The sequence below is a fragment of the Lactuca sativa genome, chromosome 1 (assembly GCF_002870075.4).
Source record: "Lactuca sativa cultivar Salinas chromosome 1, Lsat_Salinas_v11, whole genome shotgun sequence".
Classification (NCBI taxonomy): domain Eukaryota; kingdom Viridiplantae; phylum Streptophyta; class Magnoliopsida; order Asterales; family Asteraceae; genus Lactuca; species Lactuca sativa.
Genome location: NC_056623.2, coordinates 64,301,098 through 64,445,276, shown reverse-complemented (window position 1 = coordinate 64,445,276; position 144,179 = coordinate 64,301,098).

The following is a 144,179-nucleotide window of genomic DNA, read 5'->3' as shown; positions in this document are numbered from 1 at the left end:
ACCTTTTCTCCGGTAGCCAATATTAAGTCTATTCGGGTTCTGTTAGCCATAGCTGCATTTCATGATTATGAAATATGGCAGATGGATGTCAAAACCGCTTTCCTTAATGGAAAGTTGGCTGAAGATGTTTACATGAGTCAGCCAGAGGGTTTTGTCAGCAACGAGTACCCTAATAGAGTGTGTAAGCTTGAGAAATCCATTTATGGATTGAAGCAAGCACCTCGCAGATGGAATCTTTGCTTTGATGAAAAGGTCAAGGAATTTGGCTTTTCTAGGAGTGAAGATGAATCTTGTGTGTATGTCAAGGCTAGTGGGAGTATAGTTAGCTTTTTGGTATTGTATGTGGATGACATACTATTCATAGGAAACGACATTCCAACCCTGCAGGAAGTAAAGTCCTGGCTTGGGAAGTGTTTCGCTATGAAGGACCTTGGTGAAGCTGCCTATATTCTAGGGATAAGGATCATGAGAGATCGGAGTAAAAGACTAATTGGACTTAGTCAGAGTACCTACTTGGATAAGGTGCTGAAGAGATTCAGCATGCAGGATTCCAAGAAAGGAGAGTTACCCATCCAGAGTAACACCAGATTGAGTAAGACACAAAGCCCTAGCACTGAGGCTGAGATAGCAGAAATGAGTCGAACACCTTATGCTTCGGCTGTAGGATCGATCATGTATGCTATGACGTGTACTCGACCCGATGTAGCTTTTGCCTTGAGCATGGTTAGCAGGTATCAGGCGAACCCTGGCAAGGCACACTGGACTGCGGTAAAGAATATCCTCAAGTACCTACGAAGGACTAAGGACTGGGTCCTTACCCTCGGTGGGAGTGATGACTTGAGAGTTGTAGGGTATAGTGATGCTAGCTTCCAGACTGATAGGGATAATTTCCGCTCTCAGTCGGGCTGGGTCTTTACCCTAAACGGAGGAGCAATTTCTTGGAAGAGTTCCAAGCAAGAGACAGTGGCAGATTCTACTTGTGAATCAGAGTATATTGCAGCTAGTGAAGCAGCAAAGGAGGCGATATGGCTGAAGAACTTCATTGGAGACCTTGGAGTTGTACCAGCTACTAAAGAGCCAATGGAAATTTTCTGTGATAGTGAAAGTGCTGTTGCCTTAGCCAAGGAACCAAGGGATCATGGGAGATCCAGACACATCGACAGAAAATACCATTTCATTAGACATCGGATCGAAGAAGGACTCCTCGTGGCAAAGAGGGTATCATCGGATGAGAACCCAGCAGATCCCCTCACGAAGGGACTGAGTAGGGTTAAGCATCTTCAACATGCTCGGAGCATAGGGCTGAAGGATGATATAAGTTTTAGTAGTTAGATAACCCGGAAATTTGTAAAGTGTAATTGACATTTGATGATGAATAAAAGGTGTTTTATTTATGAGTAAAGTGTTGCTATCTCTTGTCAATCGTTTACTATATTTCTTTTGCATGTTTTGACTTCCAGAATAATTTTTGTTTGATATAACATATTATTCAAACCTCCACAGTCGGTCATATGTTGGAAGTAGATATGAATCAAGACTGTCATGTTTGGTTGTAGAGGTCTTGGACAAGGCTACAACAATCATGAGTGCTCATAAGTTCTGAGCATTGGACTCAACCCACGCTCACTGGAATCACTTCATGGAATTCTATCTCGAGTGATCGTGAGACGGTAATATCATATAAGTCTTCAAACCTAGAGATATGATTTGTTACTTACAAGTTGGTTATGCATTGACTGTACGAAACCGCATTGGTAACTCGATGTTATAAAACGTACTTTTGTGTGTAATTCAATAAGTGGTAGAACAAACATATGAGTCGAAGTTTATCTGTTCCTTCTTGGATTAGAAGCTGGTATTTGGGCCCCTCGATGATTTTGTTTTGACCCATGTACCGGGCCCGGTCAGAACTAAGTTGATGCGTTCAATTAAGTTCTATGTCAAACAAATCGGAAATCGGGAAACAAATGCTGGACAATAAGCAAGACAATGTTCCATGTATTTGTCCGGCTGATATCTAGAACAGAGGATTATATGATCACTTATCTTAAATGGCGTACCATCAGCTTCTCAGTTTCGAGAGACCTTGAAAGAGCTACGATTGCCAGTCGGTTCCTGAAGTACTAGAGATATAGTTATTAGACTTATCCAAGTGGGAGACTGTTGGATAAGGTGTCTAAGTCCATAACTATTTCGGGCTTGTACTTGACCCGACCCGGCATGGTCCATTTGGGTTGCATGGCACCATGCAATTGGATAGACTAAATGAGAGAAATAACACTTGGAGATTATTAATATATTATAAGTTCTAATATATTAATAATATTATTTAATTAGTTGATCAAAGAATTAATTTGGAATTAATTAAGTGATCAAAGGATAACTAATTAAATATATGGGTTGGTTATGTAAATCATCCATATCTTGTATAGTGGGCTAAAAGGCTCCATGGATTATCAAGTTGGGTTCTACCCATAGGATGCTCCATGGATGCTCCATGGGAGTTACAAACCCATGGGTCATGGAAATGAAGAGTCATGACACATTAGGGTTTACATGGTGTAACCCTATATGTGTCAACACTATATAAAGATCCCATTCTCCACCAAAATCGGTTAGACATGAGAAACTAGAGGGCTTGGCCGATTTTGAGAAGTGTGTATTATCTCAAGAGTCTTTCCAAGAGCATTTGGTGTTGTGTGAAGCATTTGAGGCATCACACTTGGGGTGCTAGGCTCACAAGGTTTCAAGGAACACAAGCAACAACAAGGTAAGTTATTCTATCTATGATTCAAGTTAAAATTGTTCCCCATGTATGCTAGATAGGAATATTGATGGGTTTTAGCCATAAGAACTTTCCTATGTGCGCATGCAAAACCCTAATGCTTGGATCTAGGCTTTCTAATAAACATGCTTTGAATCCAAGACTTCTAATTACTAATTAGGTTAAACAAGAACATTAAAACAGATCTAGAATCATACCTTTGAGTTCCTTGTTGATCTTGAGGTCTTGGAGCTTCTAGAGTCACAAATGTCACTCCTCTAATGGCTTACAAACACCAAAGCAAGGAGGATGATTTGGGAGAGAGGAGAAGGGAAGGAATTCGACCAGAGTTCTCTTGCTTAATCAGAAGTGTCGAATTCCCTATGCCATGGGGTCTATTTATACTTGTAGATTCCTTAATGATTACAGATAAGTCCCTATCAGATAATCTTCTCTTAAGGCTATCCAAATCCATTCCTAGATAAGCATATGGACGATTCTTAGCTTTCCTAAAGCTCTTAGAATCCGTCCAAAGTATATCCAAATGGATTTACAGTTTAAAGCTTAACTATCAAACAATTGACAGTTTATACCCCTTTATTTAATTAATCTCTTTAAGTCACCAAATTAATTCTGTGACTTATATTAATCAAATAACATATATATTATTCATTATATTATTCCCATAATATATTAATAATATTTATTCTCTCTTAATAAATCATCCTATCAAGTTGCTATGGTGAAGGCAACCCAAAAGGACCATGCACAACCGAATATAGTTACAGCCTTAGACACTATTCCAACAGTCTCCCACTTGGATAAGTCTAGTAACTATACAAGTACAATTCGGTTTGCAATCGTAGCTCTCAAAGACGCTGTCAACTCTGATCTAATCAATCTTGTCCTTTAGATAAGGGAACGTACAGTCCTCTGTTAGATATCATGCTGACAATCCTATGGAATGGTTAGTCAAGCATTTAGGTTTCTCGATCTCTGATTTATTTGACATAGAACTTAATCGAACACATCAATTCAGTTCTGACCGGGCCCGGCACATAAGTCAAATCAAATCATCGAGCGGCCGAGATATCGCTTTTACCTTATTAGATAAAAGTTACAGATAAACTTCGACTTATATGCATTTACTTATTCATTTACCAACTATACACAACAATACGTTTTATAACACCAAGTTACTGATGCGTTTTCGTATTATCAATGTACAATCAATTAACAAATAATAAACCATATATCTAGGTTTTAAGACTATATGATATTATCGTCTTGCGATCACCTTTTATATCTTATTCCATAAGGTGATTCCAGCAAGCGCGGGTTTATTCCAATGCTCAAAACTATTTCATAAGCACTCATGAACGTTGCAGCAATCCTCTGCTATGTCTAACACCATTTAGACATTCTACACACCAATTCACGACAATCTTCTTTCATATCTACTTCCAACATATGAACGATTGTGGACCATTTGAATAATTCGATTATTCCTAATAACCTCAATTATTCTGGAAGTCAAAACATGCAAAGTGAAACAATAGCTTAAACAATTAACATAAGATAGTAACATTACTCATAAATAAAACTCCTTTATTTAATCATCAAATGTTAATTACATTTATCTATTACACGTTTCTAATACTATCTAATCTATGCTAATATCATCCTTCAGCCCAATACTCCTAGCATGCTGCAAGTGCTTAACCCTACTCAGTCCCTTCGTAAGCGGATCTGCTGGGTTATCTTCTGATGATATCCTCTTAACTACGAGTTGTCCTTCTTCTACACGATGTCTAATGAAGTGATACTTTCTGTCGATATGTCTTGATCTACCATGATCCCTCGGTTCCTTGGTTAAGGCAACCGCACCTTCGTTATCACAGAAAATCTCCATTGGCTCCTTTATGGCAGGTACGACTCCAAGATCACCGATGAAGTTCTTTAGCCATATTGCCTCCTTCGACGCTTCGCTCGCTGCAATGTACTCTGATTCGCACGTTGAATCAGCTACGGTTTCCTGCTTGGAACTTTTCCATGTCACTGCTCCTCCATTTAGGGTAAAGACCCAGCCCGACTGCGAACGGTAGTTGTCCCTGTCGGTTTGAAAACTAGCGTCACTATACCCTCGCACCTTCAAGTCATCACTCCCTCCGAGGACTAAGAACCATTCCTTTGTCCTCCGAAGGTACTTAAGGATATTCTTCACCGCAATCCAATGTGCTTTGCCAGGATTCCCTTGATATCTGCTAACCATGCTCAAGGCGAAGGCTACATCAGGGCGAGTACAAGTCATAGCGTACATGATTGAGCCAACTGCGGAAGCGTATGGTACTCGGCTCATTTCTGCTATCTCAGCTTCGGTACTCGGACTTTGAGTCTTACTCAATTTGGCATTACTTTGTATTGGTAGTTCTCCCTTCTTTGAGTTTTCCATACTAAAACGTTTTAGTACCTTCTCTAAGTAAGTATTCTGACTAAGTCCAATTAGTCTCTTACTTCTTTCTCTTATTATCCTTATTCCCAAAATGTAAGAAGCTTCTCCGAGGTCCTTCATAGCGAAGCACTTCCCGAGCCAGGACTTAACTTCCTGCAGAGTCGGGATGTCGTTTCCTATGAGTAATATGTCATCGACATATAGAACGAGGAAGCTTACTATACTCCCACTGGCTTTGACATATACACAAGATTCGTCTTCGCTTCGTACAAATCCAAACTCTTTGACTTTCTCATCGAAACAAAGATTCCATCTGCGAGATGCTTGCTTAAGTCCATAAATGGACTTCTCAAGCTTACACACTCTATTCGGATGCTTCGGATCCACAAACCCCTCTGGCTGAGCCATGTAAACATCCTCAGCCAACTTTCCGTTAAGGAAAGCGGTCTTGACATCCATTTGCCAAATCTCATAATCATGAAATGCGGCAATTGCTAACATCACTCTAATAGATTTAATCTTCGCAACTGGTGAGAAGGTCTCATCATAGTCAACTCCGGGAGTTTGAGTAAAGCCCTTCGCGACCAATCGCGCTTTATATGTGTGTACGTTCCCATCCACGTCGGTCTTCTTCTTGAAGATCCATTTGCACCCAACGGTCTTACGTCCGGGCACGTAATCAACCAAATTCCAAACTTGGTTATCATACATGGATTGGATCTCGCTATCCATTGCCTCTTTCCACTTTACAGACTCCGGGCCTGCCATGGCTTCCTTGTAGCTATTAGGTTCATCAAGATTTACTAGTGTACCATCACTAATATACGTGTCCCCTTCGGTAGTAATATGAAAGCCATAGAACTGGGGATGAACTCTAACTCTATCGGAACGTCTAAGAGGTAAGGATTCGTCAATTGGTTCAACCGGAGTTTCCTCCTCGGGTTGAGTGCCAGCGGTAGAGGTTCCTTCATCCATCGACTCTTGAATCTCTTCAAGTTCGATTTGCCTCCCACTGTCTCCTTGGCTTATGAGTTCTCGCTCTCGGAAAACTCCTCTCCTCGCAACGAAGACAACATTGTCCTTCGGTCTATAGAAGAGATATCCAAAGGATGTCTGCGGGTAGCCGATGAAAATACATCGCTCACTTCGAGGTTCAAGCTTGTCGTGAGTATCTCGTCTTACGAAAGCCTCGCAACCCCAAACCTTGATATGTGCCAACGAGGGAGCTTTCCCTGTCCACATCTCGTGAGGTGTTTTGGCAACCTTCTTAGTAGGGACTCGGTTAAGGATATGGGCGGCAGTCTCTAAGGCATACCCCCAAAAAGAGATTGGTAGTGAAGCACGACTCATCATAGAGCGAACCATATCCAATAAGGTTCGATTACGCCTTTCTGCCACACCATTCAACTGCGGTGTCCTAGGAGGCGTCAATTGCGAAACTATTCCACACTCCTTGAGATAATCGTGGAATTCAAGACTTAGGTACTCTCCTCCTCGATCGGATCGAAGCATCTTGATTTTCCTGCCCAGTTGATTCTCCACTTCATTCTTGAACTCTTTGAACTTTTCAAAGGTGTCTGACTTTTGCTTGATTAAGTAGATATACCCATATCTACTATAGTCATCGGTAAAAGTCACATAGAAGCGGTTTCCATCCTTCGTGGTTGATCTAAATGGTCCACATACATCGGTATGTATTAGGTCCAATAGACCCTCGCCCCTTTCACAAGTACTCGTGAAGGGCGACTTAGTCATCTTTCCAAGCAAACAAGACTCGCATGTGTCATCTTCCCTAAGGTCGAATGAGTCCAACACTCCATCCTTTTGGAGTTGGGCTATGCGTTTCTTGTTGACATGTCCAAGACGACAATGCCACAAGGAAGCTTTATCCATACTAGTGGAAGAATCAATATTCAAAACATCATTTCCAAAGTCATCAACAATCATAACAGTTTCATATATTCCATTACATGGTATAGCTTCAAAGTAAAAGACACCATTTAGATAAGCCAAAATAGAACCATTCTCATTATTAAAAGAAAATCTAAATCCTTGTCTAAATAAACCATGAAATGAAATGATGTTTCTTGCCATTTCTGGCGAATAGCAACAATTGTTCAAATCTAAAACTAAACTATTCCTAAGCACTAAGGAATACACTCCAATCTTGGTTACAGGCGACGATCTTCTGTTCCCCATGATTAGATTGATCCTTCCTTGCTCCACATCCCTACTTCTTCTTAGTCCCTGCACATTAGAACAAATGTGATAACCACAACCGGTATCAAGAACCCAAGAAATAGCATGATTAGAATCGTTAGATTTGATTGTATATATACCTGTGAAAGATGGCTTGATCTTTCCTTCTTTGATTGCTTGCAGGTAATCCGGGCAGCTTCTCTTCCAATGTCCTATCTTGTGGCAGTGGTGACACTCTGCCTCCTTCGGGTTAGAGCAGGGCTTGGCGGGATCAACTTTGGTCCCACTAGAAGAGGCACCATCTCGGGCTTTCACCTTGCGATAGTTCTTCGATGAAGCTTTCCTCTTCTTTCCCTTCCCTTGTCCAATAGCCAAGACAGGAGCAGCGGGCGGATTGGGAGTAGGTGCAACAGACTTGTCTTTGAAATTGCTCTCAGCAACCCTCAAGAGACCTTGGAGCTTGCTTAGGGTGACCTCTTCTTTGTTCATGTGGTAGGTCATCCTAAATTGATTGTACATCGGAGGCAAAGAGTGAAGCACCATGTCGATCGCCAAATCCTCACCGAAGTCAACATTTAACTTGCGAAGGCGGTCAACATACCTTTGCATCTTTTGCACGGTAAGAGATTCTCCATGACCCATCTTCGCGGAAATCATGTTAGTGAAAATCTCGTACCTCTCTTGTCTCGCGTTTTGGTGATACCTCTCGAATAAGTCTTGATGCATCTCGTACGGGTACATGTCCTCGTAGGACTTTTGGAATTCGGAGTTCATGGTGGCGATCATGATGCAATGTACCTTCGTTGCATCTCGCTCATGAGTTTCAAAGGCGGTGATTTCGGCGGGAGTAGCAATTTCGGGGTTGATTTTCTCGAGCTTCTCATCGAGGACATACTCCTTATCCTCATAGCGAGCAATGGTGCGAATGTATCTTATCCATTCGCTAAAGTTCGTTCCATCGAAGGTGACCTTTTGGCAAAGGCTCATCAATGTGAAAGAACTAGCAGCAGCGTTGTTTGCGTTTGACATCTATAATTAGAAAAGGACAAAGATAGATTAGAATAAGAATCCCTATTTATCACCCAATAAGAAAATTAGGGCTAGGATCCAACAATAACATTTACATACTAGAAAAGGGATGCCGTAATCTAACATGCAAATAAATTGAAGGTAAGTGAATGACGATTCACTAATTCTCCATCACGAAACTTAAACTATTAGTCCTAAGTATTTTTTTTTTTTTTTTTTTTTTTTTGAGAATTCCTAGGTTCGGATGAGATTCATTGAAACTATTCAATGGCATGTTTAAATCTCGATATGCCCCTCTTGTTTGTGACTGGGATGCCGAGGATCACAAAGCGGGTGTGAATTACCATGCAAATTCACATGGCGCCTTCATTGTAACAATCACCTATTCAATGTGCCGGTAAACCACACACGCTCCATTGAACTATGATAAACAACGAATCACCCTTTGCCACCTTCGCTTAGAACCAATTAGTGTGCCGGTAAACCACACACGCTCCACCAACATCTTAGCAAGGTGCAAAGTGTAATTTCATGGGATTGCATCAATTCACTTTTCCTAAAGTAACTAGGATTGGGAAATTTTTTTTTTTGAAATATGTGTAGTTACTTGTATTTCTTATTATACTTTTAATGAGAGGATGAGGTTGCCCTATCCTACCCGTTCGGCTAACGACCCTCCACCAATCAAGCAAGCGGTAGGTGTGAGTGTACACCCATTAAGCGCCATTTTATAGGCCGCAACCTTATACCCACCTTATAGATCGGCTTCGTGAATGAGGCCTACTAACGGTAAGACTAGCATTTAGTTATACATATATATATATATATATATATTATTCTAGTAATATCATATTAGTATAGGGTTGTATTTTAAAACTTTTAAAATCTAGGGTTTGAAATTTAAGTTGTCTAAATTAAAACTTTTAATCACAAAAGTAAATTTCAAAACATGAGGGTAGGTTTTAAACATTTAAAACATGGAGGATCAAATAACAAATAATTCCAATTAACAATTAATATCCTAATTATCTATATTTGATTTATTCAAGATTTCTTTTTAAGATAATTACCAAAATAATTAAAATAATTAATTAATTATCATATAAGGAAATTAAATATTTAATTAGTTGATAATTACCTTTAACTAGATCAAGATAATAGTTATATTTATCAGATAAACGAATTAATGTTGATCTAATTAGTTTATGGTAAGTTAAGATAAGATAAACACAAAGAAATCCCGAATCTGGCCATTCCTGACGCCTGGACTCGCCGAGTGCACAAATGGACTCGCCGAGTCAGGCCTACTCGCCGAGTCCACTTTGAGACTCGCCGAGTCCATGACTCAGAAACCAAAAATTCGAATTTTGCAGGTTTGTTTCAGTTAATCAAGCAACAATTTACAGAAAACCAAGCTAGGCTCTGATACCACTGATGGGTTTTAGCCATAAGAACTTTCCTATGTGCGCATGCAAAACCCTAATGCTTGGATCTAGGCTTTCTAATAAACATGCTTTGAATCCAAGACTTCTAATTACTAATTAGGTTAAACAAGAACATTAAAACAGATCTAGAATCATACCTTTGAGTTCCTTGTTGATCTTGAGGTCTTGGAGCTTCTAGAGTCACAAATGTCACTCCTCTAATGGCTTACAAACACCAAAGCAAGGAGGATGATTTGGGAGAGAGGAGAAGGGAAGGAATTCGACCAGAGTTCTCTTGCTTAATCAGAAGTGTCGAATTCCCTATGCCATGGGGTCTATTTATACTTGTAGATTCCTTAATGATTACAGATAAGTCCCTATCAGATAATCTTCTCTTAAGGCTATCCAAATCCATTCCTAGATAAGCATATGGACGATTTTTAGCTTTCCTAAAGCTCTTAGAATCCGTCCAAAGTATATCCAAATGGATTTACAGTTTAAAGCTTAACTATCAAACAATTGACAGTTTATACCCTTTTATTTAATTAATCTCTTTAAGTCACCAAATTAATTCTGTGACTTATATTAATCAAATAACATATATATTATTCATTATATTATTCCCATAATATATTAATAATATTTATTCTCTCTTAATAAATCATCCTATCAAGTTGCTATGGTGAAGGCAACCCAAAAGGACCATGCACAACCGAATATAGTTACAGCCTTAGACACTATTCCAACAAATATAACCTTGGAATTCAACTTTGCATGATAATTAGACAAACATAGATCCAAGGTTATTAGGGTTGCATGTACACTTAGGAAGTGTTAGAATGCTCAAAACCCATCAGATCATGCATAAGAAGAACGTCTAAATCTAACTTTCTATGATGAAGTTATGATTTTTCGAAGTTTCGACTTAGCGGTATGCAGCCCAAAGTTCGAATATGAGATCGAGTAATTTCTAGCCAAAACAATCTAAATGAGAATCGAAGGTCTCGTTGATAGTAGTCCAACGGTAAAAAGACAGACGAAAACGAACGTCAGATAGAGTTATGGATTTCTAATCGAGTTTTCCTGTCCTGGTCTACTAAAAATAATATAATAAAAATAAATTCAAAATTAGCCAACACAGTGTAAATGAGAGTTGTAGAGCATAATCTCACCTACGCGTGGATATAAAGAACATCGAAAATTGAGCTCGTATGTGAAAGATATGAATTTCTGAAGTTCGAAACACAAATTTTGAGGTTGTGTCAGAGCTCACGACGTGAGCAGGGTCCTCACGACGTGATCAGAGACTGGAGACCCTCCAGAGCAAGTGAACGAGTGACGAACACAGTGAAGACTAAGCTCATGACGTAAGCACTTGAATCTCACGATGTGAGATTGGAAAATCAGCCCTATAAATAGAAATCGAGGTTCAGCCGAATTTGGTTGCTCCATCTCTTCTCTCTTACTCCCGATACCCTCTATAGCTATCCCAAAGTACCCCCGAACCCCGGTATCATTCTGACGCCTGAAGCGAGTCCCAAAGCTCCGAAGATCCCGAGAAGAAAAGAGTTTCCAAGCCAAAGCTCTGCCCATGAGAAGTCTGGTTTTTGTGACGCATCCCAGTTTTTATCATGTATTGTTTTGGGGACAAATTCTGCAACTCTTTTAAATCAATGGATTTACTCTAAAATTATTTTAAAAGCATAAATGAAACCGGTCTTTTATGGCCGTGAATTTGGGGATGTTACATCCAACCACCTACGCTGACTCATATTCATATTCGGCTAATCCATCAAATACCTCAGGCTCTTGTGATCATTGTAGATAGTACAACAGACCCCATAGAGGTAATGCCGCCAAATCTTGAGAGCGAACACTGATGGGTTTTAGCCATAAGAACTTTCCTATGTGCGCATGCGAAACCCCATCAGTGGTATCAGAGCCTAGCTTGATTTTCTTTAAATTGTTGCTTGATTAACTGAAACAAACCTACAAAATTCGATTTTTAGGTTTCTGAGTCACTGACTCGGCGAGTCCCAAGGTGGACTCGGCGAGTAGGCCTGACTCGGCGAGTCCCCTTGTGCACTCGGCGAGTCCAGGCGTCAGGAATGGCCAGATTCGGGATTTCTTTGTAATTATCTTATCTAAACTTTCCATAAACTAATTAGATCAATGTTAATTCGTTTTTCTGATAAATATAACTGCAATCTTGATCTAATTAAAGATATTTATCATATAATAAAATATTTGATTTCCTTATATGATAATTAATTAATTATTTTGATTATTTTGGTAATTATCTTAAAACAAATCTTGAATAAATCAAATATAGATAATTAGGATATTAATTGTTAATTGGAATTATTTGTTATTTGATCCTCCATGTTTTAAATGTTTAAAACTTGCCCTCAAGTTTTGAAATTTATATTTGTGATTAAAAGTTTTAATTTAGACAACTTAAATTTCAAAACCCTAGATTTTAAAAGTTTTAAAATACAACCCTATACTAATATGATATTACTAGAATAATATATATATGTATAACTAAATGCTAGTCTTACCGTTAGTAGGCCTCATTCACAAAGCTGATCTATAAGGTGGGTATAAGGTTGCGGCCTATAAAATGGCGCTTAATGGGTGTACACTCACACCCACCGCTTGCTTGATTGGTGGAGGGTCGTTAGCCGAACGGCTAGGATAGGGCAACCTCATCCTCTCATTAAAAGTATAATAAGAAATATAAAGTAACTACACATATTTTTTAAAATTTCCCAATCCTAGTTACTTTAGGAAAAGTGAATTGATGCAATCCCATGAAATTACACTTTGCACCTTGCTAAGATGTTAGTGGAGCGTGTGTGGTTTACCGGCACACTAATTGGTTCTAAGCGAAGGTGGCAAAGGGTGATTCATTGTATATCATAGTTCGATGGAGCGTGTGTGGTTTACCGGCACATTGAATAGATGATCGTTACAATGAAGGCACCATGTGAATTTGCATGGTAATTCACACCCGCTTTGTGATCCTCGGCATCCCAGTCACAAACAAGAGGGGCATATCGAGATTTAAACATGTCATTGAATAGTTTCAATGAATCTCATCCGAACCTAGGAATTCTCAAAAACACTTAGGACTAATAGTTTAGGTTTTTGTGATGGAGAATTAGTGAATCGTCATTCACTTACCTTCAATTTATTTGCATGTTAGATTACGGCATCCCTTTTCTAATATGTAAATGTTATTGTTGGATCCTAGCCCTAATTTTTCTTATTGGGTGATAATTAGGGATTCTTATTCTAATCTATCTTTTTCCTTTTCTAATTATAGATGTCGAACACAAACAACGCTGCTGCTAGTTCTTTCACGTTGATGAGCCTTTGCCTAAAGGTCACCTTCGATGGAACGAACTTTAGCGAATGGATAAGATACATTCGCACCATTGCTCGCTATGAGGACAAGGAGTATGTCCTTGATGAGAAGCTCGAGAAAATCAACACCGAAATCGCTACTCCAGCCGAAATCACCGCCTTTGAAACTCATGAGCGAGATGCAACGAAGGTACATTGCATCATGATTGCTACCATGAACTCCGAATTCCAAAAGTCCTACGAGGACATGTACCCGTACGAGATGCACCAAGACTTATTGGAGAGGTACCACCAAAACGCGAGACAAGAGCGGTATGAGATTTTCACTAACATGATTTCCGCGAAGATGGGTCATGGAGAATCTCTTACCGTGCATTTGCAAAAGATGAAAAGGTATGTCGACCGCCTTCGCAAGTTAAATGTTGACTTCGGTGAGGACTTGGCGATCGACATGGTGCTTCACTCTTTGCCTCCGATGTACAACCAATTTAGGATGACCTACCACATGAACAAAGAAGAGGTCACCCTAAGCAAACTCCAAGGTCTCTTGAGAGTCGCTGAGAGCAACTTCAAGGACAAGTCTGTTGCACCTACTCCCAATCCACCCGCTGCTCCTGTCTTGGCTATTGGTCAAGGGAAGGGAAAGAAGAGGAAAGCTTCATCGAAGAACTATCGTAAGGCAAAAGCCCGAGATGGTGCCTCTTCTAGTGGGACCAAAGTTGATCCCGCTAAGCCCTGCTCTAACCCGAAGGAGGCAGAGTGCCACCACTGCCACAAGATAGGACATTGGAAGAGAAGCTGCCCAGATTACCTGCAAGCAATCAAAGAGGGAAAGATCAAGCCATCTTTCGCAGGTATATACACAATCAAATCTAACGATGCTATTTCTTGGGTTCTTGATACCGGTTGTGGTTATCACATTTGTTCTAATGTGCAGGGACTAAGAAGAAGTAGGGATGTGGAGCAAGGAAGGATCAATCTAATCATGGGGAACAGAAGATCGTCTCCTGTAACCAAGATTGGAGTGTATTCTTTAGTGCTTAGGAATAGTTTGGTTTTAGATTTGAACAATTGTTGCTATTCGCCAGAAATGGCTAGAAACATCATTTCATTTCATGGTTTATATAGACAAGGATTTAGATTTTCTTTTAATAATGAGAATGGTTCTATTTTGGCTTATCTAAATGGTGTCTTTTACTTTGAAGCTATACCATGTAATGGAATATATGAAACTGTTATGATTGTTGATAACTTAGGAAATGATGTTTTGAATATTGATTCTTCCACTAGTATGGATAAAGCATCCTTGTGGCATTGTCGTCTTGGACATGTCAACAAGAAACGCATAGCCCAACTCCAAAAGGATGGAGTGTTGGAGTCATTCGACCTTAGGGAAGATGACACATGCGAGTCTTGTTTGCTTGGAAAGATGACTAAGTCACCCTTCACGAGTACATGTGAAAGGGGCGAAGGTCTATTGGACCTAATACATACCGATGTATGTGGACCGTTTAGATCAACCACGAAGGATGGGAACCGCTTCTACGTGACTTTTACCGATGACTATAGTAGATATGGGTATATCTACTTAATCAAGCAAAAGTCAGAAACCTTTGAAAAGTTCAAAGAGTTCAAGAATGAAGTGGAGAATCAATTGGGCAGGAAAATCAAGATGCTTCGATCCGATCGAGGAGGAGAGTACCTAAGTCTTGAATTCCACGATTATCTCAAGGAGTGTGGAATAGTTTCGCAATTGACGCCTCCTAGGACACCGCAGTTGAATGGTGTGGCAGAAAGGCGTAATCGAACCTTATTGGATATGGTTCGCTCTATGATGAGTCGTGCTTCACTACCTATCTCTTTTTGGGGGTATGCCTTAGAGACTGCCGCCCATATCCTTAACCGAGTCCCTACTAAGAAGGTTGCCAAAACACCTCACGAGATGTGGACAGGGACAGCTCCCTCGTTGGCACATATCAAGGTTTGGGGTTGCGAGGCTTTCGTAAGACGAGATACTCACGACAAGCTTGAACCTCGAAGTGAGCGATGTATTTTCATCGGCTACCCGCAGACATCCTTTGGATATCTCTTCTATAGACCGAAGGACAATGTGGTCTTTGTTGCGAGGAGAGGAGTTTTCCGAGAGCGAGAACTCATAAGCCAAGGAGACAGTGGGAGGCAAATCGAACTTGAAGAGATTCAAGAGTCGATAGATGAAGGAACCTCCACCGCTGGCACTCAACCCGAGGAGGAAACTCCGGTTGAACCGATTGACGAATCCTTACCTCTTAGACGTTCCGATAGAGTTAGAGTTCTACCCCAGTTTTATGGTTTTCATATTACTACCGAAGGGGACACGTATATTAGTGATGGTACACTAATAAATCTTGATGAACCTAATAGCTATAAGGAAGCCATGGCAGGCCCGGAGTCTGCAAAGTGGAAAGAGGCAATGGATAGCGAGATCCAATCCATGTATGATAACCAAGTTTGGAATTTGGTTGATTATGTGCCCGGACGTAAGACCGTTGGGTGCAAATGGATCTTCAAGAAGAAGACCGACGTGGATGGAAACGTGCACACATATAAAGCGCGATTGGTTGCGAAGGGCTTTACTCAAACTCCCGGAGTTGACTATGATGAGACCTTCTCACCAGTTGCGAAGATTAAATCTATTAGAGTGATGCTAGCAATTGCCGCATTTCATGATTATGAGATTTGGCAAATGGATGTCAAGACCGCTTTCCTTAATGGGAAGTTGGCTGAGGATGTTTACATGGCTCAGCCCGAGGGGTTTGTGGATCCGAAGCATCCAAATAGAGTGTGTAAGCTTGAGAAGTCCATTTATGGACTTAAGCAAGCGTCTCGCAGATGGAATCTTTGCTTCGATGAGAAAGTCAAAGAGTTTGGATTTGTACGAAGCGAAGACGAATCCTGTGTATATGTCAAAGCCAGTGGGAGTATAGTAAGCTTCCTCGTTCTATATGTCGATGACATATTACTCATAGAAAACGACATCCCGACTCTGCAGGAAGTTAAGTCCTGGCTCGGGAAGTGCTTCGCTATGAAGGACCTCGGAGAGGCTTCTTACATTTTGGGAATAAGGATAGTAAGAGAAAGAAGTAAGAGACTACTTGGACTTAGTCAGAATACTTACTTAGAGAAAGTACTAAAACGTTTTAGTATGGAAAACTCAAAGAAGGGAGAACTACCGATACAAAGTAATGCCAAGTTGAGTAAGACTCAAAGTCCGAGTACCGAAGCTGAGATAGTAGAAATGAGCCGAGTACCATACGCTTCCGCAGTTGGCTCAATCATGTACGCTATGACTTGTACTCGCCCTGATGTAGCCTTCGCTTTGAGCATGGTTAGCAGATATCAAGGGAATCCTGGCAAAGCACATTGGATTGCGGTGAAGAATATCCTTAAGTACCTTCGGAGGACGAAGGAATGGTTCTTAGTCCTCGGAGGGAGTGATGACTTGAAGGTGCGAGGGTATAGTGACGCCAGTTTTCAAACCGACAGCGACAACTATCGTTCGCAGTCGGGCTGGGTCTTTACCCTAAATGGAGGAGCAGTGACATGGAAGAGTTCCAAGCAAGAAACCGTAGCTGATTCAACGTGCGAATCAGAGTACATTGCAGCGAGCGAAGCGTCGAAGGAGGCAATATGGCTAAAGAACTTCATCGGTGATCTTGGAGTTATACCTGCCATAAAGGAGCCAGTAGAGATTTTCTGTGATAACGAAGGTGCGGTTGCCTTAACCAAGGAACCGAGGGATCATGGTAGATCGAGACATATCGACAGAAAATATCACTTCATTAGACATCGTGTAGAAGAAGGACAACTCGTAGTGAAGAGGATATCAACAGAAGATAACCCAGCAGATCCGCTTACGAAGGGACTGAGTAGGGTTAAGCACTTACAACATGCTAGGAGTATTGGGCTGAAGGATGATATTAGCATAGATTAGATAGTGTTAGAAACGTGTAATAGATAAATGTAATTGACATTTGATGAATAAATAAAGGAGTTTTATTTATGAGTAAAGTTACTATCTTATGTTAATTGTTTAGCTATTGTTTCACTTTGCATGTTTTGACTTCCAGAATAATTGAAATTATTAGGAATAATCGAATTGTTCAAATGGTCCACAATCGTTCATATGTTGGAAGTAGATATGAATGAATATTGTCATGAATTGGTGTGTAGAATGTCTAAATGGTGTTAGACATAGCAAAGGGTTGCTGCAACGTTCATGAGTGCTTATGAACTAGTTTTGAGCATTGGAATAAACCCGCGCTTGCTGGAATCACCTTATGGGATAAGATATAAAAGGGTGATCGCAAGACGATAATATCATATAGTCTTAAAACCTAGATATATGGTTTATTATTTGTTAATTGGTTGTACATTGATAATGCGAAAACGCATCAGTAACTCGGTGTTATAAAACGCATTGTTGTGTATAGTTGGTTAATGAATAAGTAAATGCATATAAGTCGAAGTTTATCTGTAACTTTTATCTAAGAAGGTAAAAGCGATATCTCGGCCGCTCGATGATTTGATTTGACTTATGTGTCGGGCCCGGTCAGAACTGAATTGATGTGTTCGATTAAGTTCTATGTCAAATAAATCAGAGATCGAGAAACCTGAATGCTTGACTAACCATTCCATAGGATTGTCAGCATGATATCTAACAGAGGACTGTACGTTCCCTTATCTAAAGGACAAGATTGATTAGATCAGAGTTGACAGCGTCTTTGAGAGCTACGATTGCAAACCGAATTGTACTTGTATAGTTACTAGACTTATCCAAGTGGGAGACTGTTGGAATAGTGTCTAAGGCTGTAACTATATTAGGCAAGTATTTGATCCGGTTGTGCATGGTCCTTTTGGGTTGCCTTCACCATAGCAACTTGATAGGATGATTTAATAAGAGAGAGTAAATATTATTAGTATATTATGGGAATAATATAATGAATAATATATTTGTTATTTGATTAATATAAGTCATAGAATTAATTAGAATTAATTTGGTGACTTAAAGAGATTAATTAAATAAAGGGGTATAAACTGTCAATTGTTTGATAGTTAAGCTTTAGACTGTAAATCCATTTGGATATGCTATGGACGGATTCTAGAGGCTATAGGATAGCTAAAATCATTCATTAGAGTTATCTAGGAATGGATTTGGATAGCCTTAAGAGAAGATTATCCAATTAGGGTTTAGGTTGTAACCCTTAAGGAGTTTACAAGTATAAATAGACCCCATGGCATAGGGAATTCGTGACTTAACCTAAAGTAAGGAATCTCTGGTCGAATTCCTCCCCTCTCCTCTCTCCTAAATCATTCTTATTGCTATTGGTGTTTGTAAGCCATTAGAGGAGTGACATTTGTGACTCTAGAAGCTCCAAGACCTCAAGATCAACAAGGAATTCAAAGGTATGATTCTAGATCTGTTTCAATGTTGTTATTTAACCTAATTAGTCATTAGAAGACTTGGATTCAAAGCATGTTTATTAGAAAGCCTAGATCCGAGCATTAGGGTTTTGCATGCGCACATAGGAAAGTTCTTATGGCTAAAACCCATCAAACACCACATCCCCCAACTCCAAAATCATGTATCGGATAGTTCGCCTCATGAGGCTTCAGCTGCCTCGAATCGTAAGAAATAACGTGGACCCTCTTCATCAAAACTGCACCCAAACCCGTGATCGATGCATCATAATAAACCACAAAATCCTCAACACCCTCTGGCAGGGTCAGAATCGGCACCTCACACAATTTCTACCTCAAGATCTTAAAAGTATCCTGTTGCTTAGTCCCCCAACGAAACATTATAGTCTTCTTCGTCAACCGAGTCAAAGGAACCGCTATCTTGGAGAAATCCTGAATAAATCTCCAATAGTAACCTACCAACCCAAGGAAAATCCAAATCTCAAATGGAGACTTCGGAACCTCCCATCTCATCATCGCTTCGACCTTGGCTGTATAGACCAAAATAATGATCAAGTTGATAACGTGCCCTAGAAACTGCACCTCGCACAACCATATGTCACACTTGGAGAAATTCGAATCAAATCTCAACTTCCTCAAGGTCTCCAATACCTCCCTCAGATGCTCATCATGTAACTCCTAGGTCGTCGAATAGACCAGTATGTCACTAATAAGCAATATCATAGATCGCTCCAACATGGGTCTGCATACGCGATTCATGAGATACATGAATGCGGTTTGAGCATTGGTAAGCCTGAAAGGGCATCACCAGGAACTCGTAATGACCATAACGAGTCCAGAAGGCTATCTTCTGCATATCCTCATCTCTGACCCTTATCTGATGATAACCCAAACGCATATCAATCTTGGAAAACCAACATACACCCTAAATTTGGTCAAATAAATCATCGATCCTTGGGAGCGGATAACAGATCTTCACTGTTAGCTTATTCATCTCTCGGTAGTTGATACACATCCGACATGACCCATCCTTATTTTTCACAAACTGGATCGACGCTCCGCATGGCGAACTACTCGGCCGAATAAACCCTTTGTCTAACAGCTCCTATAGCTGTGTAGACAGCTCCTGCATCTCTAGAGGTGCTAACTGATGAGGTTTTTTGGCTATCGAAGTCGCACCAGGAACCAAGACAATCTAAAACTCACGTTGCCTCTCCAGAGGCACTCCGACCAAGTCATCAGGGAACACATCCGGATATTTCTGAGAAACTGACAGATCACCCATAGTCTCCTTACCCTTCTCCCGGGTATCAATAACATAGGCGACAAATCCTAAACAAACCTACTGAAGATAGCGCATGTACTAGCTGTTGAACATAAAATTGGCTCGCGTTGAACACCCTCGCCCTAAATCATCAACTCTCCCCCATTTAGGACCCAGATACACACCAATTGTTTCTCGTAAAGAATCACTGCCCCATTGGGGCTCAACCAATCCATCCCCATAATAACATTGTTCCCACACAAAGAAATAGAAACTAAATTGATCGGATACCTCTCATTGAACAACTCCAGAACACAACCTCGATGAACCTTGGATACTCGCACATGACGATCGTCAACAATCTCAACCTTTAATGGACAATCCATCACTCCCAAAGCATCAGCAAACCTCTTGCTGAGGGCAAAAGATACAAAGGCTCGGGTAGCCCCCGAATCAAACAATTCCAAAGCAGAGATACTGTTCACAAGGAACGATCCTAAAACAAAACACATAGATATAAAAAGAAAATCAACATAAATAAAGAGATAAAGAGAAGAGACATATCTGTCACGACATTTGGTGTTGCACGAGCCTTTTCGACTGTCAACTGGAAAGCCCTGCTCCTCACAACAGGCGCATCCACCTTGCTCTAGCAGCCATCTATGATCCTCAAAGTTGTCGGAGCGGGTGCTACAACTAGTCCCCTTGCTGCTAAACTTGGGCAATTGGCCTTCTTATGGCCCTTCTTATTGCAATGAAAGAAAATTAGATCAGATACTTGGGTGGTAGGGGTGGCATTCTACTGAAATGACCCATCTTTTCGCACTTGAAACAGCCAGAACCACCCACCCGACATGCCCAATAATGCGTCTTGCTACACTTACCGCAATGGCCCCGACCCTACTGGCCACTCATCCTCGAATCAAAAACTTGGGCCTGTTGCCTAAACCATTTGAACCCTGAACCTAATCCAGCTTCCTCTTCATCTCCACCTCTAAGTCAATCTCCCTCTCTCTGGCTCGCACTATCATAACCACATGTGTCCTGCAACTGGATCAGCTCACAAACTGCTAGATATTGCTCCTCGGCATCTCGTGGTACCTCGCCTTCATCTCCTCGTCGACTACATATTGCGAAACAAGTAACGCCCTCTCACGGAACATAGCAGTGATCTCCGTTGTCGTCTCAGTAGTCTGGCAAAGGACCTAAAGCTCCCTCGCCAACTGCTGGACCTCCATCACAGGTCCGAACTCAATCCGAAATCTCGTCAAAAAATCCTCCCAGTTCATCGACTCAATCGCCTCGCCTCCCGAGGCATGCCTGTGACAACCGTCAATTTTTGGCCAAGTCAAATTCAAATAAGGTCAACAAGTTAAACCGGTCAACTCATTTAACCCTTGTATATTAGGATTTCAATTATGATTCTTATTGTACTACTCGCAATCTTAATATAAAGTATCACTTAGAGTTTTCACATGTTCGGAAATTCTAAACCCTAATCAGGGTAATTGATGAATCTACTCGATAAAACATTATTCCATACCCCTCGAGAGCGTATAACATTCATAACAATGCTTAACAGAGTGTAAGAACCTTGCGTTGCGAAGCCAAACACTCAAAAAGGTCACAAAAGAAGTCTCTCCCAATCTCTTTCACTCTAACTCTCCCAAAACTCTCTAAGTAGGAGAAATCTCTCCAAGTATGTGAAATCTCTCCCAAATCTCTCCAAGTATGTGAAATCTCTCCCAAATCTATCCAAGTATGAGAAATCTCTCCAAGTATGTGAAATCTCTCCCAAATCTCTCCAAGTGTGTGAAATCTCTCCCAAATCTCTCTAAGTATGTGAAATCTCTCCTAAATCTCTCTAAGTATGAGAAATCTCTCCAAGTATGTGAAATCTCTCCCAAATCTCTCCAAGTGTGTGAAATATCTCCCAAATCTCTCCAAGTGTGTGAAATCTCTCCAAATCTCTCCAAGTATGAGAAATCTCTCCAAGTGTGTGAAATCTCTCCCAAATCTCTCCAAGTATGAGAAACCTCTCCAAGTATTTAAAATTTCTCCCAAATCTCTCCAAGTATGAGAAATCTCTCCAAGTATGTCAAATCTCTCCCAAATCTCTCTCAACTTTTTATAATCACCCGGGGCATCCCGACCTTTAATTTAGTCGAAAATCGCTCGAAAACGGAAGTCTACGCGAAAAACAGCCTTAAGGAGCCGAACCCTCTTAAGGAACTGAAACCTCTTAAGGAGCCGAACCCTCTTAAGGAGTCGAACCCTTCTTAGGAACCGAACCTCCTGAGAACCAAAACCATCAGGGAACCGAAAGTAACCTTCGGTCCGAGATCTTGACCTTCGGTCCCTTCTGATGAGCAGCCTGTGAGACCTTTCGGTTCCCATGCACAACCGAACCTTACCTTCGGTTCTATGCTCCTAAGGAGCCGAACCTTTGCACCTTCAGCCTGAATTTCGGATTTCAGCAAATTCTACCCGGCTTTCAATATTTTTAGCATTTTAAGCCCGTTTTTAATTATTTTAACGTGGGATTTTCACCCAAACTCGTATTTTGACATATAAAACCCTAAATATTCATATTGTAATCATATTTTGAGGAAAATCATTGCCTAAGAATAAAATCTATTTAGGGAGATATTTAGATGGAGTGTTGACTTATCCTTTGGACAAGGACACAAGCAACCTCCCCATACCTTCATAGTACAACCCCTTGTCCTTCCACCATACCTAGTCATTCCATAGTACTTTTTCCACCACTTTTCAACCACACACTTGGTCAAGAGCTGGAAAGCCCTCCTCTCTCCTCACATTTCTCTCATTTTCCACCAAAGAACAAACGTCATTCTCTCTCACTTTCTCTCTCTAAATTTCGAGATTTAAGGCTATTCTCCAAGTTTTTCTTCTACTTTTGGTAAGTATTATCATCCTTCATATGATTATTCCACCTCTTTCTATTCAAATCATGGGTTGCTTACGCAAACTTCATCATATTTGTGTTAGTTCTTCGAATCTTCAAGCAATCTTCTAAGTGTTCTTGAGTTAACACTTCTTTTCTTCATCATCCATCTACTGAAATCACTCAAGGTGACTTCATGCCCCTATCTTTTCATGTTTTTCTTAAGTTTTAAGGGGGGGGGGGGGGAATACAAGTTAAAACACCAAGAACACAACTAAACTCATCCAACAGCTTTCATTAGAAAAGTTTAACTCCATTCACGGTCTGTTTTGGTCAACTTAAACATTTTAGTTTTCAAAACCGTATTAGGTGCAAATATTTCAGGTTCATACCTTTAAAATGACTACTTGAAAATCTTCATACGATTTTCTACGATTTATGGTTATTTTTACAAAACTGCCTATCATTTCATAAACGAATTCGGACCAGTCTGCGAATATGAACATTTTAACACATGTTAAAGACTTCCAAAAATCATAATAAAAATTATGAATAAATTAGACACATTTTATGAACTCTCAGAAATTACGGATTTAGTTTTCAACTTCATATGATTTTTCTATGATTTTTCTAAAACAGTGCAGAAAGGTTAAAAACCAGTTAACAGCTTATAACTTTCATAACACTTTGTATTATGTTGAGCAAAGTGTATAACAATAAGTTCTAAATATTGAATGTATTTTCTTGTTAGTTTATCATCATAAACTGAAATTTAGTCATTCATGATAAGGATTCTTCATTCATTCGAACACATATAATAAGCTATAATAAGCATAGTTTATGAATTTTTACTACATGAGAAAGGTTTTACTCTCAAAACAAATGGGTTTTTCATACACAACATAATAGTAATAGTTTATGGACTCATAGCACTTATGTATTCTCATAAAAGGGGTTCTTTTACATTACAAACGCTTTGGATAAACTATAATAGGTATAGTTTATGTATCATTTACATTTCAAACTTATTTACCAAAGGAATTCAGTTCAGTTCAAGTAAATCTGTTAATGAATAAATTTGTGAGACATTCGCTTCATGTTACCTTCATAGTAACAAAGTCAAAAGTCCTGTAAATTGTAACCGGAGTCTCTTATAGGGAGAGCGTGATAGTTATGTATAGATCTATATTGGGTCTGACAAGCCCGCACCTAAGCTGCATGCAACAGCTAGACCGGCAGGTCTGAGGTGAGAAGTGTCATTTAACTTGCGATGCCTGAAGAACGTCATATTACGAGACCGTCTGAGTCTTAGCATGGTTATAATAGCTCACATGTGGTATTAACAAATCATAAGATTTACGGGTTTTACTTTTAAATTAGCGAGTTATGTCAGTTTAACTCACATGAATTACTTTAGGTATGGAAAAATACTTGTATATTTCGGTTTGGACATCTAAGGTTACATAACTTTTATAAGGAAAATATTGGATTTTCTTTGGAAACTTATTTCTGTTAAACTTCATTTCATCTAGAATTGTTAGACTTCAGATATAATCGCTAAGTGTATATGCTAGGGTTATATAAGAATCTAGTCACAATCGACTTAGAATTGGTGGGCCCGCCTTATCTCCTGTTCCTTGTTTGGTTGTGGACCTAGGGCAGACCCATTATATCCGACGGTTTATTTAACTTAAAATTTATATAACTTATATATGTTGGGCAATTATAGAAGGAATCTACGGGTTCTTCTAGGATACATTATCGTATAACATAGAAGCATTCATTTCACACTTAATAAAGAAAATATTGGATTTTCTGGAAACATACTCTGTCACTTTTTCATGGAAAATGGTTTCTTTCTCAAACAAAACTCTTATGAACTCACAAACTTAATTGCTGACACTTTTTCAAAACTACTTGTATTCTCTGGAAATCAGTGAAACAGGAAAACCAACAGCATTTTGAGGATGGGACGATAAATCGTCAAACAGTTCATTTTGTCATCATAATGTAATTGATTTTGAAACATGTAAACTTATTCCATGGTGTAACCTTTTCAATTATATCTATGATGGTTGTATTTACTTTGAGAACTATTATATTCGTGGTTGTGATACTATACATGAAATCCTTCACCCCCGGACGTTTCTGCCGTCCTTGGTTTGGGGGTGTGACAATGCCCAACCTCCTCCCACTAGTCTCAAGCTCTGTCTTTCAGAAGATGGGATGCAAGTTGGACCTTCGCCTCCTCAGGACAAAGGCTAGATCGGAAGGTGTTCCCAGCATCTACCAACCAACTCCTGCTTGCAATCAAGCCCTTCTTCCCAAAGAACTTTGTTAGGCGTGTCAAACCTAACAAATAAAGAGGTACAAAATGACTCCAAGAACACTGTTAATTTGCACTAAAAATGTAATACAAGAAAAGCAGGATCGATCCACAGAGACACATGAAAAATGATTATACCTTTTTGTGTAAGGTACAAATATGGTCACAAAAGAGGAGGATTTTTATGCATTGATTTAAACAAAAGACTGAAGTAAAAGATAAATGACTGATTAAATAAAATAAATTCAAGATTTGTAAGTACCCAAACTCTATACAAGACAAATTAGTAATGTGATTCCGTGGATGAAATGGTATTTGTTCAATTCTATCTAAGTTGGTACTTGGAAATGCTAATAAGCTCTAGCACTTCCCATTCACCACATTAATTAACCAAAATAAGCTCTTTGATTAATCCTAACCTTACCAATCTAATCTAAACAAGCTCTTAGAGTTAGGTTGAAACACTGCATTAAGCTTTTGTGTGAATATTCCCAACAACATCCACTACTCCTCATAAGCCCGGGAGCATAAAAATATATGTATATGTCTTACACTAGATTTATTCTAAAGAATTCAATTTAGTGCATGTTACTTGTTCTATTCTACAAAACAATTATGGATTTTGCACAATAGATAACTTGGATGGTTTTACCCTAACTCAAATGGCCAATAAGAACTAGAATTAAAATCAAACATTCAATTGAAATGAAATCAAATTCACTAGATAGAATTTAGAAACAAACACCAAGTCACATGATTAAAATCACATTCAATAGTCAAGACATAAAGTTGGAGAATCTAGGGTTCTAGCCACACATGACTAGAACAAAAACACAAATCTAGAAAATGAAGTTAAAGTCTTACAAAATAAAATCCAAACAAAATCCAAATGTTTCCAAGTGTTAATTGACTCCAAAATCTTCCAGAGAATCGCCTCTAAAGCTCCTAAAATCGACCCGACAAAATATGAAACTGGTTTCCCTCTTTTAAGAAAGATGAAAAACTACTTTTTAACCCACAACCAATGGCCAATAAGAACTAGCATTAAAATCAAACATTCAATTGAAACTAAATCAAATTTACTAGATATAATTTAGAAACAAACACCAAGTCACATGATTGAAATCACATTCAATAGTCAATACATAAAGTTTAGGGTTCTAGCCATACATGATTAGAACAAAAACACAAATCTAGAAAATGAAGTTAAAGTCTTACAAAATGAAATCCAAACGAAATCCAAATGTTTCCAAGTATTGATTGACTCCAAACTCTTCCATAAAATAGCCTCTAAAGCTCCCAAAATCGATCCGAAAAAACATGAAACCGGTTTCCCTTTTTTAAGAAAGATGAAAAACTATTTTTAACCCACAACCACGTTTACACGGCCGGTGTAAATTATAATTGTCGTTTACACGGCCTGTGTAATTTGAAAAGTACATTGCTTAAATTTGTTGGGCCTTCAAAGTGTGATGCTCAAGTATCTTCGTTTACACGGCCCATGTAAACGCAAGGCTTCCATTTACACGACCGTGTAATCTCCTAAATAGCCAAAATCTTCAATTCTTCGAGATCTTCATCCCCGGTGCTCCGCAACTCCTGTAATTTTGTCCACATCTCTTATATACCTCCTCTAGCAAGATCCAACCTCCAAAAGTCCCTGAAATATTACAATAGTGTGTGAATGAAATGGACTCGTGAAAAATCCCGAAAAACATGCAAAATGCATGAGTTAACAACCTATATTCAATGCACTTTTATGAAATAAAGCTACAAAATGGGTGCATGAAATGCACCTAACAAATTTCCCCAAGCTTGAACCTTTCTTGTCCCTAGGAAAGAGCAAGAAAATTTAGACTGAAGAAAATAAAAGAAAAGAAACATAAATCAAAATCCAAACTTTTGAAACTTAAAGAAATAACCAAAAAAATGAAAGAGATCCAACCCAATCAACCTATTTTTTGTAGCATAGTTGAGAATATACTTATAGTGCCTTGAGTCAACTTGGCGTTAGTCCCACAATATTATATAACATTAAAAGACAAGACTTTTGGCCATTCCCTAATGCAACTCAACAGAATCAAAAGTCACAACACTTGTTCCCTCTTAATAGCATCAAGTCAACTCATGGAACAAACTATGGTCTTACTCTTGTGAAAATGTATGTGACAAAACTATGCTCAATCATCTTTGTTTTACAAAATATGGCAATAACCGACTCCAGCTATTTGTTGATTAACAACAATCTTTTTCTAAAAAATCTTTTCTAGAAATTCCCTAAAATTTACCCAGCTTGGTTACGAATTTCAAACCACTTACACCAGTCAAAGTAGTTAATAGTCAGTCCCAATGTCAAAAGTTTAAGTTCAAGTCCAAGGGAATATTTTGGCAGCCAAACATTTTTCCTAACTTGAATACATACAATAATACATATTACTCAATTAAACTATAAACATAAATTTATACAAACTATCCAATTATATTTTTCTACAAATAAAGCTCATGGATTTCCTTGAAATTCATGTAACGAGCTTCCAACCAACGTATCCAGACCAGATGACCTTAGTGTGCTAGATTTAAAGAGATCCCTCAGTTTTACTTTCCCGGATCTCAAAGGCCACATATTGGCTTTATTTGGATACATAATCAAATCTAACTTATTTTTTTGTTATTATTAAGTTCATGAATTTCTATGGAACTCGTGTAGCGAACTTTCAACCCAATCAGTCCCACACAATTCAACTTTAGGCGATTAGGTGTAGAACAATACCCCTTAGAGTTTACTTATTCGAGTCCCAGAGGTCACAGATTAACTTAATAATTTATTTTTTTAATAAACAAAAGCTAAGACAACAAATAATACTCTTGTCAATTTATTTTATAGGCTTATTTCTTTATATTTTTGTCCTTGACTTTTCTATTGTGGGAACATCTCACTGTCTATTACCGTGAGGGGCTCCTAGTACATTTTTCGGGGGACTGAAGTCAACATGCAAAGACCCGTAAGTATAGTTGGAACTATGCCCCGAAGAAGGGTATATAAAGGGGAATAGGCAGAAAGGACTTTTTAGAGTGTTGCGTAATAGAGTGAAATCCTAACCTTCTAAAATTATCTAGTCTCAATAATATGTAACTTACCATATCCGCTTACTAGTTACCGGAAGTTAATGGGAACTCCTAAAAGCATAAATCAAGCAGCATTCGAGCATCGAGTAATCGGAAACAAGCATAACCTAACCATGGCATCCTATCACTGGCTGATTAGTACTAGCATGCACGTCTACAAGCTCATATAGTAGGCATACAAAGGCATCTCTCCTACATCCTTAACCCTAATCAAGCATGCGATTCACAGATTCACAATTCAAAGCATAAAAAAAACATGTATGGGTATTTTGGGAGAACTTACTTAAGCTCGGTTGATTGCATGCACCACACCCCTTTCTTTTATTAGAAAAACTCTTTTTATAAAACATTTCTTTCTATTTTTTTATTTTTTTTGAAAAATCTACCAAATACTTATTTTAAGTTCAGACGCACCCGAGAGTATGCCTGAATCCCTCAAACCAAGGATCTACTGCCAACTTGTAACGTCCCAAAATTTAAGACCAAAAATTTTATTTTTATAATAATAAAACCATCATCCAAAACGTTTTCATAAAACCATAATGAAATCAGAGTATGCCAATCGTCATCCATATACATCAGAGTCAAATAAAAGGCGGAAAAATATAGTTGGGGTGATGCGATCATCCCGAGCTCTTCCCCTATGATCCGGAAGTACCTGAAACATAAACTAAAAACCGAAAGCACAAAGCTTAGTGGGTTCCCTAAAATACCTTATACCATTCACATCAAACATACAATGGGTCATGCCCAACAACCATCGGGCCCCGCCTGACATTGATTCCCGCTCAGAACAAATCTATCAGAACATGAGATGACCCAAACCATAAACCTAAGGTCCATCTGTGACCTAATAGATGCGGGGCCTAAATCTAGCTAAGGCGCAACCATATCGTATGCCTTGCGTACTTTTTGTACGCACCGCGTACGCACGTTGACCCATCCTACGACTTGCTAACCCAGTATGCGTAACGTCCCAAATTCCAACTTAGGGTCTTATTCCCTTAATACCTTTTCATCCAACCTCATATTTAAGTCATGTGGAACGTCTTAATCCATGAAGTCATGAACTTGGAGTCTTTTCATGGCTCAAAAGAATCCAAACCTTACTTTAGCATTCAACTTTCACCAAATGGACCTAAACACGAGCATGGTTGATCCACAACCATCAAGATGCTAACTTTATGGACTAGGGACCTCATAAACATCAAAAGAAGCAACTTCTAACTTCTGGAGTGGAAGAAAACCACTAGATATCATCATAGGACCAAAAAGGGACCAAACCCTCATAAAGACTAGATCTAAGCATACAAGGAGCAAGTTCCAAGGTTTATACCTCAGTGAAGCTGAAAATGGTGTGTGAAGTCTAGATCAATAAGCTATCCTTTGATCAAGGCTCCTTCTTCCAAGATCTTCTTCCTCAAATCTCACAAACATACACTAAAAACACACACAAGAGGGTCAAATCTCCTCAAGAGGGGCTAGGGTTTTGAAATTGGACTCAAATGGCTATGGAGGCTGAGAAATAAGAGGATCATGGTTCATAATGTTGTTTAAATAGGGTACAAACCCTAAATTTTAGGGTTTATCCCATGCATGCGCACACCCCCTGCACTACGAGTATTTTTGAAATTGGCAAAACTACCCCGTATGGACCAAATCTGCAAAATATTTACATACCAAGGGTCAAAAATGAAAGTACCTTGAATCGGGTGTTACACCACATCATATATCAAGGACCCAAGAATGAATAGATTGTGTAACGCCTGTGTTTCCGGGCTTGCCACTTTTAGCAATGTAATAGTCTAGGTTAACCTTTGTAACCCGTTTTGAAATAATAAGAGTGTATTATTTGAGTATTATGTGTTTTGTGCTTAATTCCTTAATTATGTGGTCTGATTAATTAAGAATAAAAATAAGCATCAAAATTTAAGTGTAAAATAAACTTGATAGCTTTGGATAATGTTGTAGTAGTTGAAACAAGGTTTCCGAATATATATAGAACGCCCAAATCTGACTTCGTATGAGGAAGTTATGATTTATCGAAGTTTCGGCTTAGCGGTATGCAGCTTGAAATACTCGATTTGAGATCGAGCGGTTTTTAGCCGAAACAATCTAAACGAGAATCGAAGATCTCGTTGTTGGTATCAAAGCGATGAAAAGTTAGGCGAGAACGGACGTCAAACGAAGAAGTTATGAATTTATAACGAAGTTTTTCTGTCCCGGACTATTAAAAATAAATAATAAAAATAAAGTTAAAATTAGCCAACGGAGTCTAAACGAAAGTTGTAGATCGTAGTCTCACCTTCGCGTGGATATAAAGAACGTCGAAAACGGAGTTCGTATGAAGAAGATATGAATTTTCGAAGTTTATTAAATAATTAATAATTAAATTTAATCTTTAATTTCGGTATTATCCGAGGACGAGTCATCGGACTCATCCGAAGTACGCCCCGCGTACATCGAGGTATGTCGACATTCGCACTCGAGTCTTCGGATACGTAAGCCATGACGTTTCGGAACAGTACGCCCCGCGTACTCCGAGGCTCCAGCCTCCTATAAATAGGATGCGAGGGCAGCCGACTCAATTGCTATTTTTCTCTCTTCTCTCTCCCGTTTTGCATCGATTTGCGTGCCAGAAATACCCTGAAGCCCCGGTAATATTCCCGAGTCCCGAAGCAAGTCCCGAGATCCCGAAGATCTCGAGAAGTGCGGTTCCCGAGCCGAAGCTCTGCCCGCGAGAAGTTCGATTTTTGTAGAGATCTTCCAAATCTGCTGAAGAATACTACTTTTGCAAGCCGTAGTGCTGTCCGATCATCTTCTGATCAGGTGAGTGTATACTACCTTTCATAAACACGATAATAATACAAGTATGGTTTGAGTGTATTAAGTATATTGTTGTTTATATGTGTGAGTGTGTAGTTACTTTCTTCTATCTCATAGATATGATTTATTCTCTATGAAATACGTGTTATGTGTGTGTGTGCCTCATCTGTTATGTTAAATATGTGTTTATTAAAGCATGCTATACAGGTTTTGAAACTATGTATAAAATGTATATTTTTATCTACTAATATGTTAGGTAGAACATGGGTAGATAGTTGGTGTGTAATAAACAGATGAGAGGCCTCGTTGTTGTTTGATTAGTCATCTAGCGGAGTTTAGATGACGACCGCAGACTTTTCTAGATAGTCTTGTGGAACATTAGCAGGTTCGCCACCTGTAGGTGTTAATGAACTTGGGTGTTCATTCGTTGTACTCCATCCCCCTCATGGTTGCCTTATTTGACTTATATTGCTGAGGTACCCTCGAATCATGTGTTGTCGCCCCGATGAAATATTCTTAGACTAGGTCCCTTATGTTAGTTGTCTTAGGGACATAAAGTGAGAATAAAGGGAATGGGTAATTGGGTTATTGTTGGTTGGTGGAAATTAAATATAATTATTTATTGTGGGTTGAAAACCCTATATGCTCACCAGGCTCCCAAGCCTGACCCACTCAGTTTTATTTGTATTACAGGAAGTGGCGCAAGGGCATAAGATGGATGAACCATCAAGTTGTTTTCTTTACAAGTCTGTATATGTATATATTTGTTGAATGACTTGTAATGTTATCGTTTATGCTTATTGGTCTGTATCGGAACATGGCACCCCGAGTTTTGATTATATAATGAAAAATACATTTCTTTTATGAAATGCTTTGGTAAACATTGTTTTATCATGTTTTGTTTTTGGGAACAAATTCCACAATTCTTTCAAATCAAAGGATCTACTCTGAAATTATTTTAAAAGCATAAATGAAAATCGGTCTTTTCTGGCCGAGATTTTGGGGATGTCACAGTTGGTATCAGAGCATTAGTTTAAGCGAACTAGGAATTTGTAGGATTTCTAGACTTAAACTTAGAATGCTAAGTGGAATTTTGAGATGTGTGTCTGTTGTATTTTAGACACGAGCACAAGTTTATTTTAGGAAAGTTGTCTAAAATGCTTTTATGTGCTAAATGTTGTATGTTGCCATATATGATATTATTTGTTCGGATCTCTGGTCTGTTGCCGACCGGATCTAGAAACCTTATGTGTGTAGGATTCTAAGTGTACGTCTACGATATTAGAAGTAGCATATAAACGTTTCGGAGTGATAAGGATGAATTGAATATCTATCGTGATTGAGAATCTAATTTCACCTAATTTGGTGTGTAGATCAAAATGGTGAGAACAAGAAGTGGAGTTGGAAATGCTGATGAAAACAGGAATCAACCACCAGTGATTGAGCAAATACATGTCGTAGCAGCAGCACCTGAGCCAATAACCATGGCTGGTGTGCAAATGATGATTCAGACGATGTTGGATCGTCAGATGGATGAAACTAGATGGTTGCTTCAACAGAATCGTGAAGAACTGTCAATTCGTGTGGAAGAGCCTGAATTAAATGAAGGGCACTCGGAGGGTGGAAACTTCAGTGGGTCTGTTGGTCCAGCCAACCCACCGATAGTTAGGCAAGATAACCATGATGTAAGGAATGATGGAATGGGATGCAAGTACAAGGACTTTCTAACTTGCAAACCATCGACCTTCAATGGAAAGGAGGATCCGATTGGGGTTATGGATTAGATCTCTGAAATGGAGTTAGCCTTCATGACTTGTGGCTGCAGAGGTAAGTTGCAGACTATCTATGCAGTGCGTCAATTCCGAGGTGGAGCCGTTCGTTGGTGGAACACTCTAGGGAAGACTTTGAGCCCTAACGAGCCACTATAATTGTCATGGGCAGAGTTCTTGGTGCAGTTCAAGCGCAAGTTCTGCTCGGCTCAAAATCTATTGGAGTTGGAGAATAAGTTTTGACATTGACGAAGGGCAGCATGTCAGTTGATGAATACACCAATAACTTCACCGATAAGATGGAGTTTGCCTTGCGTATCGTTCCAGACGAGCAAACAAAGGTGGACCGGTATGCGAAGGCACTCCCATGGGAGTACGAGGTGCCAGTACGTCAGGCACATACTCTAGAGGCAGCTATCTGGGCTGCCAAGTCTGTTGAGAACATGATTAAGGGGAGAACCACCGACAAGGTTGAGGTTGGTGAGAAAAGAAAGTTTGAAGGAACATCTGGTTCCGGTAAGAAAGACAAATTTTCGAAATCTGATTCGAAAAAGTTTGGAGGGAAAGGAGGCGAAGCGAAGTGGTGTGATAAGTGTAAGAAAAAACACTTTGGGAAATGTAGTGAGGATGTAACCTGCTACAAGTGTGGAAAGGTTGGACATTTTGCCAATGAATGTCCGAACAACAAAAGGATGTGTTTTGGTTGCAATGAAGAGGGGAACATTTTGAAAGACTGTCCGAAGAAGAAGGAGGCAGCTAGGCCCAACATTCCACCAAAGCCGAAGGCAAGAGCCTTCCATATGACACTTGAGGCCGCGAAAGATGAAGCTGATGTCGCTTCAGGTACCTTTCTCGTAAATGAATTACCTGCTCAAATTTTGTTTGATTCTGGAGCCAACTACTCCTTTATTTCGCATGAGTTTGGTAGAAAGCTAGCTTTGCCTGTTGATAGACTAGATAATGCTTTATTAGTCGAAGTAGCTAGTGGAAAGTTTGTACCTGTTAGCCATCGTATGAAAAACATCTTAATCGACCTTAATGGGAATAAGTTTCACGAGGAATTATTGTCTATCGAACTTAATGGTTTCGACATCGTGTTGGGAATGGATTGGCTTAGCGCCAATGACGCCGAGATATTGTGCAAGAAGAAGAGAGTTAAAGTGAACCCGCCGGGGAAAGATTCGTTTATGGTGTATGGGGACAAACGCAGAGTGAATTCTGGAATCATTTCTCTAATGAAAGCCAGAAAGTGTTTGACCAAGGGATATACATCATATTTAGCATTCGTGATTGATGCTAAGAAAGAAAAGAAGGTGATGCAGAGCATTCCAGTGGTGTGTGATTATCCGGAAGTATTTCCCGAAGATCTTCCTGGATTACCACCTGATAGACAAGTGGAGTTCAGAATTGACTTGTTACCAGGAACCACGCCAATAGCAAAAGCACCTTATCGATTAGCACCGACGGAGATGAAGGAGCTGATGATGCAACTTCAGGAGTTATTGGACAAAGGTTTCATTAGACCTAGTTCATCGCCCTGAGGAGCTCCGGTGTTATTCGTAAAGAAGAAAGATGGAAGTATGAGAATGTGCATTGATTACAGAGAGCTGAACAAGGCAACAATAAAGAATAGATATCCGTTGCCGAGGATTGATGACCTATTTGATCAATTGCAAGGTTCGAGCTATTTCTCGAAGATCGATCTTAGGTCAGGATATCATCAGCTAAAAGTAAGAGAGCAAGATATCGAGAAGACTGCATTCAGAACTAGATATGGACACTACGAGTTCTTGGTTATGTCGTTTGGACTAACCAATGCTCCCGCAGCATTCATGGATTTAATGAATAGGGTTTGTAATCCGTTCCTTGATAAATCCGTGATAGTGTTCATAGATGACATTCTGATTTACTCGAAAAGCCAGGAGGAGCATGGCAGACACTTGCGAGAAGTGTTAGAAGTTTTGAAGAAGGAGAAGCTATATGCGAAGTTCTCCAAATGTGATTTTTGGATTCGTGAAGTCCAATTCTTGGGTCACGTGGTCAACCAAGAAGGGATAATAGTTGATCCAGCAAAGATTGAAGCTGTGATGAAGTGGGAACAACCGAAAAGTCCCACAGAGATTCGAAGCTTTTTAGGATTAGCCGGATATTACCGAAGGTTTATCCAAGGCTTTTCTTCAATTGCTACTCCATTAACAGCTTTGACCCACAAAGGAGCTACTTATTCTTGGAGTGATAAGCATAAAGAAGCATTCGAGAAGCTAAAGAAGAAGCTATGTGAGGCACCGATACTTTCTCTACCCGATGGAGTAGAAGACTTCGCTGTTTATAGTGATGCGTCTGGTGTTGGATTGGGTTGTGTTTTGACCTAAAGAGAAAAGGTGATAGCATATGCGTCTCGACAGCTGAAGGTCTTATCCGGAGTTACGCCCAGCGTAGTCCGAAGCCAGCAGCCTATAAATAGTTGCGAAGTCTCTCGGATTTTCACACCAAATCTCCTTCTCTCTCTAAATTACTTTCTCTCTATAGCCTATTTTAACCCCTAAAACCTAGTAAAAATCCCTTAGCTCCCGAGGGAAGCCCCGGGGCTCTCGGAGTCCCGAGAAAAATGGTCTTTCGGTTTCGAAACGCTGCTCCGAGCAAAGCCCGGTTTTCTTTAAAATTCGCTGTAAGTGAGCTACGCTTACGCAACTTTTAATATAGCTTTCAAATAATTATTGTAATGTTATTAGGTCCTTAAAATAATTGTTTGGGCTATTATTATGAGTTATATTGAGTGTTATTTAACGCTTATATAATAGTAATAATAGTCAGGCTATTAATTTGTCGCAGTTATCGTTAGACTAAACCCTAGTGGTATTAATAGTAGGTTTTATCGAAGGAAATTGTTTTGAGAGTATCGGAGCGCTGTCCAAGTGCTGAGTCACCACCGTATCAAGTGAGTGCATAGTTACTTTCATCTTACACATAGATATGAAGTATTTTATATAAATTACGTACTATGTGTGCATATTACCTGAATACTTGCTGTCTATGCCGGATGAACGATTTTATACAAGTTTTAAATGATTTAAATTGTATATATATTTTATATCTACGAAAATGTTGGGGTAAGACATGGGTAGATGTAATAGATGAAATATGAGTTGGATGATGAGTTGAGAGGTGAAATAGACCGTGAGGTGAGGGTGAGAGGTGGACGATGTGAAAAGCCTTTTTCCCAAATGATGGCCCCATCATTCAGCAGAGTGTGGATGACAACCACGAACTATTCTAGACAGTCCAGTGGAATACTAGCAGGCTCGCAACCTGTAGGTGTTGTGAACGATGTGTTCACCGGTGTACTCTAAAAACCCATTGATATGTATTGCGAGTGGACTCTCGAAAACAATACTGTCAATAAAACTCTAGCAGATGCGCCTAAAGGACTCTACCGACAAAAGCACATAATAGAGAACCTCATAACCCCGGCAGATACGCCTAAAAGGACTATTCTGGCATATGCGCCCCATAGAGAATGTCACAATTTTGGCAGCTGCGCCTAAGTGACAGAACTAGCAGTTGTGCTTGATAGATGTGTCATTTACAACGATGGAATTCGTACTTATTCCTTAGAATACTCCTTAGGAATGAATGAACAAGAAATAGCTGATTCTTATGGTAGATCCTTAAAAATAAAGAAGATAATGAAGATGGGTAATTGGGTTAACTTTTTGATGATTAAACATAATAATTATATTATTGTGGGTTGAAAACCCTATGTACTCACCAGGTTTCCCAACCTGACCCACTCAGTTTATTTATATCACAGGTGTCGATATGAAGTGACATTACACTGAAAGATTTAAGAGATGTAGATCACTAGTGTAAATAAATGTAAGTTCCGTTTATGCTTATGTCCCTGTATTGACGATGACATCCCAAACGTTTTAAAATGAATAAAATACGTTTCTTCGAAAATGTTTTGATAACGTATTTATCGTATTTTTCTGGCAACAAATTCCGCAACATTTTTATGAAAAGGAGTACTCTGATTTTTATAAAGCATAAACAAAATCGGTCTTTTCTGGCCGTGAAAATGGGGATGTCACATAATTCTTGACTGATTTTAAATTTAACAGTATGAGAAGATTACATTGTTAACGACCGTGTAAAATTTATAATTTCTACATACGGACTCCGTTTTTTATTGTGTTTTTATCGTTGAGCTCCTATTAATAAGATATTCAATTCTCATTTAGGTTGTGTTAGCTAAAAATCGTTCGATCTAAAATTCAAATTTCGGGTTGTGCATTGCTATGCTAAATCTTAGAAAAATCATACCTTCCTAATACGAAGTCAGATTTGGACGTTCTTTTTATGCATTCTCGGTTTAACATATACTATGACTTTTGTCTAGATCGCTAAGGCTAAAAAGTAATTTATCAAAAATTCACTTTTTACGTTACGCGTTGTCGTGCCGGTTTTGTCGTAAAACTTCGACGAGTCATAATTTCTTCGTTATAACTCGGATTTCAGTGTTGTTTATATGTACGGAACCCTTGTGACATATAGTATAACTTGGTTAAGATTATTTACTCTAAATAATCTTCCATCAAAAAATCATTTTGACGTTTATTGTCTCTAAATTAACTAGCCTGAATCTCAATGGCGAATCTAGAACAAAATATCACGTGGTTCCCAAATTAAGTGAAGCCGATAAAAAAATCAAATAACACTTGTGAGTGGTCGGGACGGGTACGATTTACTGAAATATAACTGAAAAAACCGATTAGCCACCACCAATTAAAATTTAAAAAAAAAAACCGACTGAAATATAATTGAAAAAACCGAATGATTTAATGAAAAATTAGTTGATTATTAGTGTATTGATACTTTATTGTTTGATAAAAAAAACTATATCTTATATTTAACCTTGTATATTTAGCAGCACAAATGTCTCATATAACTTATTTTTTATCCCTTTTAAAATGGTTTTTTAAGACATTTTTTTGAAAAATAAACTCAAGGTAGGTCTTCTATTTTTTATAAGATAGTTCATAATTTTGTGGTATATATATTATAAATGAAATTCAAATTTTAGGTAGGTCCTAGAACCTACCTTGTTATAAGCTAAATACACCCTACTGAATCTGTGGATGGTACATCATTGCCATGTCAGTAGTCCATGTTGGATTTACATATATGAGTTTTTTGACACATTACGTATCCACAGAAGCATAAAACCGGTAAGCCGTTTAAAACGGGAGAAATGAGTTAATTGATATGTTAAATACGAGTTTAGTGGTCTAATGTGCAAAAAATAAAAAAAAAAAAAAAAAAGGTTTAATTACCAAATTGAACAAATGTCATAACTTTAATGCGTTACAATCTCAATTTCCTCAATAAGAGAATGAATTACATATTTGGATACATGATACCTAAACATTTATTATCGGCAGGGCCGGTCCAGACGGTGGGCAACCCGGGCGACCGCCCAGGGCCCACGTCTCTAGGGGGCCCAAAAATTTTAGGCTATATAGTTTGTATATATAAAAAAAAATATTACCTAAATAACTTTTAGTGCTTAAAGTTGGTTCAAACTCAAATTAGCTTAAAAGATAAACAATTTGGCTTACTTGTTATTGCCAATTGAACGTTTTTATAGTGAAGAATAAATGACTGTTTTTTTTTTTGGAATATTTATTATATTTGCCGTTAAGGGGCCCCTTTTTTTCTTCTCGCTCTGGGCCCCATATACGTTTGGACCGGCCCTGATTATCGGGTAATCTCGCTTTCACTTTGAACTAATTAGAACGCTATTCAGTTACATTGAAATAAAAGACAAATGGACAATATATTAAACATTCTACAAATGATTATCAAATTCTATAATTGTTTATAGAGACATATACATATTCATTTGTTGACTATGAAGTGTATTTGGTATAATAGGATTATTCTCGAGCATATCCCTTGTGACACACGGATGATAATGATGATATGTATTGATGATTCATTTACCACATCAAAAGTCTAATGCACATCCTATAATCCCAAACCCCATACGCCACTAGAGAACACAATATGCTTATCAGTTATCATTTACATGTATTTTTCGATCAAGTTAATATTTCTTTAATAATATTTTATACTTTTTTCAAATTTATATAACAAAATAGTTTGTTAAGATAACCAAACATGTTTTATTTTATGATAAAAATATGTAAAATTGATATAAAGTTATAATTTATGTGTATTTTTCGATCATGTTAAATGTTTATTTAATTATTATTTTTTTTCCAAGATATTTGTATAGGTGGGAATCAAATGCGTAAAGTTTCCCTTTGAGGTGCTATGGTTCCCTTGGCTATCTACAAATCTCCCGAAGATCAAGCTATCTTGGCTTGTACATCTTACCTGACTATGTATGTATTGGGTTGCCATATTTTTTAAAAGAGTTGAATAAACCTAAGGCCTAGTGAGGTAGTTAATGGTTAAAACAATACAACGTATGTCCAACAATTTTATCATTTTTCTTTCTTTTCACAACATGGTGTCATACATGAACTAAAATTTTATGGCTAGAGAACGGGTCCATAAAACTCAATTCTATCAGCCGCACGTAACAAATATAAATACGACTATAAATCAAAGCATAGACCTACGACTCTCTTTCTGTCTTTCATGTTAACACCCTATAAAACGATTAACAACTTACATGTTCCTAACACATGTGACACTATTAGACTTTACATTTTACGATAATAAGTCATACAATTAATCGTACTCATCAATTATCACCCTAAAAAATTTCCAGCAATAACATCAACAAAATGTAATATCAATGATATAAGTAAAAAACATTTTAATGCAAGCAACCGTAAAACTCACACTAAACTCACATCGGTATATCCGACGAACTCATCTTTAGTACTCAGGACTACTACAAATTCCAAAAATATCCCTAAGACAAACATTTACATCCTAACACTTAGAGGTTATTTGGTAAGTCTACCCTTTTAATGGAACCTTTAAACGGAAACCTCTTACTGTTTCTTTTTTCTTAAATTAGCGCCTCTAATCTCCCTCCCACAGTAGTCATCGGCACCCCCAACTTCTGCCGCCAAAACTCAGTTAAACGTTCTATGTAGTAATCCAAGTTCACGAATTTTTGCTCAAATTTCATTGTTTTTCTTCACAAACATGATGAAGAAAATGGAATTGTGAAAGCGAAGCGGAAGGGTTTTCTTGATTTATTGTTGGATGATGTCTCATACCTGGAGGGATGTAGGATCTTCTTGTACCAAGGCATGTAGTTATTAGACAATGTTTATTAGTGGCAAACCAGAAGAGCCAATGAGTCGGAATTGTCAGGGGCCGATGCACCAGTTAGACGTCAAGAATGCTTTATTTCACGGTCAACTAAATATGACAGAATACCACAATGCCGTCGCGATTTCATGATTTTGATCATCCATACCCTGTTTGCTTGCTATAGAAATCCATTTATGCACTCAAGCAGGCACCGCGAGTCTGGTTTCATCAATTTGCTAGCTTCATCACTCAACTTGAATTCCAACACATCAAATTTGAATCCTCCATGTTCATATTTAAACAAGAGATGCCATAACCTATCTATTGTTATATGTTGATGATATTATCATGATTGCCTCTACACCTACTCTGATTCGTTACATCATTTAGTTGTTATCTTATGAGTTTTCCATGATTGATATGGGAGAGTTTTCTTACTTTCTCAGTGTTCTTATGACCCGAGTTAAGTTAGAACTTTTATTATCTCAATGTAAGTATGCCATGGATTTACTTGAGCGTGCTCATATGTTTAACTAAAATCCCTATCAATACCCAGATGAAACTTGATCTTATCGGCCAACCAGTGTCTGATATAACTCTATATTGCAGCCTTGGTGAAGGCCTCCAGTATTTAACATTCATTCACCCAAACATTTTCCTTTACATTTCAGCAGATATGTCTATACATGCACGATCCTTGAGAGCATTACCATCATTCTCTCAAACGTATTTTGTATTATGTTCGTTGCACGCTTAAGTACGACCTTCAGTTACACTCATCGAACACATCCAAGTATCCAACTTAATAGCTTATTCTGATGCCGATTGCGCCGGGGGGGGGGGGGGGGGGGGGGGGGGGGAGGGTCATGTCTCTAACAGATCTACTAGCGGCTACTATGTTCATCTTGGCGATAACATTGTCTCGTGGTAAACTAAGAGACAAGCCACATTTTCTCATTCTAGTGTCGAGCCCGAATACAGAGGTGTAGCTAAAGCAGTTGCATATATATGTTGGCTTCAAAACCTACTTCACGAGCTTTATTGTCCTCTTTCGAACGCCAGCATTGTCTACTGCGACAACGTTAGCTATCAACCAATCTCGTCCAACACCAATAAACGAAGAATATGGATATATATACATTCACTTTGTCCGAGATAAGGTCGCCACTGGGTAAGTTAGAGTTCTTCTTGTTCCTTCTAAGTAGAGATGCTAATGGGTCGACCTGGGTTGGGTTCAAATTCAACCCATTTAATAATTTGGTTGAAAATTTCAACTCAACTCAATCTATTTATTTAACTGGGTTGATATTTCCAACTCAGCCCAACCTTTTAGAAAAATGGGTTGTCGCTGGGTTGACCTGTTTATGTAGTTCCCAATCCAACCTATTAAACTTGGGTTAACCCATTTAAAATCAATTAAATAAATTATGTAATTAAATATTAAACCACTTAAATTATAAAATGTAAATAAAACTTCATAATTATGACAAAAGCACAATCATAATTCATAAATACAAATAAATTGTTCAAATAACACTAAAAATGTTTAGTTTCACAATAATTTTGGAGAGTGACCAGTATTATCGGCGTTAAAAAAAAGAATGGAAATTAGGATTGAATTTAATTAAACATAGACAATAATAATGCAACATTATAATTTACAAATTAATACTTTGATTAATATATGATAATATTCAAATAATATTAAATTATATATATATATATATATATATATATATATATATATATATATATATATATATATTAAAGTTAAATGGGTTGACGGGTTGATAATTTTTATCCAACCCAACCTATTTAATTAAATGGGTTAGACGGGTTGACCCATTTAAGTTAAATAAGTTGAAAATCTCAACCCAACCCACTAATTTTAGGTTGGGTTCGGATTGGATTGACGGGTTGGATCGATTTTTGTTAGCTCTACATCTAGGCTTCAATATGATGATAATTTACACAAAGGGAGGAGGGAGTAATTCCCTTCCAACCCATTGAACCCACTATCACATCAGTTTTTGTCTTTTTTCTTCATCTTTTCCAACCCACAACACACGGAAATTTTATCTTTCTCAACTCACTCAACGCACTCAATTAAAAAATACAAAACAACTAAGGTACACGTCTTAAAACACATTGTACAAGAGAAAATGAGAGAGAGAAAGTTGAGAGAGATGATAAAGTGGATTAGTGAAACCAATTACATAACACACCAAAGGAGTGGTACCGACGGTAACTCTATTGGTAATTAAGATTTAACTTGATTGTTTTCTATTTTTTTTAATTGAATGGGTTGAGTGAGTTGAAAAAAATAGAGTTTTCGTGTGTTGTAGGTTGAAAAAAAATGAAGAAAAATGAAAAAGAAAAATGAGTTTAGTAGGTTGGAAAAAAATACTCCCTCCTCCCTGAGTGACTTCATTCTTCACTCTTCACGAGTTTAAGTGTCGTAATATAGCCCAATATAGCCCAACTGTGAAGGCGTATTAGACAATGCATTATTGTATAGTCCAATATATCATTATATAGCCCGGTTTGTATTATGTATAGATAGGTCCAATATACATTCATGTATGTATTTTTTATGCTCTCTTTTGGGCGAATGAGATATGAAAAATATTCCATAGAGTAAGTACACCAAATTTTGTGGTTCTAGCTTTATTGTTAAGAAAAAAGGTCTCAAGAAAGCAGGTGCTTCTATTATTAGGACACGTAATTACACCTAATTTTTTACAGTCGTTATCTTTAATTACCAACTTATTTTGTTGTGAATTATTTAGGTTTGACAATTCACTGTATTTGTTATGACATAATGACATATCTTTTCAAGTGGTGAGTGAACTCGATGGTGTAATTATTTTCATTCACATGCCTTTACGTTGTCAATTGAGATATTTGGGAGTTCACAGAAAAGGTAGTATTTTAGATGGTAAAATTAATTTTGAACTTGAATAGAACAAATTTAAATGCAAGATATAAAGGCAAAAACATTTGAGTTGGTCTTGATATTTGCACATTAAGAAAATATAGAGCTTAATTTGATATATATTTTAATTTAATAAATAACTAGTAAAAATACCCGGGCGAAGTCGGTATTTTTATAAACATTTTTTCCAATTAGGACATCATATTTTGAAAGGTTTTTTTACCAATAATAGCAGCAACGTTCTTACATAATGCTACAAATATTTTATTTAATATCTATTTCTATCATTGGTAATTAAATATATGTGTTGTTATTTGAAGAAAATAAGACCGTATAATAGAATATCGAAGGTGGGGGAACCAACAGCGGCAACTCCACAAACTAATGCGGAAAAAACTTGAGGGGTCATAAGTGGTAAATGTCAGGGACCAAAAGTGAAACTCTTGAACCCTTTGTGGCTACTAGTAAAGAATATCGAAGTTGGGAGGATCAAAAGTGCCAACTCCACAAACTAATGTGGTAAAAAGTTGAGGATGGACCAAAGGTGATAATGTTGAAACTATTGTGGCAAAACTTAGAATAATATAAAATATACTATTCCTAAAACCTTTTGTGTTTTAATATATACTAGAACAAAAAAAAAAAAAAAAACTCACGCTACAGATTTTGTTTTTGTTTTTTTTTTTTTGGTTTTGTGTTTTACGTAGGAACGTAGTTTTTTTTTTTTTTTTTTTTTTTTTTTTTTTTTTTTTTTTTTTTTTTTTTTTTTTTTTTACAATTAAGGTGTTGTAATTCAAAAGGTGTATATAAGTGGGGACAAAAGTAAGTGAAATAGATTTTCACAATGATAATAATACGTTGCTAAAATATGTTGATAATAATTTTGGATTGAAGTTGTCATGCTCTTTTTCAGTGGATCTTTGATTTCTTTCTCTGTCATTGTCGTAGAGTGTGTGTTATGAGTGAGTTTTGTCGTTCCATTTTTTTGATGTAAAAGTGGTCCAATATGGATAATTTTTGTTGTCAAAATGCTACAATAAACTTGTCAAAATGATAATTTTTTGTAGTTAGATTAGACAAAAAATATGCAAGTTGGCTGTTTAGTTTTTACATTGATGATGAACTTCATGACAGTTCGATTTTTTTTCATGTTTACATATTTCGTTGTTTCTTTGGAACTTTTTCTCGTTTGTTGTTTTTATTTTGTGTGTGCATAATTTTTTGAGGAAAGTAGCGTCGTATAGTAGAATATCGAAGGTGGGAGAACAAAAGATCTAATTCCACAAACTAATGTGGCAACAAATTGAGGTGTCACATGTGGTAAATACCAGGGACCAAAAGTGGCAAACTCTTGAAATTTTATGGCTAGCAGTAAAGAATATAGAATTCGGGGGACCAAAAGTGCCAACTACACAAACTAATATGGTAAAAAGTTAAGGAGGGATCGAAAGTGGCAAAGTGTTCAAAATTTTATGGCAAATTTTGTAAAAAAAACTCATACAGACCTTTTCTATAAATTATAAATTTATAGGGACTAAATGTGTTAATATTGAAAACATTTGTGGCAAAAATCTGAATTGCATAAGTTTATGATTTCTAAGAACTAAATATGTAAATACTGAAAACATTCGTGGCAAAATTTTGAAAGGCATAAAGTTTACTATTCCTAAAGCCTTTATGCTTTAATATATATATATATATATATATATATATATATATATATATATATATATATATATATATATATATATATATATATATATATATATATATATTGCAATTATTTTAAATACATGGACCGTTTCTATAAATTTGCACATTGAATTTTTCTGTAAATTTTAGGGGGAAATTTTTATACTTTATTTTCTACACAGAAGTAAAACCTGCCAAGATAACAAAAATATTAATCATAGGGTCTGCTTTTGTAAAAATAAAAACTCATAGGAACCTTTTCTATAAATTATAAATTTATAGGGACTAAATGTACTAATATTGAAAACATTTGTTGCAAAAATCTGAATTACATAAGTTTATAATTTCTAAGGACTAAATATGTTAATACTGGAAACATTTGTGGCAAAATTTTGAAAGGTATAAAGTTTACTATTCCTAAAGCCTTTATGCCTATATATATAGTAACGCCCGAATCTTGAGGTACATTATTCATAATTAAAATTATCCATTTTAAGAATAGTGGAGGCACCACCATGGCGTGGCGATGCGAGAAGTGTTCGTGTGTTTCATTTAAACCACCACACCGTGGCAGTATAGGCCACTACGTGGTGGACAATTGACGTGAAAACCCTATTTTTCTAGGTTTGCTCCATATTTGAAGGAATAAGGAGGCTAGAGTTTGGTCAGCCTCAGCCTCCATTTGCCCCCTCAAGCCCTAAAGAAAACCCTAATCACTTCCCTTCATTATCGAGCTAGTTTTGATGTTTCTTGAAACTAAAGAAGGAAGAAGGAGGAGGAAGGAAGCAAAGATCAAGCAAGCAAGTCTCCATTCTTGACCTTAGCACTCTTGGACCTTTGTAAGTGTCCGAGACTCGATTTTTATCATGCTAGGTTGCTAAATCTTGAGTTTTGCCCACGTTAACTTTTGGTTTTTGCTTGATGGGATGGTAAGATCTCTTAAAGTTAGCAACTGGATGAATTTTTGGGGTATTTGGTGTAATTTCTGCCTTGGATTTGGAGTTTGGTTGGGTTTTCTATCCATGCATGAGATTTAGGTCATAAACCCTCATTTTGACCTAATATGTGTTCAATACATGCATTGGATATGCATATCTACAAAGCACCAACTTTTAGGTTAGTTTTGGTGCTAGAATCACTTCTAGAAATGATGGACTTTGGACCTTATGGAATAAGTGCTTATTGGTTAAGATCTTGCATTGTTAATACTTTTTGGACTTAGGGATTTGGGTTTTGGACCTTTTGAGTGGTCCTACTGGATAAAGTTAGAAACTATATTCTTCTAGATCACATTTTGGACCAGATATGAGATTAAGAGCTCGTGGAATCAAAGAAAATAGCCGTTTGGTCGTATATGGGAAATGACGTAGCCAAGGAAGACCACGTCGTGGCGGTCGGTTGGATTCAACATTGATTGTTGACTTTAACCGTTGACCTTGAGGGTTGACTTTTGAATTGTAGATTTTGTTCAGCTATTGATGTCCTATCAGGTAGATTAAGGTTTTGCATTATGTGATTATCTAGGTGGTGTTTAGCACATGTTGTGGGATTTTGAGGGCGTGTTGACTTTTGAGCTGTCGTGCGAGGTGAGTTTGCTCACTATACTGTAGGACGCTAGGGATTGTATGTGCTTGCAGTCTTTGTGACTCTTGTTGTATGTGTGGTATACATGTGTGCCTGTTTGCTATATATATATATATATATATATATATATATATATATATATATATATATATATATATATATATATATATATATATATATATATATATATATATGGGGTGAAATAGACCCGGTACAGCCATGTGCTAACATATGAGTTGAAATAGACTCGGGGTGAAACAGACCCGATACAACCCTGAACTAACATATATGTATGGTATGCGGTATTTTAGCGAACTCACTAAGATTTGTGCTTACGGTTTTCAGTTTATGTTTCATGTACTTCCGGTTCGAAAGGAAAGAGCTCGGGATGATTGCATTGCACAAGCTGTAACACCGATAAATTTCAAACAATTTGTCATTTAATTTTTTTTTAATAAAAACATTTAATTTCCAAATCATTCCAAAATCATGTATCCAATATTTCCACAAGCACACAATACATAATCCATATCCCAAGATCTCAAAAACATATCATCTGCAAGTGTGTACTGATCATGCCTACGCCTTCCCGCGATCATCACTGGTACCTAAAACACATAACACACAAACGGCAAGCATAAATGCCTACTGAGTTCCCCAAAATACCACATACAACACATACGCATTTCCAGACCATAACTCTATAGGATCTTCCGATCCAAGTGTCTCAGGGGATTTCCATCCCATAACTCTGTTGACCTTCCAGCCCATACTCTGTTGACCTTACGGTCCATATCATCATACTCATATCATAACATATCACATATATAACATGCATCACATAAACATCATACACATAAGACCTTCCGGTCACACATAATTACCCCATCGGGTATGGCATAGTGAGAAGACTCACCTCGCTGATGTCGGATAATCACCCGTGCTCGATTCCCCGAACTATCGTCCTCCTATATCATAAGTACATCTCTAATTAATACTTTCCTGACTTAGTTTGACTAACATTATTAAGTCAACACTAGTCAACCCTGGTCAACGTTGGTCAACAGTCAACCTTTGACCCGACTCGTCGAGTCCATACGTGAACTCGAGTCCTTTGAATCCTTTCTGACTCACCGAGTCTCTCACCCAACTCGGCGAGTCATCCATTAATCTGAGTCACGGGACAACCCGCTCCGACTCGTCGAGTCTGCTCCTAGACTCGGCGAGTTCGTTTCATGCACCACCTCAAACAACCTTCTGAGGTCAGATATATTCCTCTAATCCTTAGATCTAACCTTCCCAAACTCATTAATCACGTAAAGTCTCTATCTTGATGCACATGCAACATCTATATGATCATATATGATGATTTAACCCCAAATACCATAACCCAAGGTCATAACCTCCATTATTCTTCATAAAGCTTGATGAGTAAGGCTCTCTGGACCTCTATGGATCCAGATCCAAAGCCTCATCACCAGAAAGGGACTTTTTGGATATCAAATCAACCTAACAAAGGGCCCAAGAAACCCTAAATCCATATATTCATCATAAAACAGAAGAAGAGCCGAATTACTACCTCAAATGCGATAATCTTAGCTTCAAATCCACATAATAACAACCTCCTTTGCTTCCTCTTGACTAGGACCTCCTTCTTCTTGCTAAACAATACCATAAAGGTCAAGAATGGCTTCCTTTCTCTCTCAAAACGCTCAAGCACTCTAGGGTTTCTTTCTATGTACTGGTAGCCGCAAATGAAGGCCATAAGGGCCTTTAAATAGGTCCCAAACCCAAGAAATTAGGGTTTCTTTCGTCAGATCTGACTCGGCGAGTACTCTCCTGACTCATCGAGTCCCCTCATTAACCACGTCATCCAGTAGCAAACAGACTCGACGAGTCTAAGCACCAACTCGTCGAGTCACCTTACATAACTAAAGAAATACACATACATCAATATACCTGGGAAACTGGGTGTTACAATTCTCCCCCACTAGAATCAGACTTCGCCCTCGAAGTCTCGCTCAGCAAATAACTCTAGATATTGCTAACGCATCTCTAACTCCGGCTCCCAAGTCAGCTCGGACCCCTTCCGATGTTGCCACTAGACCTGAACCAATGACACCTCCTTGTTTCTCAAAACCTTGATCCTCCTATCCCGAATGACGATCGGCCTGTCAACATAGTTCAGGCTCGCATCCACCTGAATGTTCTCTAATGGAACCACTGCCGACTCATCAGCGATACACTTCCTCAACTAAGCCACGTGGAAGGTATCATGGATCTGACTCAACTCCGCAGGTAGCTGCAAACGATACGCTACCCTGCCCACCCTGGCGGTCACCCTGAAAGTTCCAATATACCAAGGCCCCAACTTGCCTCTCTTCTTGAATCGAATCACACCTTTCCAAGGTGAGACTTTTAGGAGAACAAAATCGCCCACCTGAAACTCGAGCTATGACCTTCGTCTATCCGCATAACATTTCTGACAGCTCTGGGCTGTCAACAACCTTTGTCTGAACTGCTGAAACTGCTCGGTGGTCTGTAGTACTATCTATGTGCTACCCATCACCCGCTGCCCTACTTCTCCCCAGCAAATGGGAGGCTGACACCTCCTCCCATATAAAAACTCAAAAGGAGGCATACCGATGCTCGAATGATGGCTGTTGTTATAAGAAAACTCAGCCAAAGGCAGATACGGTCCCATCTCCCTCTAAAATCCAATACACATGCACGAAGCATGTCCTCAAGAGTCTGAATAGTCCGCTCACTCTGACCATCGATCTGAGGGTGACAGGCAGTGCTGAAATGCAATCTCATACCCAACTCCTCATGAAACTTCTTCCAGAACCTGGAAGTAAAACATACATCCTGATCCGACACAATCGAAATCGGTACCCCATGCCGAGACACTATCTCCCTCACATACAACTCTGCCAACTTCTTCGTAGAAGAGCTCTCACTGATAGAAAGAAAGTGGGCACTCTTCGTCAGTCGATCCACTATCACCCAAATTGCATCGACACCCCTTGGGGTTCTGGGTAACTTGGTGATGAAATACATAGAGATCTATTCCCACTTCCACTAAGGAACCTCGAGTGGATGCAACTTACCATGCGGACACTATTGCTCAGCTTTAACCTGACGACAGGTCAAGCACCTCTCTACAACCCATGTTACATCCCTCTTCATGCATGGCCACCAATAATCTCTCTTCAGATCCAAATACATCTTGGTGGCCCCGGGATGTTTCGAGAACCTCGATCGATGCGCCTCCTCCATCAAGATGCTACGTGCCCCACCAATAAACGGCACCCAAATATGACCCTGAAATATCATAAGCCCTCGGCTATCAGTCACAAACTCAGATACTTGCCCAATGACCCGCTCTTTCTTATGGTTCTCCGGCCTCACAGCCTCGGCCTGGGCCTCTCGGATGGCATCCAACACCGGAGTCATCATAGTCATCCTCATACACATACCTCGGATCGGGGCACTCTCTGCCCTCCGACTCAGGGCATCAGCTACCACATTCTCCTTGCCCGGGTGGTACAGGATCTCATAATCATAATCCTTAACCACATCCAACCATCTCCTCTGCCGCATGTTCAAGTTGGGCTGATCCATCAAATACTTCAAACTCTTGTGGTCCGTGTATATGGTACACTGTACCCCATACAAATAGTGGCGCCAGATCTTAAGGGCGAACACTACTGCCCCCAACTCCAGATCATGAGTGGGATACCTTACCTCATGAGGCTTCAGTTGCCTCGATGCATACGCTATCACATGCCCCCTCTGCATAAGCACTGCGCCTAGCCCAGATATCGATGCATCGCAGTAAACCACAAAATCATCAATTCCCTATGGAAGGGATAACACCGAGGCTTCGCACAACTTCTGGCAAAGAGTCTCAAACGAGGTCTGGTGCTCTGGACCCCATGAGGAGGTAACACCCTTCCGGGTCAACCTAGTGAGTGGCACTGCAATTTTGGAGAAATCCTGAATGAATCTCCGATAATAACCGGCCAACCCCAGAAAAATCCTGATCTCGGTAGCAGACTTTGGCACTTCCCAACTCATCATTGCCTCAATCTTGGCTGGATCAACCAATATCACATCCTGATTAACGAGATGCCTCAGGAACTGGACCTCCCATAACCAGAAATCACACTTGGAGAATTTGGCATAAAGCCTCTCTGATCTCAACACCTCAAGAACCTCTCTCAAATTCTCCTCATGCTGCTCCCGGGATCTAGAATACACCAGAATGTCATCAATGAACACAATCACCGATCGATCCAGCATCGGCCTACATACTCTGTTCATGAGATCCATGAATGCTGTTGGCGCATTGGTGAGCCCGAAAGGCATCACCACGAACTCATAGTGCCCGTAACGTGTCCTGAACGCCATCTTCTGGATATCCTCATCACGTACCCTAATCTGATGATATCCGGACCTCAGATCAATCTTGGAGAACCAAGATGCCCCCTGCAGCAGATCAAATAAGTCATCAATCCTAGGCAACAGATAACGGTTCTTAACCGTTATCTTGTTCAACTCCCGTTAATCAATACACATCCGGTGTGAACCATTCTTCTTTTTAACGAAGAAGATCGGCGCTCCCCAAGGCGAGCAGCTCGGACGAATAAACCCTTCCCCAACAGCTCCTGCAGCTGTGAGGATAACTCCTGCATCTCCGGCGGTGCTAGGCGATAAGGCGCGGCCCCGGGAATCAAATCGATGCGAAACTCCACGTGCCTCTCGGGAGGCACACCCGACAACTCCTCGGGAAATACATCTAGGAAATCACGCACTATCGGGACATCACCAAACAAACTTGGCCTCCTTGAGGCCTCCCGTATATCCATCACATAGGCTACAAACCCCTTGCAACCCTGCTGCAAACTCTGCCTCGCCCTGGCAGCCGAACAGAATGCTGACCCCCTACGAGTCCCCTCACCATAAACTGTCAGCAGCCCCCCCACTAGGATCTCGGATCATCACCAGCTGCTACTCGTAGTCTATTACTGCCCCAAATCGGCTCAACCAATCCATGCCCACAATAACACATACGTCCCCCATCGCAATCGGGACCAGATCTATCGGAAATCCAACACCGAAGATCTCAAGTACACATCCCAAATCACATCTGTGGCATACACTGCTCGCTCGTCAGCTATAGAAACATGAAAAGGTCGACTCATCACCTCTCGTTGGATACTGATGTGCCTACTGAATGCTAATGACACAAAAGACCGACTCGCACCTGAGTCAAATAACACCAAAGCAGGTACAGAATTCACAAGAAAGTACCTATGCATAACATAATATAAACACAAGATCTTATCACAACATAAATAAATATGAACAGAGTACATACCAGCCACGACGTCGGGTGCTGCACGGACTTCCTCCGTTGTCAGCTGGAACGCTCTCCCTCGCGCCTTCGGCGCCTCGGCCTTCACCGGCCGACCCTCAATAGCTCGCGTACCAGCAGGGGCAGATCCCTGCGGTGTCCCTTGTGCTATCCCCCTCAACTACGGACACTCGGCCTTCCGATGTCCGGTCTGGTTGCAATGAAAGCAAACCATGAACCCGTTGGGGAAATCCTTGGCGATGTGCCCCTCCTTGCCACACTTGTAGCAAGCACCAGATCTACAGACCTCATCATGACCCTAGTCGCACTTCCCGCAAGTGTGGCCCTTCTGCCCCCCAGATATCGAATCGGCGGGCTTTCCCCGCTTGGCCGCCGGCTGAGACTGTGTTGGTCGGCGATCCCTGCTCTAAGACTTGGCCTCCTCCCTGGCCTGAGTCTCCAGCTCTATCTCCCTCTTTCGGGCATTTTCCTGGAGTTCAGCAAATGTACGGTATGATGAGTTTTCCGCAAACTCATGAATGTCTCTCCTCGTAACGCTCAGATATCAGCTCATACGTGCCTGCTCGGTCGTCACATGCTCAGGGCAGAACATCGCCCTCTCATGAAACATCCTGGTAATCACAGTAACTGACTCAGTACCCTGCTTGAGGGTTAAGAACTCCTGAGCCAACCATTCCCTTTCCACCGTGGGAACATACTCGTCTCTGAACAGGGTGGTGAACCTCTCCCAGGTCACCGCTGAAATCTCCGCATAACTAAGATGCGCAGTCACAAACTTCCACCAGTCCTTCGCTCCCAAGCGAAGCTGGTTCAGCGCAAACCGAACCCTCAAATGCTCTGGACACGAATAGGTGTAGAAGCATCCCTCGATGTCAGATATCCATCTCATCGCAGCAATCGGGTCCTGCGTCCCGTCAAACTCTGGTGGCTTCGTGTTGCTGAACTCCCGGTACAGCAACGAGTCACCCCCTATGGCCTGGCGACAGCGACAACTGCAGTGGCCGCCGCAACAGCAGCACCAGTAAGAGCAGTGTACCGCTCATCAAAGGTCTCAATCAGTGTGGTCTTAATAGACCTGAACATCTCTGGAATCTCAGCTCGGATGGAAGCAGTCACCTCCTCATGAATCAACTAGTAGAGCTCCTCATCGCTCACGCCTCCTTCGCTGGTCTCTGGTATGTAGCGCGTCCCAACCATGATGTCTCTGAAATACAACAAAAATATCAGGGACTCGCTCGAGTATACTCTCACTCGATAACCCAACCCTACTTGATTCCTAGTACCCTAAGGATTCCTACTTGGAATGCACACTGATCCGGTGTTCCCAGCAATACGGGCCCAATACTACCTTCCACACCGCACCAATATTCATCCCAAGTCATCCTCCAAGGATCCCAAGTCACAAGTACTCTATCCCTTTCCACACATAAACTACCCCTCGGTAGACTCTCATAGCATATCACTGCTACCTCCTCATTCTAAAGCCTCCCATGGCAGCAGAAATCTTCCTAGTCTAATGCATCACAAATCAGGCCACTCTAGTCCTAATATGAATACCCAACCTACTCTAGCATGCATAACACATTTCAATATATCTCATAACACATAATGTAAGGGTAATTTGGGAAATCACCGTTCGGGCGCTAGCTGATCGTACACACTGTTTCCTTGCGTACCTTCCAAATTCTTTTACTCTTTAGAAAAATTGTTTATTTTATGAAAATCTTTCTCAAATCCTCAGTTTGAGTTCAAATACACCCAAAGGTGAATCCGAATCCCTCAAACCAAGGCTCTGATACCAATTTGTAACACCGATAAATTTCAAACAATTTTTCATTTAATTTTTTTTAATAAAAACATTTCATTTCCAAATCATTCCAAAATCATGTATCCAATATTTCCACAAGCACACAATACATAATCCATATCCCAAGATCTCAAAAACATATCATCTACAAGTGTGTACTGATCATGTCGGCGCCTTCCCGCAATCAACACTGGTACCTGAAACACATAACACACAAACGGTAAGCATAAATGCTTAGCGAGTTCCCCAAAATACCTCATACAACACATATGCCTTTCCAGGCCATAACTCTATAGGATCTTCCGATCCAAGTGTCTCAGGGGATTTCCATCCCATAACTCTGTTGACCTTCCGCCCCATACTCTGTTGACCTTCCGGTCCATATCATCATACTCATATCATAACATATCACATATATAACATGCATCACATAAGCATCATACACATAAGACCTTCTGGTCACACATAATTACCTCATTGGGTATAGCATAGAGAGAAGACTCACCTTGCTGATGTTGAATAATCACTCGTGCTTGATTCCTCGACCTATCGTCCTCCTATATCATAAGTACATCTCTAATTAATACTTTCCTGACTTAGTTAGACTAACATTATTAAGTCAACACTAGCCAACCTCGGTCAATGTTGGTCAACAGTCAACCTTTGACCCGACTCGTCGAGTCTTGCATAGACTCGTCGAGTCCATACATGAACTCGAGTCCTTTGAATCCTTTTTGACTCACCGAGTCACTTACGCAACTCGGTGAGTCATCCACTGATCTGAGTCACGGGACAACCCGCTCCAACTCGTCGAGTCTGCTCCTGGACTCGGCGAGTTCGTTTCATGCACCACCTCAAACAACCTTCTGAGGTCATATCTATTCCTCTAATCCTTAGATCTAACCTTCCCAAGCTCATTAATCACGTAAAGTCTCTATCTTGATGCACATGCAACATCTATATGATCATATATGATGATTTAGCCCCAAATACCATAACCCAAGGTCATAACCTCCATTGTTCTTCATAAAGCTTGATGAGTAAGGCTCTCTGGACCTCTATGGATCCAGATCCAAAGCCTCATCACCAGAAAGGGACTTTTTGGATATCAAATCAACCTAACAAAGGGCCCAAGAAACCCTAAATCCATATATTCATCATAAAACAGAAGAAGAGCCGAATTACTACCTCAAATGCGATAATCTTAGCTTCAAATCCATAGAATAACAACCTCCTTTGCTTCCTCTTGACTAGGACCTCCTTCTTCTTGCTAAACAATACCACAAAGGTCAAGAATGGCTTCCTTTCTCTCTCAAAACACTCAAGCACTCTAGGGTTTCTTTCTATGGACTGGTAGCCGCAAATGAAGGCCATAAGGGCCTTTACATAGGTCCCAAACCCAAGAAATTAGGGTTTCTTTCGTCAGCTCTGACTCGGGGAGTCAATCCCCTGACTCGTCGAGTCCCCTCATTAACCACGTCATCCAGTCGCGACCAAACTCGACGAGTCTAAGCACCAACTCGTCGAGTCACCTTACATAACTAAAGAAATACACATAAATCAATATACCTGGGAAACTGGGTGTTACACAAACCATATTTTTCTGCTTAATTGACTTTGTTGTACTTTTGGGATGTTTATGGACACTCTCTGAATAACTTATGGTTTTGACAAACATGTTTGGTTGATGTTTTATATAGTATAATAACATAAAATTTTGGTTCTCAGTTTTGGGACGTTACAAGTTGGTATCAGAGCCTTGGTTTGAGGGATTCGGGCATACTCTCGGGTGTTCCTGAACTTAAACTGAGGATTTGTTAGATTTTTCATAAGAAGAAATGGTTTATAAATGAATTTTAAAATAAAAGAAAGGGGTGTGGTGCACGCAATCGACCGAGCTCAAGTAAGTTTTCCCAAAATACATATACATGTTCTTGTGATATGCTTTGAATTGTGAATCTATGAATCGCATGCTAGAGTAGGGCTAAGGATCTGCTTAGGATTTGCATGATATAATGCTAGGATATATGCATTATATGCGTATTTTATGAGCTTGTAGACTTGCATGCTAGTACTGGATCAGTCACTGGTAGGATGACTTGTTTAGGTTATGCTTTGTTTCAGATTACTCAATGCTCGAATGCTGCTTGCGTTGTGCTTTTAGGAGTCCCCATTAACATCAACTAACTAGTAAGAAAATACGCTAAGTTACATAATTTTGAGATTATATAATTTTAGAAGGTTAAGTTTAACCCTATTGTACAGCTCTTGTCTGAGTCCAACCATTGTAAAGTGAGACCATTCATTCAAAGAATTATCTAGTGTCGGTGATATGTAATTGTGTCGTGAGCTAGTTAAAGGGTGTTAAAGGGAGTTCCTTCTACATCTGATGACGGAGAGTGGTGGTAACCCTTGGAAAAACCTAGGAGGTGATTCGGTGTCGAGAGCTTTGCTTTGATAAAGGTTGTATGGATTGATAGGGAAGTAACTTGAGCGATTCGGTGCGGTCCTTGAGGAAAGTACGGATAGATGTGGAAGGTCGTATGGGCCCGTACTACTGGAAGAAGGGGATATATACTCGAGTCAAGGAAAGTCACAATGATACCAGGAAGCTTGTAGAATGTGGGATTCTTCGAGTATATATATTCTTATGATTTTAATGGTTTATTTTCAGTTTGGTAGTCACTCGAGGAGGTTCTGGTACCAGTGATGGTTTAGGTTCACCGGGTTTATGGATGATCAGATGTGGAAGTTCATTTCATCATAAATTATCCACAATATCCTTGAGGGGACTCATGTGATCTTCGGTACGATAAAGGAGGGTATCATGGAGATTCTGGATGAGCGCTTGGGGGCTCTTCGTTTGAGATGATAGCGATGGTGGGAACCCGCACTTTGACTTTCCGAGAGTTTCAGGCATGTGGGGCTTCGGAGTTCTTCGGGAAGAAGGACCCGATTGTGACCAAACATTTGTTAGCGGATGTCGCTAACGCCTTCCATACTAGTTGTTGACCCGAGGGGGGAAAGGTCATACTTTCATCCTGTCTTTTGAAAGATAGAGCTTGAGATTGGTGGGAGGAGGTTGGACACGCCTTGGGAGGCAAGGCGATTGAGTCGATGTCTTAGGAGGATTTTGTGATGAGGTTTCGGTTTGAGTTTGTACATGTGATTGAGGTCCAACAGTTGGCGAGAGAGTTTCAGGATCTTCGTTAGTCTCATGAGACGGTGGCAGAGATCACCGCTATGTTCCGTGAGAGGGCGTTATTGGTTCCATAGAATGTGCCAGACGAGGATATGAAGAAGACGAGATATCACGATATGTTGAGTAGTGATATTAGGCAGTTTGTGAGTATGTCCAGTTGCAGAACATTGGATGATACAGTGGCCATAAAAGGCCGATTTTTCGAGTTTAGTTGCGACAAGACTACTTGCAGCACCCGCTCCGGAGACCTTGCGGATTACATATGGTCGTCAGGGCAAGGCAGAGGCGCTTGTTGTGAGGAGCACGACATTTTAGCTTATAGCCGAGGAAGCTCATACAACACCTGATGTGGTGATGGGTATGTGTAACGCCCGCAAATCTGGGCTAGTCAAATTAGAGGCAATAGGGGTCGAAAACGACTTTTCGACAAAAGATTATTTAGAATAAATAATCTTAACCAAGTTGTAGAGTATGTTACAAGGTTTTCGTACATATAAAGAACGCCGAAAACCGAGTTATAACGAAAAAGTTATGACCCGTTGAAGTTTCGCGATGGAACCGGCACGATACCGGGAAGCGTAAATAGTGAATTTATGATAGAGCGAGATTTAGCCTTAGCGATCTAAATGAAAGTCGTAGAATATGTTAAACTAAGAACATCGATAAATAGAATGCCCAAATCTGACTTCGTATGAGGAAGTTATGATTTTTCTAAGATTTAGCATAGCAGTGCACAGCCCGAAATCTGAATTTTAGATCGGTCGATTTTTAGCCGACGGGATCTAAATGAAAGTTGTAGTACTCGTAAATACCAACGCGTGGATATAAAGAACGTCGATAATAGAGCTCGTATGCAAAAGTTATGGACGAAGCTTAGTCCCTACTTTTCGAGCGCGGCGAATTCGATACAGTTTCGTAAATACGAGATAGAATGAGAATTAGCCAACGAGGTCTAAATGAGAGTTGAAGATCTCATTAATAGGAACTCAACGGTAAAAAGACAGACAAAAATGGAGCTCATATGCGAAAGTTATGGACGAAGCTTAGTCCCTACTTTTCGAGCGCGGCGAATTCGATACAGTTTTGTAAATCCGAGATAGAATGAGAATTAGCCAACGAGGTCTAAATGAAAGTTGAAGATCTCATTAATAGGAACTCAACGGTAAAAAGACAGACAAAAACGGAGCTCGTATGCAAAAGTTACGGACGAAGCTTAGAGACAACTTTACTATAAAACTCCTATAAATACAAGGGTGAACTCCTCATATTTTCTTCACACCATAAGCCTCTCTTTCTCTCTCTAACTTCTCTCTAGCCTCCCTAAACCCCTCCCAAGTCTACGGAACCTCCCTAGCACGAGAAGAAAGCCCCGGAGCGCCCGACGGCTCCGAGAAGAAAAACTTTCGGCTTGGAAACGCTACTCCAGCGAAGCCCGATTTTTAATAAAAACTCGTTGTAAGTGAGCTACGCCTATACTATATTTAATATAGATTTTATTTAATTATAGTAACATTATTAGGACCTTAAAATAATTATTTGGGCTATTATTATGAGTTATATTGAGTGTTATTTAACGCTTATATAATAGTAATAATAGCTAGACTATTAATTAGTCGTGGTTAACGTTAAAAACTAAACCCTAGTGGTATTGATACTAGGTTTTGTCGAGGAAAATTGTTTTGAGATAACGAAGTGCTGTCTGAGTTCGGAATCACCACCTAATCAGGTGAGTGCATGGTCCCTTTCATCTTACACATAAATATGAAGTATTTATATATATTGCGTGTTGTGAGTGCATGGTCTCTTTCATCTTACACATAGATATGGAGTATTTTAATATAAATTACGTGTTATGTGTGCATATTGTCTGAATACTTGTTGTCTATGCTGGTGAAAGATTTTTATACATGTTTTAAATGATGTAAACTGTATAAAGTATTTTATATCTACAAAATATGTTGGGTAAAACATGGGTAGATGAATGATGATGGATAAAAGCTGAAATAGAGGAACATTAGTAGTATGGACCTAGTGCCCTATAGGTATACATTGGCAGCAGTGGACCTAGTACCCTATAGATGAGCACTGGCAGCTGCGCCACAACCCGTAGATGATTTAGATCTACGGTAAACGTCCTAGCAGCTGCGCTCTAAGGATAATATCGGCAGCTACGCCTAATAGGGAGCCTTATGACCATGAAAGTAGTGTTTAAAGGTCAATACCGGCAGAAGCGCCTCATAGAAAATGTCCTAATTCTGGCAGCTGAGCCTAAGTGACAATATTAGCAGCTGCGCTTGACCAATGTGTCATTGGCAACAATGGACTTCATGTTGTTTCCTTAGGATGATCCTTAGGAATGAATGAATGAGAAATAGCTGATTCTTAGGGTAGATCCTTAAGAATAAAGAAGATAATGGGGATGGGTAATTGGGTTGATTGTTTGATTGTTTAAACATAATAATTATATTATTGTGGGTTGAAAACCCTATGTACTCACCAGGTTTCCCAACCTGACCCACTCAGTTTATTTATATCACAGGTGTTGATATGAAGTGACATTACACTGAGAGATTTAAAGAGATGTAGATCACTAGTGTAAATAATTGTAAGTTCTGTTTATGCTTATGTTTCTGTATTAACGATGACATCCCAAACGTTTTAAAATGAGATAAATACGTTTCTTCGAAAACGTTTTAATAACGTATTTACCATGTTTTTCTGGGAACAAATTCCGCAACATTTTTATAAAATGAAGTACTCTGATTTTTATAAAGCATAAACAACATCGGTCTTTTCTGGCCGTGAAAAATGGGGATGTCACAGTATGTAACTTCTCCTTATCTCTTTATTTATGTTGATTTTCCTGCTTATATCCACATTTTGTCTTTAGGGTCATTCCTTGTGAATGGCATCTCTGCTTTGGTATTGTTTAATTTGGGGGCCTCCCAATCCTTTGCATCTCTCGTGCTCAACAAGAAGTTGGTTGATGCTCCGGGGGAGCAAGAGTATCCATTAGAGGTTAAGATTGCTGATGATCTACATGTGCGAGTATTGAGGGTTCATCGGGGTTGTATATTAGAGTTGTTCAGTGAGTTGTATCTAATTGATTTAGTTCCTCTTCCCCTACATGAGAGCAAGGTTATTGTGGTGATTGATTAGTTGAGTCCCATTGGGGCAATGATTGATTATGAGCATAAGATAGTACGTCTTCGGACCCCAAGTGGAGGAGATTTAGTGATTCATGGAGAGGGTGTTCAACGTGGGTCGGTTCTATGTTCAGCAACTTGAGCCATATGCTATCTTCAGCAGGGTTGTTATGGATTTGTGGCTTATGTGATGGATACCCGAGAGAAGGTTAAGATGACTGTGAGTGGCGGAAAAATTGTTCGAGGATACCCGTATGTGTTCCAAGAGGATTTTCCTGGAGTGCCTCCAGAGAGGCAAGTGGAGTTTAGGATTGACTTTGTTCCAGGTGCAGATCTGATAGTTAAAGCACCTTATCGAGTAGCACTTACAGAGATGCAGGAGTTGTCTACACAACTGAAGGAGTAGTTCAACATGGGGAGCACCGATCTTTTTTGTGAATAAGAAGGATGAATCACATCGGATATGTATAGACTACCAGGAGCAGAATAAGCTAACAGTGAAGAACCGTTATCCATTCTCAATGATTGATGATTTATTTGACCAGCTCTAGTGTGCATCTTAGTTTTCCAGTATTGATCTGCATTCAGGTTATCATAAGATGAGGGTCAGAGGGGAGGATATGCAGAAGATGGCCTTCTGAACTCGTTATGGTCATTACAAGTTTGTGTTGATCCCCTCTGAGCTTACCAATGCTCCAGTCGCATTCATGGATCTCATGAATCGCATATGCAGGCCTATGTTGGATCGATCCATGATTGTGTTTATTGATGATATCCTAGTATATTCCAATACCCAGGAGCAACATGAAGAGCATCTAAGGGAGGTACTGGAGGTTCTAAGTGGGGAGAGGTTGTATGTGAATTTCTCTAGGTGTGAATTTAGGTTGCGCGGGGTATAGTTTCTAGGACACATTGTCAACCAAAATGGTATTCTGGTCGATCCGATCAAGGTTGTATATGATAGTTTAAAGATCATACCGTTGATATAGTGGAATTGTCTAAGTGTCAAGATGTTGAGATCTTTGTGTGTCAAGATCCTTATGTTTTAGGATCTTCAAGCTTGAGGATCCTCATGTTTCTGGATCATTTCTTATGGAGATACTTAGTTGTACGTTATTCTGCATAACAAACATTAGCTTGGGGGGCATTAGTCGAGTTAACGCCCCTCCGATGCTTAAGTTAGTAATGTATTCTAGGAGAAAATAAGTAATGATTAAATGCGCACCTTGAAGATCAATCGATCTTGTTTACATGTAGTATTTTTTGAGATATCTAACATTCCAGTATCTTGGTAAAATGTCTCCTTCGAGTGTTGTTAGCCAATATGCTCCTTTTCCTTCTTCAATATGTATGAGATATGGTCCTTCCCACTTAGGAGCTAATTTGCTTGCACTAGGATCCTTGGTGTTTTGGAATGTTTTCCTTAATACCATGTCTCCTATTTGGAATCTTTTGACTTTTATGTTCTAGTTGTAAGCCTTGGTGATCCTTTGTTGATGAGCAGCAATGTGTATCTTGGCAAGATCTTTGAGTTCGTCAACAGTGTCAAGATCCTGGGCTAGGATCCTGTCATTGCTTTCTTGATTTTTGGGCAAGTATCTTGCTTTCGGGATTACTACTTCAGTAGGGATCATTTCTTATGTCCCAAACACCAAGGAGTAGGGGGTCTGACTTGTGGCTACTTTGGAAGTAGTCATATCTGCCCATAGGATGAAAGGAAGCTCTTCTGCCCATCTTCCTTTCTTTTTATCTAGCCTTTTCTTCAAGTTGTTTACTATGATTTTATTGCTAGATTCTTCTTAACCATTAGCTTGGGGATGAACATGAATGGACATTATCATTTTGATTCCCTAACTCGTGCAAAAGTCTCCTGTCCTTTTTCTTATGAATTGGGATCCATTGTCGCATATGATTTCAGCGGAGAGATCCCCGTTGGATTAGTGTCTAAGTCCATAACTATTTTGGTATGTACTTGACCCGATGGTGCATGGTCCTTTTGGGTTGCCTTCATCAAAGCAACTTGATAGGATGAATTATGGAGAGAGAAGATTAATTATGATTTATTAATATATTATGAGAATAATATATTAAAGGAGAAATCATATTGTTTAATTAATATTAGTCAAGAATTAATTGATAATTAATTTTGTGGCTAAAAGAGATTAATTAAACTTAAGGGACTGGAACTGTAATTATAAGATAATTGGATTTGGGCTATGGATCACCTTGTAATAATAGGTTGGACGAATTCTAGGGGGAAACCCATTAGAAATCGTCCAAGGGATATTCTAAAAAGGGTCCATGGGCTGCTTAGGTCTTAAGCAGTCAAATTAGGGTTTCCTAGTTGAAAACCCTAATAGCCTACATGTATATATATAGTACCCTTAAACCCCAAAAACGTGGCTAAGAGTTCCACTAGGGATCCTGGACGTTTTTGGGCAGCCTCCTCTCTCCTTGTTCTTCATTCTCTTGCTCTTGGTGTTTGTGAGCCATTAGAGGAGTGACACTTGTGACTCTAAGCTTTCTAAAGCCATTACAAGGAGGGTTTGAGATTGTTATTGCTACATAACAATCAAGGTAAGATCTAAACCCCATTCATATGTTAATATGATTAATTTTATGCTAGAACTAGGGTTTGAAGTCTTGGATGAATTGCATGTACAATAGAGAAACTTAGATCCAAGCATTAGGGTTTACATGAGCACATAGGATGTTCTTATGGCTAAAACCCATTAGTGGTATCAGAGCCATGATTGGTTTCTATTGTATTGATGCCTTGGTTATTTGTTCAAGCTTCAAAATCGATTTTTTGGCTCCCTGACTGATGAACTCGGCGAGTTGCTCCAACTCGGCGAGTTCGAGTGTCAGTAAGAGCAGATTTCGGGACTTCTTGCTGTTTTGCTTGAGGATACCTGCCTTAATTGTTTTGGGTCTTTAATATTCGATTCTTATCTTATATTTGAGTATATCCTTGATTAAACAAAAGATAATTACCAATTGATTAGATAATAACTTTCTTATATGATTAAAGATTGATTATTTGTATTAATTGGGTAACTTATCTTGCAAAAAATTGAAATTAGGTCAAATTTAGATAATCATTAAATTAATTGTTTGTACTCACCAGCCCCCAGAGCGAAACCCTAGTGCATTTGAGTGTGTGGAGTGAGAGAAGGAGCCATTATCAACCATTGGAGGTGTTGTTTAGCAAGGGAAAGGAAGTTTTAGCCAAGAGGAAGCAAGAGGAACAACTTCCTAAAGATTTGAGGTCCAGAACATCACATTTGAGGTACCATTTTCGAACCCTTTTCTGTTGAAGTGATGTTCATGTTGATTTAAGGTTTGTTGAGCCCTTTTGTGGCTAGATCTAGTGCCCATTTGGTCCCTTAAGCGAGTTAGGTTCTGGATCTGGACCCTTGGAGGTGTAGAGTGTCCCTTTGTCCAAGCTTTTTATGAATCCATGGAGGTTTTGGTTTGGGATCTTTGTTTTTGAGGTCAAAACACCATTTATGAGTCATTAGGTGTGATATGAGCACTAAGACATGAACTTTACGTGATAATTAAGCTTGGAAGGACTGGATCTATGAGTTAGTGGAACAGATCTGACCTCAGAAGGTCATTTGGGGTTGTGCATGGAATGCACTCGCCGAGTCCATTTCTAGACTCGATGAGTTGGTGTGGGTTGTTCAGTGATTTCAAACCAGGGATTGAGTAACCGAATCGGGTGAGTGACTCGGTGAGTCGGAAGGGACTCAGAGGAATCGGGTCCCCATAGAGACTCGGTGAGTCCACACCAGAATCGGCGAGTTGAGTTGACCATTGACCGTTGACCAGAGTTGACCGGCGTTGACTTGATAGGGTTAGTCAACCTTAGTTGGGAAAGTGTTAATTAGAGATGTATTGTGTTATAGGAGGACTATAGCTCAGGAGATCGAGCACTAGTGATTTCAGGGATTTACGAGTTACCAAGATATGCGAGGTGAGTCTTCTCACTATACTTTACCTTGAGTAGGTAAATAGAGTTATGTGATGCAGTGTTTGTATGCTGTATATATATGTTATGTGTTGCACTGCATTCTTCTATGTGATTTATGTTGTGCATGTTTATCAGAGTTAGAACCTGAGGGTTCACAGAGTTTGGGTGCACGGACCCACAGAGTTATAGCCTCGAGTGGCTAATATGTGTTATATGTGGTATTTTGGGGAACTCACTAAGCTTTGTGCTTACAGTGTTTTGTGTTATGTGTTTCAGGTACTAGTGAGGATTGCGGGAAGGCGCCGGCTTGATCAGTACACACACGGGATTTTATGATACGAGATCTTGGGATATTGTTATATGTTATACATTGAGTTTCAAACAATGATGTTTTTATGATTTACAAATGAATTATATTTTTATAAATGCGAAAAATTGTTTTGGAAATTTACGGTGTTACAAGTTGGTATCAGAGCCTTGGTTTGAGGGATCCGGGTACACCTTCGGGAGTATTTGAACTCAAACTGAGGATTTGGAAAATATTTTCAAAAGAGAACCAAATTTTCTAAAAGAAGTAAAAGATTTTTAGAGAAACACAGAGCAGAAACGTGTGTACGATCAGTCAGCGCCCAAATGGTGATTTCCCAAAATACCCTTATATTATATGTTTATGAGATTGATATGATGTATTCTCTTGCTAGAGTGGGCTAGGTATTCCTATTAGGACTAGAGTGCCCTGATTTGTGATGCCTTAGCCTAGGGAGAGGTGAGCTGCTATGTGATGCTTGAGAGTGAATAGGTAGCAGCGAGGAGCTTATGAGAGATCTGTTAGAGAGCGGATTATGTATAGTAGAGTACTTGAGATTTGAGATCCGAAGAGGAGGACTTGGGATGTATACTGATACGGTGCGGACAGTAGTATTGGGCCTGTACTACTAAAAACACCGGGTCGGTGTACAGACCAAGTAAGAATCTTTGGGATGCCAGGGATCAAGGAGGGATGAGTTATCGAGTGCGAGTATACTCAAGTGAATTTGTAATATATCGTATGTTGTATTTCAGAGGTAGATCATGGTGAGGACGTGTCTTATGCTAGAGGGCAGTGGGGCTAGTGATGAGGAGATCCGCTGGATCATCCATGAGGAGGTGGCTGCGGCCATTAGGGCAGAGATACCAGATATGTTCAGGTCTATTAAGACCACTTTGATTGAGACTTTTGAAGAGCGTTATGCTGCTCTTTCTGAGGCTGTTGTTGCAGCAGCTACCGCAGCTGTTGCTGCTGCGAGGCCTCAGGGTGGTGATGCGTTGCTGTTCCGAGAGTTCAGCAACACGAAGCCACCAGAGTTTGATGGGACGCAGAATCCGATTGCGGCGATGAGATGGGTGTCTGATATTGAGGGTTGTTTCTACACATGCTCGTGCCTGGAGCACTTGAGGGTTCGATTTGCGTTGAACCAGCTTCGCCTGGGGGCGAAGGACTGGTGGAAGTTCATGACAACACGCTATTCTATAGCAGAGCTTGCTGCGGTGACCTGGGAGAGGTTCACCACCATGTTTCGTGATGAGTACATTCCTCCGGTGGAACGAGATCGGTTGGCACAGGAGTTTTTGACCCTCAAGTAGGGTATAGAGTCTGTTACGGTTATCACCAGGATGTTTCATGAGAGGGTGATGTTCTGCCCTGAGCACGTGTAATCTGAGCAGGTACGTATGAGCCGTTATTTGAGCATTTTACGGAGGGATATTCGGGAGTTCGTGGCGAACTCCTCGTACCGGACATTTGCCGAGCTTCAGGCAAATGCACGGAAAAGGGAGATCAAGCTAGAGACTCAGGCGAGGGAGAAGGCAGAGTCTCAGGGGAGGGATCGGTGACCGGCACAGTCTCAGCCGGCAGCCAAGCAGGCCAAGCTCGTTGATCCCAGAGCAGGGAGCCAGAAAGGCCACACTTGTGGGAAGTGCGACAAGGGTCATGATGGAATTTGTAGAGCTGGATCTTGCTACAAGTGTGGCAAGGAGGGGCATATGGCCAAGGACTGTCCCAAGGGGTTTGCAGTGTGTTTTCACTGCAACCAGACCGGACACCGGAAGGCAGAGTGTCCACAGTTGCGAGGATCAGCTCAGGGAGCACCTCAGGGATCTGCCCCTGCCGCCATCAGAGCTACCGAGAGTCGGCCAATGAAGGCCGAGGCGCTGAAGGCACGAGGGAGAGCCTTCCAGTTGACCGCGGAGGAGGTCCGCGCAACACCCGATATCGTGGCTGGTATGTTTTTTTTCATGTAACTATTTAATGTTTAAGATTTTATGCTTATATTATGATATGTGTAGGTACTTTTTGTAGGGTCCGATGGGTGTTGCATCTTGGGCTCGCTCTTTAGTCCATTTTGTCTTCGGATTGGGCATGTCCATCCGTGAGTTATTCTAGGGTTTTTTTTATTATATAGATGCTTGCATGCATCTTAGTACGTATGATTTTGGAAGTCAATTCTTTGAAAGATATTATCTTTATTACTTGTAACCCTAACAACCTCTACAACGGAAGTTCTTAGTCGAGCTCTGCTGAGGCTTGAATCTATTGAATCATTCGACATATTTTGATTCATTCTTGTGCTTGATATTACTATTTAACGTTTTTGTGTTTAACCTGTTCAAAGATCTAAACGATCAAAGAGTTTCTTAACTCATCAATTGGTATCAGAGCAGGAGACTATGTAATTCATACACATTTCTTCTGTGAAAGAAGTGATTAGGGTTTATTTCGCATTTACTGATATTTATTGAGCTGTCACTCCATAATTGACGTATCTCATTATTTGTTCATCTTGCCCTAATATTACGTATTACAAGTTTGATCTTATAACAGGTTAAACGATCAAGCATGGACGATTCTCAATCCAACCCTATCAACATCTCAAACAGTATAGGATCTACAACCAAGATTCCAATTCTCTACACTCAAGATTATGAGGTTTGGGCGCATCACTTTGAAGACTACGTCATTGGATATGAAGATAATGGGTATCTGATATGGGAAGCTATTGTGTCTGGACCATTTGCTCATTCAAGAACATCCAGAATTATTAAAACTCAAAAGGAGTATAATGATTTGTTGAAAGATGTGAAAGATGTTGCTCAGGACGAAAAGGAGAAGTTTCAGTGCAACATCAAGGCATTGAGACTAATTCGATTCGCCCTTCAATCTGACACGTTTAGATTGGTGAGTTCTTGCAGTACAGCTAAAGAAATCTGGGATCGGCTGCGAGAGCTGTATTCCACAGATGAAGATCTGGAGCACTCAATTCAGACCTTACTTCTGTCTGAATTTGGAGAGTTCAAGCAAAATCCTGATGAGTCAGTTACGCAGACATTTGATCGCTTCAATCATCTTCTCAGCAAGATGATCAAACATGATATTGAAAGGAAGCTCATCGAACAGAAAGTCACTTTTCTGAATGGTCTAAGATCCGAATGGAGAGCTGTTGTGTCAACGGTTAAAGCACACGAGCAGTTCAAATCGTACTCGCTAGCAAAACTGGTGGGGATTCTGAAATCCCAAGAAAAGATAGTGCTGCAAGAGAAAAGCGTGGTTTCAAATTTGGGGTCTCTGGCGCTTCTATCCAAGGGTAAAAGTGTAGAAGAAGACGAAGAGGATCTAAATCTGGGAGATCACGATCTGACAGCCGAAGACTATGCTATGATGGTGTCAAATCCTAGAAGGTTTATCAAGAAAATGTTTCCTTCAAACAAAAATCGTAATTGGCAGGGAAGCTATAGTTCCGAAAGAGTGAAAGATGAACCGAAGGTTGAGGAATCGAAAAAGGAAGCGAAGGGTGAAGCTGACTCTGGTGTCAGTTGCTTTTACTGTGGGGGAAAGAATCACTACGTAAAAGATTGCGAGCTGAAGAAGATGGCAGAAAAGGATGAAGAGAAAGATGAAGAAGCTAGTCTTATGAAAAGACTAGAAGAGATAAAAAGGAAGAAAGCTGCTACTAATCCCTCTATGAATGCTCTTATTGTGCAGGGTTCGGTAGATGATGATGAGTTCGGTGGCATGCAGGTGTGGTCGACTGACTCAGAAGACGATGAAGTGAGAAAGCCTTCTCATGGAAAGGCTTATGTTGCAAAAAATGGTGAAACCGATGCAAGATGTCTGATGGTGACCGATGTATCTCAGATGAGGGGATACAACACTGACGGTGGAAATGAAGAGGCCAAGGAGCGAGAGGACTTATGCTTTACAGCAAAACCTCTCAGTGTGCAAATCAGTGAACTTGATGAACTGATCAAGAAGGTACAATCTGTTTTTGTTTCATTTAAAATTCCACAAAAATCATATGAAACGGAATTAAATAACTTGAATTCAAGAATTTCAAATCTAGACAGTTGTTTAACACAAACACGGGTCACGAATTCTAATCTAACTGACCAAATAAGTAGGGTGTCATCCAAGAGTGAGGAGCGAAGGATGTGGATAGAGCAGAAAGAGTTGGAGCTAATTAAGTCTAGGGATGAAAACATTAATTTTCAAAGAGACAATCTCAAATTGTTAACACAAAGGAATGTTTTTTGTTTGATTGCCAAAAGGCTTTATGCTAACATTAATCAACTGCATCTAAATTGTGAAATAGGGCAGAAGATACATCGCATGATTTTACCCTTCCTTGAGTTTAAGGAGGATGAAATTGATGCCGAAGCATACAACTGTGAAAGTGTTGTATCTTCTGATGATGTCAATCCCACTTACATGTATGGTCTGGACAAAATTGAATCCTTTATAAAGTCCAAGGACCATATGGACATGCTTAAAAATCTTTTGGATGAAAATGATAGGTTGAAACTCAGGACCGAAACCATACAAAAATTCGATTCATTGAGTACCAATTTAAGTTACAAAAATAAAATTGATGTAGAAAATGCATCTGAACTTAATGAGGACGATGATATGAGTGAAATTTCTGTAGAGGATGAAGTTGACTGTTCCGAGTTCGTCAGGAGCGAACCCGAAAACCACAAAAATCTGATTTCTGAAAATTATGTGGAATTCGCTCGATTGTCCAAAACTAAGTCCCCAGTCCTTAAAGAAATGGCCGTTGTGTTTCAGAAGGTTAGAACTACTCCCAATCAGGTGTATAAGGTCACAGGAGTAACCGAATATCAAACAGCCGAACTCACTGCCATAGTGAACGAAGATAATGCAGACGGCTGTGATGAGTTTTTCTGGTCAGCACCTATAGACAATGCAGACGAAACGGTTGGTCTATCGGAACGAACATCTTGGAAGGCCAAAGGTAGATATGTGCCCGAACCGCTGAATAAGCCTACCAACTTTGACGTACCAAGTACCAGTGGCACAGAAGAGATTCCAGTGGAAGGAGTCACCTCCATAAGTGAAACCTCTTCCTTGAAGAGTGAACCGGTTGCTAAGCAGCTGAAACAAAAGGCTAACATCCACAGACAACCGAAACAAGTGAAAAATCAAAAGCAGCAGAGAAACCTGAGATACAAGAAAAATCTCTCAAAGCGAAAGCAGTTTTGGCAATGCTAAAGTCCTCACTACACTCACTATGACAAAAATTCTAAGTCAAAAGGAGAAGGAAACAAGAGTCAAAGGAATTTTGAATCTCTGATTCAAAAAGACCAGAAGAAGACTTTTTGGCCGAAGGAAGAACAGAACCGAAAGGATAGGTTCGGTCCCGAACGCAACAATAACCGAAAAGCTAGTTTCGGTCCGCCAAACAACAACAAACAAAGGCCAGATTTCAGCCTATCAAGCTTTTACAATAAAAGACCCAGTTTTGGGGCACCATCCAATAACACCAGAAGGTCCAGCTTCGGTTCATCATCAAACGGCAACAGAAGCTCCAGGTTTGGTCCCTCAGATGACCACAACCGAAAGGGTCATTTCGAACCTCAAGTCAGGAAAGATTCTCATTCTAATTTCTTTTCCTCTGATTCTTCTCGTTCTAAATCTTCTTCTAAGCCCAATTCTGTTCTTACACCAAATTCAAGATCGTCAAAGGATTTGAAAGGAAAAAGGAAGATTTCCTCAGCTAAGGAAGACCGAAAGCAGGCTAAAGTCCAAGCACCAGAATCTGAATCCAAAACACCTGCAACTAATTCTAATAAAATCAAATTGTTTACTATTAAAAGAAAAGATGAAACAAATCTAATAAAATGAACATATCTAGTTGATGTTTCTCTTACTATTCCTGTTTCTGTGAAAGGCTCATGTGGACCCAAGAAACTTTGGGTTCCTAAATCTGCTTGATTTTTGCAGGTTATCAGTGACGAGCAGTTCGATGAAGAATGGTACATAGACAGTGGCTGCTCACGTCACATGACAGGAAGGAAGGAGGAGCTAAGGGAGTTTCGGTCACTTCAAAATGGTGGCAATGTCAAGTTCGGTAACAAATCTTATGGAACAATAAAGGGTTATGGGATGATAACCAATGGAGACTTCACAATAAGGAAGGTGGTGTATGTATAAGGGTTGCAACATAATCTCATCGGTGTATCCCAACTTGTTGGAGGTACAGGTCTCAAAGTCTCGTTCGACGATGAAGGTTCAGAAATAATAGAGAAGAAAACCAACAAAGTAATTCTCAAGTCAGATCGAAAAGGTGAAATGTTCCCTCTAAATCTCAGACCAATCAAAGGGAATCCAACCATATGTCTTTTGTCCAAAGCTCATTCAGACGAAAGTTGGTTGTGGCACCTAAGGCTTTCACATCTCAACTTCAAAGACATCAACAAGCTTGTCACCGGCGGTCATGTTCGGGGTCTTCCATTGCTCAAGTTTGATTGTGAACACTTGTGCGCTGCATGCAAAATGGGGAAACAGAGTCTTCAATGTCACCCGTCAATTATAAACACAAAAGTTGTTGAACCACTTGAGTTGCTTCACATCGACTTATGTGGTCCTTCATCAATCGAGAGAATTGGTGGTAACAAGTATATTCTTGTTATTGTTGATGATTTCTCACGCTTTACATGGGTATTCTTTCTAAAGCAGATATCTGAGGCCACTTCTAAGCTGAAGATGTTTATCAAGAAGGTCGAAGTGCAACTGAGGAAAGTCATTCGAAACGTCAGGAGCGATAATGGACTGGAATTCAAGAACAAAGAATTTGAAGATTTCTTGACGGAAAAAGGCACCAGTCACAATTTCTCAGCCCCCTATACACCTCAACAGAACGGAATTGTCGAAAGGCGAAACTGAGCCCTGTGTGAGGCGGCCCGAACCATGCTAAGTTTTGCTTCTCTTCCCTTATATTTATGGGCTGATGCTATTGCTACAGCGTGTTTTACTCAGAATAGGTCTTATCTTAATAAGCGTTTCTCTCTCGCTCCTTCTGAGATTATTAACAACAGGAAGCCAAATGTCAAGTTCTTTCACGTGTTCGGTTCCAGATGTTTCATCTTCAACTCCAAAGAACATCGCAACAAGTTTGACGTCAAAGCTGATGAAGGAATATTTCTGGGATATTCTCTTACTTCAAAGGAATACAAGGTTTTAAATAAACGTTCTAGAAGAATTGAAGAAACCTATTATGTGACGTTCGATGACAATTACGTCAAGAAGCTAAAGTCTACCAAAGAACCAAGTGGAGAGATTTTCTCTCAAACAGGTCAAGTCACAGCATCCATTGCTAATTTATTTGACCAATTCGTAGACTTATTTGATGAACCTGAGAAAGCAACTCTCTCGGAAGCCAAGGCAGCAGACAATAAAGTCGATCATCTGAAGCAGGTTATCGAAGATGCAGCCAAACAAATAGGAGAAGGAGAACCAGTTCGAAACGAACCTCCTCATAACGGTACTTCGGTTGAGGGGGAGAATCAATTCTCTTCAAATCAACAGGACTCACATATTCAGGGGTAGAATCCAATCTTTGTAGCACCCGAAAGCCCGGCTACACCCAAAAGTCCTGTTACACCCGAAAGCCCCGCTACACCTAAAAGTCCAGTAGCACCCGAAGGTCCAAATCAACTTGAAGATCTAATTGATTCATCATCTGTCGAGGGGGAGAATTCTGATATGTTCTATGATGATGATATTCAATCAGAGTTGGAAGAAATAGTCAATGATGAATTGAATCCTTCCTATGATCCAAACTATCCTCCACTCACCAAATGGACTAGAGATCATCCTGTATCTCAGATAGTGGGTAATCTATCTGAAAAGGTCCTAACCCGATCTCAAGTGAAGGCAAAGCAAACTTCCCTATTCTCCAAAGTAGAGTTCTACATGTTTAATTCTTTCGTGTCCAAAATTGAGCCAAAGACAGTCAATATTGCTCTCGATCATTCTGATTGGGTCCAGGCAATGCAAGATGAACTCAATGAGTTTGAAAGAAATAAGGTATGGCGTCTCATTGCAACACCGAAAGATGCCTCAGTCGTTGGTATCAAATGGGTATTCAAAAACAAAATGGATAAGGAGGGTAATGTGATTCGAAATAAGGCTCGTCTTGTGGTAAAAGGATACTGCCAGGAAGAAGGAATTGATTACGAAGAAACATTTGCTCCGGTAGCAAGGATGGAATCTGTTTGAATATTTCTTGCCTATGCTGCACACAAGAACTTCGAGGTCTACCAAATGGATGTGAAGTGCGCTTTTCTGAATGGGGAACTTGAAGAAATGGTTTACGTGGAGCAACCTCCTGGTTTCGTGAATGAAAAGCATCCAAATCACTGCTACATCCTAGATAAGGCAGTTTATGGTCTGAAACAAGCACCTAGGGCATAGTATGAAACACTAACTAAGTTTTTAAAGATGTCTAAATTCAAACAAGGTTCGGTTGACCCAACCTTCTTTCGTAAAAAGGAAGGTAACCACCTTATGATAGTTCAGATCTATGTCGATGATATCATCTTTGGCTCAACGAATCCTAGCTTAACAGCTGAATTCAGAAAGTTGATGGAGACAAAATTTGAAATGAGCTCAATGGGTCCAATTAACTTTTTCCTTGGTTTAAATATTAGACAGGGACCTGAAGGCATCTTTATTAACCAGGAAGCATACACCAAGACTCTTCTCGCTAAATTCGGCATGATGGGAGATTCAAAGGTCAAAGTCCCTATGGTGTTCGGTACCAAGCTCACACCATCCTTGGAAAAACCGACAGTCGACATAATGTTATACCGCCAAATGATTGGTTCCCTGATGTACCTCACAGCTAGCAGGCATGATATAATGTTTTATGTGTGCTATTGTGCTAGGTTTCAAGCGAATCCTCATGAACCACACATGCTGGAAGTGAAAAATATACTTCGGTACTTGAAGCGAACTACCTCTCTCGGTCTCTGGTATCCCTCAAACTCAGGTTTCTTTGTTCAAGCCTACTCAGATGCAGACCTTGGAGGATGTGGTTTAGACAGGAAAAGCACCACTGGAGGATGTTAATTCCTCGACGGGAAGCTAGTGAGCTGGCAATATAAGAAACAAACATGTGTTTCTCTGTCTACAGCCGGAGCAGAGTACATTGCAGCCGCTTCTTGCACATCTCAAGTGATTTGGATCCAAAGCCAACTCCGGGATTATGGACTCAATATGAAAAATATCCCACTATATTGTGACTCAGAAAGTGCAATTAGGATCTGTCATAACCCAGTGCAACATTCCAAAACCAAACACATAGCATTAAGGTATCACTTCATTAAAGATCACGTGGAAGACGGAAACGTAGAGATTCATTTTGTTCGAACTACTGATCAACTGGCTGACATCATCACCAAAGCTCTTCCTGAAGCAAGTTTTAATAAAATTCTACAAGGACTAGGTATGATGGAATCGGAGTCAGTACCAAAAACTTCTTCTCAAAACTAAAAGTTGGAAGCGAAATGAACCGAACGTTCGGGTTTGGTTCACGTAGGTACCGAAATGAACCGAGTGCTCGGGTTCGGTCCTATTCACTTGTCTTCGCTTATCACTTAAAGGTAGTTTCTTTGGTTGTAAACTTATTTGTACTCTTATTTCTCAACTATTTCTCACTTATTTCCCAATTCTCTTTCTTTTTCAAACATTTTTTATAAACCGAAATGAACCAAGCGTTCGGTTTATTTCGGGTTCGGTTCCAAATTTTTTTTTGGTTTGTTTTATTTTTGTTTTTCTCTTTGAATCAAAAACTCCAAAAAAAAATTTTTTTTGCTTCTGGTTGTGTTTACCGTTTGTGAATGATCGATGGGGCAGGTATAATTCTCACACTTTTTTACTAGCTAAGTGTCCCTAGAAGCATGTTGTTGCATGTTGTCTAAAGCCTCAACTGATTCTGAATAAAGCCTTACTGACTTGGTATATATAAACCTTGTCTTCCCAATTAGGCTTTTATAATTATTCTAATCATGAGCTACCTTACTCTCTTCTCACATGAGATAAGAGTTTTCTGCATGGTCCTTATTTTAACAGCAGAGGTACTTTGGTTTCTTTACACCATCTTCAATATTTTTCTCCATCCTATTCGCTTCATACACGTAACCCTTGAGACTCTAAGACATTACCATTGAGGTTTATGGTTACACAATTTCTGTGTTTATGATCTTAGCTTCGTGCCACTACGTGCTAAGTGAAACCCACAATTCAATACCTACTAAGCATTGACGGTGAACAATTAAATTTGCTCTAGTTTTCACTCATGAATTAACGAATTCACCCAAGTGGTTGTACCATGCAATCTCTACTTTTTCTTTTTGTGTGATTCCTATGAAATTGTTAAATACCATAACATTTCTTCCCTTGGAATCCAGTTTTAATTTTTTTTGAGATTTCACCTAAAAGTATTTTCAACATGTCACTTAAATATACTTCACACCTACTTGTTCAACAGACCACATTGGTCTCACAAGTACTTCAGTCGATTTCTGTCTTATATCAAGATCAGGAATTATGAACTGAAGCGAAAGCCTCCCAAATAAGCCTTATTAAAAGTTGCCTTTCAACACTTCTTAATTAGTGATTGATCATAATTCAACGGGAAACCACACAAACACTTTAAGGTCCCTCTTGACTTTGAAGGAAGAGATTCATGCCCGGGATCCACTGTTTCGTGTCTTTATTGACATCACAATTTCCCACATATGTGTTGCTTTATTTCTTTTTCTTTGACACTCTATGCGCGAAAATCTTTTTGATTTTCCATAAATCTGGTTTCGTTAATTTCAAAGCTCTTTTTAGCTATGGGATTTAATGTTATAAACGAGATGTGGTTAACAATGTTACACGTGGTTCTCTTGATCTATGAGGACAGCTCATACTAAAAGGATAAGTTGTTGACTCAGCCAAAAGTCTTATCGCTTTAACATTTTAAAGGACGCCTGATGGGAAGGCGTGAGAAGCGGAATCGTTTTTGATATTTCAAACGGCGCTTGATGGGAAGGCGTGTGAAACCGGACAGTTTTTCTCTCTCCTTCATAATCCTCGAGGTTCTAAACTGTCACGCGTCAATCCCCTAAGGAAACGCTTCGTTTTTTTTTTCTTTGAAGATTTGGGAACAGATTCTTCTCTCTCTTCTAACCATGGTATAAAAGGTAAACTCCATAGTCTTTTACCTCTTTACTGCACCAAATATTCAGAGAGCAAGATACGATCAATTTCTCCTACTGCTCATCATCTTCCCCAAAAACTTCTCTTCAATGGCGGACTCCTCTTCAGTTCATGCTACCTCCCACATTCTACCCATCCGTCCTCAATAAAGCCCAATCATCGATCACTTCAAAAGGATGCTTGTGTGCTACATCATGGAGGTTGCCAAGATGGATCAGGAGATCGCTAGTATCTTCAAGAAAAAGCCTACTATCTTTCCTGTTGGCTCTACTAGTGATTTGAACATGATGTAGATGGGAAGAATCGACCCAAAGCAGAATTATGTCATGTTTACAAGGAACAAAGGCCAAAAATGCCTGTTCGCCTTGGTAGATAAGCACCTATACACCACCGCATGCTTGGAACATGTTCTGGGGATCGTTCATCGATGCAAGCAGAATTCAGCAGATGACAAGAAATATTTTGACGACATGATCCAGTGGTACATTCGCTTCAGACAGACCATCCTTTCTCTCATTCCACGTCTGTTTGAAACCACAAAGAAAGTTCCTGCATCTGGACCCAGTAAGCCGAAAGAGAAGTCTCGCTCCAATTGACGCAAAGGGGGAGATTGTAGGGTCCGATGGGTGTTACGTCTTGGGCTCACTCTTTAGTCCATTTTGTCTCCGGATTGGGCATGTCCATCCGTGAGTTATTTCTAGGGTTTTGTATTATATAGATGCTTGCATGCATCTTAGTACGTATGATTTTGGAAGTCAATTCTTTGAAAGATATTATCTTTATTACTTGTAACCCTAACAGCCTCTACATCGGAAGTTCTTAGTCGAGCTCTGCTGAGGCTTGAATCTATTGAATCATTCGACATATTTTGATTCATTCTTGTGCTTGATATTACTGTTTAACGTTTTTGTGTTTAACCTGTTCAAAGATATAAACGATCAAAGAGTTTCTTAACTCATCACTTTTCTTGTGAGTTCTGTACCTGCTTTGGTGTTATTTGACTCGGGTGCGAGTTGATCTTTTGTATCGTTGGCTTATAGTCGGCACATCAGCATTAGTCGAGAGGCGTTGAGTCGACCTCTGAGAGTTTCCATCGCCGATGAGAGAGCATTATATGCCACGGAGGTGATTCGAGGATATGTACTTGAGATTTTCGGTGTAGAGTTTCCTATTGATTTGGTCCCGATTGCGATGGGGGACGTTTGTGTCATCGTAGGCATGGATTGGTTGAGCGGATTCGATGCGGTTATCGACTGCGAGCGGGAGCTGGTGACCATACGAGACCCTAGCGGGGGAGTTCTTACGGTGTACGGCGAGGGTACATGCTCTGGGTCAGCGTTTTGTTCGGTCGCTAGAGCGAGGAAGTGTCTACAGCAGGGCTGTAAGGGATTTATAGCGTACGTAATGGATACGCGGGTTGATTCAGAGAGGCCGAGGTCAGTTGAGGAGGTTCCAATAGTGCGTGAGTTTCCGGATGTATTTCCAGAGGAGTTTCCGGGTGTGCCTCCCGTGAGGCAAGTAGAGTTCAGTATCGATTTGGTTCCCGAGGCCGCGCCTATCGCCAAGGTGCCTTATCGCCTTGCACCTCCAGAGATGCAAGAGTTATCCTCGCAGCTTCAGGAGCTGCTGGGAAAGGGATTTATTCGGCCGAGCAGCTCGCCATGGGGAGCGCCTATCCTTTTTGTCAAGAAGAAGGATGGTTCACACCGTATGTGCATTGATTACCGGGAGTTGAACAAGCTGACGGTCAAGAATCGTTACCCGTTGCCGATGATCGACGATTTGTTCGATCAGTTACAGGGAGCATCTTGGTTCTCCAAGATCGATTTGAGGTCTGGATATCATCAGGTAAGGGTGCGAGATGAGGACATCTAGAAGACAACGTTCAGGATGCGTTATGGGCATTACGAGTTTGTGGTGATGCCTTTCGGGCTCACCAATGCCCCGACAGTGTTCATGGATCTCATGAACCGAGTGTGCAGGACGATGTTGGATCGGTCGGTGATTGTATTCATCGACGACATTTTGGTATATTCGAGATCTAGAGAGTAGCATGAGGAGCATTTGAGGGAGATCCTCGGAGTTCTGAGATCGGAGAGGCTTTATGCCAAATTCTCCAAGTGTGATTTCTGGTTGCGAGAGGTCTAGTTCCTAGGGCATCTCGTTAACCAGAAAGGGATATTGGTCGACCCGACCAAAGTTGAGGCAGTGATGAGTTGGGAGGTGCCGAGGTCACCCTCCGAGATCAGGAGTTTCTTAGGGTTGGCAGGATATTATCGGAGATTTATCAGAGATTTCTCTAAGATCGCAGTGCCACTCACCAGGTTGACCCGGAAGGGTGTCGCTTTTTCATGGGGCCCCGAGCAGCAGGCCTCCTTTGAGATGCTTCGCCAAAGGTTATGCGAAGCCCCGGTGTTAGCCCTCCCGGAGGGGATGGAGGACTTTGTGGTATACTGTGATGCGTCGATCTTGGGGTTGGGAGCGGTGCTGATGCAAAGAGGGCATGTGATAGCATACGCATTGAGGCAGCTGAAGCCTCATGAGACGAGGTATCCCACCCATGATCTTGAGTTGGGGGTAGTGATGTTCGCCCTCGAAATTTGGCGTCACTATCTGTATGGGGTTCGGTGTATGATATACACGGACCATAAGAGCCTGAAGTATTTGATGGATCAGCCTAACCTAAATATGCGGCAGAGGAGGTGGTTGGATGTGGTCAAGGATTATGATTATGAGATCCTGTACCATCCGGGTAAGGCTAATGTCGTAGCCGATGCACTGAGTCGCAGGGCGGAGAGCGGCCCATTGCGAGATGTATGTTTGCGATTGACCGTGATGGCTCCGGTGTTGGATACCATTCGTGGAGCACAGGCTGAGGCAGTGAGATCGGAGAACCAGAAGACAGAGCGAGTTGTTCGGGTGGTATCGGAGTTCGTTACCGATGGTCGGGGGCTTATGACATTTCAGGGGCGTATATGGGTGCCGTTTGTGGGAGGGACGCGTACCATTTTGATGGAAGAGGCTCGTCGGTCGAAATTCTCGATCCATCCTGGGGCCACTAAGATGTATTTAGACTTGAGAAGAGAGTATTGGTGGCCCTGTATGAAGAGGGATGTTGTGTGGTTTGTTGAGAGGTGCTTGACCTGTTGTAGGGTTAAGGCCGAGCACCAGAGACCGCATGGTAAGTTGCAGCCGTTGGAGGTTCCCGAATGGAAGTGGGAACAGATCACCATGGATTTTATCACCAAGTTGTTGAGGACTGCTAGGGGAGTCGATGCAATTTGGGTGATTGTGGACAGGTTGACAAAGAGCGCCCACTTCCTTGCTATCAGTGAGATTTCTTCCGCAGAGAAATTAGCAGAGATGTACATGAGGGAAGTGGTACCACGGCATGGAGTGCCGATCTTGATTGTTTCAGACCGAGATGTGCGTTTCACTTCCAGATTCTGGAAGAAGTTTCACGAGGATTTGGGTACTAGGCTGCATTTTAGGTCCGCATATCACCCCCAGACTGACGGACAGAGTGAGCGGACGATTCAGACGCTCGAGGACATGCTCCGGGCATGTGTGTTGGACTTCGGGGGGAGTTGGGACACGTATTTGCCCTTAGCAGAGTTTTCCTACAACAACAGCCATCATTCGAGCATTGGTATGCCACCCTTTGAGCTGTTGTATGGGAGGAGGTGTCAGACCCCCATTTGCTGGGGAGAAGTAGGGCAGCGTGTGATGGGAAGTATAGAGATTGTGTTACAGACGACATAGCAGATTCAGCGGGTTAGGCAGAGATTGTTGACCGCTCAGAGCCGCCAGAAGAGTTATGCGGATAGGCGGCGATCCGAGCTCGAGTTCCAGGTCGGTGATTATGTTCTCCTGAAGGTATCTCCTTGGAAAGGAGTGATTCAATTCAGGAAGAGGGGCAAGCTAGGGCCCTGGTTTATTGGACCGTTCAGAGTGATCGCGAGGGTGGGCAAGGTAGCGTATCGCTTGGAGCTACCTACGGAATTGGAGCGGATTCATAATACCTTCCATGTGTCTCAGTTGAGGAAGTGTATAGCCGACGAGTCGGCAGTAGTGCCGTTAGAGGACATTCAGGTGGATGCAAGCCTGAACTACGTGGAGAGACCAGTTGCGATTGTGAATCGGAAGATCAAGGTTCTGAGGAACAAGCAGGTGCCTCTGGTTCAGGTCCAGTGGCAGCATCGGAAAGGGTCGGAGCTTACTTGGGAACCGGAGCGTGAGATGCGGGTGCAGCATCCGGAGCTATTTCAGGGTTGAGACTTCGTGGGCGAAGTCGGATTCAAGTGGGGGAGAATTGTAACATCCGGAAATTTCAGGTATTATATTTATTCTTTTTATTTTGAGTTTTGAGGAAGAACTCGGCGAGTTAGTGCGCAGACTCGCCGAGTAGAGATGCGATTTCTCATCCGGATTAATGACCGGACTCGACGAGTCGCAATGGTGGACTCGACGAGTCAGCGCTATTAAATGAAACCCTAATTTCTCGGTTTGGGGCCTATTTAAAGGGCCTTATGGCCGTCGTTTGTGCTCACCATCCCCCAGAGCGAAACCCTAGTGCATTTGAGTGTGTGGAGTGAGAGAAGGAGCCATTATCAACCATTGGAGGTGTTGTTTAGCAAGGGAAAGGAAGTTTTAGCCAAGAGGAAGCAAGAGGAACAACTTCCTGAAGATTTGAGGTCCAAAACATCACATTTGAGGTACCATTTTCGAACCCTTTTCTGTTGAAGTGATGTTCATGTTGATTTAAGGTTTGTTGAGCCATTTTGTGGATAGATCTAGTGCCCATTTGGTCCCTTAAGCAAGTTAGGTTCTGGATCTAGACCCTTGGAGGTCCAGAGTGTCCCTTTGTCCAAGCTTTTTATGAATCCATGGAGGTTTTGGTTTGGGATCTTTGTGTTTGAGGTCAAAACACCATTTATGAGTCATTAGGTGTGATATGAGCACTAAGACATGAACTTTACGTGATAAATAAGCTTGGAAGGACTGGATCTATGAGTTAGTGGAACAGATCTGACCTCAGAAGGTCGTTTGGAGTTGTGCATGGAATGCACTCACCGAGTCCATTTCCAGACTCGACGAGTTGGTGCGGGTTGTTCAATGATTTCGAACCAGGGGTTGAGTAACCGAGACGGGTGAGTGACTCGGTGAGTCGGAAGGGACTCAGAGGAATCGGGTCCCCGTAGAGACTCGGCGAGTCCACGCCAGACTCGGCGAGTTGAGTTGACCGTTGACCAGAGTTGACCGGCATTGACTTGATAGGGTTAGTCAACCTTAGTTGGGAAAGTGTTAATTAGAGATGTATTGTGTTATAGGAGGACTATAGCTCGTGAGATCGAGCACTAGTGATTTCAGGGATTTACTAGTTACCGAGATACGCGAGGTGAGTCTTCTCACTATACTTTACCTTGAGTAGGTAAATAAAGTTATGTGATGCAGTGTTTGTATGCTATATATATGTATTATGTGTTGCACTGCATTCTTCTATTTGATTTATGTTGTGCATGTTTATCAGAGTTAGAACCTAAGGGTTCACAGAGTTTAGGTGCACGGACCCACAGAGTTATAGCCTCGAGTAGCTAATATGTGTTATATGTGGTATTTTGGGGAACTCACTAAGCTATGTGCTTATAGTGTTTTGTGTTATGTGTTTCAGGTACTAGTGAGGATTGCGGGAAGGCGCCGACTTGATCAGTACACACATGGGATTTTATGATACGAGATCTTGGGATATTGTTATATGTTATACATTGAGTTTCAAACAATGATGTTTTTATGATTTACAAATGAATTATATTTTTATAAATGCGAAAAATTGTTTTGGAATTTTACGGTGTTACACTTATGGTTTTATTAATTAATTAAGGTGTATAATTAAAATAGATTTAATAAACTCATAAAGTTTTGGTTTACATTTAATTAAATTAAAAGTATAATTTATTAAATTAGACCACCTAGTATTTTAAAAGTGTAAAATACGCCCTATACTATATATAACATTAAAAGTCTAGTATTATATATGTATGAGTAAACAGTCAGTCTTACCGTTAGTAGGCCTCATTCACGAAGCTGGTCTATAAGGGGTGTTTAAGGGAACAGCACACGGAACTACTTCTGACTTTGCCTTTCTCTTATGATCAAAATTTTCGATCATGGCATGCCTTTCGTCGCCATTTCCTATATCCATAGAGGTCTGGAAGGCAGATCCACCAATCAACTTTGCTTTTCCAGTGCGCCAAATCATTGCTGATTCAGCAGTAATAAGCATATAGGTGAGATCGATGAGGGTTACGTCGTGGTTCATCATATAGTACTCTCTTACGAACTCACTATATGAGTCAGGAAGTGACTGAAGAACCCAGTCAACAGCCAGCTCCTCACAGATAACAGATCCCAACATTCTTAACCTATAAATGTGTGACTTCATCTCTAGGACGTGTGCACACACTGACTTTCCTTCTTCATGTTTACTTTCCAAAAGGGCTTGAGTGAGTTTGAACTTTTCAATCTTTTGAACTTGTGGGTTAGGGAGAACAATAGGAGGAGGTGGAGGAAGTGAAGCATGATCTCGTTTTCCTCGATCGAATCGTGGAATATCATCTTCATGTGAAAAGCTTGTTCCACGGGATTTAGGAAGACCATAGTTGTCATACTTTGACATCTACAAAATGGGAGAAAAATTCAAGTTAGTTGATTGATTGAGTCCTTAATAAATCACCCAAATGAGATATTAAGGCTAGGACCCAACACAATACTCTACAACTTGGGAAAGGGACGTCGTAACCCAATTGCAGAATATTTGAAGGTAAGTGAATGACGATTCACTAATTTCCACCATGAAAAACGAAAAAGAAATTTAAGTTTTAAATCTATTGAAAATTCCTAGATCTATTGAGATTCATTGAACTTTTCAATGGCATGTTTAAATCTCGATATGCCCCTCTAGTTTGTGACTGGGATACCGATGATCACCAAGCGGGTGTGAATAAGCATGCAGACTTACATGGTGCCCCCACATGTTACAGTCACCTATTCGATGTGCTGGTTAACCACACACGCTCCACCGAACTATGACAAACATTGAGTCACCCTTTTCTACCTTTGCTTAGAACCATTTAGTGTGCCGGTTAACCAAACACGCTCCGTTAACGTCTTCGCAAGGGCACAAAGTGTAATTTCATGGAATAGCATCAATTCACTTTTGCCTAAAGTAACTAAGATTGGGAATTTGTAAAAGCATTTAGTTACTTTTGTACTTCATTAAACTTATAATGGAAGGTTTCTGTCCTATCCTACCCATTCGGCTAACGACCCTCCACTAGTCAAGAGTGCGGTGGGTAAGAGTGGATACCCATTCAATCTCCATTTTACAGGCAAAACGAGTCAATTTGCTTTTATTCCCAAGAGAATGGGCATTGGAGACGAAGCTGCCCTATTTACCTAAGAGATCTAAGAGATGGGAGAGTCAAAACGTATGGCTCTGCTTTAGGTAAAATCCATTAACTAACTCTTTTAAGTTCCTATTCTAGATTCTTAATACATGATGTGGTAAGATTACATTTTGATGTTTTGTAGGATCGAAGAAAAGAGAGGAAGCTTAAGGGAATAAGTGAGCAGAATCTAATCGTGAAGAAATGGATTATAATTTTGAGCTACTACTTGGAGTTAGAATAAGATTGCTAAGAAATATGTATTAACATAGTTTTTCAATAGAATTGCATTGTAAGGACAAATTTTTCCGCAATAAAATAAATTTTGATTTATATTATTTATTTATCCTTGCAATGGCGTGTATGAAAAATTGATGTTTGTAAGTTTCTATTATTAGCAATAATGGATTTGATTCTTAATTATGTTATTTGTGAAAAGGTCAAGAATTTACCAAATAGGGAAAGTTTCTCATCGCCTAAGTTTCAATTGGACAGAAACTTGGAATCATACAACTTCATTGCATGATGAATGAGAAATTTCATATTTGGAAAATTAGACTAATTCGTTGACAAAGTGTCAAGTGAAGGACTAGGAGATCGAGTACACAAGGTTGTGTGTTGATCAAGTCCACCACAAGAGTAACAAAGATATTCATCATGATTTACTATGGTTAAGTCAATATGATTATACTTATGAGATTAAGTGTAATTCTCAGTTGATTGAAAGAGTTTCAATCAATAGCAGAACGAATAAGAAGAATCAAGTAGGCAGAAAGATAAAAGTTTATCCATTCTAAGAAGAAGGGAGAGTACCTTTTATTATGTTTTATGATAGGTCTTAATGATTAAGAACCATATCTCAATTGATCCTCTAAGTGAGTCTTAGTGCAATTGTATGTCCAAGAAGAGGAATCTAGAATTGAAGAAATAGTTAAATCAAGAAGCCAATCATACTTCGTTCCAAAAACAAGTCTTAGAGTTAAGATTGTAACATTGAGTGACAAGTCTTAAGAAGGTTTATAACATTCATCAAATGCAGAATTTGAAAAGGTTTTCTTATTCTTTCACATTTGAAATTGGAAAGTTGTGATGTCTTGGATAAGATAAAGACCAACTAGGACCAATTTTGTGAAGTGTTTTGTCTTGATAAAAGCTACACTAACTCTTAAATATTTGTTTGTCAAGAAATGTATATTGACAAAAGAATCTTATATGTCAAGGACCCAGTGGGAGTCTTAATGGTCTTGAAAAGGTTTCAAGAACTAATCAAGAATAAACCTTATCGATTATCACTAGCACATGACTTGAGGTTTACAACCAATCATGTTGACATTATTTTGTTTATGTGCCATTCCATTTGAGTTAATTATGCATGTGAGTTCTGTGAGTTCTCATTTGAACGCATAAAAGACAAGCACCTTGATCAATGAAAAGTACATTGATGTGAAAGGGTGAGCTGCTTAACTACTTGGAAGACATGGTGGGCACTCGTGTTACCATAAGGCAATAAATCAAGATTGAGAAAATTCAGTCCATATGAGTTTGGATTTGTCGCAAACTTTGGTTTTGACAAATTCGCATGGATAGGAACACATACACCATTAAAATCTAAGTGTCATAAGATTACCTCCTTCATGAAGATGACTGTGAGGAATTGCTTTCACTAAGAGAGATTTTAAGAAGATAGTGATTGTGAAATTGTATTCCCAAATTTGATTATGGTTACGGTATCCCTTTCCATAATCCGAATTGTGAGATTTGGTAATTAGTCTGAATTGTTTAGACACACATATGAGCTATCTAAGGCAAACGTGTATAAGATTAAGAAGCTTAGATAAAAGATTATCCAAGCATTAGGTATTAGAAATATGAACTTAAGAAATTCAATAGGTATTGTTTTCTGGAAGTTTAGCTGTTTTCTGAATACATGTCAAAGCTAGTGGGAGCATAAGTGTTATGCTTATATGATAATAATCATCATGATAGTGGGAGCATAAATGTTATGCTTGTATGATTATTAAGGCAAGTATTGCAAGTTAGCAATATTAATTATAGAAAACAAGAGTTATACTTTGCAAAGTCGTAAGGGTTGAATAGTTGTTTTGCTATAATTAAGGGAGAGAATATTATGCTTCGTTTCAAATATAAAGGCTTAGGTTGTGGAATGTTAATAAATTTAGTCAAGGATACATAGTGTGTTCTCAAATTTCGATTATGATTATGGCATAGTTCGAATTGTGAGAACGTGGCACATAAAATATTATGGCAGAAGATTGATAAAGTATCAGATCTTTATGTAAGACATTATGCATCGTGTCCCATACGCTTCAGGTAAAGGATCGATTGCAGATGCTATAATATTTGACCATTCTAAAATTTTCCAAATATCTGGTGCATTAAGAAGGAAAAAGGACAAGAATCGGTTTTTGACTAAGATAATTAAAAAACTATCAAAGGACGATCCAAAGTTCGGTAAGGATTGGTCGCTTGTGAGTAGTTGGAAGTATGGTATTGGATGGACCATATCAACATCATTATGAATAGATAAGATTCTATTAAGAATGAGTTATCATATGGTAAATATAGAAATGTTTCCATATTAGGAGTTGGATATTGAGAATCTATGTCTAGATTAGAAACTTTTATGCAAGAAGGATGTTCAAAGGAATGTACTTTGAGTGAGAGACATCATATCTATAGAATTGCTTCTGGTAGAGATTGGCCAAGTCTTGATGATTTTGAGCTATGACTTTACGAAAGGATCATTGCATAAAATGTTAGAATCTAGCATATTCTATAAGTGGCAAGAATTTGATATCCTTATACTTATGATAAGGATTGGGAGTTGTGAAATGAGTATGATTGGAAATGTGCTCATTTGATCTATTTCACAAAGTAAGGACCGTAGGTAAACATTGTGTGCATGCTGAGAGCATGGGACAATTGTTATTATAATTCAAGTAAGAAGTTGATTACCCGAAACAATAAATAATGAGTAATCAATATGGTGATTAAATAAAATGTTTTATTTATACCCAGGGTTTGGGGCCATATGGGATTAGTATTATTCTTGTGTTTCACTTTGCATGTTTTGACTTCCTGAATAATTAAATTGGTTCAGAACAATCGAATTATTCGAACGGACCACAACGTTCATATGTTGGAAGTAGGTATGAATGAAGACTGTCGTGAATTGGTGTGTGGATTTTCTAAAGTGTATTAGACATAAGCAAATGTTTGCTGCAACATTCATGAGTGCTTATGAATATGATTTGAGCATTGGATCAAACCCATGCTCACTTGGATCACTTCATGGATTTTATCACGAGTGATTGGTGAGATGATAATATATTATATTCTTGAAACCGAGATGTGTAAGTTGTATCTTGCGAGTCGGTTACACATTGATAATATGTAAACGCACTAGTAACTTGGTGTTATAAAACATATTGTTGTGTGTGATTCGGTGAGTGAGTGCAAGCAAGCATTGAATCAAAGTTTATATGTTCCTTTTATCCAAAGTGGGATAAAAATGATATCTGTGGGCCCCTCGATGATTTAGTGATGACACCTTAAGCGCTTGGCCAAGCCGGGACTAATTTGATGTGTTCAATTGTAGTCTGTTGTCAGTCGTCATAAATCGGAAATCAGGAAACAACACATAGACAGAGAGAATGATTTAATCCATGTCTCAGTCTATAAGATATCTAGAATGGAGGAATGTATGATCCCTTATCTAGAGGACACGCTTTTGATAGGATCAGAGTTGACAGCGGCTTTTGAAAGCTACGATTGTAGATCAGGATCTGAAGTCATATGCAGAATAGTTATTAGACTTATCCAAGTGGGAGACTGTTGGATTAATGTCTAAGTCCATAACTATTTTGGTATGTACTTGACCCGATGGTGCATGGTCCTTTTGGGTTGCCTTCACCAAAGCAACTTGATAGGATGAATTATGGAGAGAGAAGATTAATTATGATTTAATAATATATTATGAGAATAATATATTAAAGGAGAAATCATATTGTTTAATTAATATTAGTCAAGAATTAATTGATAATTAATTTTGTGGCTAAAAGAGATTAATTAAACTTAAGGGACTGGAACTGTAATTATAAGATAATTGGATTTGGGCTATGGATCACCTTGGAATAATAGGTTGGACGAATTCTATGGGGAAACCCATTAGAAATCGTCCAAGGGATATTCTAAAAAGGGTCCATGGGCTGCTTAGGGCTTAAGCAGTCAAATTAGGGTTTCCTAGTTGAAAACCCTAATAGCCTACATGTATATATAGTACCCTTAAACCCCAAAAACGTAGCTAAGAGTTCCACTAGGGTTTCTGGACGTTTTTGGACAGCCTCCTCTCTCCTTGTTCTTCATCCTCTTGCTCTTGGTGTTTGTGAGCCAATAGAGGAGTGAAACTTGTGACTCTAAAGCCATTACAAGGAGAGTTTGAGATTGTTATTGCTACATACCAATCAAGGTAAGATCTAAACCCCATTCATATGTTAATATGATTAATTGTATGCTAGAACTAGGGTTTGAAGTCTTGGATGAATTGCATGTACAGTAGAGAAACCTAGATCCAAGCATTAGGGTTTGCATGAGCACATAGGATGTTCTTATGGCTAAAACTCATCAATCCCGAACCTGGTCAAGATATTACATTCAATAAATGAGACTACCTCTTTGTCTCTAACCTGAAAAACGCTTTAGCTCCAATCCACTTCTAGAAGTAATCAGTTTATCACCAACATGAAGACTTTCCCTCTTGGAGTTATTGGTAATTTTCCTACTATATCCATTCCCCATTTCATGAATGGCCATGGAGAGATAATAATATTTAGAGGTTCCACCGGTTGATGTAGGATGTTGCTATGTCTTTGGCAAGCATCACATTTTTGAGCATGCAGAAAAGAATCTCTCTTCATGGTTGGCCAGTAGTATCCTATTCTCAATAACTTGGAGCATAAGGATATACCCCCAATGTGATTGCTGTAGTCTCCTTCATGTATGTCCTTCAAGACTTCCACAGCTTCAGGATCTTCCAAGCATCTGAGATATAGACCTGCCATAGACTTTTTATAGAGTTTACCATGGATTATTATGAATCTTGAGACTCTTGTTCTGAATGCTCTTTCGCTTTTTTCTTCTGTTGGGATCTTGCAATTTTGGAGATACTCCATAATAGATTGGATCCATGATCATGGACTTCTTCGAGGATCCTATTCGTTGAGATCCCTTTGAGGAAGGATCTGAGGGTCAGAATCTTCGATCTGCACTAAACTTATTGATTGTTCAGGATCGTCGGGTTTGTTGGAAAGGGCTTCTATAACTGGAGTTATTATGTGGGTTATAAGGATCTTCATTTCTGGTGGGATCCTTAGGGAGGATCCTAAGTTGGCTAATGCATCTGCTTCTGTGTTTTCATCCCTGGGAACTTGGGTTAGGCTAAAGTTTTCAAAATCAGAGGCTAATGTTTTGAGGATCTCGAGGTATAATGCTAATCTTTCCCATTTCACTGCATAAGATCCATTGAAGGGACTAGTTAATAATAAAGAATCAACAAATACCTGAAGATCCTTGATTTGAAGATCCTTAGCCAATTGTAGTCCCATGATGAGTTCTTTATATTCCACCTCGTTGTTGGTTGCGTTGAATTCCCAACTAACTGCCTGGGATAGGATGTCCCCATGTGGCAATTTTAGTATGATCCTTAGCCCAATTCCTTTTTGGTTAGAAGATCCATCCATGAATAGTGTCCATTTTTCGAAGTGTTCATCTTCTAGGAGTTGTTTAGTATCAATGTCTACTTCGTTTTGTAGATCATCACTAAAGTTAGCCACAAAGTTTGCTAATGCTTGTGACTTTATGGCGGATCTTGGCTCATATTTGATGTCAAACGTGCTTAGCTTCACTGACCATTTTGCCATCCTTCCTGACATATCTGGTTTTCTCATCACATTCTTAATAAGATAATTAGTCTTCGAATGTATAGTATGTGACTCAAAATAATGTTTTAACTTAGTAGAAGCAATTACTAATGCAATAATTAATTTTTCGAGATGAGAGTACCTGGTCTCAGGATCCAGAAGACTTTTACTTACATAATAGATGGGATGTTGGTCTCCGTTAAGATCCTTGGCTAGGACAATACTTACCGCACTTGAGGATACCGAGATGTAGAGGATAAGTGGTTCTTCATCAGTCGGCTTCACCAGTAGTGGCGCAGAACTTAAGTATCTTTTGAGTTCCTGAAAAGCTTATCCGTGTTCTTTGGTCCATTCAAACTTCTTGTTCTTTTTCAAGATATCATAAAAGGGCTTACACCTTTCTGAGGATCTTTAAATGAACCTGTTGAGTGCCGCTACTCTTCCGGTTAGCCTTTGGATGTCTTTTGTTGAAGATGGAGATTTCAGCTCGATGATTGCTTTGATGTGCTTCGGGCTTGCTTCTATTCCTCTCTTGGTTACCATATACCCAAGGAACTTGCCCGACTTCATCCCAAAGTGGCATTTAAACGGATTCAACTTCATGTTGTACTCATCTAGAATGCCAAAGGCTTCTTTGATATCCATGAGATGATCTTCAACTTTCATGCACTTCACAACCATGTTGTCAATGTAGAACTCCATGGTGTCCCCCATCTTGTCTTTAAACATCCGGTTCACTAGTCTTTTGTATGGTGCACCTGCATTTTTAAGACCAAAAGTCATTGCTGTGTAACAATATATACCTGTTGGTGTTATAAATGTTGTATCTTCTTGATCGGATGGTTCCATCTGGATTTGTTGGAATCTCGCTACAGCATCCATGAAGGTTAGGATTTTGTGGCCATCCGTTGCATCTATCATGGAGTCAATATGTGGTAGAGGGAAAGGATCCTTTGGATAAGCCTTGTTAACATCTGTGTAGTCTACACACACTCGCCACTTTTTGTTCTTCTTCTGTACAATAACTACATTAGCTATCCACCTCGGGAACTTCACTTCCTCGATCATTCCTTTCTTGAGGAGCTTTTCCACTTCTTCTTGGATGATATGATTCCTTTTGGGTGCAAACTTCCTTCTTTTTTGATGTATCGGTCTGAAAGAAGGATCAATATTAAGTTTGTGAATGATAATACTCTTGTTTATACCTGCCATATCTTCGTGTTTCCATGTGAACGCCTTGATTCTGGTTCAAAGGAAGTTTAACAGGTCTTGCTCAATTTTCTCGAGGATTGAGGATCCTATGAGGACTTTGGCTTTAGGATCTTCGTTGCTCAGGAGCACTTCCTTCACGTCTTGCTCCTTCGTTTCTAGAACATGTCGTGCTCCTACCTTAAATACTATGCTTGTTGGCGTTTGTCGTAGGCTTCATAGAGGTTTTACAAAAATTATATGACTCTTGTTGATCTCCCATGACCTTCATTGTTCCCTACGGAGTAGGCATCTTTACACACTGATGATATGCTGATGGAACCACTATCATCTCGTAGGTCCACGGTCTACCTAATATCACATTATAAGAAGAGAATGTGTTAATAACACATAAATTTTGTATAGAGTTTACTTCCACTATGTATATTGGTAACTTTATCTCCCCAACGGTGTGTTTCATTTCCCCGCTAAATCCTATGAGGACGTAGGATCTTTTAATTATCTCCAATTCCGGGATATTCATCCTCTTTAGTGTGTCCAAGAGTACGATGTTAACCGAGGATCCTCCGTCAACAAGGATCCTTCTGACGAAGTGGTTGGCAATGTATAGTGTTATTACGAGCCCATCATGGTGAGCATCCTGGATCCCTTCCATGTCCGTCTCGTCAACCGTGATTTCCGTTTCATTGCTAACCAAAGTATTCTTCCATGGTCTATCCTCTTTTTCCATTTTAGAGACCATGGCATGTCTTTTATCCTGGAAATAATAAGTACCACAAATGTTAGATCTACCTGAGATTACGTTAATTAACTTGGCGTTTAAGGGTGGAGATCCTGGTTTCTCCAAGATCTTGCGACCATCCTGATTGTTCTCCTTGGACTTTTCTTTCTTTCTTCTGAGGATTTCTTTAAGATGCCCTTTGCTAAGGAGATAGCTGATCTCCTTCCTTAGGGCTATGCAATCCTCCATCATGTGACCAAAATCTTTATGGTAAGCACACCATTTGGACTTGTCTTTCCAACTAGTGGACTTGTTATCGTTCTTTGGCCACCTTGCTTTGTCTCTGAGATCCTTCATAGCATGGATTAAACCTGAAACATCCACAAAAAAACAATATTCAGTGATCTTAGGGGGTTCCCCTTCCCCTCCTTCATCTTCGAGGGCATTAACCCTGTGATAATCTGGTTTGGAATAGGGCTTCAATTTGTAGGATCTTGGAGATGAGGATTCGACCTTCCTATTGGGATTCTCATATTGAGTTGAAGGGTTGCTCCTCTTTTGGACTTCCTTATCCTTTTAAGACTTATGAACCTCAATGCTCAGCACCTAATTTTGTCCAATCTCTTGCATGGAGTCATCACGAGATCTTCATAGAAGGGTGAATCCTTCCTTAGACCCATCTTGAAGGCTTCGACAACAGTCGCCATATCAATGTTGGGGATGCTCAGAGCTTCCCTGCCAAACCTGTTAACAAAATCCCTAAGTTGTTCCTTAGGATCCTGGACCACCCAATAGAGATCACTAGTGATCTTCTTGAAGGTTCCACTACAAGAAAATTTGTTATTGAAAATATTGACTAAATTTGCAAATGAAGTAATAGAATACGGAGGGACATTTAGCAGCCATTTGAGAGCTGATCCCGTGAGGGTCGAACCAAAGCCTTTGCATAGGAAAACTTCCTTCAAGTGCACTGGGATGGGAATGATCTCCATCCTTTCTTGGTATTGTGCTATGTGCTCTTTAGGATCCATAGTTCCATGTAAGGCTTCACGCTAGGAGTCTGGAAGCACTTAAGAACTTCGGTATCAGCTATCGCAGGAGCAAATCTCGAGATCCTGTGACTTGTTGGAGATGATTCTGGTATGGGTTAAACTACCCCGGGTACGCTTGAGATCATCTATCTCAACTGCTGAAGTTCCCTAGCTATGTTTGGACTTATTCCCGCATCAACATTTATAGAGTTAGTATTGATAGTATTGTTGTTTAAGAAGTTACTAGAATCAAGGTTTCTAGGAGTATTGAAAGGCTCATTGAGATCATTGATCATAGATTCTCGATTGTTCATAGTTGTTCCCCAGGGTGACGCAACAGTAGTAGGAGTTGTGTTCCCCTGATGATTTTCTGAGGATCCCGTATTGTCGAGATTCAAGATTCTTGGTTATACAACTGTGGGCATCGTTTCCTATCATCTCTGAAATTTCGCCTTCACCCTCTCCACTTCTCCAAGTAGTGTTTTATTCTCATCTTGCTGTTGAGTCATTTGTTGCGTCATTTTCCTCATCATAGCGAAGAGTTCAGTAGTAGTGACCGGAACAGTCAGATCCTATAGTCCTGAAGATCCCAACCTTCCATGGTTAGTGACCGGAGGGGTGTTTTTCTTGGAAGTGTCATGCACTTTCCTTTAACCAGGGGGTCCACTCGGAGGAGGTGGTAGGTTTTTGGTTGGAATGGAAGGACCGGAGGATGAAGAAAGATTCGGTTGTGTAGACATGATTTTTCAAGTGTTTTGAACACCACGACCCCACGGTGGGCGCCAAATTGTTTTGGTAAAAAAAATTACATAAGTATAAATCAACAAAACTGAATGAGAGGCTGTGATGTTCAAATTGTGCAATGGAAAAGTGTAAAGAGAATGACACAATTGTTTACAAGCAAAACCCTTGATCCTTGCTAGGATCTATGACACAAAACCTTGGGAGGTGATAATGATCACCTGCCTGGATGATTTCATTAATATAAAATGATCATTATAGAGAGTATTTCAGTAAGAACAAGTGAAAAAGTTTGTAGAGTAAGCTAAGAGTCAGTAGTGTGTATCGTATGTGAGATATATGTGTCAATTTATAGTCTAAACTAGCTAACAAGATGTCTGATATTACCGGGATCCTCTATGACCAGCTTTGTGAACGTTGTTGGACTTGGTATTTCGGGTCTTTAGCATAGTTGAGACGACTCTGTTAAGAATAAGTCTTCTCTTGAATATTTCTGCACATGTGTTAATTAAAAATAAAATATGACCGTTATAAATGTTAGTAAATAACAAGAGTAAATTCCTAAAATCGTCCCTATGGTTTGGCCAAAATTGCATGTTTGGTCCCTAATTTTTTTTTTGCACTCGGATCGTCCCTATAGTTTGATTTTGTTGCATTTTTCGTCCCTATGGTTTGGTAAAAATTGCACGTTTGGTCCCTACCTATATGTATGTAAGGGACGAAAAACGCAACAAAATCAAACCATAGGGACGATCCAAGTGCAAAAAAAAAGTTAGGGACCAAACGTGCAATTTTAACCAAACCATAGGGACGATTTCAGAATTTACTCAAATAATAATAACGGTAATATTTGGGATCCTGAGATAGTTGAGGATCCTGAATATCTGATGAGTTTTGAAGATCCTGACCCTAATATATATATATATATATATATATATATATATATATATATATATATATATATATATATATATATATATATATAGGAGTAGGATCAAATGAGAACACATAAAAGGTTGAGAACGTAAGAACAGATCTGGATCATTTAAATATTTAAATCTAAGGTTATTATTAAAGGGGTGATTTATGAAAAATTCTAAAATTGTTGGCATTAAAGTGTAACATTTAAATGTTCAGAATGGCATAATAGGAATTGCAACTTTACCTATTTCCTATAATTTCTCACTCTCTCACCTCTTTCCTTTCATTTCTCGTTTTTATATTCCCCCTATCTAGGGTTTCATAATAATGCCGCCTCCTTCTTAAAAACCTTCTTCTCACATTTCACAATCGACTCCACTCTTCTTGTACACGCCTCCGAAGATCGGTTCTGCTGCTCGCTACTTCGTGGGTGGTCCCATTGATTTCTACTTAGCGGCGCAACCTCGCCTTCACTTCGGCGTAACAAGGCAGTGATGACTCAGGTAATCGGTTCCACTGTTTGCTAATTCATCGATGATCATTGAAGGTTTTTGTGAAAACATTGAATGGGACTCACTTCGAAATCGAAGTAAAATCCGAGGACACGGTTCGTCTTGTTTCAATTCTGCTTCTTTTGTTTCTTTTTTTTTAACGAATCGTGATGTTTCTATGTGTAATCGATTGGAAGCTAGGGTTTTATGCGTTGTTTGATCTGAAGTTTTACTCGATAATGATTGTAGTACGATTTTTGCTTCTTGGATTATGAAATTGATTCCTTAGGGTTTAAGTTGCGGTATTCCCTATTAGTAATTAGATTGTGTTTTTTTTCGCTCATTTCAATTGATCAGTTTTAGTGAAAATATTAAATAATCATAATTGAAATACTCCAAACCATCTAACTCTGTGTGCTTTTGTTTTATTCATTTACCAGGGAGTTATATGAATTGTGAATCGCTGTGAATTATTAGAATTGATATGTGAAATTGTTGGATGAATCATGTTTCATGCTTTCATGATTGTTTGTTTGTTTTCAAGAATAGTAAATTACTGTTAAAACTAGAATGGGAAGTATGTGGTTGAAGCTGCCACCTTGTTAGAGAAATAAGTTGCTCTTATATTCAGTATAGTCTATGAACTCATTGAATTGATCTAGTTATTATCCACAAAGTGATTACTTATTTACTTGAGAAAACAACGACAAACAGAGTAAATGGTATTTGACTTTTTTCAGGTTTAATAATTTAACTAGATTATGACCCGCGTTAAACGCGGAGAATATAAATTAAATACACATCACATTAATAGATGGTATTGTTTTAGGTGAAATTTTAATAAAAAAATGTTAGTTAGATTCATTTTGAATTTTTAAACCAAACTTATTAAATAAACGTATTTAATATTTATATTAGAGCAATTTGGTGTTTTAATACAGTAATTTTTAACATAAATGATCCACGTGATATTTTTTTTATCACAACATGTTGCGACTCATTGACTAAAACATGTTGTGTAATAGCTTTATGAATTGATTTCGTTCGGTATACAAACCCCCATGGAGGCTCATATGACACTGTTCATATTGGTCATGTAAAACCAAAAGCAACAATAAGTTATTATATGTACCAGCAACGTTAAATTCTGTAAAGAAATTTGATAAACATTACAATTAAAGTGCATTGTCATAGCCATAAACATTAAACTCAGACATTGTAATTTGGTTAATTTCTAAAGTATCTTTTCCTTATAAGAATAAATTATGATTTTTCAGGCTACACCTAATCAGATATACATATCTTCCGATCAAAGAAATTATTACAAAAAAAGCTTTGTTATGAACAAAAATACAATATTAGTTTCATAATTGGCCAAAGGTTATCACTAATAAATACTAATGAACTTTCACAAATCTTGCATTTTGGTCACTGCATCTAACTAACAAATGAATTTTAGTTTAGAGGATTGATTCAATAAGTACATCCATGACTTCTTGTAGCTGAATTTGGGGGAATGCTAAGACCTATTAAGATATGTGGGAGTGGTCTATGAGACTACAGTTGGTTCTGGTGGGCAATACAAATTCAAAATGTTAGCACGTATCTTTCCACTAGTAGATTGATTTAATTTTTTATGACATTTCAACAAGAATATAGTAATAACAGGTAATAAAAACATAGTAAATGCATGAAATTAGAGAAGAAGAAAAAGGAGACAGAGTAAAGAAAAAACTTGGAAAAAAGAAATGGAGAAGAAGACCATTGAAGAAGAGCATTGTAAATCGTACGACTCTATCCAAAATCATAAGAATAAAAAATTCAATATATATATATATATATATATATATATATATATATATATATATATATATAGAGAGAGAGAGAGAGAGATTTTCGGCTATTCATCTGGAAAAAAAGATTTCGGTTATATTGATTCAAAATTTCAAATTAATTAACTTGCTTATTTTATGAGTTTTAAAATTCAAATCGTTATCTCAAATTGATTCATTTTATGTGGGATATATTGGGAAATAAATTATGAATAATATTGACGTTAATTTTGACTCACAAATATTTTGCTAATTTAATGGGATTAGACTAGATTTTGTGGGTTAATAAACGAATTATTGATATACTTATTTAATGAGTTTTTACAAAAAAAAAAAAAAAAAAAAAAAAAAAAAAAAAAAAAAAAAAAAAAAAACCGGTTTGAATTTTGAAGCCAAAAGCTATAAATAAGGGAGTTAAATTAGAAACAATATTAATTAGATCTCGTATATAAATAAAATGATATGCTTCAATTGATAACATAATTGCTGAATTTTAAAGATTCTATAATTAAATGTAACTGTGTTTGATTTTTATTTAGGGAAGATGATGTCAACAATTTGATCTAAGGGTAGAAAACATATGATTGAAATACAATCAAGGGTCATGAATGCTTCATTGGTGAATTAAGGGTTCTCTTCTAATAATATTTAGATATGAATGAAACTAATATACTTAAAGTAGATTGATTAATTTTTTCCATGACCTCTCAACATGAATACAGTAATAACATGTAATAAGAAGAGAGAGTAAATGCAAGAAATTAGAGAATGAGAAGGAGAACAAAGTAAAGAAAGAACCTAGAAAAAAGAATTGAAGAAGAAAATTGCTAAAGAAGAACACTGTAAATTGTATGACTCAATCCAAAATCGTAAGAATAGCAACTTCAATGTAATCGTATACATAAGGTGTTTTTGAATAATCAAATCATTATCTTCTAAAAAAATGGGTTCCTAAGATATCATCTTGGGGATTTTCGGTTATTAATCTAGAAAAAAAATCAGTTATATTGATTCAAATTTACAAATTAATTGATTTGCTTATTTTATGAGTTTTAAAATTCAAATCATTATCTCAAATCGTTTATTTTATGTGAGATATTCTGTGAGATAAATTATGAATGATAGTGACTTGAATTTTGACTATCAAATATTTTGAAGATTTAATTGGATTAGATTAGATTTTATAGGTTAATAACCAAACTAATGATTTGCTTATTTAAAGAGTTATTTAAAAAACGAATTTAAATTTTGAAGCCAAAAGCTATAAATAAGGGAGTTAAATTAGAAACAATATTAATTATAGAAATTGATATCTTCTATATAAATAGAATGATATGTTTCAATTGATAACATAATTGTTGATTTAAAGATTATATAATTAAATGTAATTGTATTTGAATTCTATTTGGAAAATATGATGTCATCAATTTTATTTAATGGTAGAAAACATACGATTGAAATACAATCAATGACCCTGATTGCTTCATTGGTGAATTAAGGGTTCTCTTTTAATAATATTTAGAGATGTTGGAAATCAATCAGTTGAATGTTTCACATAGCTATATAAAGCAATTTTAGGTTAATACAATCTATGTATAAGGCAATCATTTAAACTGTGGACTTCTCGTAACCGATTTTATATTTTGTTTCTATCTATCTTTTCTCTTAATCAACTTGAGCTTTGTATAAACATATAGTGATTGTTGATTCAGGTTGCTGATGTGAAGAAAAATATAGTATTCAGGTTATGATAAATCATTCATTATTAGAAGTATTAAATTTATTTATTATGCTTAATCATACATGATTACAAGTATTAAGTTTATATATTTGCTATTCTAACTTGCATTTATGTTTTAATTTTTGTAGGTTTCGTAACAACAAAAGAGCTTAAGTTTATATAAAGGCAATCCGTTTCAAGTCAAAAGATTGAACGCAAGAGCAATACATTTTAAGTCAAAAGCTTGGACGCGAAAAAAAGGGACCGTGAAAATCGTTGGTGTGTTTCTGATTGTAACATGACACTGGTTTAGATGGTCATCTCCAGATGTTATAACGATATTTTTTTCTATTTTACCATTGTACTTTCCATTTATAATTACAACTGCACTGTCTACATTAAGGTTTATTTATTTATGATTATGATTATATTAGACTCTTTTCAAATCATGGACAATATTTATGTCTATAATGGCACACATTTGGTTAATTTAAAGTTAATTCTTATCATTATAACTTAATTCATTTATTCATTTACGATTACAACGTATTCATATTTGATTACAAAATATGTTTTATTTTTGTATGATTACAAATATTCGGTTGAAATGATTAATTCATCAGACTTTTTGAAATACTGGTAAATTTAAAAAAAAAATTTAATCATGGTAAAATCAATCTTTTTGATATATCGGTAAAAAAATTTTAAAAAAAAACGTTTTTTAATCATGGTAAAAAGTTTTTTTTTTCGTAATCTATTTGATTAAAAATAGATTAAATTCATTTTTGGTATCTGAGTAAAATATCAATGAGTTAGACAACATCCTATAATTGTAGGAATTAATTAATTATCTATATTTAATTATATTGTAAAATTCCTTTTACGCCCCTATGGAATTATTGGTCTACAATTGTTCTCACGTTCTTAATCTTTTAGGTGTTCTCATTTGATATATATATATATATATATATATATATATATATATATATATATATATATATATATATATATATATATATATATATATATATATAAACTTATGATGTCTAACATGTCCGATTTGAGACTTTGGAAGTCCTACGCAAAAACTAAATTAAGGCCCTTTACCTTTTTTTTTTTTTTTTTATAAAATATTATTAATATATCCAATTGAACTAATAATTTTACTGGTGTTGTGTGTCTCAAAACTACAATCGTGTCACATGTCATATACTTAGTTTGACGTTATAACTAAATACTTTCAATTTGGGTTAGATTTTGTTTTCATAGTGTAAATATTTATATATCGGTGTCTGATTCTAACTAAAACTGATAATGTATTTACATAATTTTTATTTTTAATAATACAAATGAGATTTGTGAATGTAGTTATAGTTTAATTAACATATTATTATTATTATTATTATTATTATTATTATTATTATTATTATCTTGTAACTTTTTTAGTAATATAATATTAAAAAAATTCTCAATTGAAGGTCCTTTATAATTGGAGGCCTCATGCGACCGTACGCTCGCATCACCCTAAGGCCGCCACTGATGTTTAACCCGCTATTATTTCCTAGACTCTTTTGGATTTAATATATTATTTTGATATATGCTTGGGGTATTAGCAATGTATAATGACTTTGGAGACAATGAAACTGAGGATATTTAAAAGACTTTTATGATATTTTAAGTAGCTCTACCTTTTTAAAAAATATATATTTAAACGTTTACCCATTTGTCTTTTTTGCTAATTGCAATTTCTCATATGCTCTATCATTACATTAGTAATTAATTCTAGTACCGACTAAACACATAACCTATGGGTTACATTATATTGAAGTTATACTTCGTTTTGTACAATATGATACGATGTAATAAATTCCATTTTCTAAAATCTTCTAAAATAATTGTTACACCAACAAAACCAAGCTAAAGTTTTATTCCACAAATGCTAATTGACTCTTTAGAAAATAGAAACTACATATTATGTGTATACTACAAATTTAACTGATTGATGTAAACAATATTCTTTACACACAAACACATGATACAACATGGGTGACAAAAGCAGCAAAAACAAAACCACTACTTTAATTTAATTTATGTATAATATTTATTTTATTGTGGCATGATGAACCATTTGACCTTAAGCCCATTGTATTTCTTCCAAATTGGGCTTTATTTTTTTTAAGTGCTATAAAATGGACCTTAGAACTTAGAAAAACAAATTAAAACGAGCTGTAAGTAAATGAACCGGAGTTAATTACTTTGTTAATTACTTTATAGGAAATCTCTCTAAAAATTCTGATATTTTATCTTAATTTACGAAAAAATTAAAAACTAAAATTTGTTTACGAAAATATATGAATTACTCGTAAAAATAACGATTTGACTCATTTTTTCCAGTTTCCCAATTTAATGACTGATCTGATTCCATTAAAATCCTATAATTTTACCATAATTTAAGAATAAATTTCAAACTAAAATGAAGAGATATTTTGGCCATTTTCTCCCTCTAACATACATTTTACCGGTTACATTGCTGACGTGGACGCCTAATCATAAAATTAGTTGATGAGATAGATATGTTGGGGTATATAATGTTATGTTTACCATAAACCTAAATATCCTCATGTATTGTATATTTTTGGGAATATAAAATGCATCCAAGAAAGACTGCAATAATTACATAAACTAGCAACAACTTCGTTATTTTTTAAGTTTATAAGAAATTTTAAATTATCTATCTAATCTTATGCAACCCAACATATTCATCTCATCAACTCATTTTCCGCCCTTTTTTCTCAGAAACACACATTTAAACGGTTTCATTACTAACCTGGATACATAGTTATATATGAGCTGATGAGATGGATATCAAGTTTTACGGTAAACGTATCATTATATAACTCATTGTATCCATCTTATCAACTCATTTAATGACTAGATTGTCTAATTTAACAATGAAACCAGTAAAATGTATGTTACATAGAGAAAATGGTTAAATCATCACTTAATTTTGGTTTGAGACTTATGCGTAAATTATGGTAAAATAATAAGACTTTAATTGAACCTTATCAACATTTAAACCGGGAAAAAAAAGGTCAAAATGTCATTTTTATTTGTAATTTATGTTTTTTTCGTAAACAAATTTTAGTTTTAGATTTTTTCGTAAATTGTAAAATATTATGACTATTTTGGAGATTTCTCTTACTTCAAATAAGTAGCCTCTCTAACTTTCTCTAAATGGTAACTTGTAACAATAACTTTAGATTATAGTTCTAGAAATATCTTCTAAATAAAGATGGTTTAACATATTACATAATTAACAAATCATTCTCATACAAAAGTACACCTTTAAATTTTCATTTGACAAATGTTACTAGTTATACAAAATGGCGAACAATAAGAAAATCATGAGACAATAGTTATATTATCACATTATAATAGATTGACAAAATAGTATGATGATATGAGTCGAGATTCGGGTGTAACACTTATACTTTTCGATAAGTATATTCATGGTCTTGTATTGTGTTGTTGTAAAGTATTTTCCACTATATTCTTTTAATGATTTAAACATTTAGTGCATTAGACTTTTGTATATACGATACTAGAAGTAGAAAATGTATATCATCATGAAAGGTTCAGGGTTAAGTTCATTGCTAGTTGTACCAATTATGTGAGAATTGTTGAGACTTGGGTCTAATGCAAAGATGAAAGCACCAACTTGCAAATAATCGAAGTTGTACAATTTTAAATAATATAATTTAACCAAAGAACATATAGTCGTTGGCGAAGTGCTTATTAGCCAATAGGTTAAAGGTTCAAATCCCTTGTAGGATAAAGATATATGTTTAGGAGTACATTAGGGGAGGTGTATGTCGGTCATTAAAAAACATGAGATCATTTAATAATGAAATTATGGTCCCATGATGCAACCAAGCCCTCGAGGGAGAGGGTTATAGGAGGAATGAAGGAGAGTTTGGAGTTTTCTTATTTGAGTTGATTAATCCAAGACCTTTTGATCCAAAGGAATACTAGGGTCAGTCGTAATCTGGGTGTGTATCCTGGGATTATGCTCTGATGCTGAAGTTAGGGTGTGTACTTAAGAGAGTGTATAAGAATGGTAGAGAGAATTTGGAAGCAACTTTTTGTTTACTATACCTCCTTTTGATAAGTTAGTTATCATGCTTGTAGGGGCGGGTGTGAAAGTGTAACATGCTAAAATCCCAATAAAATTTATCATTTTTAATTAGAGAGAAATCATTGTTTTCAGTCCACCCAAATGATAAGAACCAAATAACAAATACAAATGTTCCAAAATCAGTGTATCATAATATCTCCAAAACATGTCACCCAAGGATGTGTACAATCACGCCTTTGCTTTTCCCCGATCATCTGAAGTACCCGAAACATAGAACTTAAACTATAAGCTAAAGCTTTGTGAGTTCCCCAAAATACCACCACATAAACATATAATACCATGTATACTTGGCCCACAACCATCATGTTGGATTACCCTTGAGCCTACAACATGAGTCTGGCTTGCCTTTCTGGCCTACGGCTCATGTATGGATTGCTCCTGAGCCCACAACATAAGTATGGCTTTCCTTTCTGGCCCACAACTTATGTTTGGCTTGGATCCGAGTTTGTTGGTTTCTACATAGAGCAGTATTGCCTCAACCCAACCGCACTATGTCGACATATGCAACAGATCAACATATACCCACAAACTGATAATCATACAGATATAATAGATCACTACAACATAGCAACATCCTATATACCAAGATACAAACCAAATGGGCCAACATTGATGCCTTTGACCCATGAGTACAGTAAGAAAACTCACCTTACAGTCCGAAAAAATAGTAGAAAAGAATGATGCTCCAAATGTCAACTCTACAGGCCACCTATATAGTAAACAATGACCTAGACTCAATTCACAACTTAAAGTACCCAAAATGACCTTAAGTCCAACTTGGTCAAAAGTCAAAAAGTCAACAGAGTCAACTTAGATTGAGTATGCCAATAGTACTCAACCACTATGCCCAGCGTAGTGCACCATTGGCCATATTACGGGGTCTCAACAAGGTACGAGCAATGTACCATCAGGTACGCCCATCATACTCGGTCGACATCCTTTTTCTCTATTAACTGCTTAATCTATTAAGACACCCCATCCAAAACTCGGATCTAGCTCCAAATAACATTCTAAGTCATAAAGTTTCCAACTTTAATACAAAACCAAAGCCTCATATCTCACACATGAAGAAAGGAAAAGGGACAAGTATCACATTTTTATGGTTCTAAGCACCTGAAAACGCCCGAAGGATAGCCCTTATGCATTAGAGTAATCCATACTCATGAACACCAAGATCTTAGGACTAAAAACATAAAAACCTAAGAACTAGCAAGATCCAAAGCAAATATGCATCAAGATCCGAACTTTATACCTCCAAAGGATGCTTGAGGTTGAGATACTTCTAGATCCAATATGCCTTGAGCTTCCAAGATGATTTCCTTCCTTCTTCTTCCTTCAAAAACACCTAAAATGCACTCTCAAGCTAAAAAAGGTTCTAACAAAGGATTAAGGTTTGTAAGGGACCAGTTGTGAGATGGAGGCTAATGAATAAAGAGGTCTCAATTAATATAATGACGCTTAAATAGGGCTCAAAACCTAAAAATTAGGGTATGACCCTCAGACACGTATGCCCAGCGTACTCACAAAGTGGCGCGTTTTCACTTAAGTGACAATGGGAACAATTTTGCAACAAATTTCATTTTTAAGGGCATAAAAGGAAAATACTTTCATCAAGGTGTTACAATTCTCCCACAGTTGAATCAAACTTCATCTTCGAAGTCTGGTGTTGCGAATAACTCAGGGTAATGCTCTCGCATCTCTACCTTGGGTTCCTAAGTCCATTCGTAACCCTTCCGATGCTGCCACTAGACCTTGACCAAAGATACCACCTTGTTGCGCAAGGCCTTCGTCTTCCTATCCAAAACTGTCACTGGCCTTTCAATATAGTTTAGGCAATCATCAACCTGAATATCATCCAAATGAACAAATGCTGAGTCATCAACCACACACTTCCTTAGCTGAGAAACATGGAAGGTGTTGTGAATCTTATTGATATCCTAAGGCAAATCCAACCAATAGGCTACCCTGGCTACTACTCGAAACGATCCAATATATGGGGGTCCCAACTTTCCCCTATTTCTAAAGCGTATTACACCCTTCCAGGGTACTACCTTCAGTAAGACCATATTGCCGACCTGGAACTCCAGCTCAGATTATCTTCTGTCAGAATAACACTTCTGCCGACTATGGGTTGTCTGCATTATCTGCCTGATCTACTGAATAAGCTCTATCATTTGTAGAACTACCTCGTTCCTTCCCATGACCATATAACTGACCTCTCCCCAACAGACGGGGGAACAAAACTTCCTCTCATACAGAAGCCTAAACGGTGGTGCACCGATACTGCAGTGGTAGTTGTTGCTATAAGAAAAATTAGCTAGGGGAAGGTAGGAATCCCAACTCCCACCAAAATCTATAACATAGGCTCTCAACATATCCTCGAGCGTTTGGATAGTCCTCTCGCTCTGGCGGTCAGTCTGCGGATGATAAGCAGTGCTAAAATGCAACCTCATACCCAATTCCTCGTGGAACCTATTCCAAAATCGAGTAGTTAACCGAAAATCTCGATCTGATACAAAAGAAACCAGAACACCATGTTGGGCGATGACCTCACATACATAAACATCAACCAATTTCTTGACCAAGGAGCTCTCTCATATAGCTAAAAAGTGGGCACTCTTGACCAGATGGTCCAATATAACCCATATCGCATCAAATCCTTTAGCCGTCCGAGGTAACTTGGTGATGAAATTCATGGTGATATGTTCCTATTTCCACATGGGAACCTCTAATGGTTGAAGCTTGCTATGCAACCACTTGTGCTCGGCCTTGACCATCCAACATGTCAAGCACCTCTCAACATACCAGGCTATCTCCCTCTTCATACATGGCCACCAATAACTAAGTCTCAAATCCCGATGCATATTGGTGGATCCAGAGTGTATCGAAAATCTAGACTTATGTGCCTCGTCCAACATAGTCTGCTTGATCCCATCAAAATATGGTAACCAAACCCGACCACACTGGTTTAATAACCCACGGACATCGGAAGAAAACCTGTCAAACTTACCCTTGATTCCCTCCTGCTTTCAATGGTCCTTCTTTTACACCCTTGGCCGGAGCCTCCCTAATCAAATCTATAAGTGGCGAATCAATGGAAATCCTCATACATAAGCTCCCAACTGAAGAACTAGCTAACTTGCGGCTTAAGGTATTAGCGACCACATTCTCTTTCCCCGGGTGATAAATAATCTCGCAGTCATAATCCTTGACCACGTCAATCCATCTACGCTGTCTCATATTCAGATTCTGCTGATCCATGACATACCTCAAACTCTTGTGGTCAGTGTAAATGGTACACTGGACCCCATATACATAAGGCCGTAAAATTTTGATGGTAAACACTACTGCCCCGGCACCAAATCATGCATCGGATATCGAACCTTATGCGACTTCAGCTGCCTAGAATCATATGCAATAACCCTCCCTCGCTGCATAAGTACTGCCCCAAACCGGTGATAGAAATGTCACAATATACAATGAAATCTTGAACACCATCAGGGAGGGTCAACATTGGGGCATCACATAACTTCAGTTTCAGTGTCTCAAAGGTAGCCTGATGCTTAGGCCCCCATCGAAAATCCATGCCCTTCCTCGTTTTGTGAGTGAGGGGTACAACAACCTTGTACAAATCCTAAATAAATCTCCGATAATAGTCTGCTAAACCCAGAAAACTCCTTATCTTTGAGGGAGACTTCGGGACCTCCCATTACATAATAGCCTCAATCTTGGTCGGGTTGACCAAAATATTGTTCTGGTTAACAAGGTGTCCCAAGAACTGGACCTCCCATAACCAAAACTCACACTTCTAGAACCTGGCATACAACCTTTCCCGCCTCAAAACTCCCATAAGCTCTCGAAGGTGCTCCTCGTGCTGCTCCCTAGTCTTGGAATAAACCAGGATATCATCAATAAAAAAACGAATGATCGATTGAGCATCGACCTGTATACTTGATTCATCAAATCAATAAATGTTGCATGCGCATTGGTGAGCCCAAACGACATCACCATTGTAACATCCCAATGTTGAGGTAATTTCGATTTTAACCTTATGTATGAAGAAATATTTTATTTTGGTCCCTGTTCATGAGAAAGAGTGTAAAATGGCCCATAGTGGCATTTTGGTAAATTTGGGTCGAGACTTAGTATGTTGGGCGTACACTTTGTACGGAAGGCGTACACACAAATAGTTTAGTACGTAGGGTGTACACCGCTTATGCAGGGCATACGTGCAAGGGTTTGTGTCACAACTAGGAATTCTATACCATGTAACAACAACAATGATAACAATTGTGAACCAAAAATGTGAAAGCATGTATGATGCTTATTCAATAATAACAAAACTTCCATCAAACACTTTATACAAGCACTATAAATAGTCAACAAAGAATTAGAAACCCTAGAAATCCCGGTTTAAGTCCATTTTGGACTAGGACTTCCCTATTAGGCCTAACGGGCCAATATGTTTCCAATTTGATTATTTTGGGCTTAGAACTCTTATATGGGCTCTAGTTAGACCCACTTTCATTTATTTTAACATTTTCGGCCATAATGGACCTAGAATGAAATAAAATGCCCTAATGGACCTTATTAGGCCATAACTAACCTAATTAGCCCTAATGGGTCATAAAAATCATTCCTTGATTTATTTTGGGCCGTGAACCCTCTCCCAAGACCAATTGGGCCAAAAATCACCTAATTGGGCCATAAAATGGACTTAAGCACAAAAAGGCCCAATTTCTTTTCTTCTTCTCCTCTTCTCAGCCCAGCAACACAAATGAGGGGGGGGGAGAGTTGACTTTCCACTTGCCACCTCCTTATTATATTTTGGTCTTCCATGCACTATCACATACTTCCATGCACACCATTACTTCACTTATCTCTCTCTTCTTCTCTCTCTTTTTCTTCTTCGGCCGAGAACCACAAAGGGAAAGACACACACACACATATTTCACTCAAACACTCTCAATGAAACACTCCTTATTCTTCATCAAAATTTTCGAGAATTAAAAGCATTCCAAGGAGGTTATTCCACAAAAATCATCATCTTAGGTAAGTTCATGCTTGGATCCATGGTCTAGATTATTTGTTTTATCAAAAATCTCTTCTTAACTCATTTAAACTCATGATCACCATCTTAGAAACCTCTAAGTTTGAGATCTTCTAAGAGGCTTGCTAGGACCAAATTTTCATCATTTCTTCCTTCTAAATCAAAAACAACAAGCAAAGGTGAGTTCATACCCCTATTTTTCGGTTTTTACAAGTTTTATGGGGGAGAATACAAGTAAAATGTGTAGATCTATGTGTATGTGTGTGCTATGTATGATTTTATGCATGTATGTGTGATTGTAAGTGTTTATGTGGTAAATATGCAACAAAAAGAGAAGAAATCTCGAGATCTATGACATAAGAAGGAAAAAAAACATGATCTAAGGTATACCACACTAAACAAGTCAAGAAAAATACCCTCTAAGATTTAAAATAGACATATTGTAACATAAAAAAAATTTTGGGGCTTAAATTGTCAAATAAACAAAAGTTGAGTGAAAAGTTGCCATTCACGGTTTTCTTGAGGGTCAAAAAAGTCAAAACAGTTAAAATAAATGTTTTTGTGAAAATTATGATCTTCAAAGGACTTGAAATGTAAATAATAGCTCAATGGGCCAATTTTTGGGCTTTTTGGCCCATTAAGCCCAAAGTTGCGAAAAATCTTATTTTCAAAGGGCCAAAATGAAAAATTTCTCAAAACAGGGGATAAAAAGGTAAACAAAATTATTTCAAGGGTTAAAATGCGTTTCTTTACTAAAAAGGACCAAAAATGTAAAGTTTTTGGATTTTGGGCCAAAATTGTAGAAGTTGCAAAAGTTTGGGCTTTGACTGAAAAATACTTTTCTGGAAGGGCTGAAACTGTCAAAGAATAAATTTTGGGGCTAAAAATATCAATTGAGTAAGTCTATAGGTCAAATGTGTCAAGAAAATGATTTAAGGACTTAAAATGTCTTTTTTTATAAAAGGGACTAAAATTGTCATCTTTATTAAAGAAGGGCTGAAATGGGCCAAACCAACATTTTGAATCAATCCTTTTACTATCTAGATGTTTGAGTCAAAAAAATACAAACTACAACTCTTGAAGATGAATATATGTATAATTCCAAGAATCGTTAATAACAACCGACCGGTCTCGTGCCAATCCAAAATAACAATTGTCCAATCAAACCTTCCAACAATTATACAATTCCTAAAAACAAGTAAACAATCCAAACTTTGGGCTTGAAAGTCCAATCATGCTTGTTGGGCCTTTGTGACCCATTAACATGATTTTGGGCCCAATGAATAATAATAAATGTTATTGGGCCTTCTACGACCCAATTTCATATTTAAGGGACCCTCAATGGCTTTTAAGCGCTATTGGGCCTTAGTGGCCCATTAGTACTACCAGTAAGGTCCAAGTAAACAAATACAGGTCGATAATCAATAATAATCAAAGTCAATTGTATTTAGTGAGTAATAACGGGTGGCACCAACATGTGTCGGTCGTAGTCTATAGTTATAATCAAAGTCTCCTGGAGGGAGAACGAGAGTTTGTGTATAGATCTATACGGGGGTGACTCCTCCACACCTCAGTTGTTCGCTACAGTTAGACTTGGCCAGTCTAGGGTGACAAAATCTTAAGATCAATTCCGGCGTTCACCAGAGTTACAAGACAAACGAACTAGTCATTATCATGCATGGTTATAACGACTCACATAAATAAATCCAATATAAATCAAGTAATCAAGGTAAGTCAAAATCATTCACGTGATGGGATAACAATTCGAACCGTTATATGATATTTTTATTTTCGGAAAACATCGGGTTTTTCGGGGAAGTTCAACATTTTTCACTTGTACTTTTAATACAAAGTTTTTCAATTATACACGTTTTGAAATCATCATGCATATATATACGGATCTTCACACTTTTTATAAACAATGGTCTTTCAAAAAATATCGGATTTTATGGGTTGTTTTCGTTCAAACTACACAAAACATTTTCATATCAAACCTCTTATGAACTCACCAACATTCCATATGTTGACCGTTTTCAAAATAACTTGTATTCTCAGGTAACAGGTAAGCTGAGGAGTAGTACCAAGTATGTTAGTGTGTTTTGCTTTTGAAAACTGTTAAAACAATTTATGTTATGGATTTGTAATGTTAAAAAAATGTACTTGATGTGAACAATTTCAGTTGTAATATATTGATGCATGGTGATGTTTATGTTATTATTCATGTATATTCATTGTGATGATACTCAATTTAAGTCACGCGAGCCCTCGGACGTTTCCGTCGTCTGGTTCGGGGGTGTGACATTTTGGGCCCTATTTAAGCAAACTTATGACCCCAAGACCTTCATCCTAAAAAACCTCCACTTGAAAATCGTCCTTCTAGGAAACACTAAGTGAGAAGAGTTCATTTTGAGCTCATTTGTGTGCTTTGGTGGTGTTCATGAAGAAGAAGAAGTTTGTAGAATGACTTTGGAGCTTAGGAGAAGCTTGGATCTAGGATTCTCCACTTGCTCGCAACCTCCAGGAGGTAAAAAGCTTCTAGATTGATCATCTTATTTTGTAGATCTAGCTATTTCTTCTTTTAGGGCATTTTTGGTCTCAAATATGGTGATTCTTGAGCATGACATGCTCTTAACCAAATAAGTCGTCCTTTCAGACCTAATGAGGGGTCTTGAGTCATAAAAACGAGGTCTTGATGCTTAGTTCTTCACCATGCATGCTCTAGAATGGTCTTTAGGTGTTAAGAAGTTAGATTGGTTGTTATTAAGCACTTCGTAGGCATGCAAAGTCATAGAGTTGGAAACTTTATGACTCTCAATGATAATTTAGCCTTGGATCTGCATTTGGATGTAACAAGTCAAAGTAATAAGCACTTAATAGGTTAATAAGGTTAACTATTCCGTACACTAGGCGTACCAAATGGTATGTTACGTATATGTAGATTTGGCCCCGACATCTTGGACTACGAGTACGCTCTGCATACGAGCCTTGAGTTTACTCGACTGGGTTGACTTAGTTGACTTGTTGATTTTGACCATTTTTTACCAAGGGTATTTTGGGAAAAATGTTATTAAGTTAATTGTAAATGTTCTGATATTTAGGAGTTGGGTCAAGTCGGTTATCAGAGCAGGGATTTATTTAGACTACATTCAAACTGTGAGGTGAGTTTTCCTCACTGTACCCATAGGTCGGAGGCACCAATGCAGCCCCACTAGATTGTTTATCCTGGTTAGGATAGTATTATTCTAGTTTGTGGTTGATTAGTAGAATCTGCATGATTATATGTATTTTCTGGTTCTGTGTTTATGTTTATCTATTACATATGTCGACATATTGTGTTAGGTTGAGGTTATGCTGCTTCGTACGGTAGCCAACAAACCCGGGATCATTCCAAATATGAGCGGAGGGACTAATTCGCATACCAGACTCATACTGAGGGCTTAGGAGAAATCCATATATTAGTTGAGGGCCCGAATGGCATGCCAGACTCATACTGTGGGCTCATGGGTAATCCAGACTTATGCTGAGGACCTTGTAGGGGTATTCCTTGCGGACCCTGTATATGTTGTTATATGTATTCGTGTGTTGGTACTTTGGGGGAACTCACTAAGATTTGGCTTACAGTTTTTAGTTTATGGTTTTAGGTACTTCAGAGGATCATGGGAAGGCAAATGCGTGATCGTACACAGTTTCTGTTTACGTCACTAGATCCTGGGGAAAAATCGAAATTGAAACAATACTTTTGAAAGACTATTTTTATAAAAAATGATGATGAATAGTTGATTTTGAAAATTTTAAATTTTGTGATTTTTGGAGTGTTACAACCACAAACTTGTAATGACCATAACGAGTCTGAAACACTGTCTTCTCCATATCATCCCCTCTAACTCTCATTTGATGATACCCTGACCTCAAAACACTCTTAGAGAACAAAGATGCACACTACAGCTGATCGAAAAGATCATTAATCCGTGGAAGTGGGTAATTGTTCTTCACTGTTAACTTGTTCAACTCCCGATAATCAATACACATGTGGTGAGACTCATCCTTCTTCTTCACAAACAAGATCGGTGCTCCCCAAGGCGAACTGCTCAGTCTAATAAAATGCTTGCCCAACAGCTCTTGAAGCTGAGAGGACAACTCATGCATCTTTGGTGGTGCTAACCTATATGAAGCCTTAGCAACCGGGGCCACAACGGGGAACCAAATCAATCCTGAACTCAAACTGCCTCTCAAGAGGCACACCTGGTAATTCCTCCGGAAACATGTCTGGCAACTCCCTGAATTCGGGCACATCCGAAATTGAAACCTCCTTCCCAACCCAAGTGTTAACCACATATGCGAGGTAACCTATACACCCATGCTACAAATACTAACGAACCCTGGCAGCTGAACAAAAAGCTGATCCAACCCTGGTACCCTCTCCATAAATAATGAGTGCTCCCTCACTTGGGGTTCGAACTATCACTCGTTGAACCTCACAGTCACTTGGGGTTATATGTTTATCATGTATACATCCCCCATGAGAATAGGGATCAGATCAATCGGGTAAGACACCTCGAAAATCTCTAAAATGCAACCCATAAAAATGCCTGATGCAAAAACCCCATGCTCGTTGGTGATGGAAACTCATAACGCACACTCTAACTCTCCAAAGGACATATCAAAACTCCTACAGAAGGACTGAGACACAAAGGACCGACTCGCACTCGAGTCAAAAAGTAGAAGAGCAGGCAAGGAATTCACTAAGAAGGTACCAAGAAGAATCATAAACATAAGCATACCGTAAAATAATCAGACAAAATAACACTACAACAAAATGAAGCTAATGTAACCCCGCTAAAAAGTTGCATTAGGCCTTTAAAAAGTTGCATAATGCCTAAAGCAACCTTTTACCAAAGGTTGCATTAGGTAAAGTTGCATTAGATCTAAAGCAACTTTTTTCATAAAAAATGTAACCCTTTCTGAAATAGTTGCAAATCTTTTTTTTTATGCAACTTTTTTTAGTGTAACTTTTTTATGTTCATATGCAACTTTTTTACACTTAGATGCAACTCTTTTTAACTATTTTAGTTATGAAAATGCAACTTTTTCTATAATCACTTGCAACCTTTATTATGTTTCTAGTAAACAATAGCAACCTTTCTCTCAACCTCTGTTACGTATTTAATTGCATAGAATGTAACCATGTTTACAATCAAATGCAACTTTATTTTTGTGACTTTTTTAACATTAATGTGACAACTTTTTTCCTAGTCATGTAGACGCTACATATGTTTACTATATTGCTATAAATACTCAATACTACTAAAACTTCACCATAACAATAACAAGAAAAATATCTTATACAAATTTATGGTCTAATTTGACATGTCTGAATTCAAAATAATAACGATTGTCTCATTTGACATGTCTAAATTCAAAATAACAACCATAAATCAAATACAAAACAAAGTTGTCAACTATAATCACAAAAAAAAGGTATTAAAAACATCCTAGATGTCTACTAAATATAGATGATAAATCATTTTAGCAACTATCGACATTCTGGAGGTTGTTCCACAAACTTCCACGTCATGGGTTCAAGGTTTTTCTGTTGTTTTTTAATATTTATTCGCATAACTTCTAATTCGGCCTGTTTTTGTCATGGTCCTCTTGAATCTCTTTTTGCATTTCTTTCAATGCCATTTGCTTTGAATTATTCCATAAGTCCCGCCGGAATCATGTATGATGCATCACCACCACCCACTTTTTTATCAATCTATTAGCAACGTCTCTACCATAAGGTCGATGGTATCCATCATGAGCTTTATTCATCACAATCATATAAGGATCTACAACACCACTTCCATCTTCTAGAGGTTTGTAGATCTTCATTTGTTCCTACAAGATTATTCAAAAATTAATTAATAGGATAATATTACTAAAAATATATACCATTAAAAAGTTGTTTATATTGTAAAAAAATTGCATTTCAATGTAGAATTTTTTTATTGTGTAAAAGACAACCACTTGATGTCCAAAAATCTGCTATCAAAAGGTTGTTTTTAATGTAAAAAATAAAAAAATGAATAAAAAAATAAACAAAACTTTGTATTTTATCATCTAAACAATTGCATTTTGACATCTAAAAACCTACATTTTAATGTCTAAAAAACTACATTTTAACATATAAAAAACTGCAATTTAATGTCAAAAAGGTAGTTTACTATCAAAAAGAGAAACATATTATGAAACTAAAATTCAAACTTATAATTTCCTTTGTCGTGTCATCATATGTATCAACATGTACAACCCATCTGTCATTTTATATGTAACTTTAGACATTTGATTTAGAATGGGGGATTCTTTGTTTGGATCTTCATTTTTCAATTCTTATGGTAACATAGACATCAACAAGAAAGTATAAAACCGTAGGAAAATAAAAACACAATTCCCAAGCAAAATGAAAACATTACCATCTCGTCACAAATTCTAGCAAAAATTTTTAGACCAGCCATATGCATATTTTTTAGAGACTTGCGTATTTCCTTTACCGGTGAAAAACGTTTCTACATATACATCAATATATATAACTCAACTGACCTAATACACCAATTAATTTTATATTTTAGCAGTGCACTAAAATTGTAGTCGTGTACTTTTTTATCGTACAAGGAGTATGATACTATAATGAGCATAAGTTGGTCTACTTTGCTTTTCTAGGTATTTAAAAATAATCGTATAAGTACACTGTTATTTCTTGTGTTTTAGCTATTTATTACTAGAGTTTTTTAACATGTGATTCAAATGACTCAAAGTTATTCCATTTTGCACACAATTAGTCTTGAATAAAGGTATTATTAAGACATATTTTGAGTACTTAATGAAAAGTCCAAAAAGATGACCCATCAAGGTTGTAAATACGATGTTTTTACTCACTCATTAATCCAACACACATATCTTCTTCTACCATTTGAGAGCTCAATAGGCTACACATTAAGACATATGGAATGAAATTTAACCAAGACAAAAATGTCTTAATAGGGCTATTGAGTCATGAATTAAGCAATTAATTAAGAGGTTCACGAATGGTTTAATATAGATAAAAACTATGCGAATAAAAAATACATGAATTCATAGTCTAAGTATACTCTTGCATTCGAACCTCATTAACCCAATAACAAAACACACATGCTGTTGGAATAGGGATAAATAGCCCTGTCGAAAATACCCGATAACCGAATTACCCGCCCGATTTTTTCGGGTATCGGGTAAATTTTTCCGGGTAATCGGGTTACCCGATTTTTTTTTCGGGTCGGGTAAAGGGTACATTTTTTGGGTTTCGGGTATACCCGAATTACCCAAATTATTTTAAAAATTCATTTTTTTTATAAATCTTGTACTATATAGCAGATATTTGATCACGTTTAAACTAATATCATTATTATAAAACATAAATATATTTATTATGACAATACGACACTAACAATATTAAAAGTAATTTTTATATATCATCACGTTCTTTAAAACTTAACTGTTTTCTATATTATAGTTTTTATTACAACTAATAAACTCATTATCTTGACGAAACTTTAGAACATAGCAAAACTTATGACTACATTTATCTTAAATATTTTAAACTTTTAAATTAAGATCTTTAGGTATTTGTTTTTTTAACATCTTATTAGATTAGATTAAGTCGTTAAAAAATACTTGATATCTCATGTATTATTGAGTAGAAAATCTCAATGTTCAAAGTTTGAGTAACTTCGTTTATGTCTCGTTTGTTTATATAAACAAGACTAATAAAGCACGACGTATTTATTTCATTAAATTTATTTTTAGGTGAAATTCAAAAAAAAAAATCATATATTTCGGGTAAATCCCGAATTACCCAAACCCGACCCGATACCCGAATTACCCGAATTTACTTTGGGTAGGGTAACAGGTAATTTTTCTAACATGAAAAACCCGAATTACCCGACCCAAATTACCCGAAACCTGAAAAAATTACTCGTTCAACACCCCTAGGGATAAACACAGCCACACAACAAGGTGGTCGTGTGATGGCAGAATCCGGCAACCATGGCTGCCGGTGGCGCCGATGACTGAAATTGAACAAATAAAGAAGAAAAACACCACACAAGCTAGGAAAACTTACCAATAATATCGAATGACATGAATACACCACCAAATCGCTGCCCTTGGAGGCTTTGACGAAACCCTAGACGAACAAAGAGTTGCCAAAATTGCCACCCTCGCCAAAAAAAACGCCACAGCCGACACCCTTCACCCTCACCCAATCGATTCTCTCTCCCTCTCTAACGTACGCATAAGCAGAAACCCTCAAAAAAATGATGCGTTCATTTTTTTAGGGCTAGAGTAGGCGTATGTAACCCATGAAAAAGGAGCAATAGAGATCGAGAGTTTCTCCTGGCGCTTGAATTCATAAACGTTATTTCTGTTTTAGCCCCTATATTAGACATATCAGCACATTAGACCCCCTTTTCTAAAAACATTTCATGCAATACTCTCAAGAAAGACTAATTGGCCCCTAGACATTATTATTTTAAATGATTTACTTTATTTTCCCACAAAAACCATTTTATTAAATAATATATTCTTTTAAATATTGATTAATTCCTTTAGACATTATTTAAAATCACTTTTATTTAATTTATTTTGATTTATAACCTTAAAACCGAAACTATTTACAAAAAAATAAATATTCAAATAACGAAAACTTATGCTACCGACGGATGAAAATCTCGGTTGTTACAAAATGTGCACAATTACAATTTTATTGAAAAACAAAAATTTTGATAGCATAAAGATGAAAATAAAAATTTCTAATATATTTGGAGGGAAATTAAAAAAATATTGAGTGAACTAAAATTAACAATGTAACTTTTGTAATAAAAGTTGCAATTTTTAATAAGATTTGCAACTTCTTTTAAAAAGTTGCAATTTTCAATAAAATTTGTAACTTTTTTAAAACAAGTTACAATTTTCAATAAAATCTGCAACCTTTTAAAAGCAAAGTTGCAAATTTTAATAAAATTTGTACCTTTTTTAAACAAAGTTGCATTGAATCTTCTAGTGCAACCTTTTTGTTCATCGAGACTTTCTTTATAATCAAATGCAACATTTATGAAAAGGTTGCATTAGACCCATTTTGTATTAGTGTAATAAATGAAAACATAACAATAATGACGTACGGCACCGCCCTGGCCTCCTATATTGTGAGCTGGAATGCACGACCTCGAGCCCTCAGGGGCTCCGTCCTGCCCTGGTGTCTATCTGTGATCCTAAAAGCAACCGGTGTTGGAGTCTGCACTATTCTCATTGCGAGCAAGGGGCAGTTGGCCTTCACATGGCGAACCTGAGCACAATGATAGAAAATCCTGGTGCTTGGTACTGTGAAGATAATCCCTAGCAATATGGCCCTCCCTACCACATTTGTGGCACCTTGAAGAAGACAACCAAACACCCTCATGAACCTTTCCGACATTGCTAGAAGTGCGCACCTTCTGACATCCTGATCGTGAATCAACAGGCTTGAACCGCTTTGCTGCAGGTTGGGACTGAACTGGAGCCTGACGCTGCTCCATCGTCTAGGTATCTATCTCAATCTCTTGCCTCCTCGCGGCATCCTAAAGCTCAACGAGGGTACTGTATCACTGGGTAGACACAAACTCCCAAATCTGCGTCGTGAGCATGCTCAAGTATCGTGACATCTGAACCTGCTCCGATGAAGCATACTCAGGATAGAATAGAGCCCTCTCAGTAAACATCTTGGTGATCTCCATCACTGTCTCTGTCGTCTGCCTCAACGAGAGATCCTCCTTAACCAACCTCTCTCTCTCTCTCTCTCTCTCTCTCCACCAAGGGAACATACATAGTGAAGAACATCTTAAAGAACTTATTCGAAGTCACTGCAGCCTTCTCTGCAGGAGAATAAGTACCAGTCGCTAGCCTCCACCAATCCTTCACTCCTAACCGAAGAAGGTTCAGGGCGCACTTTCCCTTCTAGTTGTCTGGGCACGGACATGTGAAGAAATAGCCCTCCACATCAGACAACCACTTCATCGCCACAATCGGGTCCTTGAGCCCGCCAAACTTTGGGGGCTTCATGTTGCTGAAGTCCTAATACAGGAATGGTATCCCCCCTTCCCGTGAACCCCTGCAATAGCTACAACGGTGTACTGCTCATCAAACAGCTCAATCATAGCAGTCTTGATAGACCTAAAAACACTGGGGATGGTACCCCAGACAACAATAGCTACCTCAGTAGCGATCAACTCATGTATGTCATGGTGCACCAGCTCCAGAGCCAGATCCTCTCGTGACCACCATATGGAAAATAAACCAAAATATATTAGAAATGCCCTAAATCATACTATTACAATCATCACAGGAGAGACTAAACCCTCGGGGTTTATTACTTCCTTGCTATGCATATAGGTCCTGTGATTTCAATAGTACGGGCCCATACTACCTTCCACACCTACCTATATTTGTCTCAATGGATCATCACAAACTATCCAAAAGAGACCCACAACTAGGATACGCATACATCCTATACTTACTCTCTCGAGAGTGGCTAATCACTCCTCATCTGGCTGGTTGTTCACATACTCACTCATGAAACTTCCACAAACCCTACAACCGCTCGTGTATGCTAATCATACATAACTCTAGATTCTATATACAGTCGAATACTTGATTCTACCCTAAGCCCACAACCAAACAAGGAACATGAAATAAGGCTAAACCAAACATTCTCAGACTATAGAATCTTAGTTATGTACAACTATAACACACACACACACTAAGAAACTATAGTAATGATATCAATTGCATCTAACATACAAGAAATTCTCCAAAGCTATCAAGCATCCTACATCAGGCAATTCTAGCATGCAATTCCTGAAGATCCATAGCCTCCCACTAGCATGCAGTTCTATCATAAACATCGTAACAAATAACAGTGTTGGTATCTTGGGGTATACTTTCTTGCTTCGGATGATCATACACATCTCATCCTTTTTGGCCATCCTTGAAAATATTTTGAAAACTCTTTTAAAATTTATTTTGAAAACTTTTGCAGATCCATAGTTTGAGTCTGGATTCACACGAATGCTCATCCAATTCTCTCAAGCTAGGGCTCTAATACCAACTTGTAACATCCAAAAATCCCAAAAAAAAAAAAAAATTCATTTTTAATTAACTAGTAATCATTGTTTTCAATCAACCCAAATCATAAGAACCCAAGATCAAATACAAATGTTCCAAAATCAGTGTATCATAATATCTCCAAAACATGTCACCGAGGAATGTGTATGATCATGCCTTTGTGTTTCCCCGATCATCTGAAGTACCTGAACATAAAACTTAAACTATAAGCCAAATCTTAGTGAATTCCCCAAAATACCACCACACAAACATATAATAGCATGCATATTGGGCCCACATCCATCGGGCTGGATTACCCTTGAGCCCACAACATGAGTATGGCTTGCCTTTCTGGCCCACAGCTCATTGTCTGGATTGCTCCCAAGCCCACAACATAATTCTAGCGTGCCTTTTTGGCCCAAAACTTATGTCTGTCTTGCTCCCAAGTTTGTTGGCTTCCACACATAGCAATATTGCCGCAACCTAACTGCACTATGTCAACATATGCAATAGATGAACATATAATCAACAAACAGATAATCATATAGATCAAACAGATCATTACAACATAGCAAAAACCCATATACAACGATACCGAACCGAATGGGCCTGCATTGGTGCCTTCGACCCACGAGTATAGTGAGAAAACTCACCCCATAGTCCGAAAAGATAGCAGAAAGAATGTTGCTACAAATGTTAACTCTACAGGTCACCTGAAGGGTAAACGGAACCTAGACTCAATTCATATCTCAAAGTACCCAAAATCCCCTTAAGTCCAACATGGTCAAAATTATAGTCAAAGGTCAAAAGTCAACGGAGTCAACCTAGACAGAGTACGCCCAACGTAGTGCACCCTTGGCCAAATTACGAGGTCTCAACAAGGTATGTGCAACGTACCATTAGGTACACCCAATGTACTCGGCTGACATCCTTTTTCTCTATTAAGTGGTTAATCTATTAAGACACAACGTGTAACATCCTGTTTCAGGTCGTTTCATAATTCGGGGCCGTAACCCAAAGATCAAGTATCATAAGGGTTTAGGCTTTGGGGAAGAGCGGTTTAGGCATACTTGGATGTGGGTGATGTAGATATGTGATCCAATAGTTCGGTTTGTGCTTTGGAGTCAAAGGGTAAAATGGGAAAGTAGTGTTTCAGACTTCTTTTATGAATTATGGATTTTAGTTCGATGTGTTTTAAGTAAAAAGTAATTAGATTAGGTTGTAGAGGTCGTCAATACCTTTGAAGCGAAGAAGTTATGACTATTTGAAGTTTTGACGGTTTTGGGTTAAGCTAAGTACGTTAGGCATACAGAAGGGAGTACGATGGGTGTACTAAGGCATCCTGAGTAAGCTGAGCGTACCAGGAGTACGTAGGGTGTACGCGATCAGTGCCCAAACCTTATTTTCGTCGTTTGAGCCCTATTTAAGCTCCTTAACTTCCCTAAAACCATTCCATTCTCAGCATCCACCTCTCCAATACCCTCCCATGAAACCCTAACCCTAGTTTGAGACTTGTGAGCTAAAAGAAGGTGTTTTTGAGTGCTTTGGTGTATGCATGGTGCACCTTGGAGAAGAAGGATGTAATGTCCCATAAATAATGATATAAAAATTTTCATTTTCAAATTAATAAATCGTTAATACATAACATTTCCATAAAACCAAGGGAAACAAGATTTATCATGTAACACCCATAAAATTCGAGCCAATTTAAAACTTTTTAAATAATTTAGAACCATTCAATTATTATTATTTGTTTTCAAAATAATTTAAACATCAGAGTTCCTAGAAATCATAAGCATCAATCAAGGAAGTGTACGGTCACGCCTTCACCTTCCCGCAGCCATCCGCTGAACCTGAAATAATAAAAAAAACTGTAATCCCGAAAGCTTAGTGAGTTCCCCCAAAATACCCAGACCCACAATAATACACACATAATCATAAACAACATTCTATGGGTCCAGTCAACCATCGGGTTGGAATACCCCAGGCCCTCAACCATCCGGTTGGAATGCCAACATACTATGGGTCCAATCATCCTCGGGATGGAATACCCCATGCCCACAACCAACAGGTTGGAATGCCCACACACTATGAGTCCAGTCATCCTCAGGATGGAATACTCACAACCCATAACCAACAGGTTGGAATGCCCAGGCCTATTGGCTTTCACACAAAGTAGATAAGCCTCTACTGCTAAACAAACATGTGCACATATAACAGATAATCACATAACAGTCTATAGACAACAACTGATCTAACGGATCATACCACATACCTTATAATATTATCCTACCCTCTAGGATACCGAACTAATAGGTCATACCACATATCACACAATATCATCCTATCCTCTAGGATATCGATCTAACAGATCATACTTGCATAACATAACCAAATAACAATTCAAAGGGCCATCCTTGGTGCCTTAGACCCGTGGGTATAGTGAGGATAACTCACCTTGGAATGTGGACCAAAACACGAAATCACGCTCCCAAAACACTACCCTAAACTCCAACACCTATAACCATCAATGATCAAATTCATAAATACCCGCTTACCAATTATCCTCCAAAAGTCAAATTGGTCAACCCTTGGTCAAAGCCAAAGTTAACGGTCAAGGTCAATAGTCCATGTTGACCTCAACCCGTCGAGTACCCTTAGCTACTCGCCGAGTTCCTAGCATAACTCGCCAACTCATAAGGTTTGCGGTCGTAAACTCCTTGGCCTACTCGTCGAGTCTCCCTTGAAACTCGCCTAGTTCATACATGTCCAAAGTTTGGGGAAAACCCTAGCCGACTCACCGAGTCACTAGTCTAACACACCGAGCCCAAGGCAATCTTCATAAAACTCGCCAAGTCACTCTACTGACTCGCCGATTCCCTTCGGTCCTTCATCCATACAGATGCTTTTTAAGCCAGGCCAAGGCTCCATACTACAAATCCAACTTCCCAAGGCATGCTTATCACGTAAAGTTGCAAACTTTACGTGCATGAAAGGCTCTAATGACTCATAATTCCAAATCCACACATTAAATGGGGTCTAACTCAAATGGAAGGTTGCATACATGACAAGGCTAGAAACTTTATGAACCTAGATCCCAAGGAGGGTTCAGATCTGAAGTTGCAACTTCAGATCCAGCTCATTCCCAACAATAGCTTCATAACCAAGCCAAAAAGCCCTAAACTTCATCCAAAGAGATCTAGAAAGGAATGAGGCCAAGATCATGAATTGATACCTAAAATGGAGCTAACTGAGATAGATTTTTCAGATCCATACGAGTCCCTTGCTGCTAGCTACTTGACCTTGAAGCTCCCTTCACAAGTTCCACCTTCCAAAGCACAAAACACACTCAAATGAAGCTCTCACACGAAATAGGGTTTGCTGGACTCTCTAGAGCATGTAAGGGAATAAGGGAGGCTAACTGTACCTTAAATAGGGTGCAAAACCCCTGGAAATTAGGGTTTCGCCCTCCAGCTCCAACTCGTCGAGTCCCTTCTTGAACTCGGCGAGTAGGTCACTTAAACACGTGGACCAACCCGCTGCTACTCGGCGAGTCAGGCAACCAACTCGTCGAGTAGACCTTGAAATCATGAGAAATTAAAACCACAAATTGATACTCGGGAATTGGGGCATTACATATCAAAACACCATCAAATCAGAGTAAATCACAGAATGTGGAAACACGTGGCGTGTGCCCTGCAATCATCCCGAGCTCTTCCATTTGAATATCGGTGCACCTGAAACATAAACTGCAAACCCTAAGCACAAAGCTTAGTGAGTTTCCATAAGATATCACATACCACACATACATAAATCATATACTGGTCCCTCGCTCTCCATCGGGCCTTGCCCGGTCTCGAGTCCCACTCGGCCTCAGGCTCCGCCCGGCATCGAGCCCCGCTCATATTACAGATCTGTCAATAACCAGATCGCGCCTGACATTGCCCCATGCCCAATACACACATAAAAATATAACCATATAATCATATAAAAATATAACCTTACTAGCCCATGAAATAATCACAAAGACTATAGCATACCATATGGTCATTGAGCCCCGCCCGACATCGGGCCTTGCCCGATAAGCATAAAAATAGGTACTAATAGCTAGCATACAATATACTCATCAGACCCCGCCTAGCATTAGGCCTTTCCCGGTAAATATACTATCTCATAACACATGAAAGAGTTACGTAGACATCTAGCATCCTAACATAAAAACCATGGGCCGACATTGGTGCCTTCGACCCACTAAACCCAGTGAGGAGACTCACATCGCACTGCCGAAACATACAGAAAATCTCTGGCTATTGGCTAACACATCCCTGAACTATCAATACCAAAGCAACACCTAATTAAGAATTGGTTTCTGATTTATAGCCATAAATCCATACTAGGGGTAAAAATATCATTTTACCCCTAGCCTAGTTTGGTCCAAGACTAAGGCCCAAACTCATAATCTGAAAGGCCTAAAAGCCAAATAAATCAACTAAGGACTAAATAAGGCCTGTTTCCAAATTGGGCCCAAACCCTTACATGGGCCTGAAATTAAATCCCAACCAATTTTCCTAGCCCAAAGCACTGAGTACGCGGGGCGTCTCAGCTGTATGCTAAGCGTACACGCTATTTGTCTTGTACGTTGCGCGTACAGACTTGTATGCCTAACGTACTCATCCATTAAGTCAAAATCAACATTAAGCTCTTAACGGTTAAGTCTAGAAGTCCAAACCATATATCCGAGCCCAAACAAGTGTCTAGAACCATAAAGTCACTACCTTGGTGTCTTTGCATGCCCCAAAAGAACCCAACTTCAAGATATAACATTATACTTTCACCAAATGGACACAATCTAACACATGGGGGATTCCAAACCCTAAAGGAGGTAACTTTATGAATCTAGATCCTCAGAAACACCAAGAATGGCAACTCATAGCTCCTGGAGTGGTGCCAATCAACTAGATCTCATTCTTGGGGCCAAAGAGGAACCAAAACTCATACAAAATAGATCTAAGCCAACAATGAACAAGTTCATAGCTTTTTACCTCAAACAAGCTGGAAATAAAGTAGAGAATCAAGATCCATAAGATCTTCCAAGATCCACAACCTTGCACCAAATTCCATCTTCTTGAAAATGACCCAAAAACACCAAGATGCACATAATGAGCTCAAAAACACCACAATGGAGGCTAAGGAACGATTTATAGGGTTTTGGGGACTTGGAGGCTGGTAAAGAGGCCTGCCCTAAAGACTTAATGTGCTTATATAGGGTACAACATCAAAAATTATGGTTTTCCATCGTACACCCTGTATACTCCTCGTATGCCCAACATATAAGGTCTCACACCCCCGATCCAATCCTTGCAGTACGCTAAGCGTACACTACATTACGCCTCGCATACCACCCTTTTCATCAGTACGCCCCACGTAGTCCCTAGGTTTGCCCCGCGTACTAGGGTTTCCTCTTAAACCCTTAAGCACTCCAAAGGCCATAACTTCTTCGTTATAAATCCGATTTAGATGATCCTTATATCCATGAAGAGGTGACAAGAAGATGTACACTTTAATCAACCCATACCCGCCTTACAATATCTCGAACATACATCCAATTTCCATACAAGCTCGAGTTGACCTATTACCAAAATACCCTTTTACTCCAAAACACAAACCGGACACCCGAATTATCCAAATTACATCATCCACCTCCAAAGGAGCCTAATTCTCAATTCTTCAAGGGTCTTACGTGTTCTAATACCCATTCCATGACTACCACCTCGAAATGGGAAACTATTCTATACAGGGCGTTACAACTCTCCCCCACTTAAATTAGATTTCATCCTCAAAATCATTCCATACCTTCTCCGGCCCGCCCAATAACCTGAGCTACACTGCCACAACCCCGAGCATACCACAACCTTCCTAAGGCAACCGAACCCAACCCTAATAGGGCTCTCCAACCTGAAGATAAATGAATCCTTTCTCCACCTGAAAATAAACCCTAGCAAAGCAACCACGTCTACTCAACCTGGAATATGAAGTCTTGAGATGGTCTGACTCCCTGAAAGACCCCCATACCGAACCATTGTTAAATCCATTCCACTTATCTGCCAGTTGACTACTCAACTTGTGATAACTTGAGGTTCCCACTAGAAAAAAGAATCACAGACCAATTATTGCAGTAGAACACTTATACTTAATAAAAGGCTCAGATAATCCTTCGAGTAGGACACTCATCCTTGCAACGGTTAGACTCAAACAAGAGCTGCACAACATGGTAAAATTATTTACTTTGAGATTATCTAATCTAAAATGCAAGTGACCTAACATCTCCTCCGAATAACAAGGTACTCTACACACAAGTTGTGACAACCCGAAATTTCCATCTGTACGAACAATATCTATTCAATAGAAGTCAGTCCAATTTCAGTGATTTTCAGACAATTTCAAACAAGTTTGTGTACATTAGGGTTTACACTTCAGGAAATATCAGGAGAGTGGATGCTCCTGGGATTGTGAAATTTGAACATTTCAAGTTTCATAATGTTACAATCCAACATTCGGAATAAAAATATTTTCTGTCAAAATATTTCAGGACTATAAATAGTTTTCTGAATTAAATTAATTCATTATTCACAATTCCAACTAGAGAAAAGCCATGTTCTCTCTGACGGATCTTCGGGTTTTTATCCCAGATTGTGAGTAACTTTTTCTAGTAGTGTTAGAATACATATTAGATGCTTATAACATGATTTAGATGGCTAAATCATGAGATTTAGGAGTTTACTCCCCAAGGTGTTCTTGGGCGGTAAACTCCCGAAACGAAGCCAAAACTGACATTGGTGCTAGGATAAGGCCTTAGAACATTATGTATGCATGTTAGGGACAAGAAAACACACACAAAACCACCCAAGATTGGGAGTTTACGGCCCATAACTCTCTTAGGCCGTAAACTCCATTTCCTAGCCCTAAATGGTGATTTGAGGACTTAAGGACTTTAAGGCTTGCATCTAGGTTATTCTCCCATGTAGCTTAAGGTCTTAAACACTTCAAATGACACAAATGAAAGTGAGTTTACGGACCAGAACTCTCCTAAGCCGTAAACTCCATGTAAATGTTCACAAAGGGTGTTTTCATGACACCTAAGGGCCTAGACCTTTACAAGAAAATGTACCCACTAAATGGAAGGACCAAACCACACCAAAATCACTTAAACAAGTGAGTTTACAGCCAAGACAGGGTTCTTGGGCCGTAAACTCCTAAAAAGGGCACTAAGTGGTGCCTAATGCCTTCACATGCTAGGATTAAAAGTCTAGAACACATCCCACTAGTACAAGAGGCTTGAAAGCAACCAAGGAATCACCCCAAGGGAGTTTACGGCCGTAAACTCCAAGGGGAAATGTCCTTGAGGCCGTAAACTCCTATTTGGAGTACTTCTAGGCCTTAAACCCTTCCAAGAACATAGCCACTAGGTTAGAATAATTCTAGAAAGCATTTTGGACTTCAAAACACACCAAACACACATGTTTGGGAGTTTATGGCCGTAAACTCAAGAGTTTACAACCGTAAACTCCATGTGTGATGGTTTAAGGAGAGTAAACTCTCATATAGGGTCCTTTGGAAACCCTAAACACAAGTACCCTGTCCCACAATTGCTTAGATGAAGTCCTTACGGCTTAAAACACTTATATAAAGTGTTATCTATGTCTAGAATGTATTAAACATTATCAATTAGTCTTTGGTGTCTAATTGAGTGCATATATGTGTGATTATATGTTCATTAGGATCGTAGTGTGTGCACAAGTCCTCGCTTGACACCTAGCAATCCGATACCGTTCAGATCATTCCAATCACCAACTACAGGTGAGTTCATACCCCTAATCAATGTTTTAAATGATTTTAAATGCTTTAATGGGGGGGGGGGAATACAAGTAGAAACAAACATGTTATTAAATCATTGATATGTATTTTATAACGGTGTTTGTCAGTTAACAGATTTCACATGCTACAAAATGTGATGCATGAAATGGTTTTACATCTTAAAAGCACATTGTTACCAAATGTTTTATCTTTGAAATGTTTATTCAAATGACATCAAGTCATTGTTAATTATTGTTCAAAACCCATAAGATGTCTTACAAAACCATTTTTCATTCTAGAACTAAACTATGCATATACACTTATATTCTTATATATGTATTGATGTTATAGTTTGCATCTTTCATTTAGTTTTCCATACTCTTGAGTAGTAAGAGTGGGTAAACTTACATGAGCAACTAGTTATATTACAGTAGATTATCATAGGGACAATGTGAAGATATCAAACATTACTTCTATTACAAGGAGTCACACAAGAGTCAGTTCATTCATGAGTCTATACTAGTACCTTATCTGATACATGAGTACTTACAAATGTTTTCCTGATACATGAATATGTTTACATATACTTACTTGTTACATGGATACACATACATGAATACCCTACAAGAACACTTTTACATAGGTGCATTATCCTGTATTCGTTTACCTGGATGCTTGTACTTAGGACTATGAGTACGATTTATTAGTACTTCTGTGTAACACTTCCTGCATATCCCACTGTACCTCGGGATATCTAGACAGGACTCTATCCCACTGTACAGAACATTCGGGTCTTGGTAGAAGACTACACTTCATACGTACAGAACATTCGGGTCTTGGTAGAAGACTACATTTCATACTTATAGAAAATAAGGGTTTTTCTAGGGATTTCATACCTACCTCAACACTTTCATTTAACGATTTACATGGCCTTCATATCAGATTTCCACAAACAAGGCAATGACACTTATATACTTATGAATTCACCAGCTTTAAAGTTGATACTCGCTTTCAAAATAACTTGTATTCTCAGGTCATCAGTAGACAGGTACGGAGGCCAGGTTTTGAGAAGACGGAGCAGACAAGTCTCGTCTTTTATTTTGATTGTATATTTTTGGTGTCTTACTACAATAAAAGAATACACATGTATTAAAACTTTACTTATAATGCAATGGATGATGTTGTTGCTTGTTTATTATATTACACTGTTGTGATACTGTACATGACGTCCTCCACCCCTGAACATTTCCGCCGTTCGTGGTTTTGGGGTGTGACACAAGTTCCAAATCAATAATAATATCAGGACTTATCTTGATGCCCTTCACAAATAGAACCAATCCAAGACATAATCAAAAAATATTGATCTATCATTTGATGCCCTCGGCATATAGATATCCCAATTCTTATCCCACTAAAAAGAAAATCCTACACATAAACACTCGTGATACCCAACTTGAGATCTCACCCAAAAACCAACCTGATACTCAACTCATAACCCGAGATCCATGAATTTGCACCTTCATTTCACCTAAAACCTTTTGATTCACGACAACTCCTCACTATATCGAGATATAAAGGTTACCAAACCATCGCTGAGACTACCGGTCTCGCACCTGGTCCAACCACTAGGTTCCCAAGAGTCCAAATAAAAAGGCTACCCAGCTTATAAACTCCTCTGTATTACACACTGACCACCCACTTAATCCTGCAAATCAAGATCCAAAACCTTGACCCAACGGTCTCTACCAGGTCCCACCTATATTGCCATAATCACACGGGCCTCGCCCATAAGTCTCAACCAACTATACCACAGAGCAGCCTCACCCACGAGTCCCACCCATCAAGAGCTACACATGCCCGACTCCGCTTCGGACTCAAATAGTCCTCAACCTAAAACTGAGAATTACTCCTTGACAATCCTAAATGGCATGCCCAAGGCACGAACTGATTCCCCTTTTACACTCATAACCACCTCCAACGATAGTTTACCTCGAACTGGTGAATGCTACAATCCCATCGCAGTCTTACAACACTTATAACTATCCATGGTTACCACCCATGGCCTAACCACACCCTAACCATCACAATCCCACACATCCTGAGCCGAAACCTGCATCCAATTAGATGTTCAGATCATACTTCGAACTCTGAAGCCCCCAACCTGGACTCAACTCCAAGCCTATTATGCATAATAATGGAGACGTCGGCCAACAGTTGGAAGTTTCTTGAACTCCCACTTATACAACCTCAATCCAAACAACCACTTGGGTCGTTTCTCCTTTTGAATAGGATGTGAAACTTGCCCTAGTTCCACACCCTTCCTAACTCTTGGAAATCCTAATCGATTCTCCCCCACTTGGGTTTGACGAAACTCCCTCACCTCTTAAATCTGATGGATTCCCGGCCCATCAACTTCATATAGCATGAACCGCCTATTGCCTGCACTAATCAATACTAGCGTTCTATTGCCATCCAAACTCAATGATCGCCTAATTGCTGAAATAATAAAGACTACTCTTGAAATCTTAACCAATCTGATAATCCAAATCACCTCCCACGTATAATACCAATTCCTTGAGTTCTTATGCTGGCGACTAAAACCCATAACACTTACCCTAAACTGATGAATCTTCACCCAAACTTCCATTCTCAAAGAATCATAGAATTCTAACCGTCTACAACCCATGCAGATATAAAACTCCCCAGACATTTCCCATAACCAAACAACTCATGCAACTGACACCACCATCTTCCTGCTATCGCTCCTCTCTTAGCAATGGTAGTGCTTGAACCCAAAAGTTCTTCCATAGGTAACTACCGATCATATCAGAACAGATGATAAAACCACTGAACTCTGAATACATTAGAGAACTAACCCGCTAACCCTGACCAAAGATCCTTCAAGCAATACCCCTGAATTGATCTCGACAAAGACCCAGATCAACAACTGAACACGTTAAAACTCACTCAACAAGATACAAACCTCTATAGATTCATTGAAGACTCTCGACATGCAGAATGGCATAACAATCCTTGATAATATAACTCAGACAATAGCAGAAAATTCAACCTGAGATATTGCTTACCCAAACCCAAGCAAAATTCCAACGAATACAAATTTCCGACAATAACCTAGAAGAAAACAGAAGATGACATGCCCGTAAAGCATCTTAAGTAATCCTGACCTCCTCCTCCTGAGTTACCCTGACCATCCTGGGGACATGGTGCAAACTCACCTCCAATCCCAAATGACAAGAACTAACTATAGGATCCTTCTTCCTGAATGATTCTAGAGATCAACAAGCTTTAGGCCCAACTGCCCTACTACAACCTCGGCCCGAAAGGCCCCGAGATGACCATCCTAGAGCTCAAAAATCCCTTCCTTAGCTAAACCACATACCACCGGGGTACATTCCAAAATAGTACGAGTAACCTCCGATGAGATGAACTCCCGTATCCGCACATCAATCGACTCAGTACCTGCTCTTGAGACGGGACCAGATACTAGACCCCATTCCTGAGTGCTCAACACCATACTGAAAACAACATGAAAAAGATCCGAATATGACCAAGAATCCTCATCCCATAGGCTTCGCAGATTCTTCAAGACTTTCCTCGATTCGAGTATGGATCCTGTACTTTCTGTAGTATGGGCCCAATACTACCTTCCACACCTATCCATACATTCCTTAAGAATCCTCCCGAATCCTCTAATTCACCTTCTCAAATCCATACACCAAACACACACTACCCAGCACAACAAAACCCATTGAAGCAATCCCTAGGCTTTCCTAGGTTCTTGATCTCACCCTGCCATCAGCTGATCAAGAACTCCTCATAATGTCAGTTAGCTACCTCATGAACACAATCAAATGCAACAAAAGCTTAGATAATCCTTCGAGTAACAGACTTATCCCTACATTGGTTAGACTCAAACAAGAGCTGCATAATAGGGTCAAATACGTCACTCTGAGATTATCCAACCTTTGCCACATATGACTTGACATATTCACTTAATAAGTAACTCACATCACTTATGAATTCCACAAAGCACAAACCCAACAACATTCGTGCAGTAACACTCCAATCCACAGAATAATCACAACCAGCCAATCCCACATACTACAACCCATACTAGGAGCTCCCACTCTTGCTACTGATTGCCTTACGCATACAAGTCATACCCAATCTAGCGTCCCATGCTTCCTAGGCTACCAGGCATCATATATCAGGCCAACCTATCACTGGCTAATCAGAACTAGCATGCAAGTCTACAAGCTCAAACAATAGGCATACAAGGCATCTCTCCTAGCATTCAATCATGCAAACACTGAGCAGATCCTTAGACCTAACTAGCATGCGACTCACAGATTCATAAATCAAATCATACCAGATAACATGTATGGGTATTTTGGGAGAAACTTACTTGAGATTGGTGGATTACATGCATCACACCCTTTCTTCTATTAGAAAATTTATTTTTCCCTTTTTAAATCATTCTTCTTTCATTTTTGAAAAACTTTACCAAATCCTTAGTTTGAGTTCAGACAAACTCAGAGTATGTCCGAATCCCTCAAACCAAGGCACTGATACCAACCTGTAACGTCCCAAAAATAATGACATAAAAATCTTCATTTATAAATTAATAAGTCGTTAATACATAACATTTCTATTATGCATCTTATTTCTTAATATTATAGTTCAATACATATCGATTGAAGGCAAACGGGCAACAAGCTGCGCCGCTAGCCCTTTCTGGATGGCAAAACCAATTCTTTTGAAAACAACATTTGTGGATCTAGGAGATATGACATTAGAATGCATGACCCATTGGACTCTATTAAGGAGCTCCACTGCCTCTGGTGCGATAAAACCAAATGTATCGAATGAAAAGGAACAAACACATGTTGATTTTCTCTACATGCATTCTCGTGCTTTACCACTTTGCACGCATCGGCTTTCAAAGCGGCATGCCCAGCTGTGAAACCCCCGCTCCCCAAACCAACGAGAGGAGAGACCCCAGTAAGATCCACGCACGCATGTTTCCCTCCTATCCATCCAAAGACCAAAATTTCATCCGGTCTAAGTGTGGACCTGCCATCCTACGGGTCCGTCAAAAAGTTCACTGGTGCTTCTTTCTTCACAGAAATACCAGCACGCTGACAAGCATCAAAGAGAACATCCCGAACCACATCATGTCTATACTTGAAACCAGGGAGCTCTCTACAATGAACCGCGTGTTCCCCAAAGGTATCCAAACATGCCTTGCGACAAATTGGGCATATCTCGTCAATTGGGAATATGGGAATCACGAGGCGGTAACGAAGGATAGTTCGGTACTCCACAGGAGACATATGCTGGCCAAGACCATCAATAGGGATAGTTAGCAGAAAATCTTGAGCATGAGGCGCCCGCAGACACTCAAAGACTGTTTTCTGTCTGACAGTCATGTCGAAGTCGACTTCCATATCTTGGGTGATTTCTATATAACCAAGGGAATAAAGATTTATCAAAACACCATCAAATCATAGTAAATCACAGAATGCACAAACACGTGGTGTATGCCCTGTAATCATCCCGAGCTCTTCCATTTGAAAATCAAAGCACCTGAAACATAAACTGCAAACCGTAAGCACAAAGCTTAGTGATTTACCCCAAGATACCACATATCACACATACATAAATCACATACTAGGCCCCCGCCCTCCATCGGGCCTCACCCGATCTCGAGTCCCACTCGGCCTTGGGCTCCGCCCGACATCGAGCCCCGCTCGGATTATAAATCTGTCAATCACCAGGCCGCGCCTAACATTGGGCGCTGCTCGATACACACATAATAATATAACCATATAATTATATAAACATATAACATTAGTATCCCATGAAATAATCACAAAGACTATAACATACCATACGGTCATCGAGCCCCGCCTAACATCGGGCCTTACCTGGTAATCATAAAAAAGGTACTAATAACTAGCATACAATATACTCATCAGATCCCACCTGGCATCGGGCCTTGCCTGGTAAACATACCATCTCATAACACATGCAAGACTTATGCAAACATCTAGCATCCAAACATAAAAACCATGGGCCGACATTGGTGCCTTCGACCCGCTAAACCCAGTGATGAGACTCACCTCACACTGCCAAATAAATCAACCAAGGCCCAAATATGGCCCAAATTTCCAAATTAGGCCCAAACACCTTACATATGCCTTACCCCAAAGCCCAACCAATTTTCCCAGCCCAAAACACTTGCGCTCATATGGCCCATTAGGAACTCAAACACCCAAGTCCAAAAGAAAACAAAACTTAAAGCCCAAATGCAAAATCCCACCTGACTGAGTTGGCATGGCGTACTCAGTTGTACGCTAAGTGTACATGCTATTTGGCTTGTAAGTTGTGTGTACAGACTTGTACGCCCAACATACTCATCCATTAAACGAAAATCGACATTAAGCTCTTAACGCTGAAGTCCAAAAGTCCAAACCATAGATCTGAGTCCAAACAAGTGTATAGAACCATAAAGTCACTGACTTGGTGACTTTGCATGCCCAAAAACACCCAACTTCAAGATATAGCATTATACTTTCACTAAATGGACACAATCTCAAACATAGGCGATTCCAAACCCTAAAGCAGGCAACTTTATGAGTCTAGAACCTCAAAAACACCAAGAGTGGCAACTCACAGCTCCTGGAGTGGTGCCAACCCACTAGATCTCATTCTTGGGGCCAAAGAGGAACCAAAATTCATACAAAATAGATCTAAGCCAACAATGAAAAAGTTCATTGCTTTTTTACCTCAAACAAGATGGAAATGAAGTAGTGAATCATGATCCATAAGCTCTTCCATGATCCACAGCCTTGCACCAAACTCCATCTTCTTGAAAATGACCTAAAAACACCAAGATGCACATAATGAGCTCAAAAACACCACCATAGAGGCTAAGGAACGTTTTCTAGGGTTTTGGGAACTTGGAGGCTGGTAAAGAGGCCAACCCTAAAGACTTAATGTGCTTATATAGGGTACAACTTAAAAAAATAGGGTTTTCGTTTACCCCTCGTACCCCCCGCGTACTCCTCGTACACCCAGCGTACGAGGTCTCACACCCCCGATCCAACCATCGCAGTATGCTAAACGTACAATACATTACGCCTCGTGTACCACCCTTCTCATCAGTACGCCCCGCGTACTACTTAGGTACGCCCCACGTACTAGGGTTTCTTCTTAAACCCTTAAGCACTCCGAAGGCCATAACTTCTTCGTTATAAACCCGATTCAGATGATCCTTATATCCATGAAAAGGTAACAAGAAGCTCTACACTTTTAATCAACACATATATGCCTTATAATATCCTAAACAAACATCCAATTTCCATTAAATCTCGAGCTGACATATTACCAAAATACCTTTTGGCTCCAAAACACAAACTGGACACCCAGATTATCCAAATTACATCATCCACCCCCCAAATGAGCACAATTCTCAATTCTTCAAGGGTCCTAAGTCTGCTAATACCCAATCCCTAATCACCACCCTGAAATGGTAACGATTCGAAACAAGGCATTACAAAGGAACTTCTTCGTGAAGTGTTGCTTGAATTGGAGCTTATAGATCTGGACTTTGTTCACCTTGATCTATCTTCTAAAGGTATAAAGTTTGAATCTTGATGAGGAATTTGTTATATCTAGATAGTTTTGGATGTTATGAGCTTTTGTTCCTTTTAGTGCATAAAGTTTAGATCTTGAAAGTTTGTGACCTTCTTATGGATAAAGTTGGAAACTTTATCCGTCTAAACGTCATTGTGATTCAGATCTGAAGGTTAGAGACTTGGACTTAATGGATTAAGTTAAAAAAGATGCACTTTTTGGTCCCTTTGATACTTAAAGTCTAGATCTTGGTGGTTTGAACCATTCTAATGGATAAAGTTGGAAATTTTATCCATTATGGAGCTATTCGGATCCAAAAAAATGTGATCTTGATCCTTCTATTCCTTCAATGAAAGCGTCATGATGTCTTAATGGATTAATAAGTTAAGGTTCTGGCTTTTGGACCTTTTCTAGACATGGAAAGTCATAAAGGTGGAAACTTTATGACTTAGAATGGTGTTATGGGACTAGATCTAAGTGTTGGATGAAAGGGCTTAAGAGATTAAGCACTTAATGGAAAAGTGCCTTTTAGCCGAGTACGTTAGGCCTACCTTTGGGTATGCTGCATGTACTCGTGAGGAGTCCTATCCTTGGATGGTGAGTATGTCATGTGTACGAGCTGAGTACGTTGGGCGTACATAGCCTAAAGTTTGACTTGTTGAGTTCGACTTCCGTTCACCGTTGACTTTTTGACTAACTTTGACCTTGGGTCAAACTTGAGGGTTTTGGGCTATTAAATAAGATTTTATCTAGTTCTGGTATTAGTGGATTTTCGGGTTCAAGTAGTGTAGAAAAGGGATCGTGTCGTAGTGTTTAAGGGTTCTTCGATTCAGGTGAGTCTTCTCCTAGTGGTTGTGAGTTGAAGGCACCAATGCCGGCTCACTAAATTATGTATGTAGGATGCTAGCTGTCATTGTGACTCTTGCATGTTTGTATAAGCTTGTGTGGTAGAATAGTTGTATATGTGATGACCAGCTGGGTCTAGCTGTTTTTATTGTGTTATGTTGTTTATATGTGACTGAAACTTTTGATAATCTCTAGGGTTGCTGATAACCACCAGGTGTGCTGTTAGCCCACTAGGACTGTTGATAGTCCCCAAGGTTGCTGATAACCTGTAACGACCCAAAATTATGAAGTAAAAATTCATTTTTAAGTCAACCAAAACATTAACTATATTTTAAGTCAACATTCAAGATTCTTTTTCTAAATATTCAAAAGTACTTTGTAAGAAAATAGTTATCATAATACAACCTGAAAATCATTATAATGTGGAAACAAGGGTGGATGTCCCGTGATCAAGTCGGGCCCATCCCATTGGAACCAAAAGTACCTAACACCATAACCATAAAAACCGTAATCACAAAGCTTTGTGAGATCTCTAAAATACCACATACCATACATATCAAACACATAATGAGCCTCACCCAACATCGGGCCCCACTCGATATACAGATCTGTCAATCTACGGGTCCTACCCAATGATTGTAACAGGCCCCGCCCTAACTCATATAACGGGTCGCGCCCATTGAGTATAAAGGGCCTCGAATTAAATCGCATAACGAACCCTACCCAACATACAAACATGAAAGTATAGCAGGTAATAGCATACACAATAACCTTTGGGTCCTGCCCACTAAGCATATGAACACATACACATGCAAGAGTCACATAAACATCTAGCACTCTAACATAATAAACCCTGGGTCGGTATTGGTGCCTTCGACCCGCTAAACAAGGAGAGGAAGACTCACCTCAAGCTGCTGAATATCTCAGATAAAAGTTCAGACTGCGGATCCGGAAAATCCTTGTGCGCTAGCACTAACAAATAATACCAAAATAACAATTGGTCCACAAACCATAGCTAGGATCCAAGTCTGATTGTTCAACAATCAAGGTAAAAGTCCATTTGACCCTTTCCTTACTTGGCCCAAAATCTGAGGCCCATTAATAGCATCAAAAGCCCATTATGGCCTCACTTCCTAATTGGCCCAAAACCCATCTTGGGCCTAATCCAAAGAGGCCCAAATTCCTAAAAGATACCTAAAGCTCCAAATGGGCCCAAGCACCAAAAAGGCCCACATACAGAAAACTAGGGCCCAACGAGGCCCACAAGGTCAAAAACCACATCTCACATCGTGACCAGCCTTGGTCATGTCTTGAGAGCTCACTCAATCAGATCCCAACTCACCACGACTTAACCTAGCCAACTCAGACAAAGGAAAGTCAATGGGGTCGCCCTCACATCGTGAGAAGCCTTTATCACATCGTGAGCCCCAAGTAGATGACCACAAACAGGACCAAACGCTTCTCACATCGTGAGACCTTGTGTCTCACGTCGTGAGAACAATCTGAGGCTAAAAACCCAACTTTTAAGTCCTTAATCCATTAATCCTTCAATCCTACTTCTTTTAGAAGCTAACAAGGACTCCAAAGGCCAATAAAAACGATTACTTGATGGACATGCATGCCCCAAGCATGTCCTAAACCCATATTAGTTCAAAATGACAATAAATGGCCCCAAACTCAAACAAGATTCATAAATTTTAACCACACTACAAATCCATAAGACTAAATCTTAGAGAATGGCTCATTGATCCATAAATTTGCCAACTTTATCGATCCCAAGCATGCAATCCCACATAAACATGCAAAGAGGAGCTTAGAACTTAGATCTATCAATTTGAGCTCATAAAGGTTGGATCTTGGACACTTAGAATGGTCCAAAATGTACATAAGATGATGATGATAAAGCATCATTGTTGAACCAACACTCTAGAACCGCTTCTTCTTCTGGCCACCAAAACACTAAAATGGATCCAAAATCACCAAGATGGATTAGGGTTAGAATTTTTCTAAGTTAGCGGAAGGTGGAGGCTGAGAAATGAACCTAAAACCGAGTTATGGGGGCTTAAATACATGGGAAACCCTAAAACTTTGTGGGCTTGGGCTGCAATGATCCTCATGTTGTGAGCCCTTATTGCTCACGTTGTGAGCTCAGTCCCGGATGGAATCTTCATGCGACCCTCTTCACGTCGTGAGCCTTCATGCCTCACGTCGTGAGGACCTCTTTTCTCCAAAATCCAACCTTTTGACCCTCTAAAACCCTAATTCAATTCATCCAAAAAAACAAATGGTTTACACGTTTCATGTTTTCTTATATTAAAGGAAGGACACGTATATATTGCATCGCATCAATGGGAGACTTGTATACTTGATAACTTTTAATAATATGTTGATAAATGTTTTAAGATCTTGCGGTTGTGAATTAAATAAATACTTAAAGGTTTAATTGAAAATTTTTGGTTGAAATTTGGGGAGTTACATGATGTCCAAAGCTCAGATCTAGCTCCAGATAACATTCAAAGTGATAAAGCTTCCAACTTTATGACTTTCCAAGGCTAGAAAGGGTCCAACAACTAAACCCTAACTTAATACACAAACCAAAGCCTCATATCTCATGCATAAGGAAAGTAAAGGGACCAAGATCACATTTTTCTGGTTCTAAGCACATGCAAACGCCTGGAAGGACAACCCTTATGGGTTAAAGTAATCCATACTCAAGAACACCAAGATCTTGGGACTAAAAACGTAAATACCTAAGAACTAGGAAGATCTAAAGCAAATATACATTAAGATCCAAACTTTATACCTTCAAAGGATGATTGAGGGTGAGATACTTCTGGATCAAAGATGCCTTGAGCTTCCAAGATGATTTCATTCCTTCCTTCTTCCTTCAAGAACACAAAAAATGCACTCTCAAGCTCAAAAAGGTTCACACAAAGGATTAGGGTTTGTTAGGGACAAGTTGTGAGATGGAGGTTGATGAATGAAGGGGTCTCAATGAGATAATGATGCTTAAATTAGGGTTTGACCCTCAACCACGTATGCCAAGCGTACAAAGGAGTATGTGCAGCGTACTCACAAAGTGGCGAATTTTCACTTAAGTGACAAGGAGACCAATTTTGCAACAAATTTCATTTTTAAGGGAAGAAAAGAAAAATACTTGGATCAAGGTGTTACAGAAAGTGTATGTCTCAACATATGAGTTGTGTGGTATTTTCATGACATACTTTTGCAGGTGTTTGTCTGGATTAGATTTGTGGGAGGTGCACGATTTGGTGACGAAGTTGTCGGCATCAAATATGTAGTGGAATGTTTTGTCACCTTCACCTTTTTGCAGACTCGGATGCGTTATGTGGTTGTCCGGCCCGAATTTGAAGTTTTATATATTGAAAATGAGGGTCTAATAGGATAGCCTAATTTGAAACATGTATAATCCTTTTGGCTTACATCAATCATCAAACACACACACACATAGGGAGATATATATATATATATATATATATATATATATATATATATATAGAGAGAGAGAGAGAGAGAGTGAGAGAGAGAGAGACTATTTATTATATAATAATAGATGGTACCTAAAAGGCTAGTTGAAGTCATGCATAACTTAAACTTCTCTATAGTCACCACATAAGTAAACATGTCTACCGAATTCTTTGTACCAATGATTTTCTTCAAATTTGGAGTCACATCACTTATCAATTCCATGAGAAAGTGCTACCTCATCCAAATGTGTTCTATGCTACTATGAAACATTGGATTCTTTGACAAGTGGACTACAGTCTGGTTGTCACAATACAATACATAATCTTACTGTTGCATCCTAATTTCTTATAGGAAGTTATTTAACTATATAAACTCTTTACTTGCTTCCGCAATCAGAATTTACTCTACTTATATGGTTGAAAGAGCAACACTCTTTTCTAGACATAAAAACCAATTGAGGATGTAGCTTAGATTGTAAATACATAATCAGTTGTTCTCTATCATGAGCCCATACAACCGCCAAACAATATCAGCAAAATCTTCAAGACTAACTCTTTTCTTCTATAACATAAGGCAAGCTTGGAATTATCTTCTAAGTAACATAATAGCTACTTGACTCATTCCTAATGCTTTCTCCATATATTTGGCATAAATCGACTCATAACTCCCTCTGTAGTAGCAAAACCATAATTTCACAACCAACTTATCAAATTTTAAAATTTTCATTTTTAAATTACCAAAAACCATAGTTTCACAACCAACTTATCAAACACAGGATCATCCCAAAGCAATAAGTATCATAATTATCAGAGTATCTAAAAGCATGTACCAGTAGTAAATTCCCCAACGCATGTGTATAATCAGAACTTTGCCTTCCGATGGTCCTGCGAAGTACCTGCCACATATAAATAAAAAACTATAAGCACAAAGCTTAGTGAGTTCCCCAAGATACCACATATAACATAGCATAAATAATCACCTATGGGTTATCTACAACCCTGGGATTATCAGCAGTCCCGGTGAGCTAACAGCATGCTCAAAGAGTTATCAGCAACCCTTATTGGCTATCAACAACCTTAGTTATGTATGATTATCATATCGTAACATAACATAGCAGCTAGACCTAACTGGTCATCATAATACAGCTACCATACCATACATGTAAGAGTAAGTGAAGAGACTTACCTGATACTGATGAGACGAAAAACCTAGCACCCAAACTGCCAGATCTAGGCTCCGCCTAGTCAACAAAATAATTAACCTTAATTAAAAATTAAGGTCCAAAACCACTCACGAATCCTAAATACACTACCAAACATACTAAGAGCAAAAGGACCATTTTTCCCTTCCTTTGGTCCAAAACCCTAAACTTTGACCAAAGGTCAAAGTCGGCAAAAGTCAACATCCACGAGTACGCTGGGCGTACAACTGAATCACCTTGCATCCGGGGAAACTCAGACTACGTTGCGCGTAATTAGGAGTACGCATGACGTACTCCAAAAATCACCAAATCCACTATTTGACGTCTTAATCCGTTAAGACAACCATTCCAACTACAAATCTGACTAATTTAAAGCCTCTTAATCCATAAAGTTGTGGTCTTTAAACCATTGCAAGGCTAGGAGAGGCTTAAAGCATCATTTCACCCATTCTAGTCTACTTTACTCATGCATGAGTCAAAAGGGAAGATCAAGCAAGCATTTTTATCAATCTAGATGTCTTAATATGCATGAAAGGACAGCTTAAACCCTTTGGAGAGCCCCAAACTCAAAAAAGATCCAAACTTGGGGACTTTTAGCTCATAAATCTTAAACTAAAGAGATCTAGAAGAACATTATAAGCTTTATACCTGAAAATGATGCACAAAGGTGGGAAGTTTATGGATCCTAAGCTTGCTAACACCTTCTTCTTCTTCTTCTTCAACTACAAGAGCCAAGAACATTCAAAACTTGCAATAACACACACACAAACCACACACACGAGATTAGGGTTTATGGGAGGGTTAGAGGTTGATAAGGGTGGTTAGAAATGAAGCCATAATGTTCCTTATATAGGGATCCACTCAATATTATGGTTTTGCACCTGAGCTTAGTATGCCCAGCGTACTAGTTGACCCCTTCGTGTTCATGCATACGCCACGCGTACAATTCTTTGTCGACTTTTCTCTATTAGGGACCAACTTTGACACTTTAGAAAAAGATTCAAAGAATGGTAAACGTACCTTATTTCGGGATGTTACAAATATGTTATCTATTGTACACCATCATACATCAAACTACCACCTGCTGAGCCTTAGGGAGCCTTATCCATCTCTTCATTTCTTGTTCTGTCTTTAAGGACTGTTTCTTTGAGAGTCTCAACTAACCTCCTAAAGGTGTACTTCTAGTTTTCACATATGTCATGCTAAATTTCTCTAAAACCTTTGTAATGTACTTTTCTTGAGAAAGTTTCAAAGTAACAACAACTCTGTCTTTGGTTATGCTCATGTTTAATATCTACTTGGCAACCCCTAGGCCCTTCATGTCGAACTCTCTAGATAACTATTTCTTCAGCCTATTGATCTCCCATTGACTCCTTGCTAGCTCTTTTGGGAGCCAGATCCCATGTTTAGTTTGTCTGGCGGCTACAAGGTCAAAGGCGCACTAATCTCCACAATTTAATAGTTTTGTATGCATGTAATATATTTGTAACACAATTAATTTTTGTAAAAAAAAAGATTATACAAGCTTTAATAAATATCCACAAATTTAAATCTTATTTTCTAAGATTTTGAACAACATGTAGATACAACTTTACACATGGCGAGACCTAAAATGTTGCCTTTCAAAGGTGAACTTCAGATATTTGACATTCAAAATTCTCTAAAAAATTTTAGGAATTTTACAAATTTGACTTTCGTACTCTGCAAAATACAAAAAAATCATAGGTTTTCAATTGAAAAACATTTATTATTAAGTTGTTTATGATTAACAAAAAAAAAAAAAAACTTCAAATACTATTTTCATAGCAAAATAGAGTTTGTGATAGAGTTTTAAAGGGATAATGTCATAAAAAACCTTAAGTTTGGCAGAAAATGTCGGTTTTACCCTTCGGCAGATTTTTGGTTCGTTTATACCGCAAACTTGTCATTTTTTTGTCGGTTTTGCCCTTGTTACCTACAATAGCAGGTTTTCAGGTTAATATGAATTATTTTTTGTGAAAAAACCCTTAAGTTTATAAATATTTTGCAAAAAAAAAAAAACCCTTAAGATTATAAACATATAAAATATAAATATATATTCAAATTTTGATAAAACTATAGTTTTCTACTAAAACATATTTTTAGCTTTATATACGATAACTTTTATATTGGTTTGATATAAACTTTTTATATTTAAATATTAAAAAAAAGTTACCTAGTTTTATCAAAATTTGAATATATTTCTTAATTAATACTTCAACTTTTCAAAACAAAATTAAAAAACATATGTTAGTTAATAATTATGCTAAAATAGTTAATATGAATAATATGGCATCAAATACATTCAATTAATTTTTTTAAAAGATAAATAAATATTTTATATGTTTAAAAAGTTTGTATTTCAGAAATACTAACGTATCATATTTTTTATATGCTTAAATACATAATCATATTATCATATTTTTTTATAAAAATATCATAAACATTTTAAACATCAAAAATAAATATAAACATTTTAAACATATAAAATATAAATATATTTGTCTAATTTATTATATAAATATATTTATTTTTATAAAAAATATGATAGTTTATTATTTTTGAAATACAAAATTTTTAAACATATAAAATATTTTTAATTTTCTTTTAAAAAAATTAATTGAATGTAACTAATGTCATATTATTATTAACTAACAGACATTTTTTAATGTTGCTTTGAAAAGTTTAAGTATTAATTAATAAATATATTTAAATTTTGATTAAACTAAGTAACTTTTTTAAAATTTAAATATAAAAACTTTATATCGAACAAATATAAAATTACCGTACATAAACCTAAAAATATGTTTCAGTAGAAAATTATTTAGTTTTATCAAATTTAGAATATATATTTATATTTTATATGTTTATAATCATAAAGGTTTTTTCGCAAAATATTTGTAAAATTAAAGGTTTTTTTCGCAAAAAAATAATTCATAGTAACCTGGAAAGCTGCTATTGCAGGTAATCAGGGCAAAACCGACAAAAAAAATGACAAGTTTGTGGTATAAACGAACTAAAAATCTGTCAAAGGGTAAAACCGATATTTTCTGCTAAACTTAAGGTTTTTTTATGATATTATCCCGAGTTTTAAAAAAGATTTCTCACATATTTTCAGATATATCTACGAAAAACTCAAGACCATCCGAAACCCTCTTCGTTTTTCCCTTAACCAGACTTGCTAATTTTACAATGGTTAAAGATTCTCTTCTACCGTGCTAATTTTAAATGTGTCATTTGCAAAATTAGTCACTATTTTGCTAAACTGTCATTTTGTTTTTTTTTTTAAATGGTAAATACGAATAGCTCGAAAGTCCCCCTAAATAAGATTAGCTTGAAACTCCAATCATTTGAATCATGTTTTTTTAATAGTTGAAGAATAAAGGAAGCAACTTAAAAGTCCCACGTATTAATAATCATTACCCAAGTTTCCACTCCAGTTGTAGTTTATTCTTTATATATTCATATTCCAAATTTGATGACACAGCGTATAAAGTTTTTTGGGTAAAGAATTTTTTTGAAAAGTTTTCGTTTATTGTCACATATATATAAATCGAGAAAAATATTTGTCTTATAAAAATTAATAAGATCCGCAACAAATCCATTATAAAGAATCAAACACAAGTTCTCTCACTTTCTAAAAAGGATGGATGATCCTATAACTGTTGCTACTCATATTTCATTTCATTAATTAAGATAATTGTTAAGTAGTTGGATTGAGTTTTAAAGTGTGCATATATTTTCTAGTAAAGCCATGTGGATCTATCATATAACCTTTTGACTTACATATAGCAAGTCAATTATTTTATTTTGAAATAACATGACACTTATGATTGATTGAATAAACGTTTACAGTCTTCTACTAACATGTGTATAAAATATACATAAGAGACGACATTCTGAAGTACCGATCAAATTTAAATACGTTATTATAAAATAAAATATATTTCTTGAATTATTCACACTATGATTATCTGGATAATTGAGGACCGAAACCCGGCGTGATTTTTGGGTCATGGCTTTATTTCATTTAACAATTTATTACTATTAAGAAAAATAAATTCCACAACACATACATTTGTTTCTTCAAATATTTTGTGTATCTTCGATTATTTTTTATAAAACAAATGAAATATTTTCTCAAATTCATTAAATTGTTAGGGTTAGTAACATTAGACAACCAACTTTTAGAGATGTTCGACGTTCGTATTAATTATATTAATTTTTTTATAAAAAATATCCCTAAACTTTAAAAGGCCCCCTCATTCAAGAAACATTTAGAAAATGAACATAATACCCGGAGGCCAATGTATATATCACATAGATGGGTCACTTGACCCATCTTTTTTTTTCTTTTATATATTTTATAGGAAGTGTATATAAATAAAAAAAATTATGATCTATCTTAATTATTTTTAGTAAACTATCTTAATCTTTTGGCAAAAATAAATAAATAAATAAAAATAAACGTATAAATTAAGATTTTTAAAGCCTATATTTTATATTTCAATAGTTTAAATAACTAATCTATTAAAGGTATAATAGCTAAATACAAATATAATTTTGAATTAAAATTGAAAAAAAATCGTTTAACATCGATTCCTTCTCATAAATTGAAAAAAAGTGTTTTGAAAGTATTTATAGTGGTATAGTTGTAAAAAATATATCAAGATATAAGATCTCAATGAGTACAATTGTAAAAACTTAAAAAAAAATTGTTTATACGAACACGACCAAGACCCGCAACTAGTTATTATTATTTTTTTTTCATTTTCTCTCGGTTTTATTTAAATAGTGAACAATGTGATGTTATGTTCTAAACTCCCATTGATAATACCCCTTAAAGTTTAGATATTTCCCAACCACTGAAAACATTATCCTTACTACTAAAATTATTACATCAGGATTTACACTATAAGATCGTCATTAATCACTTAGATATTTAGTAGGGCATTGTTAGGTTGTACTTTTTCACATGTTTACTTATATCATTGCTTTGGATTTTAATATAAATTTAAATGTGCCCTTGTGGCCATGGAGGTTCGCCTGCAGTGACTCCAGGGCATGAAGCAAAGCTTTATGTTTGCAGCGGGGGATTAGTCGGTGCGCGAAAGCTGGCCCGGAAACCCTCGTTAGGGAAGTTCCCTTTCCAAAAAAAAAATATAAATTTAAATGCATTTTGAATATTCA